This window comes from Anser cygnoides, chromosome 14 (assembly GCF_040182565.1).
Source record: "Anser cygnoides isolate HZ-2024a breed goose chromosome 14, Taihu_goose_T2T_genome, whole genome shotgun sequence".
Lineage (NCBI taxonomy): Eukaryota > Metazoa > Chordata > Aves > Anseriformes > Anatidae > Anser > Anser cygnoides.
The window spans coordinates 20857363-21001541 of NC_089886.1; positions in this window are offsets into that span (position 1 = coordinate 20857363).

Consider the following 144179-nt stretch of genomic DNA (forward strand, 5'->3'; position numbering starts at 1 on the left):
CCAGTGCACTCTCTAGAGTCACTGCACTGCATCCCAGTGGTGCCAGTGCACTCTCTGGACTCACTGCACTGCATCCCCAGTGGTGCCAGTGCACTCTCTGGACTCACTGCACTGCATCACCATTGGTGCCAGGGCACTCTCCGGACTCACAGCACTGCATCCCCAGTGGTGCCACTGCACTCTCTGGAGTCACTGCAGTGCATCCCCATTGGTGCCAGTGCACTCTCTGGACTCACTGCAGTGCATCCCCAGTGGTGCCAGTGCACTCTCTGGACTCACTGCACTGCATCACCATTGGTGCCAGTGCACTCTCCGGACTCACTGCAGTGCATCCGCAGTGGTGCCAGTGCACTCTTTCGAGTCACTGCACTGCATCCCCATTAGTGTAAGTGCATTCTCTGGACTCACTGCAGTGCATCCCCAGTGGTGCTAGTGCACTCTCTGGACTCAATGCAGTGCATCCCCAGTGGTGGCAGTGCACTCTCTGGACTCACTGCACTGCATCCCCAGTGGTGCTAGTGCACTCTCTGGACTCAGTGCAGTGCACCCCAGTGGTGCCAGTGCACTCTCTGGACTCACTTCACTGCATCCCCAGTGGTGCCAGTGCACTCTCTAGAGTCACTGCAGTGCATCCCAAGTGGTGCCATTGCACTCTCTGGACTCACTGCACTGCATCCCCAGTGGTACCAGTGTACTCTCTGCACTCACTGCAGTGCATCCCCAGTGGTGCCAGCGCACTCTCTGGACTCACTGCACTGAATGAACAATGGTGCCAGTGCACTATCTGGAGTCACTGCAGTGCATCCCCAGTGGTGCCAGTGCACTCCCTGCACTCACTGCACTGCATCCCCAGTGGTGCCAGTGTACTCTCTGCACTCACTGCAGTGCGTCCCCAGTGGTGCCATTGCAAACTGTGGACTCAATGTACTGCATACCCAATGGTGTCAGTGCACTCTCTGGACTCACTGCAGTGCATCCCCAGTGGTGCCTGTGCACTCTCTGGACTCACTGCAGTACATCCACAGTGGTGCCAGTGCACTCTCTGGACTCACTGCACTGCATCCCCAGTGCTGCCAGTGTCCTCTCTGGAGTCACTGCAGTGTATCTCCAGTGGTGACAGTGCACTCCCTGCGCTCACTGTACTGCATCCCTGTTGGTGCCATTGTACTCTCTGCACTCACTACAGTGCATCCCCAGAGGTGCCAGTGCACTCTCTGGACTCACTGCACTGCATCCCCAGTGCTGCCAGTGTCCTCTCTGGAGTCACTGCAGTGTATCCCCAGTGGTGACAGTACACTCCCTGCACTCACTGTACTGCATCCCCAGTGGTGCCAGTGCACTCTCTGGACTCACTGCAGTGCATCCCCAGTGGTGCCAGTGCACTCTGTGGACTCACTGTACTGCATCCCCAGTGGTGCCAGTGCACTCTCTAGAGTCATTGCACTGCATCCCAGTGGTGCCAGTGCCCTCTCTGCACTCACTGCACTGCATCCCCAGTGGTGCCAGTGCACTCTCTGGAGTCACTGCAGTGCATCCCCAGTGGTGCCAGTGCACTCTCTGGACTCACTGCAGTGCATCCCCAGTGGTGCCAGTGCACTCTCTGGACTCACTGCACTGCATCACCATTGGTGCCAGGGCACTCTCTGGACTCACTGCAGTGCATCCCCAGTGGTGCCAGTGCACTCTCTGGTGTCACTGCAGTGCATCCCCATTGGTGCCAGTGCACTCTCTGGACTCACTGCAGTGCATCCCCACTGGTGCCAGTGCACTCTCTGGACTCACTGCAGTGCATCCCCAGTGGTGCCAGTGCACTCTCTGGACTCACTGCAGTGCATCCCCAGTGGTGCCAGTGCACTCTCCGGACTCACTGCAGTTCATCCGCAGTGGTGCCAGTGCACTCTTTCGAGTCACTGCACTGCATCCCCATTAGTGCCAGTGCATTCTCTGGACTCACTGCAGTGCATCCCCAGTGGTGCTAGTGCACTCTCTAGAGTCACTGCAGTGCATCCCCAGTGGTGCCAGTGCACTCTGTGGACTCACTGCAGTGCATCCCCAGTGCGGCCAGTGCACTCTCTGGACTCATTTCACTGCATCCCCAGTGGTGCCAGTGCACTCTCTAGAGTCACTGCACTGCATCCCCAGTGCTGCCATTGCACTCTCTGGACTCACTGCACTGCATCCCCAGTGGTACCAGTGCCCTCTCTGCACTCAATGCAGTGCATCCCCAGTGGTGCCAGTGCACTCTCTGGACTCACTGCACTGAATGAACAATGGTGCCAGTGCACTATCTGGAGTCACTGCAGTGCATCCCCATTGGTGCCAGTGCACTCCCTGCACTCACTGCACTGCATCCCCAGTGGTGCCAGTGTACTCTCTGCACTCACTGCACCGCATCCCCAGTGGTGCCATTGCACTCTGTGGACTCAATGTACTGCATACCCAGTGGTGTCACTGCACTCTCTGGACTCACTGCAGTGCATCCCCAGTGGTGCCAGTGCACTCTCTGGACTCACTGCACTGCATCCCCAGTGCTGCCAGTGTCCTCTCTGGAGTCACTGCAGTGTATCCCCAGTGGTGACAGTGCACTCCCTGTACTCACTGTACTGCATCCCCAGTGGTGTCATTGTACTCTCTGCACTCACTGCAGTGCATCCCCAGTGGTGCCAGTGCTCTCTGTGGACTCACTGTACTACATCCCCAGTGTTGCCTGTGCAGTCTCCGGACTCACTGCACTACATCCCCAATGCTAACAGTGCACTCTCTGGCCACAATGCACTGCATCTCCAATGTTTCCAGTGCACTCTCTAGATTCACTGCACTGCATCTCCAGTGGAGACAGGGCACTCTCTGGACTCACTGCAGTGCATCCCCTGTGGTGCCAGGGCACTCTCGGGACTTACTAGAGAGCATCCCCAGTGGTGACAGTGCACTCTCTGCATCACTGCACTGCATCTCCAGTGGTCCCAGTGCACTCTCTGCAGTCACTTTAGTGCATCCCCAGTGTTGCCGGGGCACTCTCTGGACTCACGGCACTGCATCCCCAGTGGTGCCAGTGCACTCTCTGGACTCACTGCACTTCATCCCCATTGCTGCCAGTGCGCTCTCTAGAGTCACTGCAGTGCATCCCCAGTGGTGCCAGTACCCTCTCTGGACTCACTGCACTGCATCCCCAGTTGTGCCAGTGGACTATCTGGACTCACTGCACTGCATCCCCAGTGGTGCATGTGCACTCTCTGGACTCACTGCACTGCATCCGCAGTGGTGCCAGTGCACTCTCTGGACTCACTGCACTGCATCCCCAGAGGTGCCAGTTGACTCTGTGGACTCACTGCAGTGCATCCCCAGTGGTGTCAGTGCACTCTGGACTCACTGCACTGCTCCAGCCGCGGCAGCCGCTCCAGCCGCACCAGCCGCTCCTGCCGCGGAGCCCCTCCAGCCGCGGCAGACGCTCTAGACGCTCCAGCCGCGGCAGCCGCTCCTGCCGCGGCAGCCGCTCCAGCCGCTCCAACCGCGGCAGCCGCTCCAGCCGCTCCAACCGCGGCAGCCGCTCCAGCCGCGGCAGCCGCTCCAGCCGCTCTAGCCGCGGCAGCCGCTCCAGCCGCTACCGAGTAGAGCGGCTGCCGCGGCTGGAGCGGCTGGATCCGCTGGAGCGGTGCCGCGGCTGGAGCGGCTGGCGCGGTTGGGACGTCTGTCGCGTCTGCCGCGGATGGAACGGATGCCGCGGCTGGAGCGGCTGCCGCGGCTGGAGGAGCTGCCGCGGCTGGAGCGGATGCCGCGGTTAAGCGGCTGGAGCGCCTGCCGCAGCTGGAGCAGTGCAGTGAGTCCAGAGAGTGCTAAGGCACCAGTGGGGATGCAGTGCAGTGAGTCCAGAGACTGAACTGGCACTACTGGGGATGCAGTGCAGTGAGTCCAGAGAGTGCACTGGCACCACTGGGGATTCACTGCAGTGAGTCCAGAGAGTGCACTGGCACCACTGGCGATGCACTGCAGTGAGTCCAGAGAGTGCACTGGCACCTCAGGTCCTGCACTGCAGTGAGTCCAGAGAGTGCACTGGCACCAATGGGGATGCATTGCAGTGAGTCCAGAGAGTGCAGTGGCACCACTGGGGAAGCACTGCAGTAACTCCAGAGAGTGCACTGGCAGCATTGGCGGTGCACTGCAGTGAGTCCAGAGAGTGCACTGGCACCTCAGGACCTGCACTGCAGTGAGTCCAGAGAGTGCACTGGCACCAAAGGGGATGCACTGCAGTGAGTCCAGAGAGTGCACTGGCACCACTGGGGATGCAGTGCAGTGAGTCCAGAGAATGCACTGGCTCCACTGGGGATGCAGTGCAGTGAGTCCAGAGAGTGCACTTGCACCATTGGGGATGCATTGCACTGAGTGCAGAGAGTGCACTGGCACCACTGGGTATGCACTGCAGTGACTCCACAGAGTGCACTGGCACCAGAGGGGATACACTGCAGTGAGTCCAGAGAGTGCACTGGCACCACTGGGGATGCAGCGCAGTGAGTCCAGAGAGTGCACAGGCACCACTGGGGATGCAGCTCAGTGACTACAGAGAGTGCACTGGCACTACTGGCGATGCTCTGCAGTGAGTCCAGAGAGTGCACTGGCATTACTGGGGATGCACTGCAGTGGGTCCAGAGAGTGCACTGGCACCACTGGAGATGCACTGCAGTGAGTGCAGAGACTGCACTTGCACAACTGGGGATGCACTGCAGTGAGTACAGAGACTGCACTGGCACCACTGGGGATGCAATGCAGTGAGTCCAGAGAGTGCACAGGCACCACTGGGGATGCACTGCAGTGACTCTGGAGAGTGCACTGGCACCCCTGGGGATGCAGTGCAGTGATTCGGGAGAGTGCACTGGCACCACTGGGGATGCACTGCAGTCAGTCCAGAGAGTGCACTGGCACCAACGGGGATTCACTGCAGTGAGTCCAGAGAGTGCACTGGCACCACTGGGAATGCACTGCAGTGAGTCCAGAGAGTGCGCAGGCACCACTGCTGATGCACTGCAGTGACTCTGGAGAGTGCACTGGCAGCCCTGGGGATGCAGTGCAGTGAGTCCAGAGAGTGCACAGGCACCACTGGGGATGCACTGCGGTGAGTCCACAGACAGCACTGGCACCACTGGTGATGCAGTTAAGTGACTCCAGAGAGTGCACTGGCACCACTGGGGATGCAGTGCAGTGAGTCCAGAGAGTGCACAGGCACCAATGGGGATGCACTGCGGTGAGTTCACAGACAGCACTGGCACCACAGGTGATGCAGTTAAGTGACTCCAGAGAGTGCACTGGCACCACTGGGGATGCAGTGCAGTGAGTCCAGAGAGTGCACTGGCACCACTGGGGATGCAGTGCAGTGAGTCCAGAGAGTACACTGGCACCACTGGGGATGCAGTGCAGTGAGTCCAGAGAGTGCACTGGCACCACTCGGGGTGCACTGCCGTGACTCCAGAGAGTCCACTGGCCCCACTGGGGATGCAATGCAGTGAGTCCAGAGAGTGCACTGGCACCACTGGGGATGCAGTGCTGTGAGTCCAGAGAGTGCACTGGCACCACTGGGGATGCAGTGCAGTGAGTCCAGAGAGTGCACTGGCACCACTGGGGATGCAGTTCAGTGAGTCTAGAGAGTGCACAGGCACCACTGGGGATGCACTGCAGTGAGTCCAGAGAGTGCACTTGCACCATTGGGGATGCATTGCACTGAGTCCAGAGAGTGCACTGGCACAACTGGGGATGCAATGCAGTGAGTCCAGAGAGAGCACAGGCACCACTGGGGATGCAGCGCAGTGACTACAGAGAGTGCACTGGCACAACTGGGGATGCACTTCAGTGAGTCCAGAGAGTGCACTGGCACCACTGGGGATGCAGTGCAGTGATTCCAGAGAGTGCACTGGCACCACTGGGGATGCACTGCAGTCAGTCCAGAGAGTGCACTGGCACCAACGGGGATTCACTGCAGTGAGTCCAGAGAGTGCACTGGCACCACTGGGAATGCACTGCAGTGAGTCCAGAGAGTGCACAGGCACCACTGGGGATGCAGTGCAGTGAGTCCAGAGAGTGCACTGGCACCACTGGGGATGCACTGCGGTGAGTTCACAGACAGCACTTGCACCACTGGTGATGCAGTTAAGTGACTCCAGAGAGAGCACTGGCACCACTGGGAATGCAGTGCAGTGAGTCCAGAGAGTGCACTGGCACCACTGGGGATGCACTGCAGTGAGTCCAGAGAGTGCACTGGCACCATTGGGGATGCAGCGCAGTGAGTCCAGAGAGAGCACAGGCACCACTGGGGATGCAGCGCAGTGACTACAGAGAGTGCACTGGCACAACTGGGGATGCACTTCAGTGAGTCCAGAGAGTGCACTGGCACCATTGGGGATGGAATGCAGTGAGTCCAGAGACTGCACAGGCAACTCTGGAGATGCAGTGCAGTAGTCCAGAGAGTACACTGGCACCACTGGGGATGCAGTGCAGTGATTCCAGAGAGTGCACTGGCACCACTGGGGATGGACTGCAGTCAGTCCAGAGAGTGCACTGGCACCAACGGGGATTCACTGCAGTGAGTCCAGAGAGTGCACTGGCACCACTGGGAATGCACTGCAGTGAGTCCAGAGAGTGCACAGGCACCACTGGGGATGCAGTGCAGTGAGTCCAGAGAGTGCACTGGCACCACTGGGGATGCACTGCGGTGAGTTCACAGACAGCACTTGCACCACTGGTGATGCAGTTAAGTGACTCCAGAGAGCGCACTGGCACCACTGGGAATGCAGTGCAGTGAGTCCAGAGAGTGCACTGGCAACATTGGGGATGCACTGCAGTGAGTCCAGAGTGCCACTGTCATCACTGGGGATGCAGTGCAGTGAGTCCAGAGAGTGCAGTGGCACCACTGGGGATGCACTGCAGGGAGTCCATAGAGTGCACTGGCACACTGGGGATGCAATGCAGTGAGTCCAGAGAGTGCACTGGCACCACTGGGGATGCAGTGCAGTGAGTCCAGAGAGTGCACTGGCACCACTGGGGATGCACTGCAGTGAGTCCAGAGAGTGCACTGGCACCACTGGGGATGCAGTGCAGAGAGTGCAGAGAGTGCACTGGCACCACTGGGGATGCAGTGCAGTGAGTCCGGAGTGCCACTGTCATCACTGGGGATGCAGTGCCGTGAGTCCAGAGAGTGCACTGGCACCACTTGGGATGCACTGCAGTGAGTGCAGAGAGTGCACTGGCACCACTGGGGATGCACTGCAGTGAGTCCAGAGAGTGCACTGGCACCACTGGGGATGCACTACACTGAGTCCAGATAGTCCACTGGCACCACTCGGGATGCATTGCAGTGAGTCCAGAGAGTGCACTGGCACCACTGCGGATGCATTGCAGTGAGTCCAGAGAGTGCACTGGCACCACTGCGGATGCACTGCAGTGAGTCCAGAGAGTGCACTGGCACCACTGGGGATGCACTGCACTGAGTGCAGAGAGTGCCCTGGCACCACTGGGAATTTAGTGCAGTGAGTCGAGAGAGTGCACTGGCACCACTGGGGATGCAGTTCAGTGAGTCTAGAGAGTGCACAGGCACCACTGGGGATACACTGCTTTGAGTCCAGAGAGTGCACTGGCACCACAGTTTATGTAGTGCAGTGAGTCCAGAGAGTGCAGTGGCACCACTGGGGATGCACTGCAGTGAGTCCAGAGACTGCACTGTCACCTCAGGTGCTGTACTGCAGTGAGTCCAGAGAGTGCACTGGCACCACTGGGGATGCACTGCAGTGAGTCCAGAGAGTGCACTGGCACCACTGGGGATGCAGTGCAGTGAGTGCAGAGAGTGCACTGGCACCAACGGGGATGCAGTGCAGTGAGTCCAGAGAGTTCACTGGCACCACTGGGGATGCAGTGCAGTGAGTGCAGAGAGTGTACTGGCAACACTGGGGATGCAGTGCAGAGAGTGCACTGGCACCACTGGGGATGCACTGCAGTGAGTGCAGAGAGTGCACTGGCACCGCTGGGGATGCACTCCAGTGAGTCCAGAGAGTGCAGTGGCAAAACTGGAGATGCACTGCAGTGAGTCCAGAGACTGCACTGGCAACTCAGGGGCTGCACTGCAGTGAGTTCAGAGAGTGCACTGGCACCACTGGGGATGCACTGCAGTGAGTCCAGAGAGTGCACTGGCACCACTGGGGATGCAGTGCAGTGAGTCCCGAGAGTGCACTGGCACCACTGGGGATGCACTGCAGTGAGTCCAGAGAGTGCACTGGCACCAATGGTGATGCAGTGCAGTGAGTCCAGAGAGTGCAGTGGCAAAACTGGAGATGCACTGCAGTGAGTCCAGAGACTGCACTGGCACCTCAGGGGCTGCACTGCAGTGAGTCCAGAGAGTGCACTGGCACCACTGGGGATGCACTGCAGTGAGTCCAGAGAGTGCACTGGCACCAGTGGGGATGCAGTTCAGTGAGTCCAGAGAGTGCACAGGCACCACTGGGGATACACTGCAGTGAGTCCAGAGAGTGCACTGGCACCACTGGGGATGTCGTTCAGTGAGTCCAGAGAGAATACAGCCACCACTGGGGATACACTGCAGTGAGTCCAGAGAGTGCACTGGCACCACTGGGGATGCAGTGCAGTGAGTCCAGAGACTGCACTGGCACCAACTGGAGCTGCACTGCAGTGAGTCCTGAGATTACACTAGCACCACTGGGGATGCAGTGTAGAGAGTCCAGAGACTACCCTGGCACCACTGGGGATGCACTGCAGTGTGTCCAGAGAGTGCACTGGGATCACTGGGGATGCAGTGCAGTGAGTCCAGAGAGTGCACTGGCACCACTGGGGATGCAGTGCAGTGAGTCCAGAGAGTGCACTGGCACCACTGGGGATGCAGTGCAGTACTCCAGAGAGTGCACTGGCACCACTGGGTATGCAGTGCAGTGACTCCAGAGAGTGCACTGGCACCACTGTTGATGCAGTGCAGTGAGTCCAGAGAGTGCAGTGGCAAAACTGGAGATGCACTGCAGTGAGTCCAGAGAGTGCACTGGCACCACTGTTGATGCAGTGCAGTGAGTCCAGAGAGTGCACTGGCTCCACTGGGGATGCACTGCAGTAAGTGCAGAGAGTGCCCAGGCACCACTGGGGCTTTAGTGAAGTGAGTCCAGAGAGTGCACTGGCACCACTGGGGATGCACTGCAGTGAGTCCAGAGAGTGCACTGGCACCACTGTTGATGCAGTGCAGTGAGTCCAGAGAGTGCACTGGCACCACTGGGGATGGAATGCAGTGAGTCCAGAGACTGCACAGGCAACTCTGGGGATGCAGTGCAGTAGTCCAGAGAGTACACTGGCACCACTGGGGATGCAGTGCAGTGATTCCAGAGAGTGCACTGGCACCACTGGGGATGCACTGCAGTCAGTCCAGAGAGTGCACTGGCACCAACGGGGATTCACTGCAGTGAGTCCAGAGAGTGCACTGGCACCACTGGGAATGCACTGCAGTGAGTCCAGAGAGTGCACAGGCACCACTGGGGATGCAGTGCAGTGAGTGCAGAGAGTGCAGTGGCAAAACTGGAGATGCACTGCAGTGAGTCCAGAGACTGCACTGGCACCTCAGGGGCTGCACTGCAGTGAGTCCAGAGAGTGCACTGGCACCACTGGGGATGCACTGCAGTGAGTCCAGAGAGTGCACTGGCACAACTGGGGATGCACTTCAGTGAGTCCAGAGAGTGCACTGGCACCACTGGGGATGGAATGCAGTGAGTCCAGAGACTGCACAGGCAACTCTGGGGATGCAGTGCAGTAGTCCAGAGAGTACACTGGCACCACTGGGGATGCAGTGCAGTGATTCCAGAGAGTGCACTGGCACCACTGGGGATGCACTGCAGTCAGTCCAGAGAGTGCACTGGCACCAACGGGGATTCACTGCAGTGAGTCCAGAGAGTGCACTGGCACCACTGGGAATGCACTGCAGTGAGTCCAGAGAGTGCACAGGCACCACTGGGGATGCAGTGCAGTGAGTCCAGAGAGTGCACTGGCACCACTGGGGATGCACTGCGGTGAGTTCACAGACAGCACTTGCACCACTGGTGATGCAGTTAAGTGACTCCAGAGAGCGCACTGGCACCACTGGGAATGCAGTGCAGTGAGTCCAGAGAGTGCACTGGCACCACTGGGGATGCACTGCAGTGAGTCCAGAGAGTGCACTGGCACTACTGGGGATGCACTGCAGTGAGTCCAGAGAGTGCACTGGCACACTGGGGATGCAATGCAGTGAGTCCAGAGAGTGCACTGGCACCACTGGGGATGCAGTGCAGTGAGTCCAGAGAGTGCACTGGCACCACTGGGGATGCACTGCAGTGAGTCCAGACAGTGCACTGGCACCACTGGGGATGCAGTGCAGAGAGTGCAGAGAGTGCACTGGCACCACTGGGGATGCAGTGCAGTGAGTCCGGAGTGCCACTGTCATCACTGGGGATGCAGTGCCGTGAGTCCAGAGAGTGCACTGGCACCACTTGGGATGCACTGCAGTGAGTGCAGAGAGTGCACTGGCACCACTGGGGATGCACTGCAGTGAGTCCAGAGAGTGCACTGGCACCACTGGGGATGCAGTGCAGTGAGTCCAGAGAGTGCACTGGCACCACTGGGGATGCACTGCACTGAGTCCAGATAGTCCACTGGCACCACTCGGGATGCATTGCAGTGAGTCCAGAGAGTGCACTGGCACCACTGCGGATGCATTGCAGTGAGTCCAGAGAGTGCACTGGCACCACTGCGGATGCACTGCAGTGAGTCCAGAGAGTGCACTGGCACCACTGGGGATGCACTGCAGTGAGTGCAGAGAGTGCCCTGGCACCACTGGGAATTTAGTGCAGTGAGTCGAGAGAGTGCACTGGCACCACTAGGGATGCAGTTCAGTGAGTCTAGAGAGTGCACAGGCACCACTGGGGATACACTGCTTTGAGTCCAGAGAGTGCACTGGCACCACTGTTTATGTAGTGCAGTGAGTCCAGAGAGTGCAGTGGCACCACTGGGGATGCACTGCAGTGAGTCCAGAGACTGCACTGTCACCTCAGGGGCTGTACTGCAGTGAGTCCAGAGAGTGCACTGGCACCACTGGGGATGCACTGCAGTGAGTCCAGAGAGTGCACTGGCACCACTGGGGATGCAGTGCAGTGAGTGCAGAGAGTGCACTGGCACCAACGGGGATGCAGTGCAGTGAGTCCAGAGAGTTCACTGGCACCACTGGGGATGCAGTGCAGTGAGTGCAGAGAGTGTACTGGCAACACTGGGGATGCAGTGCAGAGAGTGCACTGGCACCACTGGGGATGCACTGCAGTGAGTGCAGAGAGTGCACTGGCACCGCTGGGGATGCACTCCAGTGAGTCCAGAGAGTGCAGTGGCAAAACTGGAGATGCACTGCAGTGAGTCCAGAGACTGCACTGGCACCTCAGGGGCTGCACTGCAGTGAGTCCAGAGAGTGCACTGGCACCACTGGGGATGCACTGCAGTGAGTCCAGAGAGTGCACTGGCACCACTGGGGATGCAGTGCAGTGAGTCCAGAGACTGCACTGGCACCAACTGGAGCTGCACTGCAGTGAGTCCTGAGATTACACTAGCACCACTGGGGATGCAGTGTAGAGAGTCCAGAGACTACCCTGGCACCACTGGGGATGCACTGCAGTGTGTCCAGAGAGTGCACTGGGATCACTGGGGATGCAGTGCAGTGAGTCCAGAGAGTGCACTGGCACCACTGGGGATGCAGTGCAGTGAGTCCAGAGAGTGCACTGGCACCACTGGGGATGCAGTGCAGTACTCCAGAGAGTGCACTGGCACCACTGGGGATGCAGTGCAGTGAGTCCAGAGAGTGCACTGGCACCACTGTTGATGCAGTGCAGTGAGTCCAAAGAGTGCAGTGGCAAAACTGGAGATGCACTGCAGTGAGTCCAGAGAGTGCACTGGCACCACTGGGGATGCACCTCGGTGAGTCCAGAGAGTGCACTGGGAACACTGGGGATGCAGTGCAGTGAGTGCAGAGAGTGCACTGGCACCACTGGGGATGCACTGCAGTGAGTCCAGAGAGTGCAATGGCACCACTGGGGATGCACTGCAGTGAGTCCAGAGACTGCACAGGCACCACAGGTGAAGCACTGCAGTGACTCCAGAGAGTGCACTGGCACCACTGGGGATGCACTGCAGTGAGTCCAGAGAGTGCACTGCCACCACTGGGGATGCAGTGCAGTGAGTCCAGAGAGTGCAATGGCACCTTGGGGATGCAGTTCAGTGAGTCCAGAGACTGCACTGGCACCACTGGGGATGCACTGCAGTGAGTCCAGAGAGTGCACGGGCACCACTGGGGATGTCGTTCAGTGAGTCCAGAGAAAGCACAGGCACCACTGGGGATACACTGCAGTGAGTCCAGAGAGTGCACTGGCACCACTGGGGATGCAGTGCAGTGAGTCCAGAGACTGCACTGGCACCAACTGGAGCTGCACTGCAGTGAGTCCTGAGATTACACTAGCACCACTGGGGATGCAGTGTAGAGAGTCCAGAGACTACCCTGGCACCACTGGGGATGCACTGCAGTGTGTCCAGAGAGTGCACTGGGATCACTGGGGATGCAGTGCAGTGAGTCCAGAGAGTGCACTGGCACCACTGGGGATGCACTGCAGTGAGACCAGAGAGTTCTCTGGCACCACTGGGGATACAGTTTAGTGAGTCCAGAGAGTGAACCGGCTCCAATGGCGATACACTGCAGTGAGTCCAGACAGTGCACTGGCACCACTGGGGATGCAGTGCAGTGAGTCCAGAGAGTGCACTGGCACCACTGGGGATGCAGTGCAGTGAGTCCAGAGAGTGCTCTGGCACCACTGAGCTACACTGCAGTGAGTCCAGTAGTTGCACTGGCACCACTGGGGATGCACTGCTGTGAGTCCAGAGAGTGCACTGTCAGCACTGGGGATGCAGTGCAGTGAGTGCAGAGAGTGCACTGGCACCACTGTTGATGCAGTGCAGTGAGTCCAGAGAGTGCACTGGCACCACTGGGGATGCAGTGCAGTGAGTCCAGAGAGTGCACTGGCACCACTGGGGATGCACTGCAGTGAGCTCAGAGAGTGCACTGGCACCACTGGGGATGCAGTGCAGTGAGTCCAGAGAGTGCACTGGCACCACTGGGGATGCAGTGCAGTGAGTCCAGAGAGTGCAGTGGCACCATTGGGGATGCAGTGCACTGAGTCCAGAGAGTGCACTGGCACCACTGGGGATGCAGTGCACTGAGTCCAGAGAGTGCACTGGCACCACTGGGGATGCAGTGCAGTGAGTCCTGAGAGTGCAAAGGCACCACAAGGGATGCACTGCAGTGAGTCCAGAGAGTGCACTGGCACCAATGGTGATGCAGTGCAGTGAGTCCAGAGAGTGCAGTGGCACCACTGGGGATGCAGTGCAGTGAGTCCAGAGAGTGCACTGGCACCACTGGGGATGCAATGCAGTGAGTCCAGAGAGTGCACTGGCACCACTGGGGACGCAGTGCAGTGAGTCCAGAGAGTGCACTGGCACCACTGGGGATGCACTGCAGTGATTCCAGAGAGGTCACTGGCACCACTGGGGATGCAGTGCAGTGAGTCCAGAGAGTGCACTGGCACCACTGGGGATGCACTGCAGTGACTCGAAAGAGTGCACTGGCACCACTGCGGATGCAGTGCAGTGAGTCCGGAGAGTTACCTGGCACCAATGGTGATGCAGTGCAGTGAGTCCAGAGAGTGCAGTGACACCACTGGGGATGCAGTGCAGTGAGTCCAGAGAGTGCACTGGCACCACTGGGGATGCACCCCGGTGAGTCCAGAGAGTGCACTGGCACCACTGGGGATGAAGTGCAGTGAGTCCAGAGAGTGCACTGGCGCCACTGGGGATGCACTGCAGTGAGTCCAGAGAGTGCACTGGCACCACTGGGGATGCACTGCAGTGAGTCCAGAGAGTGCACTGGCAGCACTGGGGATGCAGTGCAGTTGAGTCCAGAGAGTGCACTGGCACCTTGGGGATGCAGTGCAGTGAGTCCAGAGAGTGCACTGGCACCACTGGGATGCAGTGCAGTGAGTCCACAGAGTGCACTGGCACCACAGGGGATGCACTGCAGTGAGTCCAGAGAGTGCACTGGCACCACTGGGGATGCAGTGCAGTGAGTCCAGAGAGTGCACTGGCACCACTGGGGATGCAGTGCAGTGAGTCCAGAGAGTGCACTGGCACCACTGGGGATGCAGTGCAGTGAGTCCAGAGAGTGCACTGGCACCACTGGGGATGCAGTGCAGTGAGTCCAGAGAGTGCACTGGCACCACTGGGGATGCACTGCAGTGACTCGAAAGAGTGCACTGGCACCACTGCGGATGCAGTGCAGTGAGTCCGGAGAGTTACCTGGCACCAATGGTGATGCAGTGCAGTGAGTCCAGAGAGTGCACTGGCACCACTGGGGATGCACTGCAATGAGCCCAGAGAATGCACTGGCACTAAAGTGGATGCAGTGCAGTGACTCGAACGAGTGCACTGGCACCACTGCGGATGCACTGCAGTGAGTCCAGAGAGTGCCCTGGCACCAATGGTGATGCAGTGCAGTGAGTCCAGAGAAGGCACTGGCACCACTGGGGATGCAGTGCAGTGAGTCCAGAGAGTGCACTGGCACCACTGGGGATGCAATGCAGTGAGTCCAGAGAGTGCACTGGCACCACTTGGGATGAAGTGCAGTGAGTCCAGAGAGTGCACTGGCACCACTGGGGATGCAGTGCAGTGAGTCCAGAGAGTGCACTGGCAGCACTGGTGTTGCAGTGCAGTGACTCCAGAGAGTGCAGAGGCACCACTGTTGATGAAGTGCTGCGACTCCAGAGAGTGCACTGGCACCACTGGGAATGCAGTGCAGTGAGTCCAGAGAGTGCTCTGGCACCACCGGGGATTAACTGCAAGGCGTCCAGAGAGTGCACTGGCACCACTGGGAATGCACTGCAGTGAGTACAGAGAGTGCACTGGCACCTAAGGGGCTGCACTGCAGTGAGTCCAGAGAGTGCACTGGCGCCACTTGGGCTGCACTGCGGTGAGTCCAGAGAGTGCACTGGCACCACTGGGGATGCATTGCACTGAGAGCACAGAGTGCACTGGCACCGCAGGGGTTATACTGCAGTGAGTCCAGAGAGTACCCTGGCACCAGTGGGGATGCAGCACAGTGAGTCCAGAGAGTGCACTGTCACCACTGGGGATGCAGCGCAGTGACTACAGAGAGTGCACTGTCACCACTGGGGATGCACTGCAGTGAGTCCAGAGAGTGCTCTGGCTCCAGTCGGGATGCAGTGCAGTGAGTCCAGAGAGTGCACTGGCACCTTGGGGATGCAGTGCATTGAGTCCAGAGAGTGCACTGGCACCACTGAGGATGCAGTGCAGTGAGTCCAGAGAGTGCACTGGCAACACTGGGGATGCACTGCAGTGAGTCCACAGATTGCACTGGCACCAGTGGGGATGCACCCCGTTGAGTCCAGAGAGTGCACTCGCACCACTAGGGATTCACTGCAGTGAGTCCAGAGAGTGCACTGGCCCCACAGGGGATGTAGTGCAGTGAGTCCACAGAGGGCACTGGCACCACTGGGGATGCAGCGCAGTGACTCCAGAGAGTGCACTGGCACCAATGGGGATGCACTGCAGTGAGTCCAGAGAGTGCACTGCCACCACTGGAGTTGCAGTGCAGTGAGTCGAGAGAGTGCCCTGGAACCACTGGGGATGCAGCGCAGTGACTACAGAAAGTGCACTGTCTATACTGGGGATGCAGTGCAGTGAGTCCAGAGAGTACAGTGCCACCACTGGTGATGCAGTGCAGTGAGTCCAGAGAGTGCACTGGCACCACTGGGGATGCAGTGCAGTGAGTCCAGAGAGTGCACTGGCACCAATGGGGATGCACTGCAGTGAGTCCAGAGAGTGCAGTGGCACCATAAGGGATGCAGTGCAGTGAGTCCAGAGAGTGCACTGGCACCACTGGGGATGCACTGCAATGAGTCCAGAGAATGCACTGGCACTAAAGGGGATGCAGTGCAGTGACTCGAAAGAGTGCACTGGCACCACTGCGGATGCACTGCAGTGAGTCCGGAGAGTGCCCTGGCACCAATGGTGATGCAGTGCAGTGAGTCCAGAGAGTGCACTGGCACCACTGGGGATGCAATGCAGTGAGTCCAGAGAGTGCACTGGCACCACTTGGGATGAAGTGCAGTGAGTCCAGAGAGTGCACTGGCACCACTGGGGATGCACTGCAGTGAGTCCAGAGAGTGCACTGGCACCACTGGGGATGCACTGCAGTGAGTCCAGAGAGTGCACTGGCACCACTGGGGATGCACTGCAGTGAGTCCAGAGAGTGCACTGGCAGCACTGGGGATGCAGTGCAGTGACTCCAGAGAGTGCAGAGGCACCACTGTTGATGCAGTGCTGCGACTCCAGAGAGTGCACTGGCACCACTGGGAATGCAGTGCAGTGAGTCCAGAGAGGACACTGTCAGCAATGGGGATGCAGTGCAGTGAGACCTGAGAGTGCACTGGCACCACTGGGGATGCAGTGCAGTGAGTCCTGAGAGTGCAATGGCACCACAGGGGATGCACTGCAGTGAGTCCAGAGAGTGTACTGGCACCACTGGGGATGCAGTGCAGTGAGTCCAGAGAGTGCACTGGCACCACTGGGGATGCAGTGCAGTGAGTCCAGAGAGTGCACTGGCACCAACTGGAGCTGCACTGCTGTGAGTCCTGAGATTGCACTGGCACCACTGGGGATGCACTGCAGTGAGTCCAGAGAGTTCTCTGGCACCACTGGGGATGCACTACACTGAGTCCAGAGACTTCACAGGCACCACTGGGGATGCAGTACAGTGAGTGCAGAGATTGCACTGGCACCACTGGGGATTCAGTTCAGAGAGTCCAGAGAGTGAACTGGCACCACTGGGGATTTAGTGCAGTGAGTCCAGAGAGTGCTCTGGCACCACCGGGGATTAACTGCAAGGCGTCCAGAGAGTGCACTGGCACAACTGGGAATGCACTGCAGTGAGTACAGAGAGTGCACTGGCACCTAAGGGGCTGCACTGCAGTGAGTCCAGAGAGTGCACTGGCGCCACTTGGGCTGCACTGCGGTGAGTCCAGAGAGTGCACTGGCACCACTGGGGATGCATTGCACTGAGAGCACAGAGTGCACTGGCACCGCAGGGGTTACACTGCAGTGAGTCCAGAGAGTGCACTGGCACCACTGGAGATGCAGCAAAGTCAGTCCAGAGAGTGCACTGTCACCACTGGGGATGCAGCGCAGTGACTACAGAGAGTGCACTGTCACCACTGGGGATGCACTGCAGTGAGTCCAGAGAGTGCTCTGGCTCCACTATGGATGCAGTGCAGTGAGTCCAGAGAGTGCACCGGCACCTTGGGGATGCAGTGCATTGAGTCCAGAGAGTGCACTGGCACCACTGGGGATGCAGTGCAGTGAGTCCAGAGAGTGCACTGGCACCACTGGGGATGAAGAGCAGTGAGTCCAGAGAGTGCAGTGGCACCACTGGGGATGCAGTGCAGTGAGTCCAGAGAGTGCACTGGCACCACTGGGGATGCACTGCAGTGAGTCCAGAGAGTGCAGTGGCACCACTGGGGATGCAGTGCAGTGAGTCCAGAGAGTGCACTGGCACCACTGGGGATGCACTGCAGTGAGTCCAGAGAGTGCACTGGCAGCACTGGGGATGCAGTGCGGTGACTCCAGAGAGTGCAGAGGCACCACTGTTGATGCAGTGCTGCGACTCCAGAGAGTGCACTGGCACCACTGGGAATGCAGTGCAGTGAGTCCAGAGAGTGCACTGGCACCGCAGGGGTTACACTGCAGTGAGTCCAGAGAGTACCCTGGCACCAGTGGGGATGCAGCACAGTGAGTCCAGAGAGTGCACTGTCACCACTGGGGATGCAGCGCAGTGACTACAGAGAGTGCACTGTCACCACTGGGGATGCACTGCAGTGAGTCCAGAGAGTGCTCTGGCTCCAGTCGGGATGCAGTGCAGTGAGTCCAGAGAGTGCACTGGCACCTTGGGGATGCAGTGCATTGAGTCCAGAGAGTGCACTGGCACCACTGAGGATGCAGTGCAGTGAGTCCAGAGAGTGCACTGGCAACACTGGGGATGCACTGCAGTGAGTCCACAGATTGCACTGGCACCAGTGGGGATGCACCCCGTTGAGTCCAGAGAGTGCACTCGCACCACTGGGGATTCACTGCAGTGAGTCCAGAGAGTGCACTGGCCCCACAGGGGATGTAGTGCAGTGAGTCCACAGAGGGCACTGGCACCACTGGGGATGCAGCGCAGTGACTCCAGAGAGTGCACTGGCACCAATGGGGATGCACTGCAGTGAGTCCAGAGAGTGCACTGCCACCACTGGAGTTGCAGTGCAGTGAGTCGAGAGAGTGCCCTGGAACCACTGGGGATGCAGCGCAGTGACTACAGAAAGTGCACTGTCTATACTGGGGATGCAGTGCAGTGAGTCCAGAGAGTACAGTGCCACCACTGGTGATGCAGTGCAGTGAGTCCAGAGAGTGCACTGGCACCACTGGGGATGCAGTGCAGTGAGTCCAGAGAGTGCACTGGCACCAATGGGGATGCACTGCAGTGAGTCCAGAGAGTGCAGTGGCACCATAAGGGATGCAGTGCAGTGAGTCCAGAGAGTGCACTGGCACCACTGGGGATGCACTGCAATGAGTCCAGAGAATGCACTGGCACTAAAGGGGATGCAGTGCAGTGACTCGAAAGAGTGCACTGGCACCACTGGGGATGCACTGCAGTGAGTCCGGAGAGTGCCCTGGCACCAATGGTGATGCAGTGCAGTGAGTCCAGAGAGTGCACTGGCACCACTGGGGATGCAATGCAGTGAGTCCAGAGAGTGCACTGGCACCACTTGGGATGAAGTGCAGTGAGTCCAGAGAGTGCACTGGCACCACTGGGGATGCACTGCAGTGAGTCCAGAGAGTGCACTGGCACCACTGGGGATGCACTGCAGTGAGTCCAGAGAGTGCACTGGCACCACTGGGGATGCACTGCAGTGAGTCCAGAGAGTGCACTGGCAGCACTGGGGATGCAGTGCAGTGACTCCAGAGAGTGCAGAGGCACCACTGTTGATGCAGTGCTGCGACTCCAGAGAGTGCACTGGCACCACTGGGAATGCAGTGCAGTGAGTCCAGAGAGGACACTGTCAGCAATGGGGATGCAGTGCAGTGAGACCTGAGAGTGCACTGGCACCACTGGGGATGCAGTGCAGTGAGTCCTGAGAGTGCAATGGCACCACAGGGGATGCACTGCAGTGAGTCCAGAGAGTGTACTGGCACCACTGGGGATGCAGTGCAGTGAGTCCAGAGAGTGCACTGGCACCACTGGGGATGCAGTGCAGTGAGTCCAGAGAGTGCACTGGCACCAACTGGAGCTGCACTGCTGTGAGTCCTGAGATTGCACTGGCACCACTGGGGATGCACTGCAGTGAGTCCAGAGAGTTCTCTGGCACCACTGGGGATGCACTACACTGAGTCCAGAGACTTCACAGGCACCACTGGGGATGCAGTACAGTGAGTGCAGAGATTGCACTGGCACCACTGGGGATTCAGTTCAGAGAGTCCAGAGAGTGAACTGGCACCACTGGGGATTTAGTGCAGTGAGTCCAGAGAGTGCTCTGGCACCACCGGGGATTAACTGCAAGGCGTCCAGAGAGTGCACTGGCACAACTGGGAATGCACTGCAGTGAGTACAGAGAGTGCACTGGCACCTAAGGGGCTGCACTGCAGTGAGTCCAGAGAGTGCACTGGCGCCACTTGGGCTGCACTGCGGTGAGTCCAGAGAGTGCACTGGCACCACTGGGGATGCATTGCACTGAGAGCACAGAGTGCACTGGCACCGCAGGGGTTACACTGCAGTGAGTCCAGAGAGTGCACTGGCACCACTGGGGATGCAGCAAAGTCAGTCCAGAGAGTGCACTGTCACCACTGGGGATGCAGCGCAGTGACTACAGAGAGTGCACTGTCACCACTGGGGATGCACTGCAGTGAGTCCAGAGAGTGCTCTGGCTCCACTATGGATGCGGTGCAGTGAGTCCAGAGAGTGCACCGGCACCTTGGGGATGCAGTGCATTGAGTCCAGAGAGTGCACTGGCACCACTGGGGATGCAGTGCAGTGAGTCCAGAGAGTGCACTGGCACCACTGGGGATGAAGAGCAGTGAGTCCAGAGAGTGCACTGGCACCACTGGGGATGCAGTGCAGTGAGTCCAGAGAGTGCAGTGGCACCACTGGGGATGCAGTGCAGTGAGTCCAGAGAGTGCACTGGCACCACTGGGGATGCACTGCAGTGAGTCCAGAGAGTGCACTGGCAGCACTGGGGATGCAGTGCGGTGACTCCAGAGAGTGCAGAGGCACCACTGTTGATGCAGTGCTGCGACTCCAGAGAGTGCACTGGCACCACTGGGAATGCAGTGCAGTGAGTCCAGAGAGGGCACTGTCAGCAATGGGGATGCAGTGCAGTGAGACCAGAGAGTGCACTGGCACCACAGGGGATGCACTGCAGTGAGTCCAGAGAGTGTACTGGCACCACTGGGGATGCAGTGCAGTGAGTCCAGAGAGTGCACTGGCACCACTGGGGATGCACTGCAGTGAGCTCAGAGAGTGCACTGGCACCACTGGGGATGCAGTGCAGTGAGTCCAGAGAGTGCTGTGGCACCACTGAGCTACACTACAGTGAGTCCAGTAGTTGCACTGGCACCACTGGGGATGCACTGCTGTGAGTCCAGAGACTACACTGGCACCACTGTTGATGCAGTGCAGTGAGTCCAGAGAGTGCACTGGCACCACTGGGGATGCACTGCAGTGAGTCCAGAGAGTGCACTGGCACTACTGGGGATGCACTGCAGTGAGTCCAGAGAGTGCACTGGCACCACTGGAGTTGCAGTGCAGTGAGTCGAGAGAGTGCCCTGGAACCACTGGGGATGCAGCGCAGTGACTACAGAGAGTGCACTGTCTCCACTGGGGATGCAGTGCAGTGAGTCCAGAGAGTACACTGCCACCACTGGTGATGCAGTGCAATGAGTCCAGAGAGTGCACTGTCAGCACTGGGGATGCAGTGCAGTGAGTCCAGGGAGTGCACTGGCACCACTGTGGATGCATTGCAGTGAGTCCAGAGAGTGCACTGGCACCACTGGGGATGCAGTGCAGTGACTCTAGAGAGTGCACTGGCACCACTGGGGATGCAGTGCAGTGAGTCCAGAGAGTGCACTGGCACAAAAGGGGATGCACTGCAGTGAGTCCAGAGAGTGCACTGGCACCACTGGGGATGCAGTGCAGTGAGTCCAGAGAGTGCACTGGCACCACTGGGGATGCACTGCAGTGACTCCAGAGACTGCACTGGCACCAATGGGGATGCACTGCAGTGAGTCCAGAGAGTGCACTGGCACCACTGGGGATGCAGAGCAGTGACTGGAAAGAGTGCACTGGCACCACTGGGGATGCACTGCAGTGAGTCCGGAGAGTGCACTGGCACCACTGGGGATGCAGTGCAGTGAGTCCAGAGAGTGCACTGGCACCACTGGGTATGCAGTGCAGTTAGTCCATAGAGTGCACTGGCTCCACTGGGGATGCAGTGCAGTGACTCCAGAGAGTGCACAGGCACCACTGGGGATGCAGTGCAGTGAGTCCAGAGAGTGCAATGGCACCACAGGGGATGCACTGCAGTGATTCCAGAGAGTGCACTGTCACCACTGGGGATGCAGTGCAGTGAGTCCAGAGAGTACACTGGCACCTCAGGGGCTGCACTTCAGTGAGTCCAGAGAGTGCACTGGCACCACTGGGGATGCAGTGCAGTGAGTCCAGAGAGTGCACTGGCACCACTGGGGATGCACCTCGGTGAGTCCAGAGAGTGCTCTGGGAACACCGGGGATGCAGTGCAGTGAGTGCAGAGAGTGCACTGGCACCACTGGGGATGCAGTGCAGTGAGTCCAGAGAGTGCACTGGCACCACTGGGGATGCACTGCAGTGAGTCCAGAGAGAGCACTGACACCATTAGGGATGCAGTGCAGTGACTCCAGAGAGTGCACTGGCACCACTGGGGATGCACTGCAGTGAGTCCAGAGAGTGCACTGGCACCACTGGGGATGCACTGCAGTGAGTCCAGAGAGTGCACTGGCACCACTGGGGATGCAGTGCAGTGAGTCCAGAGAGTGCACTGTCAGCACTGGGGATGCAGTGCAGTGAGTCCAGAGAGTGCACTGGCACCACTGGGGATGCAGTGCAGTGAGTCCAGAGAGTGCACTGGCACCACTGGGGATGCACTGCAATGAGTCCAGAGAATGCACTGGCACTAATGGGGATGCAGTGCAGTGACTCGAAAGAGTGCACTGGCACCACTGCGGATGCACTGCAGTGAGTCCGGAGAGTGCCCTGGCACTAATGGTGATGCAGTGCAGTGAGTCCAGAGAGTGCACTGGCACCACTGGGGATGCAGTGCAGTGAGTCCAGAGAGTGCACTGGCACCACTGGGGATGCACTGCAGTGAGTCCAGAGAGTGCACTAGCACCACTGGAGATGCACTGCAGTGAGTCCAGAGAGTGCTCTGGGAACACTGGGGATGCAGTGCAGTGAGTGCAGAGAGTGCACTGGCACCACTGGGGATGCAGTGCAGTGAGTCCAGAGAGTGCACTGGCACCACTGGGGATGCACTGCAGTGACTCGAAAGAGTGCACTGGCACCACTGCGGATGCAGTGCAGTGAGTCCGGAGAGTGCCCTGGCACCAGTGGTGATGCAGTGCAGTGAGTCCAGAGAGTGCAGTAGCACCACTGGGGATGCAGTGCAGTGAGTCCAGAGAGTGCACTGGCACCACTGGGGATGCAATGCAGTGAGTCCAGAGAGTGCACTGGCACCACTGGGGATGAAGTGCAGTGAGTCCAGAGAGTGCACTGGCACCACTGGGGATGCAGTGCAGTGAGTCCAGAGAGTGCACTGGCACCACTGGGGATGCACTGCAGTGAGTCCAGAGAGTGCACTGGCACCACTGGGGATGCACTGCAGAGAGTCCAGAGAGTGCACTGGCAGCACTGGGGATGCAGTGCAGTGACTCCAGAGAGTGCAGAGGCACCACTGTTGATGCAGTGCTGCGACTCCAGAGAGTGCACTGGCAACACTGGGGATGCACTGCAGTGAGTCCAGAGAGTGCACTGGCACCACTGGGGATGCACTGCAGTGAGTCCAGAGAGTGCACTGGCGCCACTGGTGATGCAGTGCAGAGAGTGCACTGGCACCACTGGGGATGCACTGCAGTGAGTCCAGAGAGTGCACTGGCACCACTGGGGATGCACTGCAGTGACTCAAAAGAGTGCACTGGCACCACTGCGGATGCACTGCGGTGAGTCCAGAGAGTGCACTGGCACCAATGGTGATGCAGTGCAGTGAGTCCAGAGAGTGCAGTGGCACCAGTGGGGATGCAGTGCAGTGAGTCCAGAGAGTGCACTGGCACCACTGGGGATGCACTGCAGTGAGTCCAGAGAGTGCACTGGCACCACTGGGGATGCACTGCAGTGATTCCAGAGAGTGCACTGGCACCACTGGGGATGCAGTGCAGTGAGTCCAGAGAGTGCACTGGCACCACTGTGGATGCACTGCTGTGACTCGAAAGAGTGCACTGGCACCACTGCGGATGCACTGCAGTGAGTCCGGAGAGTTACCTGGCACCAATGGTGATGCAGTTCAGTGAGTCCAGAGAGTGCAGTGACACCACTGGGGATGCAGTGCAGTGACTCCAGAGAGTGCACTGGCACCACTGGGGATGCAATGCAGTGAGTCCAGAGAGTGCACTGGCACCACTGGGGATGAAGTGCAGTGAGTCCAGAGAGTGCACTGGCGCCACTGGGGATGCACTGCAGTGAGTCCAGAGAGTGCACTGGCACCACTGGGGATGCACTGCAGTGAGTCCAGAGAGTGCACTGGCAGCACTGGGGATGCAGTGCAGTTGAGTCCAGAGAGTGCACTGGCACCTTGGGGATGCAGTGCAGTGAGTCCAGAGAGTGCACTGGCACCACTGGGATGCAGTGCAGTGAGTCCACAGAGTGCACTGGCACCACAGGGGATACACTGCAGTGAGTCCAGAGAGTGCACTGGCACCACTGGGGACGCAGTGCAGTGACTACAGAGAGTGCACTGGCACCATTGGGGATGCAGTGCACTGAGTCCAGAGAGTGCACTGGCACCAGTGGGGATGCACTGCAGTGGGTCCAGAGAGTGCACTGGCACCACTGGGGATGCAGTGCAGTGAGTCCAGAGAGTGCACTGGCACCACTGGGAATGCAGTGCAGTGAGTCCAGAGAGTGCACTGGCACCACTGGGGATGCAGTGCAGTGACTCCAGAGAGTGCACTGGCACCACTGGTGATGCACTGCAGTGAGTCCAGAGAGTGCACTGGCACCACTGGGGATGCAGTGCAGTGAGTCCAGAGAGTGCACTGGCACCAGTGGGGAAGCACTGCAGTGAGTCCAGAGAGTGCACTGGCACCACTGGGGATGCACTGCACTGAGTCCAGAGAGTGCACTGACACCACTGGGGATCCAATGCAGTGAGTCCAGAGAGTGCAATGGAACCACTGGGGATGCAGTGCAGTGAGTCCAGAGAGTGCACTGGCACTTCTGGGGATGCAGTGCAGTGAGTGCAGAGAGTGCACTGGCACAAAAGGAGATGCACTGCAGTGACTCCAGAAAGTGCACTGGCACCATTGGGGATGCACTGCAGTGAGTCCAGAGAGTGCACTGGCACCGCTGGTGATGCAGTGCAGTGAGTCCAGAGAGTGCACTGGCACCACTGGGGATGCAGTGCAGTGAGTCCAGAGAGTGCACTGGCACCACTGGGGATGCAGTGCGGTGAGTCCAGAGACTGCACTGGCACCACTGGGGTTTTAGTGCAGTGAGTCCAGAGAGTGCACTGGCACCAATGGGGATGCAGTGCTGTGAGTCCAGAGAGTGCCCTGGCACCACTGGTGATGCAGTGAGTCCAGAGAGGGCACTGTCAGCAATGGGGATGCACTGCAGTGAGACCAGAGAGTTCTCTGGCACCACTGGGGATACAGTTTAGTGAGTCCAGAGAGTGAACCGGCTCCAATGGCGATACACTGCAGTGAGTCCAGAGAGTGCACTGGCACCACTGGGGATGCAGTGCAGTGAGTCCAGAGAGTGCACTGGCACCACTGGGGATGCAGTGCAGTGAGTCCAGAGAGTGCTCTGGCACCACTGAGCTACACTGCAGTGAGTCCAGTAGTTGCACTGGCACCACTGGGGATGCACTGCTGTGAGTCCAGAGAGTGCACTGTCAGCACTGGGGATGCAGTGCAGTGAGTGCAGAGAGTGCACTGGCACCACTGTTAATGCAGTGCAGTGAGTCCAGAGAGTGCACTGGCACCACTGGGGATGCAGTGCAGTGAGTCCAGAGAGTGCACTGGCACCACTGGGGATGCACTGCAGTGAGCTCAGAGAGTGCACTGGCACCACTGGGGATGCAGTGCAGTGAGTCCAGAGAGTGCACTGGCACCACTGGGGATGCAGTGCAGTGAGTCCAGAGAGTGCAGTGGCACCATTGGGGATGCAGTGCACTGAGTCCAGAGAGTGCACTGGCACCACTGGGGATGCAGTGCAGTGAGTCCTGAGAGTGCAAAGGCACCACAAGGGATGCACTGCAGTGAGTCCAGAGAGTGCACTGGCACCAATGGTGATGCAGTGCAGTGAGTCCAGAGAGTGCAGTGGCACCACTGGGGATGCAGTGCAGTGAGTCCAGAGAGTGCACTGGCACCACTGGGGATGCAATGCAGTGAGTCCAGAGAGTGCACTGGCACCACTGGGGACGCAGTGCAGTGAGTCCAGAGAGTGCACTGGCGCAAAAGGGGATTCACTGCAGTGAGTCCAGAGAGTGCACTGGCACCACTGGGGATGCAGTGCAGTGAGTCCAGAGAGTGCACTGGCACCACTGGGGATGCACTGCAGTGACTCGAAAGAGTGCACTGGCACCACTGCGGATGCAGTGCAGTGAGTCCGGAGAGTTACCTGGCACCAATGGTGATGCAGTGCAGTGAGTCCAGAGAGTGCAGTGACACCACTGGGGATGCAGTGCAGTGAGTCCAGAGAGTGCACTGGCACCACTGGGGATGCACCCCGGTGAGTCCAGAGAGTGCACTGGCACCACTGGGGATGAAGTGCAGTGAGTCCAGAGAGTGCACTGGCGCCACTGGGGATGCACTGCAGTGAGTCCAGAGAGTGCACTGGCACCACTGGGGATGCACTGCAGTGAGTCCAGAGAGTGCACTGGCAGCACTGGGGATGCAGTGCAGTTGAGTCCAGAGAGTGCACTGGCACCTTGGGGATGCAGTGCAGTGAGTCCAGAGAGTGCACTGGCACCACTGGGATGCAGTGCAGTGAGTCCACAGAGTGCACTGGCACCACAGGGGATGCACTGCAGTGAGTCCAGAGAGTGCACTGGCACCAATGGTGATGCAGTGCAGTGAGTCCAGAGAGTGCACTGGCACCACTGGGGATGCAGTGCAGTGAGTCCAGAGAGTGCACTGGCACCACTGGGGATGCAATGCAGTGAGTCCAGAGAGTGCACTGGCACCACTGGGGATGCAGTGCAGTGAGTCCAGAGAGTGCACTGGCACCACTGGGGATGCACTGCAGTGAGTCCAGAGAGTGCACTGGCACCACTGGGGATGCAGTGCAGTGAGTCCAGAGAGTGCACTGGCACCACTGGGGATGCAGTGCAGTGAGTCCAGAGAGTGCACTGGCATCACTGGGGATGCACTGCAGTGACTCGAAAGAGTGCACTGGCACCACTGCGGATGCAGTGCAGTGAGTCCGGAGAGTTACCTGGCACCAATGGTGATGCAGTGCAGTGAGTCCAGAGAGTGCAGTGACACCACTGGGGATGCAGTGCAGTGAGTCCAGAGAGTGCACTGGCACCACTGGGGATGCAATGCAGTGAGTCCAGAGAGTGCACTGGCACCACTGGGGATGCAGTGCAGTGAGTCCAGAGAGTGCACTGGCGCCACTGGGGATGCACTGCAGTGAGTCCAGAGAGTGCACTGGCACCACTGGGGATGCAGTGCAGTGACTCCAGAGAGTGCACTGGCAACACTGGGGATGCACTGCAGTGAGTCTACAGAGTGCACTGGCACCACTGGGGATGCACTGCAGTGAGTCCAGAGAGTGCACTGGCACCACTGGGGATGCACCCCGGTGAGTCCAGAGAGTGCACTGGCACCACTGGGGATGCACCCCGGTGAGTCCAGAGAGTGCACTCGCACCACTGGGGATGCAGTGCAGTGAGTCCAGAGAGTGCACTGGCACCACTGGAGTTGCAGTGCAGTGAGTCGAGAGAGTGCCCTGGAACCACTGGAGATGCAGCGCAGTGACTACAGAGAGTGCACTGTCTCCACTGGGGATGCAGTGCAGTGAGTCCAGAGAGTACACTGCCACCACTGGTGATGCAGTGCAGTGAGTCCAGAGAGTGCACTGTCAGCACTGGGGATGCAGTGCAGTGAGTCCAGAGAGTGCACTGGCACCACTGGGGATGCACTGCAGTGAGTCCAGAGAGTGCACTGGCACCACTGGGGATGCAGTGCAGTGACTCCAGAGAGTGCACTGGCACCACTGGGGATGCAGTGCAGTGAGTCCAGAGAGTGCACTGGCGCAAAAGGGGATGCACTGCAGTGAGTCCAGAGAGTGCACTGGCACCACTGGGGATGCACTGCAGTGACTCCAGAGACTGCACTGGCACCAATGGGGATGCACTGCAGTGAGTCCAGGGAATGCACTGGCACCACTGGGGATGCACTGCAGTGACTCAAAAGAGTGCACTGGCACCACTGGTGATGCACTGCAGTGAGTCCGGAGAGTGCCCTGGCACCAATGGTGATGCAGTGCAGTGATCCAGAGAGTGCACTGGAACCACTGGGGATGCAGTGCAGTGAGTCCAGAGAGTGCACTGGCACCACTGGGGATGCAGTGCAGTGAGTCCAGAGAGTGCACTGGCACCACTGGGTATGCAGTGCTGTTAGTCCATAGCGTGCACTGGCTCCACTGGGGATGCAGTGCAGTGACTCAAGAGAGTGCACAGGCACCACTGGGGATGCACCTCGGTGAGTCCAGAGTGTGCTCTGGGAACACCGGGGATGTAGTGCAGTGAGTGCAGAGAGTGCACTGGCACCACTGGGGATGCAGTGCAGTGAGTGCAGAGAGTGCACTGGCACCACTGGGGATGCACTGCAGTGAGTCCAGAGAGTGCACTGGCACCACTGGGGATGCAGTGCAGTGAGTCCGGAGAGTGCACTGGCACCACTGGGGATGCAGTGCAGTGAGTCCAGAGAGTGCACTGGCACCACTGGGGATGCACTGCAGTGAGTCCAGAGAGTGCACTGGCACCACTGGGGATGCAGTGCAGTGAGTCCAGAGAGTGCACTGGCACCACTGGGGATGCAGTGCAGTGAGTCCAGAGAGTGCACTGGCACCACTGGGGATGCAGTGCAGTGAGTCCAGAGAGTGCACTGGCACCACTGGGGATGCACTGCAATGAGTCCAGAGAATGCACTGGCACTAATGGGGATGCAGTGCAGTGACTCGAAAGAGTGCAGTGGCACCACTGCGGATGCACTGCAGTGAGTCCGGAGAGTGCCCTGGCACCAATGGTGCTGCAGTGCAGTGAGTCCAGAGAGTGCAGTGGCACCACTGGGGATGCAGTGCAGTGAGTCCAGAGAGTGCAGTGGCACCACTGGGGATGCAGTGCAGTGAGTCCAGAGAGTGCACTGGCACCACTGGGGATGCACTGCAGTGAGTCCAGAGAGTGCTCTGGGAACACTGGGGATGCAGTGCAGTGAGTGCAGAGAGTGCACTGGCACCACTGGGGATGCAGTGCAGTGAGTCCAGAGAGTGCACTGGCACCACTGCGGATGCACTGCAGTGAGTCCGGAGAGTGCCCTGGCACCAATGGTGATGCAGTGCAGTGAGTCAAGGGAGTGCAGTGGCACCACTGGGGATGCAGTGCAGTGAGTCCAGAGGGTGCACTGGCACCACTGGGGATGCAATGCAGTGAGTCCAGAGAGTGCACTGGCACCACTGGGGATGAAGTGCAGTGAGTCCAGAGAGTGCACTGGCACCACTGGGGATGCAGTGCAGTGACTCAGAGAGTGCACTGGCACCACTGGGGATGCAGTGCAGTGAGTCCAGAGAGTGCACTGGCACCACTGGGGATGCACTGCAGTGAGTGCAGAGAGTGCACTGTCACCACAGGGGATGCAGTGCAGTGAGTCCAGGGAGTGCACTGGCAGCACTGGGGATGCAGTGCAGTGACTCCAGAGAGTGCAGAGGCTCCACTGTTGATGCAGTGCTGCGACTCCAGAGAGTGCACTGGCACCACTGGGGATGCAGTGCAGTGAGTCCAGAGAGTGCACTGGCACCACTGGGGATGCACTGCAGTGAGTCCAGAGAGTGCACTGGCACCAATGGGGATGCAGTGCAGTGAGTGCAGAGAGTGCACTGGCACCACTGGGGATGCAGTGCAGTGAGTCCAGAGAGTGCACTGGCACCACTGGGGATGCACTGCAGTGACTCAAAAGAGTGCACTGGCACCACTGCGGATGCACTGCAGTGAGTCCGGAGAGTGCACTGGCACCAATGGTGATGCAGTGCAGTGAGTCCAGAGAGTGCAGTGGCACCACTGGGGATGCAGTGCAGTGAGTCCAGAGAGTGCACTGGCACCACTGGGGATGCAATGCAGTGAGTCCAGAGAGTGCACTGGCACCACTGGGGATGCAGTGCAGTGAGTCCAGAGAGTGCACTGGCACCACTGGGGATGCACTGCAGTGATTCCAGAGAGTGCACTGGCACCACTGGGGATGCAGTGCAGTGAGTCCAGAGAGTGCACTGGCACCACTGGGGATGCACTGCAGTGACTCGAAAGAGTGCACTGGCACCACTGCGGATGCACTGCAGTGAGTCTGGAGAGTGCCCTGGCACCTATGGTGATGCAGTGCAGTGAGTCCAGAGAGTGCAGTGACACCACTGGGGATGCAGTGCAGTGAGTCCAGAGAGTGCACTGGCACCACTGGGGATGCAATGCAGTGAGTCCAGAGAGTGCACTGGCACCACTGGGGATGAAGTGCAGTGAGTCCAGAGAGTGCACTGGCACCACTGGGGATGCACTGCAGTGAGTCCAGAGAGTGCACTGGCACCACTGGCGATGCACTGCAGTGAGTCCAGAGAGTGCACTGGCAGCACTGGTGATGCAGTGCAGTTGAGTCCAGAGAGTGCACTGGCACCTTGGGCATGCAGTGCAGAGAGTCCAGAGAGTGCACTGGCACCACTGGGGATGCAGTGCAGTGAGTCCAGAGAGTGCACTGGCACCAGAGGGGGTGCACTGCAGTGAGTCCAGAGAGTGCACTGGCACCACTGGGGTTGCAGTGCAGTGAGTCCAGAGAGTGCACTGGCAACACTGGGGATGCACTGCAGTGAGTCCACAGAGTGCACTGGCACCACTGGGGATGCAGTGCAGTGAGTCCAGAGAGTGCACTGGCACCACTGGAGATGCAGTGCAGTGAGTCCAGAGAGTGCACTGGCACCACTGGGGATGCAGCCCGGTGAGCCCAGAGATTGCACTGGCACAACTGGGGATGCACTGCAGTGAGTGCAGAGAGTGCACTGGCACCACTGGGGATGCACTGCAGTGAGGGCAGAGAGTGCACTGGCACCACTGGGGATGCACTGCAGTGAGTCCAGAGAGTGCCCTGGCACCACTGGGGATGCAGTGCAGTGAGTCCAGAGAGTGCACTGGCACCACTGGGGATGCAATGCAGTGTGTCCAGAGAGTGCACTGGCACCACTGTGGATGCAGTGCAGTGAGTCCAGAGAGTGCACTGGCACCACTGGGGATGCAATGCAGTGATTCCGGAGAGTGCATGGCACCACTGGGGATGCAGTGCAGTGAGTCCAGAGAGTGCACTGGCAGCACTTGGGATGCACTGCAGTGAGTCCAGAGAGTGCACTGGCACCACTGGGGATGCACTGCAGTGAGTCCAGAGAGTGCACTGGCACCACTGGGGATGCAGTGCAGTGAGTCCAGAGAGTGCACTGGCACCACTGGGGATGCACTGCAGTGATTCCGGAGAGTGCACTGGCACCACTGGGGATGCAGTGCAGTGAGTCCAGAGAGTGCACTGGCAGCACTTGGGATGCACTGCAGTGAGTCCAGAGAGTGCACTGGCACCACTGGGGATGCACTGCAGTGAGTCCAGAGAGTGCACTGGCACCACTGGGGATGCAATGCAGTGTGTCCAGAGAGTGCACTGGCACCACTGTGGATGCAGTGCAGTGAGTCCAGAGAGTGCACTGGCACCACTGGGGATGCACTGCAGTGATTCCGGAGAGTGCACTGGCACCACTGGGGATGCAGTGCAGTGAGTCCAGAGAGTGCACTGGCAGCACTTGGGATGCACTGCAGTGAGTCCAGAGAGTGCACTGGCACCACTGGGGATGCACTGCAGTGAGTCCAGAGAGTGCACTGGCACCACTGGGGATGCAGTGCAGTGAGTCCAGAGAGTGCACTGGCACCACTGGGGATGCAGTGCAGTGACTCCAGAGAGTGCAGAGGAACCACTGTTGATGCAGTGCTGTGACTCCAGAGAGTGCACTGGCACCACTGGGGATGCAGTGCTGTGAGTCCAGAGAGTGCACTGGCACCACTGGGGATGCACTGCAGTGAGTCCAGAGAGTGCACTGGCAGCACTGGGGATGCACTGCAGTGAGTCTAGAGAGTGCACTGGCAGCACTTGGGATGCACTGCAGTGAGTCCAGAGAGTGCACTGGCACCACTGGGGATGCACTGCAGTGACTCGAAAGAGTGCACTGGCACCACTGCGGATGCACTGCAGTGAGTCCACAGAGTGCCCTGGCACCAATGGTGATGCAGTGCTGTGAGTCCAGAGAGTGCAGTGGCACCACTGGGGATGCAATGCAGTGAGTCCAGAGAGTGCACTGGCACCACTGGGGATGCAGTGCAGTGACTCCAGAGAGTGCACTGGCACCACTGGGGATGCAGTGCAGTGAGTCCAGAGAGTGCACTGGCACTACTGGGGATGCACTGCAGTGAGTCCAGAGAGTGCACTGGCACCACTGGTGATGCACTGCAGTGAGTCCAGAGAGTGCACTGGCACCACTGGAGATGCAGTGCAGTGACTCCAGAGAGTGCACTGGCACAACTGGGGATGCAGTTCAGTGAGTCCAGAGAGTGCACTGGCACCACTGGGGATGCAGTGCACTGAGTCCAGAGAGTGCACTGGCACCACTGGTGGTGCAGTGCAGTGAGTCCAGAGAGTGCACTGGCACCACTGGGGATGCAGTGCAGTGAGTCCAGAGAGTGCACTGGCAGCACTGGGAATGCACTGCAGTGAGTCCAGAGAGTGCTCTGGCACCACTGGGGATGCAGTTCAGTGAGTCCAGAGAGTGCACTGGCACCACTGGGGATACACTGCAGTGACTCCAGAGAGTGCACTGGCACCACTGGGGATGCACTGCAGTGAGTCCAGAGAGTGCACTAGCACCACTGGGGATGCAGTGCAGTGAGTCCAGAGACTGCACTGGCACCAACTGGAGCTGCACTGCAGTGAGTCCAGGGAATGCACTGGCACCACTGGGGATGCAGTGCAGTGACTCAAAAGAGTGCACTGGCACCACTGGGGATGCACTGCAGTGAGTCCGGAGAGTGCCCTGGCTCCAATGGTGATGCAGTGCAGTGATCCAGAGAGTGCACTGGAACCACTGGGGATGCAGTGCAGTGAGTCCAGAGAGTGCACTGGCACCACTGGGGATGCAGTGCAGTGAGTCCAGAGAGTGCACTGGCACCACTGGGTATGCAGTGCAGTTAGTCCATAGCGTGCACTGGCTCCACTGGGGATGCAGTGCAGTGACTCAAGAGAGTGCACAGGCACCACTGGGGATGGAGTGCAGTGAGTCCAGAGAGTGCAATGGCACCACAGGGGATGCACTGCAGTGATTCCAGAGAGTGCACTGTCACCACTGGGGATGCAGTGCAGTGAGTCCAGAGAGTACACTGGCACCTCAGGGGCTGCACTGCAGTGAGTCCAGAGAGTGCACTGGCACCACTGGGGATGCAGTGCGGTGAGTCCAGAGAGTGCACTGGCACCACTGGGGATGCACCTCGGTGAGTCCAGGGTGTGCTCTGGGAACACCGGGGATGCAGTGCAGTGAGTGCAGAGAGTGCACTGGCACCACTGGGGATGCAGTGCAGTGAGTGCAGAGAGTGCACTGGCACCACTGGGGATGCACTGCAGTGAGTCCAGAGAGTGCACTGGCACCACTGGGGATGCAGTGCAGTGAGTCCGGAGAGTGCACTGGCACCACTGGGGATGCAGTGCAGTGAGTCCAGAGAGTGCACTGGCACCACTGGGGATGCACTGCAGTGGGTCCAGAGAGTGCACTGGCACCACTGGGGATGCAGTGCAGTGAGTCCAGAGAGTGCACTGTCAGCACTGGGGATGCAGTGCAGTGAGTCCAGAGAGTGCACTGGCACCACTGGGGATGCAGTGCAGTGAGTCCAGAGAGTGCACTGGCACCACTGGGGATGCACTGCAATGAGTCCAGAGAATGCACTGGCACTAATGGGGATGCAGTGCAGTGACTCGAAAGAGTGCACTGGCACCACTGCGGATGCACTGCAGTGAGTCCGGAGAGTGCCCTGGCACCAATGGTGATGCAGTGCAGTGAGTCCAGAGAGTGCAGTGGCACCACTGGGGATGCAGTGCAGTGAGTCCAGAGAGTGCACGGGCACCACTGGGGATGCACTGCAGTGAGTCCAGAGAGTGCACTGGCACCACTGGGGATGCACTGCAGTGAGTCCAGAGAGTGCTCTGGGAACACTGGGGATGCAGTGCAGTGAGTGCAGAGAGTGCACTGGCACCACTGGGGATGCAGTGCAGTGAGTCCAGAGAGTGCACTGGCACCACTGGGGATGCACTGCAGTGACTCGAAGGAGTGCACTGGCACCACTGCGGATGCACTGCAGTGAGTCCGGAGAGTGCCCTGGCACCAATGGTGATGCAGTGCAGTGAGTCCAGAGAGTGCAGTGGCACCACTGGGGATGCAGTGCAGTGAGTCCAGAGAGTGCACTGGCACCACTGGGGATGCAATGCAGTGAGTCCAGAGAGTGCACTGGCACCACTGGGGATGCACTGCAGTGAGTGCAGAGAGTACACTGGCACCACTGGGGATGCAGTGCAGTGACTCAGAGAGTGCACTGGCACCACTGGGGATGCAGTGCAGTGAGTCCAGAGAGTGCACTGGCACCACTGGGGATGCACTGCAGTGAGTGCAGAGAGTGCACTGGCACCACTGGGGATGCAGTGCAGTGAGTCCAGAGAGTGCACTGGCAGCACTGGGGATGCAGTGCAGTGACTCCAGAGAGTGCAGAGGCACCACTGTTGATGCAGTGCTGCGACTCCAGAGAGTGCAGTGGCACCACTGGGGATGCAGTGCAGTGAGTCCAGAGAGTGCACTGGCACCAATGGTGATGCAGTGCAGTGAGTCCAGAGAGTGCAGTGGCACCACTGGGGATGCAGTGCAGTGAGTCCAGAGAGTGCACTGGCACCACTGGGGATGCAATGCAGTGAGTCCAGAGAGTGCACTGGCACCACTGGGGATGCAGTGCAGTGAGTCCAGAGAGTGCACTGGCACCACTGGGGATGCACTGCAGTGAGTCCAGAGAGTGCACTGGCACCACTGGGGATGCAGTGCAGTGAGTCCAGAGAGTGCACTTGCACCACTGGGGATGCACTGCAGTGACTCGAAAGAGTGCACTGGCACCACTGCGGATGCACTGCAGTGAGTCCGGAGAGTGCCCTGGCACCTATGGTGATGCAGTGCAGTGAGTCCAGAGAGTGCACTGGCAGCACTGGGAATGCACTGCAGTGAGTCCAGAGAGTGCTCTGGCACCACTGGGGATGCAGTTCAGTGAGTCCAGAGAGTGCACTGGCACCACTGGGGATACACTGCAGTGACTCCAGAGAGTGCACTGGCACCACTGGGGATGCACTGCAGTGAGTCCAGAGAGTGCACTAGCACCACTGGGGATGCAGTGCAGTGAGTCCAGAGACTGCACTGGCACCAACTGGAGCTGCACTGCAGTGAGTCCAGGGAATGCACTGGCACCACTGGGGATGCAGTGCAGTGACTCAAAAGAGTGCACTGGCACCACTGGGGATGCACTGCAGTGAGTCCGGAGAGTGCCCTGGCACCAATGGTGATGCAGTGCAGTGATCCAGAGAGTGCACTGGAACCACTGGGGATGCAGTGCAGTGAGTCCAGAGAGTGCACTGGCACCACTGGGGATGCAGTGCAGTGAGTCCAGAGAGTGCACTGGCACCACTGGGTATGCAGTGCAGTTAGTCCATAGCGTGCACTGGCTCCACTGGGGATGCAGTGCAGTGACTCAAGAGAGTGCACAGGCACCACTGGGGATGGAGTGCAGTGAGTCCAGAGAGTGCAATGGCACCACAGGGGATGCACTGCAGTGATTCCAGAGAGTGCACTGTCACCACTGGGGATGCAGTGCAGTGAGTCCAGAGAGTACACTGGCACCTCAGGGGCTGCACTGCAGTGAGTCCAGAGAGTGCACTGGCACCACTGGCGATGCAGTGCGGTGAGTCCAGAGAGTGCACTGGCACCACTGGGGATGCAGTGCAGTGAGTGCAGAGAGTGCACTGGCACCACTGGGGATGCACTGCAGTGATTCCAGAGAGTGCACTGGCACCACTGGGGATGCAGTGCAGTGAGTCCAGAGAGTGCACTGGCACCACTGGGGATGCACTGCTGTGACTCGAAAGAGTGCACTGGCACCACTGCGGATGCACTGCAGTGAGTCCAGAGAGTGCACTGGCACCACTGGGGACGCAGTGCAGTGACTACAGAGAGTGCACTGGCACCATTGGGGATGCAGTGCACTGAGTCCAGAGAGTGCACTGGCACCAGTGGGGATGCACTGCAGTGGGTCCAGAGAGTGCACTGGCACCACTGGGGATGCAGTGCAGTGAGTCCAGAGAGTGCACTGGCACCACTGGGAATGCAGTGTAGTGAGTCCAGAGAGTGCACTGGCACCACTGGGGATGCAGTGCAGTGACTCCAGAGAGTGCACTGGCACCACTGGTGATGCACTGCAGTGAGTCCAGAGAGTGCACTGGCACCACTGGGGATGCAGTGCAGTGAGTCCAGAGAGTGCACTGGCACCAGTGGGGAAGCACTGCAGTGAGTCCAGAGAGTGCACTGGCACCAGTGGGGATGCACTGCAGTGGGTCCAGAGAGTGCACTGGCACCACTGGGGATGCAGTGCAGTGAGTCCAGAGAGTGCACTGGCACTTCTGGGGATGCAGTGCAGTGAGTGCAGAGAGTGCACTGGCACAACAGAAGATGCACTGCAGTGACTCCAGAAAGTGCACTGGCACCACTGGGGATGCACTGCAGTGAGTCCAGAGAGTGCACTGGCACCGCTGGTGATGCAGTGCAGTGAGTCCAGAGAGTGCACTGGCACCACTGGGGATGAACTGCAGTGAGTCCAGAGAGTGTACTGGCACCAAAGGGGATGCAGTGCAGTGAGTCCAGAGAGTGCACTGGCACCACTGGGGATGCAGTGCAGTGAGTCCAGAGACTGCACTGGCACCACTGGGGTTTTAGTGCAGTGAGTCCAGAGAGTGCACTGGCACCAATGGGGATGCAGTGCTGTGAGTCCAGAGAGTGCCCTGGCACCAATGGTGATGCAGTGAGTCCAGAGAGGGCACTGTCAGCAATGGGGATGCACTGCAGTGAGACCAGAGAGTTCTCTGGCACCACTGGGGATACAGTTTAGTGAGTCCAGAGAGTGAACCGGCTCCAATGGCGATACACTGCAGTGAGTCCAGACAGTGCACTGGCACCACTGGGGATGCAGTGCAGTGAGTCCAGAGAGTGCACTGGCACCACTGGGGATGCAGTGCAGTGAGTCCAGAGAGTGCTCTGGCACCACTGAGCTACACTGCAGTGAGTCCAGTAGTTGCACTGGCACCACTGGGGATGCACTGCTGTGAGTCCAGAGAGTGCACTGTCAGCACTGGGGATGCAGTGCAGTGAGTGCAGAGAGTGCACTGGCACCACTGTTAATGCAGTGCAGTGAGTCCAGAGAGTGCACTGGCACCACTGGGGATGCAGTGCAGTGAGTCCAGAGAGTGCACTGGCACCACTGGGGATGCACTGCAGTGAGCTCAGAGAGTGCACTGGCACCACTGGGGATGCAGTGCAGTGAGTCCAGAGAGTGCACTGGCACCACTGGGGATGCAGTGCAGTGAGTCCAGAGAGTGCAGTGGCACCATTGGGGATGCAGTGCACTGAGTCCAGAGAGTGCACTGCCACCACTGGGGATGCAGTGCACTGAGTCCAGAGAGTGCACTGGCACCACTGGGGATGCAGTGCAGTGAGTCCTGAGAGTGCACTGGCACCACTGGGGATGCAGTGCAGTGAGTCCAGAGAGTGCACTGGCACCAATGGTGATGCAGTGCAGTGAGTCCAGAGAGTGCAGTGGCACCACTGGGGATGCAGTGCAGTGAGTCCAGAGAGTGCACTGGCACCACTGGGGATGCAATGCAGTGAGTCCAGAGAGTGCACTGGCACCACTGGGGACGCAGTGCAGTGAGTCCAGAGAGTGCACTGGCACCAATGGGGATGCACTGCAGTGATTCCAGAGAGGTCACTGGCACCACTGGGGATGCAGTGCAGTGAGTCCAGAGAGTGCACTGGCACCACTGGGGATGCACTGCAGTGACTCGAAAGAGTGCACTGGCACCACTGCGGATGCAGTGCAGTGAGTCCGGAGAGTTACCTGGCACCAATGGTGATGCAGTGCAGTGAGTCCAGAGAGTGCAGTGACACCACTGGGGATGCAGTTCAGTGAGTCCAGAGAGTGCACTGGCACCACTGGGGATGCACCCCGGTGAGTCCAGAGAGTGCACTGGCACCACTGGGGATGAAGTGCAGTGAGTCCAGAGAGTGCACTGGCGCCACTGGGGATGCACTGCAGTGAGTCCAGAGAGTGCACTGGCACCACTGGGGATGCACTGCAGTGAGTCCAGAGAGTGCACTGGCAGCACTGGGGATGCAGTGCAGTTGAGTCCAGAGAGTGCACTGGCACCTTGGGGATGCAGTGCAGTGAGTCCAGAGAGTGCACTGGCACCACTGGGATGCAGTGCAGTGAGTCCACAGAGTGCACTGGCACCACAGGGGATGCACTGCAGTGAGTCCAGAGAGTGCACTGGCACCAATGGTGATGCAGTGCAGTGAGTCCAGAGAGTGCACTGGCACCACTGGGGATGCAATGCAGTGAGTCCAGAGAGTGCACTGGCACCACTGGGGATGCAGTGCAGTGAGTCCAGAGAGTGCACTGGCACCACTGGGGATGCACTGCAGTGAGTCCAGAGAGTGCACTGGCACCACTGGGGACGCAGTGCAGTGAGTCCAGAGAGTGCACTGGCACCACTGGGGATGCAGTGCAGTGAGTCCAGAGAGTGCACTGGCACCACTGGGGATGCACTGCAGTGACTCGAAAGAGTGCACTGGCACCACTGCGGATGCAGTGCAGTGAGTCCGGAGAGTGCACTGGCACCAATGGTGATGCAGTGCAGTAAGTCCAGAGAGTGCAGTGACACCACTGGGGATGCAGTGCAGTGAGTCCAGAGAGTGCACTGGCACCACTGGTGATGCAATGCAGTGAGTCCAGAGAGTGCACTGGCACCACTGGGGATGCAGTGCAGTGAGTCCAGAGAGTGCACTGGCGCCACTGGGGATGCAGTGCAGTGACTCCAGAGAGTGCACTGGCACCACTGGAGATGCACTGCAGTGAGTATACAGAGTGCACTGGCACCACTGGGGATGCACTGCAGTGAGTCCAGAGAGTGCACTGGCACCACTGGGGATGCACTGCACTGAGTCCAGAGAGTGCACTGGCACCACTGGGGATGCACCCCGGTGAGTCCAGAGAGTGCACTCGCACCACTGGGGATGCACTGCAGTGAGTCCAGAGAGTGCACTGGCCCCACAGGGGATGTAGTGCAGTGAGTCCACAGAGGGCACTGGCACCACTGGGGATGCAGCGCAGTGACTCCAGAGAGTGCACTGGCACCACTGGGGATGCAGTGCAGTGAGTCCAGAGAGTGCACTGGCACCACTGGAGTTGCAGTGCAGTGAGTCGAGAGAGTGCCCTGGAACCACTGGGGATGCAGCGCAGTGACTACAGAGAGTGCACTGTCTCCAGTGGGGATGCAGTGCAGTGAGTCCAGAGAGTGCACTGGCACCACTGGGGATGCAATGCAGTGAGTCCAGAGAGTGCACTGGCACCACTGGGGATGCAGTGCAGTGAGTCCAGAGAGTGCACTGGCACCACTGGGGATGCACTGCAGTGAGTCCAGAGAGTGCACTGGCACCACTGGGGACGCAGTGCAGTGAGTCCAGAGAGTGCACTGGCACCACTGGGGATGCAGTGCAGTGAGTCCAGAGAGTGCACTGGCACCACTGGGGATGCACTGCAGTGACTCGAAAGAGTGCACTGGCACCACTGCGGATGAAGTGCAGTGAGTCCGGAGAGTTACCTGGCACCAATGGTGATGCAGTGCAGTAAGTCCAGAGAGTGCAGTGACACCACTGGGGATGCAGTGCAGTGAGTCCAGAGAGTGCACTGGCACCACTGGGGATGCAATGCAGTGAGTCCAGAGAGTGCACTGGCACCACTGGGGATGCAGTGCAGTGAGTCCAGAGAGTGCACTGGCGCCACTGGGGATGCAGTGCAGTGACTCCAGAGAGTGCACTGGCACCACTGGAGATGCACTGCAGTGAGTATACAGAGTGCACTGGCACCACTGGGGATGCACTGCAGTGAGTCCAGAGAGTGCACTGGCACCACTGGGGATGCAGTGCACTGAGTCCAGAGAGTGCACTGGCACCACTGGGGATGCACCCCGGTGAGTCCAGAGAGTGCACTCGCACCACTGGGGATGCACTGCAGTGAGTCCAGAGAGTGCACTGGCCCCACAGGGGATGTAGTGCAGTGAGTCCACAGAGGGCACTGGCACCACTGGGGATGCAGCGCAGTGACTCCAGAGAGTGCACTGGCACCACTGGGGATGCAGTGCAGTGAGTCCAGAGAGTGCACTGGCACCACTGGAGTTGCAGTGCAGTGAGTCGAGAGAGTGCCCTGGAACCACTGGGGATGCAGCGCAGTGACTACAGAGAGTGCACTGTCTCCAGTGGGGATGCAGTGCAGTGAGTCCAGAGAGTACACTGCCACCACTGGTGATGCAGTGCAGTGAGTCCAGAGAGTGCACTGTCAGCACTGGGGATGCAGTGCAGTGAGTCCAGAGAGTGCACTGGCACCACTGGGGATGCACTGCAGTGAGTCCAGAGAGTGCACTGGCAACACTGGGGATGCAGTGCAGTGACTCCAGAGAGTGCACTGGCACCACTGGGGATGCACTGCAGTGAGTCCAGAGAGTGCACTGGCGCAAAAGGGGATGCACTGCAGTGAGTCCAGAGAGTGCACTGGCACCACTGGGGATGCAGTGCAGTGAGTCCAGAGAGTGCACTGTCAGCACTGGGGATGCAGTGCAGTGAGTCCAGAGAGTGCACTGGCACCACTGGGGATGCACTGCAGTGACTCCAGAGACTGCACTGGCACCAATGGGGATGCACTGCAGTGAGTCCAGGGAATGCACTGGCACCACTGGGGATGCAGTGCAGTGACTCAAAAGAGTGCACTGGCACCACTGGGGATGCACTGCAGTGAGTCCGGAGAGTGCCCTGGCACCAATGGTGATGCAGTGCAGTGATCCAGAGAGTGCACTGGAACCACTGGGGATGCAGTGCAGTGAGTCCAGAGAGTGCACTGGCACCACTGGGGATGCAGTGCAGTGAGTCCAGAGAGTGCACTGGCACCACTGGGTATGCAGTGCTGTTAGTCCATAGCGTGCACTGGCTCCACTGGGGATGCAGTGCAGTGACTCAAGAGAGTGCACAGGCTCCACTGGGGATGGAGTGCAGTGAGTCCAGAGAGTGCAATGGCACCACAGGGGATGCACTGCAGTGATTCCAGAGAGTGCACTGTCACCACTGGGGATGCAGTGCAGTGAGTCCAGAGAGTACACTGCCACCACTGGTGATGCAGTGCAGTGAGTCCAGAGAGTGCACTGTCAGCACTGGGGATGCAGTGCAGTGAGTCCAGAGAGTGCACTGGCACCACTGGGGATGCACTGCAGTGAGTCCAGAGAGTGCACTGGCAACACTGGGGATGCAGTGCAGTGACTCCAGAGAGTGCACTGGCACCACTGGGGATGCACTGCAGTGAGTCCAGAGAGTGCACTGGCGCAAAAGGGGATGCACTGCAGTGAGTCCAGAGAGTGCACTGGCACCACTGGGGATGCAGTGCAGTGAGTCCAGAGAGTGCACTGTCAGCACTGGGGATGCAGTGCAGTGAGTCCAGAGAGTGCACTGGCACCACTGGGGATGCACTGCAGTGACTCCAGAGACTGCCCTGGCACCAATGGGGATGCACTGCAGTGAGTCCAGGGAATGCACTGGCACCACTGGGGATGCAGTGCAGTGACTCAAAAGAGTGCACTGGCACCACTGGGGATGCACTGCAGTGAGTCCGGAGAGTGCCCTGGCACCAATGGTGATGCAGTGCAGTGATCCAGAGAGTGCACTGGAACCACTGGGGATGCAGTGCAGTGAGTCCAGAGAGTGCACTGGCACCACTGGGGATGCAGTGCAGTGAGTCCAGAGAGTGCACTGGCACCACTGGGTATGCAGTGCTGTTAGTCCATAGCGTGCACTGGCTCCACTGGGGATGCAGTGCAGTGACTCAAGAGAGTGCACAGGCTCCACTGGGGATGGAGTGCAGTGAGTCCAGAGAGTGCAATGGCACCACAGGGGATGCACTGCAGTGATTCCAGAGAGTGCACTGTCACCACTGGGGATGCAGTGCAGTGAGTCCAGAGAGTACACTGGCACCTCAGGGGCTGCACTGCAGTGAGTCCAGAGAGTGCACTGGCACCACTGGGGATGCAGTGCGGTGAGTCCAGAGAGTGCACTGGCACCACTGGGGATGCACCTCGGTGAGTCCAGAGTGTGCTCTGGGAACACCGGGGATGTAGTGCAGTGAGTGCAGAGAGTGCACTGGCACCACTGGGGATGCAGTGCAGTGAGTGCAGAGAGTGCACTGGCACCACTGGGGATGCACTGCAGTGAGTCCAGAGAGTGCACTGGCACCACTGGGGATGCAGTGCAGTGAGTCCGGAGAGTGCACTGGCACCACTGGGGATGCAGTGCAGTGAGTCCAGAGAGTGCACTGGCACCACTGGGGATGCACTGCAGTGAGTCCAGAGAGTGCACTGGCACCACTGGGGATGCAGTGCAGTGAGTCCAGAGAGTGCACTGTCAGCACTGGGGATGCAGTGCAGTGAGTCCAGAGAGTGCACTGGCACCACTGGGGATGCAGTGCAGTGAGTCCAGAGAGTGCACTGGCACCACTGGGGATGCACTGCAATGAGTCCAGAGAATGCACTGGCACTAATGGTGATGCAGTGCAGTGACTCGAAAGAGTGCAGTGGCACCACTGCGGATGCACTGCAGTGAGTCCGGAGAGTGCCCTGGCACCAATGGTGATGCAGTGCAGTGAGTCCAGAGAGTGCAGTGGCACCACTGGGGATGCAGTGCAGTGAGTCCAGAGAGTGCACGGGCACCACTGGGGATGCACTGCAGTGAGTCCAGAGAGTGCACTGGCACCACTGGGGATGCACTGCAGTGAGTCCAGAGAGTGCTCTGGGAACACTGGGGATGCAGTGCAGTGAGTGCAGAGAGTGCACTGGCACCACTGGGGATGCAGTGCAGTGAGTCCAGAGAGTGCACTGGCACCACTGGGGATGCACTGCAGTGACTCGAAAGAGTGCACTGGCACCACTGCGGATGCACTGCAGTGAGTCCGGAGAGTGCCCTGGCACCAATGGTGATGCAGTGCAGTGAGTCCAGAGAGTGCAGTGGCACCACTGGGGATACAGTGCAGTGAGTCCAGAGAGTGCACTGGCACCACTGGGGATGCAATGCAGTGAGTCCAGAGAGTGCACTGGCACCACTGGGGATGAAGTGCAGTGAGTCCAGAGAGTGCACTGGCACCACTGGGGATGCAGTGCAGTGACTCAGAGAGTGCACTGGCACCACTGGGGATGCAGTGCAGTGAGTCCAGAGAGTGCACTGGCACCACTGGGGATGCACTGCAGTGAGTGCAGAGAGTGCACTGTCACCACAGGGGATGCAGTGCAGTGAGTCCAGGGAGTGCACTGGCAGCACTGGGGATGCAGTGCAGTGACTCCAGAGAGTGCAGAGGCACCACTGTTGATGCCTTGCTGCGACTCCAGAGAGTGCACTGGCACCACTGGGGATGCAGTGCAGTGAGTCCAGAGAGTGCACTGGCACCACTGGGGATGCACTGCAGTGAGTCCAGAGAGTGCACTGGCACCAATGGGGATGCAGTGCAGTGAGTGCAGAGAGTGCACTGGCACCACTGGGGATGCACTGCAGTGAGTCCAGAGAGTGCACTGGCACCACTGGGGATGCACTGCAGTGACTCAAAAGAGTGCACTGGCACCACTGCGGATGCACTGCAGTGAGTCCGGAGAGTGCCCTGGCACCAATGGTGATGCAGTGCAGTGAGTCCAGAGAGTGCACTGGCACCACTGGGGATGCAGTGCAGTGAGTCCAGAGAGTGCAGAGGCACCACTGGGGATGCAATGCAGTGAGTCCAGAGAGTGCACTGGCACCACTGGGGATGCAGTGCAGTGAGTCCAGAGAGTGCACTGGCACCACTGGGGATGCACTGCAGTGATTCCAGAGAGTGCACTGGCACCACTGGGGATGCAGTGCAGTGAGTCCAGAGAGTGCACTGGCACCACTGGGGATGCACTGCAGTGACTCGAAAGAGTGCACTGGCACCACTGCAGATGCACTGCAGTGAGTCTGGAGAGTGCCCTGGCACCTATGGTGAAGCAGTGCAGTGAGTCCAGAGAGTGCAGTGACACCACTGGGGATGCAGTGCAGTGAGTCCAGAGAGTGCACTGGCACCACTGGGGATGCAATGCAGTGAGTCCAGAGAGTGCACTGGCACCACTGGGGATGAAGTGCAGTGAGTCCAGAGAGTGCACTGGCACCACTGGGGATGCAGTGCAGTGAGTCCAGAGAGTGCACTGGCACCACTGGGGATGCACTGCAGTGAGTCCAGAGAGTGCACTGGCAGCACTGGGGATGCAGTGCAGTTGAGTCCAGAGAGTGCACTGGCACCTTGGGGATGCAGTGCAGAGAGTCCAGAGAGTGCACTGGCACCACTGGGGATGCAGTGCAGTGAGTCCAGAGAGTGCACTGGCACCAGAGGGGGTGCACTGCAGTGAGTCCAGAGAGTGCACTGGCACCACTGGGGTTGCAGTGCAGTGAGTCCAGAGAGTGCACTGGCACCACTGGGGATGCAGTGCAGTGAGTGCAGAGAGTGCACTGGCACCACTGGGGATGCAGTGCAGTGAGTCCAGAGAGTGCACTGGCACCACTGGAGATGCAGTGCAGTGAGTCCAGAGAGTGCACTGGCACCACTGGGGATGCAGCCCGGTGAGCCCAGAGATTGCACTGGCACCACTGGGGATGCACTGCAGTGAGTGCAGAGAGTGCACTGGCACCACTGGGGATGCAGTGCAGTGAGTCCAGAGAGTGCACTGGCACCACTGGGGATGCACTGCAGTGAGTCCAGAGAGTGCCCTGGCACCACTGGGGATGCAGTGCAGTGAGTCCAGAGAGTGCACTGGCACCACTGGGGATGCAATGCAGTGTGTCCAGAGAGTGCACTGGCACCACTGCGGATGCACTGCAGTGAGTCCACAGAGTGCCCTGGCACCAAAGGTGATGCAGTGCTGTGAGTCCAGAGAGTGCAGTGGCACCACTGCGGATGCAATGCACTGAGTCCAGAGAGTGCACTGGCACCACTGGGGATGCAGTGCAGTGACTCCAGAGAGTGCACTGGCACCACTGGGGATGCAGTGCAGTGAGTCCAGAGAGTGCACTGGCACTACTGGGGATGCACTGCAGTGAGTCCAGAGAGTGCACTGGCACCACTGGTGATGCACTGCAGTGAGTCCAGAGAGTGCACTGGCACCACTGGGGATGCAGTGCAGTGACTCCAGAGAGTGCACTGGCACCACTGGGGATGCAGTTCAGTGAGTCCAGAGAGTGCACTGGCACCACTGGGGATGCAGTGCAGTGAGTCCAGAGAGTGCACTGGCAGCACTGGGAATGCACTGCAGTGAGTCCAGAGAGTGCTCTGGCACCACTGGGGATGCAGTGCAGTGAGTCCAGAGAGTGCACTAGCACCACTGGGGATGCAGTGCAGTGAGTCCAGAGACTGCACTGGCACCAACTGGAGCTGCACTGCAGTGAGTCCAGGGAATGCACTGGCACCACTGGGGATGCAGTGCAGTGACTCAAAAGAGTGCACTGGCACCACTGGGGATGCACTGCAGTGAGTCCGGAGAGTGCCCTGGCACCAATGGTGATGCAGTGCAGTGATCCAGAGAGTGCACTGGAACCACTGAGGATGCAGTGCAGTGAGTCCAGAGAGTGCACTGGCACCACTGGGGATGCAGTGCAGTGAGTCCAGAGAGTGCACTGGCACCACTGGGTATGCAGTGCAGTTAGTCCATAGCGTGCACTGGCTCCACTGGGGATGCAGTGCAGTGACTCAAGAGAGTGCACAGGCACCACTGGGGATGGAGTGCAGTGAGTCCAGAGAGTGCAATGGCACCACAGGGGATGCACTGCAGTGATTCCAGAGAGTGCACTGTCACCACTGGGGATGCAGTGCAGTGAGTCCAGAGAGTACACTGGCACCTCAGGGGCTGCACTGCAGTGAGTCCAGAGAGTGCACTGGCACCACTGGGGATGCAGTGCGGTGAGTCCAGAGAGTGCACTGGCACCACTGGGGATGCACCTCGGTGAGTCCAGAGTGTGCTCTGGGAACACCGGGGATGCAGTGCAGGGAGTGCAGAGAGTGCACTGGCACCACTGGGGATGCAGTGCAGTGAGTGCAGAGAGTGCACTGGCACGACTGGGGATGCACTGCAGTGAGTCCAGAGAGTGCACTGGCACCACTGGGGATGCAGTGCAGTGAGTCCGGAGAGTGCACTGGCACCACTGGGGATGCAGTGCAGTGAGTCCAGAGAGTGCACTGGCACCACTGGGGATGCACTGCAGTGAGTCCAGAGAGTGCACTGGCACCACTGGGGATGCAGTGCAGTGAGTCCAGAGAGTGCACTGTCAGCACTGGGGATGCAGTGCAGTGAGTCCAGAGAGTGGACTGGCACCACTGGGGACGCAGTGCAGTGAGTCCAGAGAGTGCACTGGCACCACTGGGGATGCACTGCAATGAGTCCAGAGAATGCACTGGCACTAATGGGGATGCAGTGCAGTGACTCGAAAGAGTGCACTGGCACCACTGCGGATGCACTGCAGTGAGTCCGGAGAGTGCCCTGGCACCAATGGTGATGCAGTGCAGTGAGTCCAGAGAGTGCAGTGGCACCACTGGGGATGCAGTGCAGTGAGTCCAGAGAGTGCACGGGCACCACTGGGGATGCACTGCAGTGAGTCCAGAGAGTGCACTGGCACCACTGGGGATGCACTGCAGTGAGTCCAGAGAGTGCTCTGGGAACACTGGGGATGCAGTGCAGTGAGTGCAGAGAGTGCACTGGCACCACTGGGGATGCACTGCAGTGAGTCCAGAGAGTGCACTGGCACCACTGGGGATGCACTGCAGTGACTCGAAGGAGTGCACTGGCACCACTGCGGATGCACTGCAGTGAGTCCGGAGAGTGCCCTGGCACCAATGGTGATGCAGTGCAGTGAGTCCAGAGAGTGCAGTGGCACCACTGGGGATGCAGTGCAGTGAGTCCAGAGAGTGCACTGGCACCACTGGGGATGCAATGCAGTGAGTCCAGAGAGTGCACTGGCACCACTGGGGATGCACTGCAGTGAGTGCAGAGAGTACACTGGCACCACTGGGGATGCAGTGCAGTGACTCAGAGAGTGCACTGGCACCAATGGGGATGCAGTGCAGTGAGTCCAGAGAGTGCACTGGCACCACTGGGGATGCACTGCAGTGAGTGCAGAGAGTGCACTGGCACCACTGGGGATGCAGTGCAGTGAGTCCAGAGAGTGCACTGGCACCACTGGGGATGCAGTGCAGTGACTCCAGAGAGTGCAGAGGCACCACTGTTGATGCAGTGCTGCGACTCCAGAGAGTGCAGTGGCACCACTGGGGATGCAGTGCAGTGAGTCCAGAGAGTGCACTGGCACCAATGGTGATGCAGTGCAGTGAGTCCAGAGAGTGCAGTGGCACCACTGGGGATGCAGTGCAGTGAGTCCAGAGAGTGCACTGGCACCACTGGGGATGCAATGCAGTGAGTCCAGAGAGTGCACTGGCACCACTGGGGATGCAGTGCAGTGAGTCCAGAGAGTGCACTGGCACCACTGGGGATGCACTGCAGTGAGTCCAGAGAGTGCACTGGCACCACTGGGGTTGCAGTGCAGTGAGTCCAGAGAGTGCACTGGCACCACTGGGGATGCACTGCAGTGACTCGAAAGAGTGCACTGGCACCACTGCGGATGCACTGCAGTGAGTCCGGAGAGTGCCCTGGCACCTATGGTGATGCAGTGCAGTGAGTCCAGAGAGTGCAGTGACACCACTGGGGATGCAGTGCAGTGAGTCCAGAGAGTGCACTGGCACCACTGGGGATGCAATGCAGTGAGTCCAGAGAGTGCACTGGCACCACTGGGGATGAAGTGCAGTGAGTCCAGAGAGTGCACTGGCACCACTGGGGATGCACTGCAGTGAGTCCAGAGAGTGCACTGGCACCACTGGGGATGCACTGCAGTGAGTCCAGAGAGTGCACTGGCAGCACTGGGGATGCAGTGCAGTTGAGTCCAGAGAGTGCACTGGCACCTTGGGGATGCAGTGCATTGAGTCCAGAGAGTGCACTGGCACCACTGGGGATGCAGTGCAGTGAGTCCAGAGAGTGCACTGGCACCAGTGGGGGTGCACTGCAGTGAGTCCAGAGAGTGCACTGGCACCACTGGGGTTGCAGTGCAGTGAGTCCAGAGAGTGCACAGGCACCACTGGGGATGCAGTGCAGTGAGTGCAGAGAGTGCCCTGGCACCACTGGGGATGCACTGCAGTGAGTACAGAGACTGCACTGGCACCACTGGGGATGCACTGCAGTGAGGGCAGAGAGTGCACTGGCACCACGGGGGATGCACTGCAGTGAGTCCAGAGAGTGCACTGGCACCACTGGGGATGCAGTGCAGTGAGTCCAGAGAGTGCACTGGCACCACTGGGGATGCAATGCAGTGTGTCCAGAGAGTGCACTGGCACCACTGTGGATGCAGTGCAGTGAGTCCAGAGAGTGCACTGGCACCACTGGGGATGCACTGCAGTGATTCCGGAGAGTGCACTGGCACCACTGGGGATGCAGTGCAGTGAGTCCAGAGAGTGCACTGGCAGCACTTGGGATGCACTGCAGTGAGTCCAGAGAGTGCACTGGCACCACTGGGGATGCACTGCAGTGAGTGCAGAGAGTGCACTGGCACCACTGGGGATGCAGTGCAGTGAGTCCAGAGAGTGCACTGGCACCACTGGGGATGCAGTGCAGTGACTCCAGAGAGTGCAGAGGCACCACTGTTGATGCAGTGCTGTGACTCCAGAGAGTGCACTGGCACCACTGGGGATGCAGTGCTGTGAGTCCAGAGAGTGCACTGGCACCACTGGGGATGCACTGCAGTGAGTCCAGAGAGTGCACTGGCAGCACTGGGGATGCACTGCAGTGAGTCCAGAGAGTGCACTGGCACCACTGGGGATGCACTGCAGTGAGTCCAGAGAGTGCACTGGCACCACTGGGGATGCACCACAGTGACGCGAAAGAGTGCACTGGCACCACTGCGGATGCACTGCAGTGAGTTCGGAGAGTGCCCTGGCACCAATGGTGATGCAGTGCTGTGAGTCCAGAGAGTGCAGTGGCACCACTGGGGATGCAGTGCAGTGAGTCCAGAGAGTGCACTGGCACCAGTGGGGATGCAATGCAGTGAGTCCAGAGAGTGCACTGGCACCACTGGGGATGCACTGCAGTGATTCCAGAGAGTGCACTGGCACCACTGGGGATGCAGTGCAGTGAGTCCAGAGAGTGCACTGGCACTACTGGGGATGCACTGCAGTGAGTCCAGAGAGTGCACTGGCACCACTGGGGATGCACTGCAGTGAGTCCAGAGAGTGCACTGGCACCACTGGGGATGCAGTGCAGTGACTCCAGAGAGTGCACTGGCACCACTGGGGATGCAGTTCAGTGAGTCCAGAGAGTGCACTGGCACCACTGGGGATGCAGTGCACTGAGTCCAGAGAGTGCACTGGCACCACTGGTGGTGCAGTGCAGTGAGTCCAGAGAGTGCACTGGCACCACTGTCGATGCAGTGCAGTGAGTCCAGAGAGTGCACTGGCAGCACTGGGAATGCACTGCAGTGAGTCCTGAGAGTGCTCTGGCACCACTGGGGATGCAGTTCAGTGAGTCCAGAGAGTGCACTGGCACCACTGGGGATACACTGCAGTGAGTCCAGAGTGTGCACTGGCACCACTGGGGATGCACTGCAGTGAGTCCAGAGAGTGCACTAGCACCACTGGGGATTCAGTGCAGTGAGTCCAGAGACTGCACTGGCACCAACTGGAGCTGCACTGCAGTGAGTCCTGAGATTGCACTGGCACCACTGGGGATGCACTACTGTGAGTCCAGAGACTACACTGGCACCACTGGGGATGCAGTGCAGTGAGTCCAGAGAGTGCACTGGCACCACTGTTCATGCAGTGCAGTGAGTCCAAAGAGTGCACTGGCACCACTGGGTATGCAGTGCATGAGTGCAGAGAGTCCACTGGCACCACTGGGGATGCAGTGCATTGAGTCCAGAGAGTGGACTGGCACCAGTGGGGATGGAGTGCAGTGAGTCCAGAGAGTGCAGTGGCACCACTGGGGATGCAGTGCAGTGAGTCCAGAGAGTGCACTGGCTCCACTGGGGATGAACTGTAGTGAGTCCAGAGACTGCACAGGCACCACTGGGGATGCAGTGCAGTGACTCCAGAGAGTGCACTGGCACCACTGGGGATGCAGTGCAGTGAGTGCAGAGAGTTCACTGGCACCACTGGGGATGCAATGCAGTGAGTCCAGAGAGTGCACTGGCACCACTGGGGATGCACTGCAGTGAGTCCAGAGAGTGCACGGGCACCACTGGGGATGCACTGCAGTGAGTCCAGAGAGTGCACTGACACCACTGGGGATGCCGTGCCGTGATTCCGGAGAGTGCACTGGCACCACTGGGGATGCAGTGCGGTGAGTCCAGAGAGTGCACTGGCACCACTGGGGATGCACTGCAGTGAGTCCAGAGAGTGCACTGGCACCACTGGGGATGCACTGCAGTGAGTCCAGAGAGTGCACTGGCACCACTGGGGATGCACTGCAGTGACTCGAAGGAGTGCACTGGCACCACTGGGGATGCACTGCAGTGAGTCCGGAGAGTGCCCTGGCACCACTGGTGATGCAGTGCAGTGAGTCCAGAGAGTGCAGTGGCACCACTGGGGATGCAGTGCAGTGAGTCCAGAGAGTGCACTGGCACCACTGGGGATGCAGTGCAGTGAGTCCAGAGAGTGCACTGGCAACACTGGGGATGCAGTGCAGTGACTCCAGAGAGTGCACTGGCACCATTGGGGATGCAGTGCAGTGAGTCCAGAGAGTGCACTGGCACCATTGGGGATGCTGTGCAGTGAGTCCAGAGAGTGCACTGGCACTACTGGGGATGCACAGCAGTGAGTCCAGAGAGTGCACTGGCACCACTGGGGATGCAGTGCAGTGACTCCAGAGAGTGCACTGGCACCACTGGGGATGCACTGCTGTGACTCCAGAGAGTGCACTGGCACCACTGGGGATGCAGTGCAGTGAGTCCAGAGAGTGCACTGGCACCACTGGGGATGCACTGCAATGAGTGCAGAGAGTGCACTGGCACCACTGGGGATGCAGTGCAGTGAGTCCAGAGAGTGCACTGGCACCACTGGGGATGCAGTGCAGTGAGTCCAGAGAGTGGACTGGCACCAGTGGGGATGGAGTGCAGTGAGTCCAGAGAGTGCACTGGCACCAGTGGGGATGGAGTGCAGTGAGTCCAGAGAGTGCACTGGCTCCACTGGGGATGAACTGTAGTGAGTCCAGAGACTGCACAGGCACCACTGGGGATGCAGTGCAGTGAGTCCAGAGAGTGCACTGGCACCACTGGGGATGCAGTGCAGTGAGTGCAGAGAGTGCACTGGCACCACGGGGGATGCAATGCAGTGAGTCCAGAGAGTGCACTGGCACCACTGGGGATGCACTGCAGTGAGTCCAGAGAGTGCACGGGCACCACTGGGGATGCAGTGCAGTTGAGTCCAGAGAGTGCACTGGCACCACTTGGGATGCAGTGCAGTGAGTCCAGAGAGTGCACTGGCACCACTGGGAATGTAGTGCAGTGACTCAGAGAGTGCACTGGCACCACTGGGGATGCACTGCAATGAGTCCAGATAGTGCACTGGCACCACTGGGGATGCAGTGCAGTGAGTGCAGAGAGTGCACTGGCACCACTGGGGATGCAGTGCAGTGAGTCCAGAGAGTGCACTGGCACCACTGGGGATGCAGCGCAGTTAGTCCACAGAGTGCACTGGCACTACTGGGGATGCAGTGCAGTGAGTCCAGAGAGTGCACTGGCACCACTGCGGATGCACTGCAGTGAGTCCAGAGAGTGCATTGGCAGCACTGGGGATGCAGTGCAGTGAGTCCAGAGAGTGCACTGGCACCACTGGGGATGCAGTGCAGTGAGTGCAGAGAGTGCACTGGCACCACTGGGGATGCACTGCAGTGAGTCCAGAGAGTGCACTGGCACCACTGGGGATGCAGTGCAGTGAGTCCAGAGAGTGCACTGGCACCACTGGGGATGCACCCCGGTGAGCCCAGAGATTGCACTGGCACCACTGGGGATGCACTGCAGTGAGTGCAGAGAGTGCACTGGCACCACTGGGGATGCACTGCAGTGAGGGCAGAGAGTGCACTGGCACCACTGGGGATGCAGTGCAGTGAGTCCAGAGAGTGCACTGGCACCACTGGGGATGCAATGCGATGAGTCCACAGAGTGCACTGGCACCACAGGGGATGCAGTGCAGTGAGTCCAGAGAGTGCACTGACACCACTGGGGATGCAGTGCGGTGAGTTCAGAGAGTGCACTGGCACCACTGGGGATGCACTGCAGTGAGTCCAGAGAGTGCACTGGCACCACAGGTGATGCAGCGCAGTGAGTACAGAGAGTGCACTGGCACCACAGGGGATGCACTGCAGTGATTCCAGAGAGTGCACTGGCACCACTGGGGATGCAGTGCAGTGAGTCCAGAGAGTGCACTGGCACCACTGGGGATGCACTGCAGTGAGTCCAGAGAGTGCACTGGCACCACTGGGGATGCACTGCAGTGAGTCCAGAGAGTGCACTGGCACCTTGGGGATGCACTGCAGTGAGTCCAGAGAGTGCACTGGCACCACTGGGGATGCAGTGCAGTGAGTGCAGAGAGTGCACTGGCACCACTGGGGATGCAGTGCAGTGAGTCCAGAGAGTGCACTGTCAGCACTGGGGATGCAGTGCAGTGAGTCCAGAGAGTGCACTGGCACCACTGGGGATGCAGTGCAGTGAGTCCAGAGAGTGCACTGGCACCACTGGGGATGCACTGCAATGAGTCCAGAGAATGCACTGGCACTAATGGGGATGCAGTGCAGTGACTCGAAAGAGTGCACTGGCACCACTGCGGATGCACTGCAGTGAGTCCGGAGAGTGCCCTGGCACCAATGGTGATGCAGTGCAGTGAGTCCAGAGAGTGCAGTGGCACCACTGGTGATGCAGTGCAGTGAGTCCAGAGAGTGCACGGGCACCACTGGGGATGCACTGCAGTGAGTCCAGAGAGTGCACTGGCACCACTGGGGATGCACTGCAGTGAGTCCAGAGAGTGCTCTGGGAACACTGGGGATGCAGTGCAGTGAGTGCAGAGAGTGCACTGGCACCACTGGGGATGCAGTGCAGTGAGTCCAGAGAGTGCACTGGCACCACTGGGGATGCACTGCAGTGACTCGAAGGAGTGCACTGGCACCACTGCGGATGCAGTGCAGTGAGTCCGGAGAGTGCCCTGGCACCAATGGTGATGCAGTGCAGTGAGTCCAGAGAGTGCAGTGGCACCACTGGGGATGCAGTGCAGTGAGTCCAGAGAGTGCACTGGCACCACTGGGGATGCAATGCAGTGAGTCCAGAGAGTGCACTGGCACCACTGGGGATGCACTGCAGTGAGTGCAGAGAGTACACTGGCACCACTGGGGATGCAGTGCAGTGACTCAGAGAGTGCACTGGCACCACTGGGGATGCAGTGCAGTGAGTCCAGAGAGTTCACTGGCACCACTGGTTATGCACTGCACTGAGTCCAGGGAGTGCACTGGCACCACTGGGGATGCAGTGCAGTGAGTCCAGAGAGTGCACTGGTAGCACTGGGGATGCAGTGCAGTGACTCCAGAGAGTGCAGAGGCACCACTGTTGATGCAGTGCTGCGACTCCAGAGAGTGCAGTGGCACCACTGGGGATGCAGTGCAGTGAGTCCAGAGAGTGCACTGGCACCAATGGTGATGCAGTGCAGTGAGTCCAGAGAGTGCAGTGGCACCACTGGGGATGCAGTGCAGTGAGTCCAGAGAGTGCACTGGCACCACTGGGGATGCAATGCAGTGAGTCCAGAGAGTGCACTGGCACGACTGGGGATGCACTGCAGTGAGTCCAGAGAGTGCACTGGCACCACTGGGGATGCACTGCAGTGAGTCCAGAGAGTGCACTGGCACCACTGGGGATGCAGTGCAGTGAGTCCAGAGAGTGCACTGGCACCACTGGGGATGCACTGCAGTGACTCGAAAGAGTGCACTGGCACCACTGCGGATGCACTGCAGTGAGTCCGGAGAGTGCCCTGGCACCTATGGTGATGCAGTGCAGTGAGTCCAGAGAGTGCAGTGACACCACTGGGGATGCAGTGCAGTGAGTCCAGAGAGTGCACTGGCACCACTGGGGATGCAATGCAGTGAGTCCAGAGAGTGCACTGGCACCACTGGGGATGAAGTGCAGTGAGTCCAGAGAGTGCACTGGCACCACTGGGGATGCAGTGCAGTGACTCCAGAGAGTGCACTGGCACCACTGGGGATGCACTGCAGTGAGTCCAGAGAGTGCACTGGCAGCACTGGGGATGCAGTGCAGTTGAGTCCAGAGAGTGCACTGGCACCTTGGGGATGCAGTGCAGTGTGTCCAGAGAGTGCACTGGCACCACTGGGGATGCAGTGCAGTGAGTCCAGAGAGTGCACTGGCACCAGTGGGGGTGCACTGCAGTGAGTCCAGAGAGTGCACTGGCACCACTGGGGTTGCAGTGCAGTGAGTCCAGAGAGTGCACAGGCACCACTGGGGATGCAGTGCAGTGAGTGCAGAGAGTGCCCTGGCACCACTGGGGATGCAGTGCAGTGAGTCCAGAGAGTGCACTGGCACCACTGGAGATGCAGTGCAGTGAGTCCAGAGAGTGCACTGGCACCACTGGGGATGCACCCCGGTGAGCCCAGAGATTGCACTGGCACCACTGGGGATGCACTGCAGTGAGTGCAGAGACTGCACTGGCACCACTGGGGATGCACTGCAGTGAGGGGAGAGAGTGCACTGGCACCACGGGGGATGCACTGCAGTGAGTCCAGAGAGTGCCCTGGCACCACTGGGGATGCAGTGCAGTGAGTCCAGAGAGTGCACTGGCACCACTGGGGATGCAATGCAGTGTGTCCAGAGAGTGCACTGGCACCACTGTGGATGCAGTGCAGTGAGTCCAGAGAGTGCACTGGCACCACTGGGGATGCACTGCAGTGATTCCGGAGAGTGCACTGGCACCACTGGGGATGCAGTGCAGTGAGTCCAGAGAGTGCACTGGCAGCACTTGGGATGCACTGCAGTGAGTCCAGAGAGTGCACTGGCACCACTGGGGATGCACTGCAGTGAGTGCAGAGAGTGCACTGGCACCACTGGGGATGCAGTGCAGTGAGTCCAGAGAGTGCACTGGCACCACTGGGGATGCAGTGCAGTGACTCCAGAGAGTGCAGAGGCACCACTGTTGATGCAGTGCTGTGACTCCAGAGAGTGCACTGGCACCACTGGCGATGCAGTGCTGTGAGTCCAGAGTGTGCACTGGCACCACTGGGGATGCACTGCAGTGAGTCCAGAGAGTGCAGTGGCACCACTGGGGATGCAGTGCAGTGAGTCCAGAGAGTGCACTGGCACCACTGGGGATGCAGTGCAGTGAGTCCAGAGAGTGCACTGGCACCACTGGGGATGCAGTGCAGTGACTCCAGAGAGTGCACTGGCACCATTGGGGATGCAGTGCAGTGAGTCCAGAGAGTGCACTGGCACCATTGGGGATGCTGTGCAGTGAGTCCAGAGAGTGCACTGGCACTACTGGGGATGCACTGCAGTGAGTCCAGAGAGTGCACTGGCACCACTGGGGATGCAGTGCAGTGACTCCAGAGAGTGCACTGGCACCACTGGGGATGCACTGCTGTGACTCCAGAGAGTGCACTGGCAGCACTGGGGATGCAGTGCAGTGAGTCCAGAGAGTGCACTGGCACCACTGGGGATGCACTGCAATGAGTGCAGAGAGTGCACTGGCACCACTGGGGATGCAGTGCAGTGAGTCCAGAGAGTGCACTGGCACCAGTGGGGATGCAGTGCAGTGAGTCCAGAGAGTGGACTGGCACCAGTCGGATGGAGTGCAGTGAGTCCAGAGAGTGCACTGGCACCAGTGGGGATGGAGTGCAGTGAGCCCAGAGAGTGCACTGGCTCCACTGGGGATGAACTGTAGTGAGTCCAGAGACTGCACAGGCACCACTGGGGATGCAGTGCAGTGAGTCCAGAGAGTGCACTGGCACCACTGGGGATGCAGTGCAGTGAGTGCAGAGAGTGCACTGGCACCACGGGGGATGCAATGCAGTGAGTCCAGAGAGTGCACTGGCACCACTGGGGATGCACTGCAGTGAGTCCAGAGAGTGCACGGGCACCACTGGGGATGCAGTGCAGTTGAGTCCAGAGAGTGCACTGGCACCACTTGGGATGCACTGCAGTGAGTCCAGAGAGTGCACTGGCACCACTGGGAATGTAGTGCAGTGACTCAGAGAGTGCACTGGCACCACTGGGGATGCACTGCAATGAGTCCAGATAGTGCACTGGCACCACTGGGGATGCAGTGCAGTGAGTGCAGAGAGTGCACTGGCACCACTGGGGATGCACTGCAGTGAGTCCAGAGAGTGCACTGGCACCACTGGGGATGCAGCGCAGTTAGTCCACAGAGTGCACTGGCACTACTGGGGATGCAGTGCAGTGAGTCCAGAGAGTGCACTGGCACCACTGCGGATGCACTGCAGTGAGTCCAGAGAGTGCATTGGCAGCACTGGGGATGCAGTGCAGTGAGTCCAGAGAGTGCACTGGCACCACTGGGGATGCACTGCAGTGAGTCCAGAGAGTGCACTGGCACCACTGGGGATGCACTGCAGTGAGTCCAGAGAGTGCACTGGCACCACTGGGGATGCAGTGCAGTGAGTCCAGAGAGTGCACTGGCACCACTGGGGATGCACCCCGGTGAGCCCAGAGATTGCACTGGCACCACTGGGAATGCACTGCAGTGAGTGCAGAGAGTGCACTGGCACCACTGGGGATGCACTGCAGTGAGGGCAGAGAGTGCAGTGGCACCACTGGGGATGCAGTGCAGTGAGTCCAGAGAGTGCACTGGCACCACTGGGGATGCAATGCGATGAGTCCACAGAGTGCACTGGCACCACAGGGGATGCAGTGCAGTGAGTCCAGAGAGTGCACTGACACCACTGGGGATGCAGTGCGGTGAGTTCAGAGAGTGCACTGGCACCACTGGGGATGCACTGCAGTGAGTCCAGAGAGTGCACTGGCACCACAGGTGATGCAGCGCAGTGAGTACAGAGAGTGCACTGGCACCTTGGGGATGCAGTGCAGTGATTCCAGAGAGTGCACTGGCACCACTGGGGATGCAGTGCAGTGAGTCCAGAGAGTGCACTGGCACCACTGGGGATGCACTGCAGTGAGTCCAGAGAGTGCACTGGCACCACTGGGGATGCAGTGCAGTGAGTCCAGAGAGTGCACTGGCACCTTGGGGATGCACTGCAGTGAGTCCAGAGAGTGCACTGGCACCACTGGGGATGCAGTGCAGTGAGTCCAGAGAGTGCACTGGCACCACTGGGGATGCAGTGCAGTGACTCCAGAGAGTGCACTGGCACTTCTGGGGATGCAGTGCAGTGACTCCAGAGAGTGCACTGGCACCACTGGGGATGCACTGCAGTGAGTCCAGAGAGTGCACTGGCACCACTGTGTATGCAGTGCAGTGAGTCCAGAGAGTGCACTGGCACCACTGGCGACGCAGTGCAGTGACTCCAGAGAGTGCACTGGCACTTCTGGGGATGCAGTGCAGTGACTCCAGAGAGTGCACTGGCACCACTGGGGATGCACTGCAGTGGGTCCAGAGAGTGCACTGGCACCACTGGGGATGCAGTGCAGTGAGTCCAGAGAGTGCACTGGCACCACTGGGGATGCAGTGCAGTGAGTCCAGAGAGTGCACTGGCACCACTGGCGATGCAGTGCAGTGAGTCCAGAGAGTGCACTGGCACCACTGGGGATGCAGTGCAGTGAGTCCAGAGAATGCACTGGCACCACTGGGGATGCAGTACAGTGAGTCCAGAGAGTGCACTGGCACCACAGGTGATGCAGTACAGTGAGTCCAGTGAGTGCACTGGCACCACTGGGGATGCACTGCAGTGAGTCCAGTGAGTGCACTGGCACCACTGGGGATGCAGTGCAGTGAGTCCAGAGAGTGCAATGGCACCACTGGGGATGCACTTCAGTGAGTCCAGAGAGTGCACTCTCTGGACTTGCCGGGGTGCATCGCCAGTGGTGCCAGTGCACTGGGGATGCAGGTCAGTGAGTCCAGAGAGTGCACTCTCTGGACTTGCCGGGTTGCATCCCCAGTGGTGCCAGTGCACTCTCTGGACTCACGGGGTTGCATCCCCAGTGGTGCCAGTGCACTCTCTGGACTCACTGCACTGCATCGCCTGTGGTGCCAGTGCACTCTCTGGACTCACCCGAGTGCATCCCCAGTGGTACCAGTGCACTCTCTGGACTCACCCGAGTGCATCCCCAGTGGTGCCAGTGCACTCTCTGGACTCACTGCACTGCATCCCCAGTGGTGCCGGTGCACTCTCTGGACTCACTGCGCTGCATCCTATTGGTGCCAGTGCACTCTCAGGACTCACTGCATTGCATCCCCAGTGGTGCCAGTGCACTCTCTGGACTCACTGCAGTGCATCCCCAATCGTACCAGTGCCCTCTCTGGACTCGCTGCACTCCATTCCCAGTGGTGCCACTGCAATCTGTGGTCTCACTGCACTGCATCCCCAGTGGTGCCAGTGCACTCTCTGGACTCATTGCACTGCATCCCCAGTGGTGCCAGTGCACTCTCTGGACTCACTGCAGTGCATCTCCAGTGGTGCCAGTGCACTCTCTGGACTCACCGGGGTGCATAACCAGTGGTACCAGTGCACTCTCTGGACTCACTGCAGTGCATTCCCACTGGTGCCAGTGCACTCTCTGGACTCACTGCACTGCATCCCCAGTGGTGACAGTGCACTCTCTGGACTTGCCGGGGTGCATCCCCAGTGGTGTCAGTGCACTCTCTGGACTCACCGGGGTGCATCCCCAGTGGTGCCAGTGACATCTCTTGACTCACTGCACTGCATCCCCAGTGGTGCCAGTGCACTCTGGACTCACCGCACTACATCCCCAGTGATGCCAGTGCACTCTCTGGACTCACTGCACTGCATCCCCAGTGGTGCCAGTGCACTCTCTGGACTCACTGCACTGCATCCCCAGTGCTGACAGTGCACTCTCTGGACTCACTGCACTGCATCCCCAGTGGTGCCAGTGCACTCTCTGGACTCACTGCACTGCATCCCCAGTGGTGCCAGTGCACTCTCTGGACTCACTGCAGTGCATCCCCAATGGTGCCAGTGCACTCTTTGGACTCACTGCACTGCATCCCCAGTGGTGCCACTGCACTCTCTGGACTCCCTGCACTGCATCCCCTGTGGTGCCGGGGCACTCTCTGGACTCACTGCACTGCATCCCCAGTGGTGCCAGTGCACTCTCTGGGCTCACTGCACTGCATCCCCAGTGGGGCCAGTGCACTCTCTGGACTCACTGCACTGCATCCCCAGTGGTGACAGTGCACTCTATGGACTTGCCGGGGTGCATCCCCTGTGGTGCCAGTGCACTCTCTGGACTCACCGGGGTGCATCCCCAGTGGTGCCAGTGCACTCTCTGGACTCACTGCAGTGCATCCCCAGTGGTGCCAGTGCACTCTCTGGACTCACCGGGGTGCATCCCCAGTGGTGCCAGTGCACTCTCTTTACTCACTGCACTGCATCCCCAGTGTTGCCAGTGCACTCTCTGGACTCACTGTACTGCATCCCCAGTGGTGCCAGTGCACTCTCTGGACTCACTGCACTGCATCCCCAGTGGTGCCAGTGCACACTCTGGACTCACTGCACTGCATCCCCAGTGGTGCCAGTGCACTCTCTGGACTCACTGCAGTGCATCCCCAGTGGTGCCAGTGCAGTCTCTGTGTTAGTGTTGGGGAGAATCGAATGGATGTTTTACTAATGTCTCTTAGGTAATGGGACCTACAGTATAATTAAGCATTGCCAAATGTACTTACATTATCAATTAATCTATGTATACTGGATACTTAGGGAGTACATTGAACAATCAAAAGAATCATTGAAGGGGAACCTTGGGAGGGAACAGGTACAACCTGACCTTGGATAAGGGCCTGGAAATGATGAAATGAGTTGAAGCAGAACCAAGAAACGGAGGGAGCATGCGTCGAGTAAGAAAGGTGAAAAGTTTAGCGGAGAGGAAGACTCCTTACTTCATCTGGACGACCACCTGGACGACCACCAGAGTGCGCCACGAATGTGCAAAGGGGAGGGGAGCTAATTAGAATGAAAAGCGAGGCTGCTGTTGCAACCTGTAATGAATATGTATACCTGACGCAATATTGTATATATAAATAACGGCTGGGAAGTAACGGGACTTGAAGCCAGATTTGGGCACCTGCCCCGGCTTCCAGTGCTGAATAAAGCACCTTCATATAATCACTTGGTGATTATGTGGTTGCTAGGCTAACATCTGGACTCACTGCAGTGCATCCCAAGTGGTGCCAGTGCACTCTCTGGAGTCACTGCAGTGCATCCCCAGTGGTGCCAGTGCACTCCCTGGACTCACTGCAGTGCATCCATAGTGGTGCCAGTGCACTCTCTGGACTCACTGCACTGCATCCCCAGTGGTGCCAGTGCACTATCTGGACGCAGTGCGCTGCATCCCAAGTGGTGCCAGTGCACTCTCTGGACTTGCCGGGGTGCATCCCCAGTGGTGCCAGTGCACTCTCTGGACTCACTGCATTGCATCCCCTGTGGTGCCAGTGCACTCTCTGGACTCACTGCATTGCATCCCCAGTGGTGCCAGTGTACTCTCTGGACTCAGTGCACTGCATCCCCAGTGGTGCCACTGCACTCTCTGGACTCACTGCAGTGCATCCCCAGTGGTGCCAGTGCACTCTCTGGACTCACTGCACTGCATCCCCAGTGGTGCCAGTGCACTCTCTGGACTCACTGCAGTGCATCCCCTTTTATGCCAGTGCACTCTCTGCACTCACTGCACTGCATCCCCAGTGGTGCCAGTACACTATCTGGACTCACTGCACTGCATCCCCAGTGGTGCCTGTGAAGTCTCTGGTCTCACTGCACTGCATACCCAGTGGTGCCAGTGCACTCTCTGGAATCACTGCACTGCATCCCCAGTGGAGCCACTGCACTCTCTGGACTCACTGAACTGAATCCCCAGTGGTGCCAGTGCACTCTCTGGACTCACTGTACTGGATCCCCAGTGGTGCCTGTGAAGTCTCTGGACTCACTAAACTGCATCCCCAGTGGTGCCAGTGCAATCTCAGGACTCACAGCAGTGCAGCTCCAGTTGGTGCCAGTGCACTCTCTGGACTCACTGCACTGCATCCCCAGTGCTGACAGTGCACTCTCTGGACTCACTGCACTGCATCCCCAGTGGTGCCAGTGTACTCTCTGGACTCAGTGCACTGCATCCCCAGTGGTGCCATTGCACTCTCTGGACTCACTGCAGTGCATCCCCAGTGGTGCCAGTGCACTCTCTGGACTCACTGCACTGCATCCCCAGTGGTGCCAGTGCACTCTCTGGACTCACTGCAGTGCATCCCCTTTTGTGCCAGTGCACTCTCTGGACTCACTGCACTGCATCCCCAGTGGTGCCAGTGCACTATCTGGACTCACTGCACTGCATCCCCAGTGGTGCCAGTGCGCTCTCTGGACTCACTGCACTGCATCCCCAGTGGTGCCAGTGCACTCTCTGGACTCACTGCACTGCATCCCCATTGCTGACAGTGCCCTCTCTGGACTCAGTGCACTGCATCCCCAGTGGTGCCAGTTCACTCTCTGGACTCACTGCACTGCATCCCCAGTGGTGCCAGAGGCTCTCTGGACTCATTGCACTGCATCACCAGTGGTGCCAGTGCACTCTCTGGACTCACTGCAGTGCATCCACAGTGGCGCCAGTGTACTCTCTTAACTCATAGCACTGCATCACCAGTGGTGCCAGTGCACTCTCTGGACTCACTGCACTGCATCCCCAATGGTGCCACTGCACTCTCTGGACTCACTGCACTGCATCCCCAGTGGTGCCAGTGCACTCTCTGGACTCACTGCACTGCATCACCTGTGGTGCCAGTGCACTCTGTGGACTCACTGCACTGCATCCCCAGTGGTGCCAGTGCACTCTCTGGACTCAATGAACTGCATCCCCAAGGTGCCAGTGCACTCTCTGGACTCAGTGCAGTGCATCCCCATTGGTGCCAGTGCACTCTCTGGACTTACTGCACTGCATCCCTAGTGGTGACAGTGCACTCTCTGGACTCACTGCACTGCATCCCCCGTGGTGCCAGTGCACTCTCTGGACTCACTACACTGCATCCCCAGTGGTGCCAGTGCACTCTCTGGACTCACTGCAGTGCATCCCCAAAGGTGACAGTGCACTCTCTGGACTCACTGCACTGCATCCCCAGTGGTGCCAGTGCACTCTCTCGACTCACTGCAGTCCATCCCCAGTGGTGCCAGTGCACTCTCTGGACTCACTGCACTGCATCCCCAGTGGTGCCAGGGCACTCTCTTTACTCACTGCACTGCATCCCCTGTGGTGCCAGTGCACTCTCTGGACTCACTGCACTGCATCCCCAGTGCTGACAGTGCACTCTCTGGACTCAGTGCACTGCATACCCAGTGGTGCCAGTGCACTCTCTGGACTCACTGCACTGCATACCCAGTGGTGCCAGTGCACTCTCTGCACTCACTGCAGTGCATCCCCAGTGGTGCCAGTGCACTCTCTGGACTCACTGCACTGCATCCCCAGTGGTGCCAGTGCACTCTCTGGACTTGCCGGGGTGCATCCCCAGTGGTGCCAGTGCACTCTCTGGACTCACTGCAGTGCATCCCCAGTGGTGCCAGTGCACTGTCTGGACTCACTGCATTCCCAGTGGTGCCAGGGCACTCTCTGGACTCACTGCACTGCATCCCCAGTGGTGCCTGTGAAGTCTCTGGACTCACTGCAGTGCATCCCCAATGGTGCGAGTGCACTCTTTGGACTCACTGCAGTGCATCCCCAATGGTGCCAGTGCACTCTTTGGACTCACTGCACTGCATCCCCAGTGGTGCCACTGTACTCTCTGGACTCACTGCACTGCATCCCCAGTGGTGCCAGTGCACTCTCTGGACTCACTGCACTGCATCCCCGGTGGTGCCAGTGCACACTCTGGACTCACTGCAGTGCATCCCCAGTGGTGCTAGTGCACTCTCTGGACTCACTGCACTGCATCCCCTGTGGTGCCAAGGCACTCTCTGGACTCACTGCTCTGCGTTGCCATTGGTGCCAGTGCACTCTCTGGACTCATTGCAGTGCATCCCCAGTGGTGCCAATGCACTCTCTGGACTCACGGCACTGCATCCCCAGTGGTGCCAGTGCACTCTCTGGACTCACTGCACTGCATCCCCAGTGGTGCCAGTGCACTCTCAGGAGTCACTGCGCTGCATCCCCAGTGGTGCCAGTGCACTCTCTGGACTCACGGCACTGCATCCCCAGTGGTGCCAGTGCACTCTCTGGACTCACTGCACTGCATCCCCAGTGGTGCCAGTGCACTCTCTGGAGTCACTGCACTGCATCCCCAGTGGTGCCAGTGCACTCTCTGGACTCACTGCACTGCATCCCAGGTGGTGCCAGTGCACTCTCTGGACTCACTGCAGTGCATCCCCAGTGGTGCCAGTGCGCTCTCTGGACTCACTGCAGTGCATCGCCAGTGGTGCCAGTGCCCTCTCTGGACTCACTGCACTGCATCCCCAGTGGTGCCAGTGCAGTCTCTGTGTTAGTGTTGGGGAGAATCGAATGGATGTTTTACTAATGTCTCTTAGGTAATGGGACCTACAGTATAATTAAGCATTGCCAAATGTACTTACATTATCAATTAATCTATGTATACTGGATACTTAGGGAGTACATTGAACAATCAAAAGAATCATTGAAGGGGAACCTTGGGAGGGAACAGGTACAACCTGACCTTGGATAAGGGCCTGGAAATGATGAAATGAGTTGAAGCAGAACCAAGAAACGGAGGGAGCATGCGTCGAGTAAGAAAGGTGAAAAGTTTAGCGGAGAGGAAGACTCCTTACTTCATCTGGACGACCACCTGGACGACCACCAGAGTGCGCCACGCATGTGCAAAGGGGAGGGGAGCTAATTAGAATGAAAAGCGAGGCTGCTGTTGCAACCTGTAATGAATATGTATACCTGACGCAATATTGTATGTATAAATAACAGCTGGGAAGTAACGGGACTTGAAGCCAGATTTGGGCACCTGCCCCGGCTTCCAGCGCTGAATAAAGCACCTTCATATAATCACTTGGTGATTATGTGGTTGCTAGGCTAACATCTGGACTCACTGCAGTGCATCCCCAGTGGTGCCAGTGCACTCTCTGGACTCACTGCACTGCATCCCCAGTGGTGCCGGGGCACTCTCTGGACTCACTGCACTGCATCCCCAGTGGTGCCAGTGCCCTCTGTGGACTCACTGCACTGCGTCCCCAGTGGTGCCAGTGCACTCTCTGGACTCACTGCACTGCAACCCCAATGGTGACAGTGCACTCTCTGGACTTGCCGGGGTGCATCCCCAGTGGTGCCAGTGCACTCTCTGGACTCACTAAACTGCATCCCCAGTGGTGCCAGTGCACTCTCTGGACTCACTGCAGTGCATCCCCAGTGGTGCCAGTGCACTCTCTGGACTCACTGCACTGCATCCCCAGTGGTGCCAGTGCCCTCTGTGGACTCACTGCACTGCATCCCCAGTGGTGCCAGTGCACTCTCTGGACACACCGCCCTGCATCCCCAGTGGTGCCAGTGCACTCTCTTTACTCACTGCACTGCATCCCCAGTGGTGCCAGGGCACTCTATGGACTCACTGCACTGCATCCCCAGTGTTGCCAGTGCACTCTCTTTACTCACTGCACTGCATCCCCAGTGGTGCCAGTGCACTCTCTGGACTCACTGTACTGCATCCCCAGTGGTGCCAGTGCACTCTCTGACTCACTGCACTGCATCCCCAGTGGTGCCAGTGCACTCTCTGGACTCACTGCAGTGCATCCCCAGTGGTGCCACTGCACTCTCTGGACTCACGGCAGTGCATCCCCAGTGGTGCCAGTGCACTCTCTGGACTCACTGCACTGCATCCCCAGTGGTGCCAGTGCACTCTCTGGACTTGCCGGGGTGCATCCCCAGTGGTGCCAGTGCAGTCTCTGTGTTAGTGTTGGGGAGAATCGAATGGATATTTTACTAATGTCTCTTAGGTAATGGGACCTACAGTATAATTAAGCATTGCCAAATGTACTTACATTATCAATTAATCTATGTATACTGGATACTTAGGGAGTACATTGAACAATCAAAAGAATCATTGAAGTGGAACCTTGGGAGGGAACAGGTACAACCTGACCTTGGATAAGGGCCTGGAAATGATGAAATGAGTTGAAGCAGAACCAAGAAGCGGAGGGAGCATGCATTGAGTAAGAAAGGTGAAAAGTTTAGCGGAGAGGAAGACTCCTTACTTCATCTGGACGACCACCTGGACGACCACCAGAGTGCGCCACGCATGTGCAAAGGGGAGGGGAGCTAATTAGAATGAAAAGCGAGGCTGCTGTTGCAACCTGTAAAGAATATGTATACCTGACGCAATATTGTATATATAAATAACAGCTGGGAAGTAACGGGACTTGAAGCCAGATTTGGGCACCTGCCCCGGCTTCCAGCGCTGAATAAAGCACCTTCATATAATCACTTGGTGATTATGTGGTTGCTAGGCTAACATCTGGACTCACTGCAGTGCATCCCCAGTGGTGCCAGTGCACTCTCTGGAGTCACTGCACTGCATCCCCAGTGGTGCCAATGCACTCTCTGGACTCACTGCAGTGCATCCGCAGTGGTGCCAGTGCACTCCCTGGACTCAGTGCAGTGCATCCCCAGTGGTGCCATTGAACTCTCTGGACTCACTGCACTGCATCCCCAGTGGTGCCAGTGCCCTCTGTGGACTCACTGCACTGCATCCCCAGTGGTGCCAGTGCACTCTCTGGACTCACTGCAGTGCATCCCCAGTGGTGCCAGTGCACTCTCTGGACTTGCCGGGGTGCATCGCCAGTGGTGCCAGTGCCCTCTCTGGACTCACTGCACTGCATCCACAGTGGTGCCAGTGCACTCTCTGGACTCACTGCAGTGCATCCCCAGAGGTGCCAGTGCACTCTCTGGACTCACAGCAGTGCATCTCCAATCATACCAGTGCCCTCTCTGGACTCACTGCACTGCATCCCCAGTGGTGCCACTGAAACCTCTGGTCTCACTGCAGTGCATCCCCAGTGGTGCCAGTGCACTCTCTGGACTCACTGAACTGCATCCCCAGTGGAACCAGTGCACTCTCTGGACTCACTGCACTGCATCCCCAGTGGTGCCAGTGCACTCTCTGGACTCACTGCACTGCATCCCCAGTGGTGCCAGTGCACTCTCTGGACTCACTGCACTACATCCCCAGTGGTGACAGTGCACTCTGTGGACTTGCCGGGGTGCATCCCCAGTGGTGCCAGTGCACTCTGGACTCACTGCACTACTTCCCCAATGGTGCCAGTTCACTCTCTGGACTGACTGAACTGAATCCCAGTAGTGCCAGTGTACTCTCTGGACTCACTGCACTGCATCCCCAGAGGTGCCACTGCAACCTCTGGTCTCACTGCAGTGCATCCCCAGTGGTGCCTGTGAAATCTCTGGACTCACTGCAGTGCATCCCCAGTGGTGCCAGTGCAATCTCAGGACTCACAGCAGTGCAGCTCCAGTTGGTGCCAGTGCACTCTCTGCACTCACTGCACTGCATCCCCAGTGGTGCCAGTGTACTCTCTTAACTCACTGCACTGCATCCCCAGTGCTGCCAGTGCACTCTCTGGACTCACTGCAGTGCATCCCCAGTGGTGCCAGTGCACTCTCTGGACTCACTGCAGTGCATCCCCAGTGGTGCCAGTGCACTCTCTGGACTCACTGCACTTTATGCCCAGTGGTGCCAGTGCCCTCTCTGGACTCACTGCACTGCATCCCCAGTGGTGCCAGTGCACTCTCTGGACTCACTTCACTTCATCCCCAGTGGTGCCAGTGCACTCTCTGGGCTCACTGCATTGCATCCTCAGTGGTGCCAGTGCACTCTCTGGACTCACTGCACTGCATCCCCAGTGGTGCCACTGCACTCTCTGAAAACACCGGGGTGCAACCGCAGCGGTGCCAGTGCACTCTCTGCACTCACGGCAGTGCATCCCCTGTGGTGCCAGTGCACTCTCTGGACTAAGTGCACTGCATCCCAGTGGTGCCAGTGCACTCTCTGGACTCACTGCAGTGCATCCCCATTGGTGCCAGTGCACTCTCTGGACTCACTGCACTGCATCCCCAGTGGTGCCAGTGCACTCTCTGGACTCACTGCACTGCATCCCCAGTGGTGCCCGTGCACTCTCTGGACTCACTGCAGTGCATCCCCAGTGGTGCCAGTGCACTCTCTGGACTCACTGCTCTGCATCCCCAGTGGTGCCAGTGCACTCCCTGGACTTGCCGGGGTGCATCCCCAGTGGTGCCAGTGCACTCTCTGGACTCACTGCAGTGCATCCCCAGTGGTGCCAGTGAACTGTCTGGACTCATTTCATTCCCAGTGGTGCCAGGGCACTCTCTGGACTCACTGCACTGCATCCCCAGTGGTGCCTGTGAAGTCTCTGGACTCACTGCAGTGCATCCCCAGTGGTGCCAGTGAAGTCTCTGTGTTAGTGTTGGGGAGAATCGAATGGATGTTTTACTAATGTCTCTTAGGTAATGGGACCTACAGTATAATTAAGCATTGCCAAATGTACTTACATTATTAATTAATCTATGTATACTGGAAACTTAGGGAGTACATTGAACAATCAAAAGAATCATTTAAAGGGAACCCTGGGAGGGAACAGGTACAACCTGACCTTGGATAAGGGCCTGGAAATGATGAAATGAGTTGAAGCAGAACCAAGAAGCGGAGGGAGCATGCGTCGAGTAAGAAAGGTGAAAAGTTTAGCGGAGAGGAAGACTCCTTACTTCATCTGGACGACCACCTGGACGACCACCAGAGTGCGCCACGCATGTGCAAAGGGGAGGGGAGCTAATTAGAATGAAAAGCGAGGCTGCTGTTGCAACCTGTAAAGAATATGTATACCTGACGCAATATTGTATGTATAAATAACGGCTGGGAAGTAACGGGACTTGAAGCCAGATTTGGGCACCTGCCCCGGCTTCCAGCGCTGAATAAAGCACCTTCATATAATCACTTGGTGATTATGTGGTTGCTAGGCTAACATCTGGACTCACTGCAGTGCATCCCCAGTGGTGCCAGTGCACTCTCTGGAGTCACCGCAGTGCATCCCCAGTGGTGCCAATGCACTCTCTGGACTCACTGCAGTGCATCCCCAGTGGAGCCAGTGAACTCTCTGGACTCACTGCATTGCATCCCCAGGGGTGCCAGTGCACTCTCTGGACTCACTGCAGTGCATCCCCAGTGGTGCCAGTGCACTCTCTGGACTCACTGCAGTGCATCCACAGTGGTGCCAGTGCACTCTCTGGACTTGCCGGGGTGCATCGCCAGTGGTGCCAGTGCCCTCTCTGGACTCACTGCACTGCATCCCCAGTGGTGCCAGTGCACTCTCTGGACTCACTGCACTGCATCCCCAGTGGTGACAGTGCACTCTCTGGACTCACTGCAGTGCATCCCCAATCGTACCAGGGCACTCTCTGGACTCACTGCACTGCATCCCCAGTGGTACCAGTGCACTCTCTGGACTCACTGCACTGCATCCCCAGTGGTGACAGTGCACTCTCTGTAGTCACTGCGCTGCATCCCCAGTGGTGCCAGTGCTCTCTCTGGACTCACTGCAGTGCATCCCCAGTGGTGCCAGTGCACTCTCTGGACTCACTGCACTGCATCCCCAAGGTGCCAGTGCACTCTCTGGACTCACTGCACTGCTTCCCCAGTGGTGCCAGATCACTCTCTGGACTCACTGCACTGCATCCCCAGTGGTGACAGTGCACTCTCTGGACTCACTGCACTGCATCCCCAGTGGTGCCAGTGCACTCTCTGGACTCACTGCAGTGCATCCCCATTGGTGCCAGTGCACTCTCTGGACTCACTGCAGTGCATCCCCAGTGGTGCCAGTGCCCTCTCTGGACTCACTGCACTGCGTCCCCAGTGGTGCCAGTGCACTCTCTGGACTCACTGCACTGCATCCCCAGTGGTGACAGTGCACTCTCTGGACTCACTGCAGTGCATCCCCAATCGTACCAGGGCACTCTCTGGACTCACTGCACTGCATCCCCAGAGGTGCCAGTGCACTCTCTGGACTCACTGCACTGCATCCCCAGTGGTGACAGTGCACTCTCTGTAGTCACTGCGCTGCATCCCCAGTGGTGCCAGTGCTCTCTCTGGACTCACTTCAGTGCATCCCCAGTGGTGCCAGTGCACTCTCTGGACTCCCTGCAGTGCATCCCCAGTGGTGCCAGTGCACTCTCTGGACTCACTGCAGTGCATCCCCAGTGGTGCCAGTGCACTCTCTGGACTCACTGCACTGCATCCCCAAGGTGCCAGTGCACTCTCTGGACTCACTGCACTGCTTCCCCAGTGGTGCCAGTGCACTCTCTGGACTCACTGCACTGCATCCCCAGTGGTGACAGTGCACTCTCTGGACTCACTGCACTGCATCCCCAGTGGTGCCAGTGCACTCTCTGGACTCACTGCACTGCATCCCCAGTGGTGCCACTGCACTCTCTGAAAACACCGGGGTGCAAACGCAGCGGTGCCAGTGCACTCTCTGCACTCACGGCAGTGCATCCCCAGTGGTGCCAGTGCACTCTCTGGACTCACTGCAGTGCATCCCCAGTGGTGCCAGTGCACTCTCTGGACTCACTGCACTGCATCACCAGTGGTGCCAGTGCACTCTCTGGACTCACTGCAGTGCATCCCCAGTGGTGCCAGGGCACTCTCTGCAGACAATGCAGTGCATCCCCAAAGGTGACAGTGCACTCTCTGGACTCACTGTATTGCTCGAGCCGCGGCAGCCGCTCCAGCCGCGGTAGCCCCTCCAGCCTCGGCAGCCGCAACTGCCGCGGCAGCCGCGGCAGCCGGTCCAGCCGCGGCAGCCGCTCCATCCGCTGCAGGCGCTCCAGCCGCGGCAGCCGCTCCAGTCGCTCCAGTGGCGGCAGCCGCTCGAACCGCGTCAGCCGCTCCAGCCGTGGCAGCCGCTCCACTCGGTAGCGGCTTTAGCGGCTGCCGCGGCTGGAGCGGCTGCGGCGGCTGGAGCGTCTAGAGCGTCTGCCGCGGCTGGAGGGGCTACCGCGGCTGGAGCGGCTGAGGCGGCTGGAGCGGATGCAGCGGCTGGAGCAGTGCAGTGAGCCCAGAGAGTCAACTGGCACCACTGGGGATGCACTGCAGTGAGTCCAGAGAGTGCACTGGAACAACTGGGGATGCACAGCAGTGAGTCCAGAGAGTGCACTGGCTCCACTAGGGATGCACTGCAGGGAGTAAAGAGACTGCACTGGCACCACTGGGGTTGCACTACATTGAGTCCAGAGAGTGCACTGGCACCACTGGGGATGCACTGCAGTGAGTCCAGAGTGTGCACTGTCACCAGTGGGGATGCAGCACAGTGACTACAGAGAGTGCACTGGCACCACTGGGGATGCACTGCTGTGAGTCCAGAGAGTGCACTGGCACTACTGGGGATCTCACTGCAGTGAGAATGTATCTGAATCCCCGGTAGTGCCAGTGCACTCTCTGGACTCACTGAACTGCATCCCCAGTGGTTCCAGTGCACTCTCTGGAGTAACTGCAGTGCATCCCCTGTGGTGCCAGTGCACTCTCTGGACTCACTGTACTGCATCCCCGGTGCTGCCAGTTGACTCTCTCGACTCACTGCACTGCTCCAGCCGCGGCATCCGCTCCAGCCGCCTCAGCCGCTCCAGCCTCGGCAGCCGCGACAGGCGCTCCAGCCGCGGCAGCCGCTCCAGCCTCGGCAGCCGCGACAGGCGCTCCAGCCGCGGCAGCCGCTAAAGCCGCTACCGAGTGGAGCGGCTGCCACGGCTGCAGCGGCTGCCGCGTCTGCCGCTGCTGGAGCGGCTGCCGCGGCTGGAGCGGCTGCCGCGGCTGGAGCGCCTGCCGCGGTTGGAGCGGCTGCCGCGGCTGGAGCGGCTGGAGCGTCTGCCGCGTATGCCGCGGATGGAGCGGCTGCCGCGGCTGGACCGGCTGCCGCGGCTGGAGCGGCTGGAGCGGCTGCCGAGGCTGGAGTGGCTACCGCGGATGGAGCGGTTGCCGCGGCTCGAGCAGTGCAGTGAGTCCAGAGAGTGCACTGGCACCACAGGTGATGCAGTGCAATGAGTCCAGAGAGCCACTGGCACTTCTAGGGATGCACTGCAGTGAGTCCAGAGAGTGCACTGGCACCACTGGGGATGCACTGCAGTGAGTCCTGAGAGTGCAATGGCACCAGAGTGGATGCACTGCAGTGAGTCCAGAGAGTGCACTGGCACCAAAGGAGATGTAGTGCAGTGAGTCCAGAGAGTGCACTGACACCACTGGGGATGCAGTGCAGTGAGTCCAGAGAGTGCACTGGCACCAACTTTAGCTGCACTGCTCTGAGTCCTTAGATTGCACTGGCACCACTGGGGTTACTGTGCCTTGAGTCCAGAGACTACACTGGCACCACTGGGGTTGCACTGCAGTGAGTCCAGAGACTTCACAGGCACCACTGGGGATGCAGTTCAGTGAGTCCAGAGAGTGAACTGGCACCACTGGGGATGCAGTGCAGTGAGTCCAGAGAGTGCACTGGCACCACGGGAGATTCACTGCAGTGAGTCCAGAGAGTGCACTGACACCACTGGGAATGCACTGCAGTGAGTACAGAGAGTGCACTGGCACCTCAGGGGCTGCACTGCAGTGAGTCCAGAGAGTGCACTGGCACCACTGGGGATGCACTGCAGTGAGTCCAGAGAGTGCACTGGCACCACTGGGATGCAGTGCAGTGAGTCCAGAGAGTGCACTGGCACCACAGGGGATACACTGCAGTGAGTCCAGAGAGTGCACTGGCACCACTGGGGATGCACTGCAGTGAGTCCAGAGAATGCACTGGCACCACTGGGGATTCAGTTCAGTGAGTCCAGAGAGTGAACTGGCACCACTGGGGATGCACCCTGGTGAGTCCAGAGAGTGCACTGGCACCACTGGGGATGCAGTGCAGTGAGTCCAGAGACTGCACTGGCACCACTGGGGTTTTAGTGCAGTGAGTCCAGAGAGTGCACTGGCACCAATGGGTATGCAGTGCTGTGAGTCCAGAGAGTGCCCTGGCACCAATGGTGATGCAGTGAGTCCAGAGAGTGCACTGGCACCACTGGGGATGCACTGCAGTGAGACCAGAGAGTTCTCTGGCACCACTGGGGATACAGTTTAGTGAGTCCAGAGAGTGAACCGGCTCCAATGGCGATACACTGCAGTGAGTCCAGACAGTGCACTGGCACCACTGGGGATGCAGTGCAGTGAGTCCAGAGAGTGCACTGGCACCACTGGGGATGCAGTGCAGTGAGTCCAGAGAGTGCTCTGGCACCACTGAGCTACACTGCAGTGAGTCCAGTAGTTGCACTGGCACCACTGGGGATGCACTGCTGTGAGTCCAGAGAGTGCACTGTCAGCACTGGGGATGCAGTGCAGTGAGTGCAGAGAGTGCACTGGCACAACTGTTGATGCAGTGCAGTGAGTCCAGAGAGTGCACTGGCACCACTGGGGATGCAGTGCAGTGAGTCCAGAGAGTGCACTGGCACCACTGGGGATGCACTGCAGTGAGCTCAGAGAGTGCACTGGCACCACGGGGGATGCACTGCAGTGAGTCCAGAGAGTGTACTGGCACCACTGGGGATGCAGTGCAGTGACTCCAGAGAGTGCAGTGGCACCATTGGGGATGCAGTGCACTGAGTCCAGAGAGTGCACTGGCACCACTGGGGATGCAGTGCAGTGAGTCCTGAGAGTGCAAAGGCACCACAAGGGATGCACTGCAGTGAGTCCAGAGAATGCACTGGCACCAATGGTGATGCAGTGCAGTGAGTCCAGAGAGTGCACTGGCACCACTGGGGACGCAATGCAGTGAGTCCAGAGAGTGCACTGGCACCACTGGGGACGCAGTGCAGTGAGTCCAGAGAGTGCACTGGCACCACTGGGGATGCACTGCAGTGATTCCAGAGAGGTCACTGGCACCACTGGGGATGCAGTGCAGTGAGTCCAGAGAGTGCACTGGCACCACTGGGGATGCACTGCAGTGACTCGAAAGAGTGCACTGGCACCACTGCGGATGCACTGCTGTGAGTCCGGAGAGTTACCTGTCACCAATGGTGATGCAGTGCAGTGAGTCCAGAGAGTGCAGTGACACCTCTGGGGATGCAGTGCAGTGAGTCCAGAGAGTGCACTGGCACCACTGGGGATGCACCCCGGTGAGTCCAGAGAGTGCACTTGCACCACTGGGGATGCACTGCAGTGAGTCCAGAGAGTGCACTGGCACCACTGGGGATGCACCCCGGTGAGTCCAGAGAGTGCACTGGCGCCACTGGGGATGCACTGCAGTGAGTCCAGAGAGTGCACTGGCACCATTGGGGATGCACTGCAGTGAGTCCAGAGAGTGCACTGGCAGCACTGGGGATGCAGTGCAGTTGAGTCCAGAGAGTGCACTGGCACCTTGGGGATGCAGTGCAGTGAGTCCAGAGAGTGCACTGGCACCACTGGGATGCAGTGCAGTGAGTCCACAGAGTGCACTGGCACCACAGGGGATGCACTGCAGTGAGTCCAGAGAGTGCACTGGCACCACTGGGGATGCACTGCAGTGAGTCCATAGAGTGCACTGGCACCACTGGGGATGGAGCGCAGTGACTACAGAGAGTGCACTGGCACCACAGGGGATGCAGTGCAGTGAGTCCAGAGAGTGCACTGGCACCACTGGGGATGCACTGCAGTGAGTCCAGAGAGTGCACTGGCAGCACTGGGATGCAGTGCAGTGAGTCCACAGAGTGCACTGGCACCACAGGGGATGCACTGCAGTGAGTCCAGAGAGTGCACTGGCACCACTGGGGATGCAGTGCAGTGAGTCCAGAGAGTGCACTGGCACCACTGGGGATGGAGCGCAGTGACTACAGAGAGTGCACTGGCACCACAGGGGATGCAGTGCAGTGAGTCCAGAGAGTGCACTGGCACCACTGGGGATGCACTGCAGTGAGTCCAGAGAGTGCACTGGCAGCACTGGGGATGCAGTGCGGTGACACCAGAGAGAGCAGAGGCACCACTGTTGATGCAGTGCTGCGACTCCAGAGAGGGCACTGTCAGCAATGGGGATGCAGTGCCAGTGAACTGTCTGGACTCATTTCATTCCCAGTGGTGCCAGGGCACTCTCTGGACTCACTGCACTGCATCCCCAGTGTTGCCTGTGAAGTCTCTGGACTCACTGCAGTGCATCCCCAGTGGTGCCAGTGCACTCTCTGGACTCACTGCAGTGCATCCCCAGAGGTGCCAGTGCACTCTCTGGACTCACTGCAGTGCATCTCCAATCATACCAGTGCCCTCTCTGGACTCACTGCACTGCATCCCCAGTGGTGCCACTGCAACCTCTGGTCTCACTGCAGTGCATCCCCAGTGGTGCCAGTGCACTCTCTGGACTCACTGAACTGCATCCCCAGTGGAACCAGTGCACTCTCTGGACTCACTGCACTGCATCCCCAGTGGTGCCAGTGCACTCTCTGGACTCACTGCACTGCATCCCCAGTGGTGCCAGTGCACTCTCTGGACTCACTGCACTACTTCCCCAATGGTGCCAGTTCACTCTCTGGACTCACTGAACTGAATCCCAGTAGTGCCAGTGTACTCTCTGGACTCACTGTACTGCATCCCCTAAGGTGCCACTGCAACCTCTGGTCTCACTGCAGTGCATCCCCAGTGGTGCCTGTGAAATCTCTGGACTCACTGCACTGCATCCCCAGTGGTGCCAGTGCACTCTCTGGAGTCACTGCACTGCATCCCCAGTGGTGCCAGTGCACTCTCTGGACTCACTGCACTGCATCCCAGGTGGTGCCAGTGCACTCTCTGGACTCACTGCAGTGCATCCCCAGTGGTGCCAGTGCGCTCTCTGGACTCACTGCAGTGCATCGCCAGTGGTGCCAGTGCCCTCTCTGGACTCACTGCACTGCATCCCCAGTGGTGCCAGTGCAGTCTCTGTGTTAGTGTTGGGGAGAATCGAATGGATGTTTTACTAATGTCTCTTAGGTAATGGGACCTACAGTATAATTAAGCATTGCCAAATGTACTTACATTATCAATTAATCTATGTATACTGGATACTTAGGGAGTACATTGAACAATCAAAAGAGTCATTGAAGGGGAACCTTGGGAGGGAACAGGTACAACCTGACCTTGGATAAGGGCCTGGAAATGATGAAATGAGTTGAAGCAGAACCAAGAAACGGAGGGAGCATGCGTCGAGTAAGAAAGGTGAAAAGTTTAGCGGAGAGGAAGACTCCTTACTTCATCTGGACGACCACCTGGACGACCACCAGAGTGCGCCACGCATGTGCAAAGGGGAGGGGAGCTAATTAGAATGAAAAGCGAGGCTGCTGTTGCAACCTGTAAAGAATATGTATACCTGACGCAATATTGTATGTATAAATAACGGCTGGGAAGTAACGGGACTTGAAGCCAGATTTGGGCACCTGCCCCGGCTTCCAGCGCTGAATAAAGCACCTTCATATAATCACTTGGTGATTATGTGGTTGCTAGGCTAACATCTGGACTCACTGCAGTGCATCCCCAGTGGTGCCAGTGCACTCTCTGGAGTCACCGCAGTGCATCCCCAGTGGTGCCAATGCACTCTCTGGACTCACTGCAGTGCATCCCCAGTGGAGCCAGTGAACTCTCTGGACTCACTGCATTGCATCCCCAGTGGTGCCAGTGCACTCTCTGGACTCACTGCAGTGCATCCCCAGTGGTTCCAGTGCACTCTCTGGACTCACTGCAGTGCATCCACAGTGGTGCCAGTGCACTCTCTGGACTTGCCGGGGTGCATCGCCAGTGGTGCCAGTGCCCTCTCTGGACTCACTGCACTGCATCCCCAGTGGTGCCAGTGCACTCTCTGGACTCACTGCACTGCATCCCCAGTGGTGACAGTGCACTCTCTGGACTCACTGCAGTGCATCCCCAATCGTACCAGGGCACTCTCTGGACTCACTGCACTGCATCCCCAGTGGTACCAGTGCACTCTCTGGACTCACTGCAGTGCATCCACAGTGGTGCCAGTGCTCTCTCTGGACTCACTTCAGTGCATCCCCAGTGGTGCCAGTGCACTCTCTGGACTCACTGCAGTGCATCCCCAGTGGTGCCAGTGCACTCTCTGGACTCACTGCAGTGCATCCCCAGTGGTGCCAGTGCACTCTCTGGACTCACTGCACTGCATCCCCAAGGTGCCAGTGCACTCTCTGGACTCACTGCACTGCTTCCCCAGTGGTGCCAGTGCACTCTCTGGACTCACTGCACTGCATCCCCAGTGGTGACAGTGCACTCTCTGGACTCACTGCACTGCATCCCCAGTGGTGCCAGTGCACTCTCTGGACTCACTGCACTGCATCCCCAGTGGTGCCACTGCACTCTCTGAAAACACCGGGGTGCAAACGCAGCGGTGCCAGTGCACTCTCTGCACTCACGGCAGTGCATCCCCAGTGGTGCCAGTGCACTCTCTGGACTCACTGCAGTGCATCCCCAGTGGTGCCAGTGCACTCTCTGGACTCACTGCACTGCATCCCCAGTGGTGCCAGTGCACTCTCTGGACTTGCCGGGGTGCATCCCCAGTGGTGCCAGGGCACTCTCTGCAGACAATGCAGTGCATCCCCAAAGGTGACAGTGCACTCTCTGGACTCACTGTATTGCTCGAGCCGCGGCAGCCGCTCCAGCCGCGGTAGCCCCTCCAGCCTCGGCAGCCGCAACTGCCGCGGCAGCCGCGGCAGCCGGTCCAGCCGCGGCAGCCGCTCCATCCGCTGCAGGCGCTCCAGCCGCGGCAGCCGCTCCAGTCGCTCCAGCCGCGGCAGCCGCTCCAACCGCGGCAGCCGCTCCAGCCGTGGCAGCCGCTCCACTCGGTAGCGGCTTTAGCGGCTGCCGCGGCTGGAGCGGCTGCGGCGGCTGGAGCGTCTAGAGCGTCTGCCGCGGCTGGAGGGGCTACCGCGGCTGGAGCGGCTGAGGCGGCTGGAGCGGATGCAGCGGCTGGAGCAGTGCAGTGAGCCCAGAGAGTCAACTGGCACCACTGGGGATGCACTGCAGTGAGTCCAGAGAGTGCACTGGAACAACTGGGGATGCACAGCAGTGAGTCCAGAGAGTGCACTGGCTCCACTAGGGATGCACTGCAGGGAGTAAAGAGACTGCACTGGCACCACTGGGGTTGCACTACAGTGAGTCCAGAGAGTGCAATGGCACCACTGGGGATGCACTGCAGTGAGTCCAGAGTGTGCACTGTCACCAGTGGGGATGCAGCACAGTGACTACAGAGAGTGCACTGGCACCACTGGGGATGCACTGCTGTGAGTCCAGAGAGTGCACTGGCACTACTGGGGATCTCACTGCAGTGAGAATGTATCTGAATCCCCGGTAGTGCCAGTGCACTCTCTGGACTCACTGAACTGCATCCCCAGTGGTTCCAGTGCACTCTCTGGAGTAACTGCAGTGCATCCCCTGTGGTGCCAGTGCACTCTCTGGAGTAACTGCAGTGCATCCCCTGTGGTGCCAGTGCACTCTCTGGACTCACTGTACTGCATCCCCGGTGCTGCCAGTTGACTCTCTCGACTCACTGCACTGCTCCAGCCGCGGCATCCGCTCCAGCCGCCTCAGCCGCTCCAGCCTCGGCAGCAGCGACAGGCGCTCCAGCCGCGGCAGCCGCTAAAGCCGCTACCGAGTGGAGCGGCTGCCACGGCTGCAGCGGCTGCCGCGTCTGCCGCTGCTGGAGCGGCTGCCGCGGCTGGAGCGGCTGCCGCGGCTGGAGCGCCTGCCGCGGTTGGAGCGGCTGCCGCGGCTGGAGCGGCTGGAGCGTCTGCCGCGTATGCCGCGGATGGAGCGGCTGCCGCGGCTGGACCGGCTGCCGCGGCTGCCGCGGCTGGAGCGGCTGGAGCGGCTGCCGAGGCTGGAGTGGCTACCGCGGATGGAGCGGTTGCCGCGGCTCGAGCAGTGCAGTGAGTCCAGAGAGTGCACTGGCACCACAGGTGATGCAGTGCAATGAGTCCAGAGAGCCACTGGCAATTCTAGGGATGCACTGCAGTGAGTCCAGAGAGTGCACTGGCACCACTGGGGATGCACTGCAGTGAGTCCAGAGAGTGCACTGGCACCACTGGGGATGCAGTGCAGTGAGTCCTGAGAGTGCAATGGCACCACAGTGGATGCACTGCAGTGAGTCCAGAGAGTGCACTGGCACCAAAGGAGATGTAGTGCAGTGAGTCCAGAGAGTGCACTGACACCACTGTGGATGCAGTGCAGTGAGTCCAGAGAGTGCACTGGCACCAACTTTAGCTGCACTGCTCTGAGTCCTTAGATTGCACTGGCACCACTGGGGTTACTGTGCCTTGAGTCCAGAGACTACACTGGCACCACTGGGGTTGCACTGCAGTGAGTCCAGAGACTTCACAGGCACCACTGGGGATGCAGTTCAGTGAGTCCAGAGAGTGAACTGGCACCACAGGGGATGCAGTGCAGTGAGTCCAGAGAGTGCACTGGCACCACGGGAGATTCACTGCAGTGAGTCCAGAGAGTGCACTGACACCACTGGGAATGCACTGCAGTGAGTACAGAGAGTGCACTGGCACCTCAGGGGCTGCACTGCAGTGAGTCCAGAGAGTGCACTGGCACCACTGGGGATGCACTGCAGTGAGTCCAGAGAGTGCACTGGCACCACTGGGATGCAGTGCAGTGAGTCCAGAGAGTGCACTGGCACCACAGGGGATACACTGCAGTGAGTCCAGAGAGTGCACTGGCACCACTGGGGATGCACTGCAGTGAGTCCAGAGAGTGCACTGGCACCACTGGGGATTCAGTTCAGTGAGTCCAGAGAGTGAACTGGCACCACTGGGGATGCACCCCGGTGAGTCCAGAGAGTGCACTGGCACCACTGGGGATGCAGTGCAGTGAGTCCAGAGACTGCACTGGCACCACTGGGGTTTTAGTGCAGTGAGTCCAGAGAGTGCACTGGCACCAATGGGGATGCAGTGCTGTGAGTCCAGAGAGTGCCCTGGCACCAATGGTGATGCAGTGAGTCCAGAGAGTGCACTGGCACCACTGGGGATGCACTGCAGTGAGACCAGAGAGTTCTCTGGCACCACTGGGGATACAGTTTAGTGAGTCCAGAGAGTGAACCGGCTCCAATGGCGATACACTGCAGTGAGTCCAGACAGTGCACTGGTACCACTGGGGATGCAGTGCAGTGAGTCCAGAGAGTGCACTGGCACCACTGGGGATGCAGTGCAGTGAGTCCAGAGAGTGCTCTGGCACCACTGAGCTACACTGCAGTGAGTCCAGTAGTTGCACTGGCACCACTGGGGATGCACTGCTGTGAGTCCAGAGAGTGCACTGTCAGCACTGGGGATGCAGTGCAGTGAGTGCAGAGAGTGCACTGGCACCACTGTTGATGCAGTGCAGTGAGTCCAGAGAGTGCACTGGCACCACTGGGGATGCAGTGCAGTGAGTCCAGAGAGTGCACTGGCACCACTGGGGATGCACTGCAGTGAGCTCAGAGAGTGCACTGGCACCACTGGGGATGCAGTGCAGTGAGTCCAGAGAGTGCACTGGCACCACTGGGGATGCAGTGCAGTGAGTCCAGAGAGTGCAGTGGCACCATTGGGGATGCAGTGCACTGAGTCCAGAGAGTGCACTGGCACCACTGGGGATGCAGTGCACTGAGTCCAGAGAGTGCACTGGCACCATTGGGGATGCAGTGCAGTGAGTCCTGAGAGTGCAAAGGCACCACAAGGGATGCACTGCAGTGAGTCCAGAGAGTGCACTGGCACCAATGGTGATGCAGTGCAGTGAGTCCAGAGAGTGCACTGGCACCACTGGGGATGCAATGCAGTGAGTCCAGAGAGTGCACTGGCACCAATTGGAGCTGCACTGCTGTGAGTCCTGAGATTGCACTGGCACCACTGGGGATGCACTGCAGTGAGTCCAGAGAGTGCACTGTCAGCACTGGGGATGCAGTGCAGTGAGTGCAGAGAGTGCACTGGCACCACTGTTGATGCAGTGCAGTGAGGCCAGAGAGTGCACTGGCACCACTGGGGATGCAGTGCAGTGAGTCCAGAGAGTGCACTGGCACCACTGGGGATGCACTGCAGTGAGCTCAGAGAGTGCACTGGCACCAGTGGGGATGCAGTGCAGTGAGTCCAGAGAGTGCACTGGCACCACTGGGGATGCAGTGCAGTGAGTCCAGAGAGTGCAGTGGCACCATTGGGGATGCAGTGCACTGAGTCCAGAGAGTGCACTGGCACCACTGGGGATGCAGTGCACTGAGTCCAGAGAGTGCACTGGCACCACTGGGGATGCAGTGCAGTGAGTCCTGAGAGTGCAAAGGCACCACAAGGGATGCACTGCAGTGAGTCCAGAGAGTGCACTGGCACCAATGGTGATGCAGTGCAGTGAGTCCAGAGAGTGCACTGGCACCACTGGGGATGCAATGCAGTGAGTCCAGAGAGTGCACTGGCACCAATTGGAGCTGCACTGCTGTGAGTCCTGAGATTGCACTGGCACCACTGGGGATGCACTGCAGTGAGTCCAGAGAGTTCTCTGGCACCACTGGGGATGCACTACACTGAGTCCAGAGACTTCACAGGCACCACTGGGGATGCAGTACAGTGAGTGCAGAGATTGCACTGGCACCACTGGGGATTCAGTTCAGTGAGTCCAGAGAGTGAACTGGCACCACTGGGGATGCACTGCAGTGAGTCCAGAGAGTGCTCTGGCACCACCGGGGATTAACTGCAAGGCGTCCAGAGAGTGCACTGGCACAACTGGGAATGCACTGCAGTGAGTACAGAGAGTGCACTGGCACCTAAGGTGCTGCACTGCAGTGAGTCCAGAGAATGCACTGGCGCCACTTGGGCTGCACTGCGGTGAGTCCAGAGAGTGCACTGGCACCAGTGGCGATGCATTGCACTGAGAGCACAGAGTGCACTGGCACCGCAGGGGTTACACTGCAGTGAGTCCAGAGAGTGCACTGGCACCACTGGGGATGCAGCACAGTGAGTCCAGAGAGTGCACTGTCACCACTGGGGATGGAGCGCAGTGACTACAGAGAGTGCACTGTCACCACTGGGGATGCACTGCAGTGAGTCCAGAGAGTGCTCTGGCTCCACTATGGATGCAGTGCAGTGAGTCCAGAGAGTGCACCGGCACCTTGGGGATGCAGAGCATTGAGTCCAGAGAGTGCACTGGCACCACTGGGGATGCAGTGCAGTGAGTCCAGAGAGTGCACTGGCACCACTGGGGATGAAGAGCAGTGAGTCCAGAGAGTGCACTGGCACCACTGGGGATGCAGTGCAGTGAGTCCAGAGAGTGCACTGGCACCACTGGGGATGCACTGCAGTGAGTCCAGAGAGTGCACTGGCAGCACTGTTGATGCAGTGCTGCGACTCCAGAGAGTGCACTGGCACCACTGGGAATGCAGTGCAGTGAGTCCAGAGAGGGCACTGTCAGCAATGGGGATGCAGTGCAGTGAGACCAGAGAGTGCACTGGCACCACAGGGAATGCACTGCAGTGAGTCCAGAGAGTGTACTGGCACCACTGGGGATGCAGTGCAGTGAGTCCAGAGAGTGCACTGGCACCACTGGGGATGCACTGCAGTGAGCTCAGAGAGTGCACTGGCACCACTGGGGATGCAGTGCAGTGAGTCCAGAGAGTGCTCTGGCACCACTGAGCTACACTACAGTGAGTCCAGTAGTTGCACTGGCACCACTGGGGATGCACTGCTGTGAGTCCAGAGACTACACTGGCACCACTGTTGATGCAGTGCAGTGAGTCCAGAGAGTGCACTGGCACCACTGGGGATGCACTGCAGTGAGTCCAGAGAGTGCACTGGCACTACTGGGGATGCACTGCAGTGAGTCCAGAGAGTGCACTGGCACCACTGGAGTTGCAGTGCAGTGAGTCGAGAGAGTGCCCTGGAACCACTGGGGATGCAGCGCAGTGACTACAGAGAGTGCACTGTCTCCACTGGGGATGCACTGCAGTGAGTCCACAGAGTGCACTGGCACCAGTGGGGATGCACGCCGGTGAGTCCAGAGAGTGCACTCGCACCACTGAGGATGCACTGCACTGAGTCCAGAGAGTGCACTGGCACCACTGGGGATGCAGTGCAGTGAGTCCAGAGAGTGCACTGGCACCAATTGGAGCTGCACTGCTGTGAGTCCTGAGATTGCACTGGCACCACTGGGGATGCACTGCAGTGAGTCCAGAGAGTTCTCTGGCACCACGGTGGATGCAATTCACTGAGTCCAGAGACTTCACAGGCACCACTGGGGATGCAGTACAGTGAGTGCAGAGATTGCACTGGCACCACTGGGGATTCAGTTCAGTGAGTCCAGAGAGTGAACTGGCACCAAAGGGGATGCAGTGCAGTGAGTCCAGAGAGTGCTCTGGCACCACCGGGGATTAACTGCAAGGCGTCCAGAGAGTGCACTGGCACAACTGGGAATGCACTGCAGTGAGTACAGAGAGTGCACTGGCACCTAAGGTGCTGCACTGCAGTGAGTCCAGAGAATGCAATGGCGCCACTTGGGCTGCACTGCGGTGAGTCCAGAGAGTGCACTGGCACCACTGGGGATGCATTGCACTGAGAGCACAGAGTGCACTGGCACTGCAGGGGTTACACTGCAGTGAGTCCAGAGAATGCACTGGCACCACTGGGGATGCAGCACAGTGAGTCCAGAGAGTGCACTGTCACCACTGGGGATGGAGCGCAGTGACTACAGAGAGTGCACTGTCACCACTGGGGATGCACTGCAGTGAGTCCAGAGAGTGCTCTGGCTCCACTGGGGATGCAGTGCAGTGAGTCCAGAGAGTGCACCGGTACCTTGGGGATGCAGTGCATTGAGTCCAGAGAGTGCACTGGCACCACTGGGGATGCAGTGCAGTGAGTCCAGAGAGTGCACTGGCACCACTGGGGATGAAGAGCAGTGAGTCCAGAGAGTGCACTGGCACCACTGGGGATGCAGTGCAGTGAGTCCAGAGAGTGCACTGGCACCACTGGGGATGCACTGCAGTGAGTCCAGAGAGTGCACTGGCAGCACTGGGGATGCAGTGCGGTGACTCCAGAGAGTGCAGAGGCACCACTGTTGATGCAGTGCTGCGACTCCAGAGAGTGCACTGGCACCACTGGGAATGCAGTGCAGTGAGTCCAGAGAGGGCACTGTCAGCAATGGGGATGCAGTGCAGTGAGACCAGAGAGTGCACTGGCACCACAGAGGATGCACTGCAGTGAGTCCAGAGAGTGTACTGGCACCACTGGGGATGCAGTGCAGTGAGTCCAGAGAGTGCACTGGCACCACTGGGGATGCACTGCAGTGAGCTCAGAGAGCGCACTGGCACCACTGGGGATGCAGTGCAGTGAGTCCAGAGAGTGCTCTGGCACCACTGAGCTACACTACAGTGAGTCCAGTAGTTGCACTGGCACCACTGGGGATGCACTGCTGTGAGTCCAGAGACTACACTGGCACCACTGTTGATGCAGTGCAGTGAGTCCAGAGAGTGCACTGGCACCACTGGGGATGCACTGCAGTGAGTCCAGAGAGTGCACTGGCACTACTGGGGATGCACTGCAGTGAGTCCAGAGAGTGCACTGGCACCACTGGAGTTGCAGTGCAGTGAGTCGAGAGAGTGCCCTGGAACCACTGGGGATGCAGCGCAGTGACTACAGAGAGTGCACTGTCTCCACTGGGGATGCACTGCAGTGAATCCACAGAGTGCACTGGCACCAGTGGGGATGCACGCCGGTGAGTCCAGAGAGTGCACTCGCACCACTGAGGATGCACTGCAGTGAGGCCAGAGAGTGCACTGGCCCCACAGGGGATGTAGTGCAGTGAGTCCACAGAGGGCACTGGCACCACTGGGGATGCAGCGCAGTGACTCCAGAGAGTGCACTGGCACCACTGGGGATGCACTGCAGTGAGTCCACAGAGTGCACTGGCACCAGTGGGGATGCACCCCGGTGAGTCCAGAGAGTGCACTCGCACCACTGGGGATGCACTGCAGTGAGGCCAGAGAGTGCACTGGCCCCACAGGGGATGTAGTGCAGTGAGTCCACAGAGGGCACTGGCACCACTGGGGATGCAGCGCAGTGACTCCAGAGAGTGCACTGGCACCACTGGGGATGCACTGCAGTGAGTCCAGAGAGTGCACTGGCACCACTGGAGTTGCAGTGCAGTGAGTCGAGAGAGTGCCCTGGAACCACTGGGGATGCAGCGCAGTGACTACAGAGAGTGCACTGTCTCCACTGGGGATGCAGTGCAGTGAGTCCAGAGAGTACACTGCCACCACTGGTGATGCAGTGCAATGAGTCCAGAGAGTGCACTGTCAGCACTGGGGATGCAGTGCAGTGAGTCCAGAGAGTGCACTGGCACCACTGTGGATGCATTGCAGTGAGTCCAGAGAGTGCACTGGCACCACTGGGGATGCAGTGCAGTGACTCTAGAGAGTGCACTGGCACCACTGGGGATGCAGTGCAGTGAGTCCAGAGAGTGCACTGGCACAAAAGGGGATGCACTGCAGTGAGTCCAGAGAGTGCACTGGCACCACTGGGGATGCAGTGCAGTGAGTCCAGAGAGTGCACTGGCACCACTGGGGATGCACTGCAGTGAGTCCAGAGAGTGCAATGGCACCACTGGGGATGCAGTGCACTGAGTCCAGAGAGTACACTGGCACCACTGGGGATGCAGTGCAGTGCGTTCAGAGAGTGCACTGTCAGCACTGGGGATGCAGTGCAGTGAGTCCAGAGAGTGCACTGGCACCACTGGGGATGCACTGCAGTGACTCCAGAGACTGCACTGGCACCAATGGGGATGCACTGCAGTGAGTCCAGAGAGTGCACTGGCACCACTGGGGATGCAGTGCAGTGACTCGAAAGAGTGCACTGGCACCACTGGGGATGCACTGCAGTGAGTCCGGAGAGTGCACTGGCACCACTGGGGATGCAGTGCAGTGAGTCCAGAGAGTGCACTGGCACCACTGGGTATGCAGTGCAGTTAGTCCATAGAGTGCACTGGCTCCACTGGGGATGCAGTGCAGTGACTCCAGAGAGTGCACAGGCACCACTGGGGATGCAGTGCAATGAGTCCAGAGAGTGCAATGGCACCACAGGGGATGCACTGCAGTGATTCCAGAGAGTGTACTGTCACCACTGGGGATGCAGTGCAGTGAGTCCAGAGAGTACACTGGCACCTCAGGGGCTGCACTTCAGTGAGTCCAGAGAGTGCACTGGCACCACTGGGGATGCAGTGCAGTGAGTCCAGAGAGTGCACTGGCACCACTGGGGATGCAGTGCAGTGAGTCCAGAGAGTGCTCTGGGAACACCGGGGATGCCGTGCAGTGAGTCCAGAGAGTGCACTGGCACCACTGGGGATGCAGTGCAGTGAGTCCAGAGAGTGCACTGGCACCACTGGGGATGCACTGCAGTGAGTCCAGAGAGTGCACTGACACCATTAGGGATGCAGTGCAGTGACTCCAGAGAGTGCACTGGCGCCACTGGGGATGCACTGCAGTGAGTCCAGAGAGTGCACTGGCACCACTGGGGATGCACTGCAGTGAGTCCAGAGAGTGCACTGTCAGCACTGGGGATGCAGTGCAGTGAGTCCAGAGAGTGCACTGTCAGCACTGGGGATGCAGTGCAGTGAGTCCAGAGAGTGCACTGGCACCACTGGGGATGCAGTGCAGTGAGTCCAGAGAGTGCACTGGCACCACTGGGGATGCACTGCAATGAGTCCAGAGAATGCACTGGCACTAAAGGGGATGCAGTGCAGTGACTCGAAAGAGTGCACTGGCACCACTGCGGATGCACTGCAGTGAGTCCGGAGAGTGCCCTGGCACTAATGGTGATGCAGTGCAGTGAGTCCAGAGAGTGCACTGGCACCACTGGGGATGCAGTGCAGTGAGTCCAGAGAGTGCACTGGCACCACTGGGGATGCACTGCAGTGAGTCCAGAGAGTGCACTGGCACCACTGGAGATGCACTGCAGTGAGTCCAGAGAGTGCTCTGGGAACACTGGGGATGCAGTGCAGTGAGTGCAGAGAGTGCACTGGCACCACTGGGGATGCAGTGCAGTGAGTCCAGAGAGTGCACTGGCACCACTGGGGATGCACTGCAGTGACTCGAAAGAGTGCACTGGCACCACTGCGGATGCAGTGCAGTGAGTCCGGAGAGTGCCCTGGCACCAATGGTGATGCAGTGCAGTGAGTCCAGAGAGTGCACTGGCACCACTGGGGATGCAGTGCAGTGAGTCCAGAGAGTGCACTGGCACCACTGGGGATGCAATGCAGTGAGTCCAGAGAGTGCACTGGCACCACTAGGGATGAAGTGCAGTGAGTCCAGAGAGTGCACTGGCACCACTGGGGATGCAGTGCAGTGAGTCCAGAGAGTGCACTGGCACCACTGGGGATGCACTGCAGTGAGTCCAGAGAGTGCACTGGCACCACTGGGGATGCACTGCAGAGAGTCCAGAGAGTGCACTGGCAGCACTGGGGATGCAGTGCAGTGACTCCAGAGAGTGCAGAGGCACCACTGGTGATGCAGTGCTGCGACTCCAGAGAGTGCACTTGCAACACTGGGGATGCACTGCAGTGAGTCCAGAGAGTTCACTGGCACCACTGGGGATGCAGTGCAGTGAGTCCAGAGAGTGCACTGGCACCACTGGTGATGCAGTGCAGAGAGTGCACTGGCACCACTGGGGATGCAGTGCAGTGAGTCCAGAGAGTGCACTGGCACCACTGGGGATGCACTGCAGTGACTCAAAAGAGTGCACTGGCACCACTGCGGATGCACTGCAGTGAGTCCAGAGAGTGCACTGGCACCAATGGTGATGCAGTGCAGTGAGTCCAGAGAGTGCAGTGGCACCACTGGGGATGCAGTGCAGTGAGTCCAGAGAGTGCACTGGCACCACTGGGGATGCAGTGCAGTGAGTCCAGAGAGTGCACTGGCACCACTGGGGATGCACTGCAGTGATTCCAGAGAGTGCACTGGCACCACTGGGGATGCAGTGCAGTGAGTCCAGAGAGTGCACTGGCACCACTGGTGATGCAGTGCAGAGAGTGCACTGGCACCACTGGGGATGCACTGCAGTGAGTCCAGAGAGTGCACTGGCACCACTGGGGATGCACTGCAGTGACTCAAAAGAGTGCACTGGCACCACTGGGGATGCACTGCAGTGAGTCCAGAGAGTGCACTGGCACCACTGCGGATGCACTGCAGTGAGTCCAGAGAGTGCACTGGCACCACTGGGGATACACTGCAGTGAGTCCAGAGAGTGCACTGGCACCACTGGGGACGCAGTGCAGTGACTACAGAGAGTGCACTGGCACCATTGGGGATGCAGTGCACTGAGTCCAGAGAGTGCACTGGCACCAGTGGGGATGCACTGCAGTGGGTCCAGAGAGTGCACTGGCACCACTGGGGATGCAGTGCAGTGAGTCCAGAGAGTGCACTGGCACCACTGGGAATGCAGTGCAGTGAGTCCAGAGAGTGTACTGGCACCACTGGGGATGCAGTGCAGTGAGTCCAGAGAGTGCACTGGCACCACTGGGAATGCAGTGCAGTGAGTCCAGAGAGTGCACTGGCACCGCTGGTGATGCAGTGCAGTGAGTCCAGAGAGTACACTGGCACCACTGGGGATGCACTGCAGTGAGTCCAGAGAGTGTACTGGCACCAAAGGGGATGCAGTGCAGTGAGTCCAGAGAGTGCACTGGCACCACTGGGGATGCACCCCGGTGAGTCCAGAGAGTGCACTGGCACCACTGGGGATGCAGAGCAGTGAGTCCAGAGACTGCACTGGCACCACTGGGGTTTTAGTGCAGTGAGTCCAGAGAGTGCACTGGCACCAATGGGGATGCAGTGCTGTGAGTCCAGAGAGTGCCCTGGCACCAATGGTGATGCAGTGAGTCCAGAGAGTGCACTGGCACCACTGGGGATGCACTGCAGTGAGACCAGAGAGTTCTCTGGCACCACTGGGGATACAGTTTAGTGAGTCCAGAGAGTGAACCGGCTCCAATGGCGATACACTGCAGTGAGTCCAGACAGTGCACTGGCACCACTGGGGATGCAGTGCAGTGAGTCCAGAGAGTGCACTGGCACCACTGGGGATGCAGTGCAGTGAGTCCAGAGAGTGCTCTGGCACCACTGAGCTACACTGCAGTGAGTCCAGTAGTTGCACTGGCACCACTGGGGATGCACTGCTGTGAGTCCAGAGAGTGCACTGTCAGCACTGGGGATGCAGTGCAGTGAGTCCAGAGAGTGCACTGGCACCACTGGGGATGCAGTGCAGTGAGTCCAGAGAGTGCACTGGCACCACTGGGGATGCAGTGCAGTGAGTCCAGAGAGTGCACTGGCACCACTGGGGATGCACTGCAGTGAGCTCAGAGAGTGCACTGGCACCACTGGGGATGCAGTGCAGTGAGTCCAGAGAGTGCACTGGCACCACTGGGGATGCAGTGCAGTGAGTCCAGAGAGTGCAGTGGCACCATTGGGGATGCAGTGCACTGAGTCCAGAGAGTGCACTGGCACCACTGGGGATGCAGTGCACTGAGTCCAGAGAGTGCACTGGCACCACTGGGGATGCAGTGCAGTGAGTCCTGAGAGTGCAAAGGCACCACAAGGGATGCACTGCAGTGAGTCCAGAGAGTGCACTGGCACCAATGGTGATGCAGTGCAGTGAGTCCAGATAGTGCAGTGGCACCACTGGGGATGCAGTGCAGTGAGTCCAGAGAGTGCACTGGCACCACTGGGGATGCAATGCAGTGAGTCCAGAGAGTGCACTGGCACCACTGGGGACGCAGTGCAGTGAGTCCAGAGAGTGCACTGGCACCACTGGGGATGCACTGCAGTGATTCCAGTGAGGTCACTGGCACCACTGGGGATGCAGTGCAGTGAGTCCAGAGAGTGCACTGGCACCACTGGGGATGCACTGCAGTGACTCGAAAGAGTGCACTGGCACCACTACGGATGCAGTGCAGTGAGTCCGGAGAGTTACCTGGCACCAATGGTGATGCAGTGCAGTGAGTCCAGAGAGTGCAGTGACACCACTGGGGATGCAGTGCAGTGAGTCCAGAGAGTGCACTGGCACCACTGGGGATGCACCCCGGTGAGTACAGAGAGTGCACTGGCACCACTGGGGATGAAGTGCAGTGAGTCCAGAGAGTGCACTGGCGCCACTGGGGATGCACTGCAGTGAGTCCAGAGAGTGCACTGGCACCACTGGGGATGCACTGCAGTGAGTCCAGAGAGTGCACTGGCAGCACTGGGGATGCAGTGCAGTTGAGTCCAGAGAGTGCACTGGCACCTTGGGGATGCAGTGCAGTGAGTCCAGAGAGTGCACTGGCACCACTGGGATGCAGTGCAGTGAGTCCACAGAGTGCACTGGCACCACAGGGGATGCACTGCAGTGAGTCCAGAGAGTGCACTGGCACCAATGGTGATGCAGTGCAGTGAGTCCAGAGAGTGCAGTGGCACCACTGGGGATGCAGTACAGTGAGTCCAGAGAGTGCACTGGCACCACTGGGGATGCAATGCAGTGAGTCCAGAGAGTGCACTGGCACCACTGGGGATGCAGTGAAGTGAGTCCAGAGAGTGCACTGTCACCACTGGGGATGCAGTGCAGTGAGTCCAGAGAGTGAACTGGCACCACTGGGGATGCAGTGTAGTGAGTCCAGAGAGTGCACTGGCACCACTGGGGATGCAGTGCAGTGAGTCCAGAGAGTGCACTGGCACCACTGGGGATGCACTGCAGTGACTCGAAAGAGTGCACTGGCACCACTGCGGATGCAGTGCAGTGAGTCCGGAGAGTTACCTGGCACCAATGGTGATGCAGTGCAGTGAGTCCAGAGAGTGCAGTGACACCACTGGGGATGCAGTGCAGTGAGTCCAGAGAGTGCACTGGCACCACTGGGGATGCAGTGCAGTGAGTCCAGAGAGTGCACTGGCACCACTGGGGATGCAGTGCAGTGAGTCCAGAGAGTGCACTGGCACCACTGGGGATGCACTGCAGTGACTCGAAAGAGTGCACTGGCACCACTGCGGATGCAGTGCAGTGAGTCCGGAGAGTTACCTGGCACCAATGGTGTTGCAGTGCAGTGAGTCCAGAGAGTGCACTGGCACCACTGGGGATGCACTGCAATGAGCCCAGAGAATGCACTGGCACTAAAGGGGATGCAGTGCAGTGACTCGTAAGAGTGCACTGGCACCACTGCGGATGCACTGCAGTGAGTCCGGAGAGTGCCCTGGCACCAATGGTGATGCAGTGCAGTGAGTCCAGAGAAGGCACTGGCACCACTGGGGATGCAGTGCAGTGAGTCCAGAGAGTGCACTGGCACCACTGGGGATGCAATGCAGTGAGTCCAGAGAGTGCACTGGCACCACTTGGGATTAAGTGCAGTGAGTCCAGAGAGTGCACTGGCAGCACTGGTGTTGCAGTGCAGTGACTCCAGAGAGTGCAGAGGCACCACTGTTGATGCAGTGCTGCGACTCCAGAGAGTGCACTGGCACCACTGGGAATGCAGTGCAGTGAGTCCAGAGAGTGCTCTGGCACCACCGGGGATTAACTGCAAGGCGTCCAGAGAGTGCACTGGCACCACTGGGAATGCACTGCAGTGAGTACAGAGAGTGCACTGGCACCTAAGGGGCTGCACTGCAGTGAGTCCAGAGAGTGCACTGGCGCCACTTGGGCTGCACTGCAATGAGTCCAGAGAATGCACTGGCACTAAAGGGGATGCAGTGCAGTGAATCGAAAGAGTGCACTGGCACCACTGCGGATGCACTGCAGTGAGTCCGGAGAGTGCCCTGGCACCAATGGTGATGCAGTGCAGTGAGTCCAGAGAGTGCACTGGCACCACTGGGGATGCAATGCAGTGAGTCCAGAGAGTGCACTGGCACCACTTGGGATGAAGTGCAGTGAGTCCAGAGAGTGCACTGGAGCAAAAGGGGATGCACTGCAGTGAGTCCAGAGAGTGCACTGGCACCACTGGGGATGCACTGCAGTGAGTCCAGAGAGTGCACTGGCAGCACTGGGGATGCAGTGCAGTGACTCTAGAGAGTGCAGAGGCACCACTGTTGATGCAGTGCTGCGACTCCAGAGAGTGCACTGGCACCACTGGGAATGCAGTGCAGTGAGTCCAGAGAGGACACTGTCAGCAATGGGGATGCAGTGCAGTGAGACCTGAGAGTGCACTGTCACCACTGGGGATGCAGTGCAGTGAGTCCTGAGAGTGCAATGGCACCACAGGGGATGCACTGCAGTGAGTCCAGAGAGTGTACTGGCACCACTGGGGATGCAGTGCAGTGAGTCCAGAGAGTGCACTGGCACCACTGGGGATGCAGTGCAGTGAGTCCAGAGAGTGCACTGGCACCAATTGGAGCTGCACTGCTGTGAGTCCTGAGATTGCACTGGCACCACTGGGGATGCAGTGCAGTGAGTCCAGAGAGTTCTCTGGCACCACTGGGGATGCACTACACTGAGTCCAGAGACTTCACAGGCACCACTGGGGATGCAGTACAGTGAGTGCAGAGATTGCACTGGCACCACTGGGGATTCAGTTCAGTGAGTCCAGAGAGTGAACTGGCACCACTGGGGATTTAGTGCAGTGAGTCCAGAGAGTGCTCTGGCACCACCGGGGATTAACTGCAAGGCGTCCAGAGAGTGCACTGGCACAACTGGGAATGCACTGCAGTGAGTACAGAGAGTGCACTGGCACCTAAGGTGCTGCACTGCAGTGAGTCCAGAGAATGCACTGGCGCCACTTGGGCTGCACTGCGGTGAGTCCAGAGAGTGCACTGGCACCACTGGGGATGCATTGCACTGAGAGCACAGAGTGCACTGGCACCGCAGGGGTTACACTGCAGTGAGTCCAGAGAGTGCACTGGCACCACTGGGGATGCAGCACAGTGAGTCCAGAGAGTGCACTGTCACCACTGGGGATGGAGCGCAGTGACTACAGAGAGTGCACTGTCACCACTGGGGATGCACTGCAGTGAGTCCAGAGAGTGCTCTGGCTCCACTATGGATGCAGTGCAGTGAGTCCAGAGAGTGCACCGGCACCTTGGGGATGCAGTGCATTGAGTCCAGAGAGTGCACTGGCACCACTGGGGATGCAGTGCAGTGAGTCCAGAGAGTGCACTGGCACCACTGGGGATGAAGAGCAGTGAGTCCAGAGAGTGCACTGGCACCACTGGGGATGCAGTGCAGTGAGTCCAGAGAGTGCACTGGCACCACTGGGGATGCACTGCAGTGAGTCCAGAGAGTGCACTGGCAGCACTGGGGATGCAGTGCGGTGACTCCAGAGAGTGCAGAGGCACCACTGTTGATGCAGTGCTGCGACTCCAGAGAGTGCACTGGCACCACTGGGAATGCAGTGCAGTGAGTCCAGAGAGGGCACTGTCAGCAATGGGGATGCAGTGCAGTGAGACCAGAGAGTGCACTGGCACCACAGGGGATGCACTGCAGTGAGTCCAGAGAGTGTACTGGCACCACTGGGGATGCAGTGCAGTGAGTCCAGAGAGTGCACTGGCACCACTGGGGATGCACTGCAGTGAGCTCAGAGAGTGCACTGGCACCACTGGGGATGCAGTGCAGTGAGTCCAGAGAGTGCTCTGGCACCACTGAGCTACTCTACAGTGAGTCCAGTAGTTGCACTGGAACCACTGGGGATGCACTGCTGTGAGTCCAGAGACTACACTGGCACCACTGTTGATGCAGTGCAGTGAGTCCAGAGAGTGCACTGGCACCACTGGGGATGCACTGCAGTGAGTCCAGAGAGTGCACTGGCACTACTGGGGATGCACTGCAGTGAGTCCAGAGAGTGCAGTGGCACCACTGGAGTTGCAGTGCAGTGAGTCGAGAGAGTGCCCTGGAACCACTGGGGATGCAGCGCAGTGACTACAGAGAGTGCACTGTCTCCACTGGGGATGCACTGCAGTGAGTCCACAGAGTGCACTGGCACCAGTGGGGATGCACCCCGGTGAGTCCAGAGAGTGCACTCGCACCACTGAGGATGCACTGCAGTGAGGCCAGAGAGTGCACTGGCCCCACAGGGGATGTAGTGCAGTGAGTCCACAGAGGGCACTGGCACCACTGGGGATGCAGCGCAGTGACTCCAGAGAGTGCACTGGCACCACTGGGGATGCACTGCAGTGAGTCCACAGAGTGCACTGGCACCAGTGGGGATGCACCCCGGTGAGTCCAGAGAGTGCACTCGCACCACTGGGGATGCACTGCAGTGAGGCCAGAGAGTGCACTGGCCCCACAGGGGATGTAGTGCAGTGAGTCCACAGAGGGCACTGGCACCACTGGGGATGCAGCGCAGTGACTCCAGAGAGTGCACTGGCACCACTGGGGATGCACTGCAGTGAGTCCAGAGAGTGCACTGGCACCACTGGAGTTGCAGTGCAGTGAGTCGAGAGAGTGCCCTGGAACCACTGGGGATGCAGCGCAGTGACTACAGAGAGTGCACTGTCTCCACTGGGGATGCAGTGCAGTGAGTCCAGAGAGTACACTGCCACCACTGGTGATGCAGTGCAATGAGTCCAGAGAGTGCACTGTCAGCACTGGGGATGCAGTGCAGTGAGTCCAGAGAGTGCACTGGCACCACTGTGGATGCATTGCAGTGAGTCCAGAGAGTGCACTGGCACCACTGGGGATGCAGTGCAGTGACTCTAGAGAGTGCACTGGCACCACTGGGGATGCAGTGCAGTGAGTCCAGAGAGTGCACTGGCACAAAAGGGGATGCACTGCAGTGAGTGCAGAGAGTGCACTGGCACCACTGGGGATGCAGTGCAGTGAGTCCAGAGAATGCACTGGCACCACTGGGGATGCACTGCAGTGAGTCCAGAGAGTGCAATGGCACCACTGGGGATGCAGTGCACTGAGTCCAGAGAGTACACTGGCACCACTGGGGATGCAGTGCAGTGCGTTCAGAGAGTGCACTGTCAGCACTGGGGATGCAGTGCAGTTAGTCCAGAGAGTGCACTGGCACCACTGGGGATGCACTGCAGTGACTCCAGAGACTGCACTGGCACCAATGGGGATGCACTGCAGTGAGTCCAGAGAGTGCACTGGCACCACTGGGGATGCAGTGCAGTGACTCGAAAGAGTGCACTGGCATCACTGGGGATGCAGTGCAGTGAGTCCAGAGAGTGCACTGGCACCACTGGGTATGCAGTGCAGTTAGTCCATAGAGTGCACTGGCTCCACTGGGGATGCAGTGCAGTGACTCCAGAGAGTGCACAGGCACCACTGGGGATGCAGTGCAGTGAGTCCAGAGAGTGCACTGGCACCACTGGTGATGCAGTGCAGAGAGTGCACTGGCACCACTGGGGATGCAGTGCAGTGAGTCCAGAGAGTGCACTGGCACCACTGGGGATGCAGTGCAGTTAGTCCATAGAGTGCACTGGCTCCACTGGGGATGCAGTGCAGTGACTCCAGAGAGTGCACAGGCACCACTGGGGATGCAGTGCAGTGAGTCCAGAGAGTGCAATGGCACCACAGGGGATGCACTGCAGTGATTCCAGAGAGTGCACTGTCACCACTGGGGATGCAGTGCAGTGAGTCCAGAGAGTACACTGGCACCTCAGGGGCTGCACTTCAGTGAGTCCAGAGAGTGCACTGGCACCACTGGGGATGCAGTGCAGTGAGTCCAGAGAGTGCACTGGCACCACTGGGGATGCACCTCGGTGAGTCCAGAGAGTGCTCTGGGAACACCGGGGATGCAGTGCAGTGAGTCCAGAGAGTGCACTGGCACCACTGGGGATGCAGTGCAGTGAGTCCAGAGAGTGCACTGGCACCACTGGGGATGCAGTGCAGTGAGTCCAGAGAGTGCACTGACACCATTAGGGATGCAGTGCAGTGACTCCAGAGAGTGCACTGGCGCCACTGGGGATGCACTGCAGTGAGTCCAGAGAGTGCACTGGCACCACTGGGGATGCACTGCAGTGAGTCCAGAGAGTGCACTGTCAGCACTGGGGATGCAGTGCAGTGAGTCCAGAGAGTGCACTGGCACCACTGGGGATGCAGTGCAGTGAGTCCAGAGAGTGCACTGGCACCACTGGGGATGCACTGCAATGAGTCCAGAGAATGCACTGGCACTAAAGGGGATGCAGTGCAGTGACTCGAAAGAGTGCACTGGCACCACTGCGGATGCACTGCAGTGAGTCCGGAGAGTGCCCTGGCACTAATGGTGATGCAGTGCAGTGAGTCCAGAGAGTGCACTGGCACCACTGGGGATGCAGTGCAGTGAGTCCAGAGAGTGCACTGGCACCACTGGGGATGCACTGCAGTGAGTCCAGAGAGTGCACTGGCACCACTGGAGATGCACTGCAGTGAGTCCAGAGAGTGCTCTGGGAACACTGGGGATGCAGTGCAGTGAGTGCAGAGAGTGCACTGGCACCACTGGGGATGCAGTGCAGTGAGTCCAGAGAGTGCACTGGCACCACTGGGGATGCACTGCAGTGACTCGAAAGAGTGCACTGGCACCACTGCGGATGCAGTGCAGTGAGTCCGGAGAGTGCCCTGGCACCAATGGTGATGCAGTGCAGTGAGTCCAGAGAGTGCAGTGGCACCACTGGGGATGCAGTGCAGTGAGTCCAGAGAGTGCACTGGCACCACTGGGGATGCAATGCAGTGAGTCCAGAGAGTGCACTGGCACCACTGGGGATGAAGTGCAGTGAGTCCAGAGAGTGCACTGGCACCACTGGGGATGCAGTGCAGTGAGTCCAGAGAGTGCACTGGCACCACTGGGGATGCACTGCAGTGAGTCCAGAGAGTGCACTGGCACCACTGGGGATGCACTGCAGAGAGTCCAGAGAGTGCACTGGCAGCACTGGGGATGCAGTGCAGTGACTCCAGAGAGTGCAGAGGCACCACTGGTGATGCAGTGCTGCGACTCCAGAGAGTGCACTTGCAACACTGGGGATGCACTGCAGTGAGTCCAGAGAGTGCACTGGCACCACTGGGGATGCAGTGCAGTGAGTCCAGAGAGTGCACTGGCACCACTGGTGATGCAGTGCAGAGAGTGCACTGGCACCACTGGGGATGCAGTGCAGTGAGTCCAGAGAGTGCACTGGCACCACTGGGGATGCACTGCAGTGACTCAAAAGAGTGCACTGGCACCACTGCGGATGCACTGCAGTGAGTCCAGAGAGTGCACTGGCACCAATGGTGATGCAGTGCAGTGAGTCCAGAGAGTGCAGTGGCACCACTGGGGATGCAGTGCAGTGAGTCCAGAGAGTGCACTGGCACCACTGGGGATGCAGTGCAGTGAGTCCAGAGAGTGCACTGGCACCACTGGGGATGCACTGCAGTGATTCCAGAGAGTGCACTGGCACCACTGGGGATGCAGTGCAGTGAGTCCAGAGAGTGCACTGGCACCACTGCGGATGCACTGCAGTCAGTCCAGAGAGTGCACTGGCACCACTGGGGATACACTGCAGTGAGTCCAGAGAGTGCACTGGCACCACTGGGGATGCACTGCAGTGACTCAAAAGAGTGCACTGGCACCACTGCGGATGCACTGCAGTGAGTCCAGAGAGTGCACTGGCACCACTGCGGATGCACTGCAGTCAGTCCAGAGAGTGCACTGGCACCACTGGGGATACACTGCAGTGAGTCCAGAGAGTGCACTGGCACCACTGGGGACGCAGTGCAGTGACTACAGAGAGTGCACTGGCACCATTGGGGATGCAGTGCACTGAGTCCAGAGAGTGCACTGGCACCAGTGGGGATGCACTGCAGTGGGTCCAGAGAGTGCACTGGCACCACTGGGGATGCAGTGCAGTGAGTCCAGAGAGGGCACTGGCAACACTGGGAATGCAGTGCAGTGAGTCCAGAGAGTGTACTGGCACCACTGGGGATGCAGTGCAGTGAGTCCAGAGAGTGCACTGGCACCACTGGGAATGCAGTGCAGTGAGTCCAGAGAGTGCACTGGCACCGCTGGTGATGCAGTGCAGTGAGTCCAGAGAGTACACTGGCACCACTGGGGATGCACTGCAGTGAGTCCAGAGAGTGTACTGGCACCAAAGGGGATGCAGTGCAGTGAGTCCAGAGAGTGCACTGGCACCACTGGGGATGCACCCCGGTGAGTCCAGAGAGTGCACTGGCACCACTTGGGATGAAGTGCAGTGAGTCCAGAGAGTGCACTGGCACCACTGGGGATGCACTGCAGTGAGTCCAGAGAGTGTACTGGCACCACTGGGGATGCACTGCAGTGAGTCCAGAGAGTGCACTGGCAGCACTGGGGATGCAGTGCAGTGACTCCAGAGAGTGCAGAGGCACCACTGTTGATGCAGTGCTGCGACTCCAGAGAGTGCACTGGCACCACTGGGAATGCAGTGCAGTGAGTCCAGAGAGGACACTGTCAGCAATGGGGATGCAGTGCAGTGAGACCTGAGAGTGCACTGTCACCACTGGGGATGCAGTGCAGTGAGTCCTGAGAGTGCAATGGCACCACAGGGGATGCACTGCAGTGAGTCCAGAGAGTGCACTGGCACCACTGGGGATGCAGTGCAGTGAGTCCAGAGAGTGCACTGGCACCACTGGGGATGCAGTGCAGTGAGTCCAGAGAGTGCACTGGCACCAATTGGAGCTGCACTGCTGTGAGTCCTGAGATTGCACTGGCACCACTGGGGATGCACTGCAGTGAGTCCAGAGAGTTCTCTGGCACCACTGGGGATGCACTACACTGAGTCCAGAGACTTCACAGGCACCACTGGGGATGCAGTACAGTGAGTGCAGAGATTGCACTGGCACCACTGGGGATTCAGTTCAGTGAGTCCAGAGAGTGAACTGGCACCACTGGGGATTTAGTGCAGTGAGTCCAGAGAGTGCTCTGGCACCACCGGGGATTAACTGCAAGGCGTCCAGAGAGTGCACTGGCGCAACTGGGAATGCACTGCAGTGAGTACAGAGAGTGCACTGGCACCTAAGGTGCTGCACTGCAGTGAGTCCAGAGAATGCACTGGCGCCACTTGGGCTGCACTGCGGTGAGTCCAGAGAGTGCACTGGCACCACTGGGGATGCATTGCACTGAGAGCACAGAGTGCACTGGCACCGCAGGGGTTACACTGCAGTGAGTCCAGAGAGTGCACTGGCACCACTGGGGATGCAGCACAGTGAGTCCAGAGAGTGCACTGTCACCACTGGGGATGGAGCGCAGTGACTACAGAGAGTGCACTGTCACCACTGGGGATGCACTGCTGTGAGTCCAGAGAGTGCTCTGGCTCCACTATGGATGCAGTGCAGTGAGTCCAGAGAGTGCACCGGCACCTTGGGGATGCAGTGCATTGAGTCCAGAGAGTGCACTGGCACCACTGGGGATGCAGTGCAGTGAGTCCAGAGAGTGCACTGTCAGCACTGGGGATGCAGTGCAGTGAGTCCAGAGAGTGCACTGGCACCACTGGGGATGCAGTGCAGTGAGTCCAGAGAGTGCACTGGCACCACTGGGGATGCACTGCAGTGAGTCCAGAGAGTGCACTGGCAGCACTGGGGATGCAGTGCGGTGACTCCAGAGAGTGCAGAGGCACCACTGTTGATGCAGTGCTGCGACTCCAGAGAGTGCACTGGCACCACTGGGAATGCAGTGCAGTGAGTCTAGAGAGGGCACTGTCAGCAATGGGGATGCAGTGCAGTGAGACCAGAGAGTGCACTGGCACCACAGGGGATGCACTGCAGTGAGTCCAGAGAGTGTACTGGCACCACTGGGGATGCAGTGCAGTGAGTCCAGAGAGTGCACTGGCACCACTGGGGATGCACTGCAGTGAGCTCAGAGAGTGCACTGGCACCACTGGGGATGCAGTGCAGTGAGTCCAGAGAGTGCTCTGGCACCACTGAGCTACTCTACAGTGAGTCCAGTAGTTGCACTGGCACCACTGGGGATGCACTGCTGTGAGTCCAGAGACTACACTGGCACCACTGTTGATGCAGTGCAGTGAGTCCAGAGAGTGCACTGGCACCACTGGGGATGCACTGCAGTGAGTCCAGAGAGTGCACTGGCACTACTGGGGATGCACTGCAGTGAGTCCAGAGAGTGCACTGGCACCACTGGAGTTGCAGTGCAGTGAGTCGAGAGAGTGCCCTGGAACCACTGGGGATGCAGCGCAGTGACTACAGAGAGTGCACTGTCTCCACTGGGGATGCACTGCAGTGAGTCCACAGAGTGCACTGGCACCAGTGGGGATGCACGCCGGTGAGTCCAGAGAGTGCACTCGCACCACTGAGGATGCACTGCAGTGAGGCCAGAGAGTGCACTGGCCCCACAGGGGATGTAGTGCAGTGAGTCCACAGAGGGCACTGGCACCACTGGGGATGCAGCGCAGTGACTCCAGAGAGTGCACTGGCACCACTGGGGATGCACTGAGTGAGTCCACAGAGTGCACTGGCACCAGTGGGGATGCACCCCGGTGAGTCCAGAGAGTGCACTCGCACCACTGGGGATGCACTGCAGTGAGGCCAGAGAGTGCACTGGCCCCACATGGGATGTAGTGCAGTGAGTCCACAGAGGGCACTGGCACCACTGGGGACGCAGTGCAGTGACTACAGAGAGTGCACTGGCACCATTGGGGATGCAGTGCACTGAGTCCAGAGAGTGCACTGGCACCAGTGGGGATGCACTGCAGTGGGTCCAGAGAGTGCACTGGCACCACTGGGGATGCAGTGCAGTGAGTCCAGAGAGTGCACTGGCAACACTGGGAATGCAGTGCAGTGAGTCCAGAGAGTGTACTGGCACCACTGGGGATGCAGTGCAGTGAGTCCAGAGAGTGCACTGGCACCACTGGGAATGCAGTGCAGTGAGTCCAGAGAGTGCACTGGCACCGCTGGTGATGCAGTGCAGTGAGTCCAGAGAGTACACTGGCACCACTGGGGATGCACTGCAGTGAGTCCAGAGAGTGTACTGGCACCAAAGGGGATGCAGTGCAGTGAGTCCAGAGAGTGCACTGGCACCACTGGGGATGCACCACGGTGAGTCCAGAGAGTGCACTGGCACCACTTGGGATGAAGTGCAGTGAGTCCAGAGAGTGCACTGGCACCACTGGGGATGCACTGCAGTGAGTCCAGAGAGTGTACTGGCACCACTGGGGATGCACTGCAGTGAGTCCAGAGAGTGCACTGGCAGCACTGGGGATGCAGTGCAGTGACTCCAGAGAGTGCAGAGGCACCACTGTTGATGCAGTGCTGCGACTCCAGAGAGTGCACTGGCACCACTGGGAATGCAGTGCAGTGAGTCCAGAGAGGACACTGTCAGCAATGGGGATGCAGTGCAGTGAGACCTGAGAGTGCACTGTCACCACTGGGGATGCAGTGCAGTGAGTCCTGAGAGTGCAATGGCACCACAGGGGATGCACTGCAGTGAGTCCAGAGAGTGTACTGGCACCACTGGGGATGCAGTGCAGTGAGTCCAGAGAGTGCACTGGCACCACTGGGGATGCAGTGCAGTGAGTCCAGAGAGTGCACTGGCACCAATTGGAGCTGCACTGCTGTGAGTCCTGAGATTGCACTGGCACCACTGGGGATGCACTGCAGTGAGTCCAGAGAGTTCTCTGGCACCACTGGGGATGCACTACACTGAGTCCAGAGACTTCACAGGCACCACTGGGGATGCAGTACAGTGAGTGCAGAGATTGCACTGGCACCACTGGGGATTCAGTTCAGTGAGTCCAGAGAGTGAACTGGCACCACTGGGGATTTAGTGCAGTGAGTCCAGAGAGTGCTCTGGCACCACCGGGGATTAACTGCAAGGCGTCCAGAGAGTGCACTGGCACAACTGGGAATGCACTGCAGTGAGTACAGAGAGTGCACTGGCACCTAAGGTGCTGCACTGCAGTGAGTCCAGAGAATGCACTGGCGCCACTTGGGCTGCACTGCGGTGAGTCCAGAGAGTGCACTGGCACCACTGGGGATGCATTGCACTGAGAGCACAGAGTGCACTGGCACCGCAGGGGTTACACTGCAGTGAGTCCAGAGAGTGCACTGGCACCACTGGGGATGCAGCACAGTGAGTCCAGAGAGTGCACTGTCACCACTGGGGATGGAGCGCAGTGACTACAGAGAGTGCACTGTCACCACTGGGGATGCACTGCAGTGAGTCCAGAGAGTGCTCTGGCTCCACTATGGATGCAGTGCAGTGAGTCCAGAGAGTGCACCGGCACCTTGGGGATGCAGTGCATTGAGTCCAGAGAGTGCACTGGCACCACTGGGGATGCAGTGCAGTGAGTCCAGAGAGTGCACTGTCAGCACTGGGGATGCAGTGCAGTGAGTCCAGAGAGTGCACTGGCACCACTGGGGATGCAGTGCAGTGAGTCCAGAGAGTGCACTGGCACCACTGGGGATGCACTGCAGTGAGTCCAGGGAGTGCACTGGCAGCACTGGGGATGCAGTGCGGTGACTCCAGAGAGTGCAGAGGCACCACTGTTGATGCAGTGCTGCGACTCCAGAGAGTGCACTGGCACCACTGGGAATGCAGTGCAGTGAGTCTAGAGAGGGCACTGTCAGCAATGGGGATGCAGTGCAGTGAGACCAGAGAGTGCACTGGCACCACAGGGGATGCACTGCAGTGAGTCCAGAGAGTGTACTGGCACCACTGGGGATGCAGTGCAGTGAGTCCAGAGAGTGCACTGGCACCACTGGGGATGCACTGCAGTGAGCTCAGAGAGTGCACTGGCACCACTGGGGATGCAGTGCAGTGAGTCCAGAGAGTGCTCTGGCACCACTGAGCTACTCTACAGTGAGTCCAGTAGTTGCACTGGCACCACTGGGGATGCACTGCTGTGAGTCCAGAGACTACACTGGCACCACTGTTGATGCAGTGCAGTGAGTCCAGAGAGTGCACTGGCACCACTGGTGATGCACTGCAGTGAGTCCAGAGAGTGCACTGGCACTACTGGGGATGCACTGCAGTGAGTCCAGAGAGTGCACTGGCACCACTGGAGTTGCAGTGCAGTGAGTCGAGAGAGTGCCCTGGAACCACTGGGGATGCAGCGCAGTGACTACAGAGAGTGCACTGTCTCCACTGGGGATGCACTGCAGTGAGTCCACAGAGTGCACTGGCACCAGTGGGGATGCACGCCGGTGAGTCCAGAGAGTGCACTCGCACCACTGAGGATGCACTGCAGTGAGGCCAGAGAGTGCACTGGCCCCACAGGGGATGTAGTGCAGTGAGTCCACAGAGGGCACTGGCACCACTGGGGATGCAGCGCAGTGACTCCAGAGAGTGCACTGGCACCACTGGGGATGCACTGCAGTGAGTCCACAGAGTGCACTGGCACCAGTGGGGATGCACCCCGGTGAGTCCAGAGAGTGCACTCGCACCACTGGGGATGCACTGCAGTGAGGCCAGAGAGTGCACTGGCCCCACAGGGGATGTAGTGCAGTGAGTCCACAGAGGGCACTGGCACCACTGGGGATGCAGCGCAGTGACTCCAGAGAGTGCACTGGCACCACTGGAGATGCACTGCAGTGAGTCCAGAGAGTGCACTGGCACCACTGGAGTTGCAGTGCAGTGAGTCGAGAGAGTGCCCTGGAACCACTGGGGATGCAGCGCAGTGACTACAGAGAGTGCACTGTCTCCACTGGGGATGCAGTGCAGTGAGTCCAGAGAGTACACTGCCACCACTGGTGATGCAGTGCAATGAGTCCAGAGAGTGCACTGTCAGCACTGGGGATGCAGTGCAGTGAGTCCAGAGAGTGCACTGGCACCACTGTGGATGCATTGCAGTGAGTCCAGAGAGTGCACTGGCACCACTGGGGATGCAGTGCAGTGACTCTAGAGAGTGCACTGGCACCACTGGGGATGCAGTGCAGTGAGTCCAGAGAGTGCAGTGGCACCATTGGGGATGCAGTGCACTGAGTCCAGAGAGTGCACTGGCACCACTGGGGATGCAGTGCAGTGAGTCCAGAGAGTGCACTGGCACCACTGGGGATGCACTGCAGTGAGTCCAGAGAGTGCAATGGCACCACTGGGGATGCAGTGCACTGAGTCCGGAGAGTACACTGGCACCACTGGGGATGCAGTGCAGTGCGTTCAGAGAGTGCACTGTCAGCACTGGGGATGCAGTGCAGTGAGTCCAGAGAGTGCACTGGCACCACTGGGGATGCACTGCAGTGACTCCAGAGACTGCACTGGCACCAATGGGGATGCACTGCAGTGAGTCCAGAGAGTGCACTGGCACCACTGGGGATGCAGTGCAGTGACGCGAAAGAGTGCACTGGCACCACTGGGGATGCACTGCAGTGAGTCCGGAGAGTGCACTGGCACCACTGGGGATGCAGTGCAGTGAGTCCAGAGAGTGCACTGGCACCACTGGGTATGCAGTGCAGTTAGTCCATAGAGTGCACTGGCTCCACTGGGGATGCAGTGCAGTGACTCCAGAGAGTGCACAGGCACCACTGGGGATGCAGTGCAGTGAGTCCAGAGAGTGCAATGGCACCACAGGGGATGCACTGCAGTGATTCCAGAGAGTGCACTGTCACCACTGGGGATGCAGTGCAGTGAGTCCAGAGAGTACACTGGCACCTCAGGGGCTGCACTTCAGTGAGTCCAGAGAGTGCACTGGCACCACTGGGGATGCAGTGCAGTGAGTCCAGAGAGTGCACTGGCACCACTGGGGATGCACCTCGGTGAGTCCAGAGAGTGCTCTGGGAACACCGGGGATGCAGTGCAGTGAGTCCAGAGAGTGCACTGGCACCACTGGGGATGCAGTGCAGTGAGTCCAGAGAGTGCACTGGCACCACTGGGGATGCACTGCAGTGAGTCCAGAGAGTGCACTGACACCATTAGGGATGCAGTGCAGTGACTCCAGAGAGTGCACTGGCGCCACTGGGGATGCACTGCAGTGAGTCCAGAGAGTGCACTGGCACCACTGGTGATGCACTGCAGTGAGTCCAGAGAGTGCACTGTCAGCACTGGGGATGCAGTGCAGTGAGTCCAGAGAGTGCACTGTCAGCACTGGGGATGCAGTGCAGTGAGTCCAGAGAGTGCACTGGCACCACTGGGGATGCAGTGCAGTGAGTCCAGAGAGTGCACTGGCACCACTGGGGATGCACTGCAATGAGTCCAGAGAATGCACTGGCACTAAAGGGGATGCAGTGCAGTGACTCGAAAGAGTGCACTGGCACCACTGCGGATGCAGTGCAGTGAGTCCGGAGAGTGCCCTGGCACCAATGGTGATGCAGTGCAGTGAGTCCAGAGAGTGCAGTGGCACCACTGGGGATGCAGTGCAGTGAGTCCAGAGAGTGCACTGGCACCACTGGGGATGCAATGCAGTGAGTCCAGAGAGTGCACTGGCACCACTGGGGATGAAGTGCAGTGAGTCCAGAGAGTGCACTGGCACCACTGGGGATGCAGTGCAGTGAGTCCAGAGAGTGCACTGGCACCACTGGGGATGCACTGCAGTGAGTCCAGAGAGTGCACTGGCACCACTGGGGATGCACTGCAGAGAGTCCAGAGAGTGCACTGGCAGCACTGGGGATGCAGTGCAGTGACTCCAGAGAGTGCAGAGGCACCACTGGTGATGCAGTGCTGCGACTCCAGAGAGTGCACTTGCAACACTGGGGATGCACTGCAGTGAGTCCAGAGAGTGCACTGGCACCACTGGGGATGCAGTGCAGTGAGTCCAGAGAGTGCACTGGCACCACTGGTGATGCAGTGCAGAGAGTGCACTGGCACCAGTGGGGATGCAGTGCAGTGAGTCCAGAGAGTGTACTGGCACCACTGGGGATGCACTGCAGTGACTCAAAAGAGTGCACTGGCACCACTGCGGATGCACTGCAGTGAGTCCAGAGAGTGCACTGGCACCAATGGTGATGCAGTGCAGTGAGTCCAGAGAGTGCAGTGGCACCACTGGGGATGCAGTGCAGTGAGTCCAGAGAGTGCACTGGCACCACTGGGGATGCAGTGCAGTGAGTCCAGAGAGTGCACTGGCACCACTGGGGATGCACTGCAGTGATTCCAGAGAGTGCACTGGCACCACTGGGGATGCAGTGCAGTGAGTCCAGAGAGTGCACTGGCACCACTGGTGATGCAGTGCAGAGAGTGCACTGGCACCACTGGGGATGCACTGCAGTGAGTCCAGAGAGTGCACTGGCACCACTGGGGATGCACTGCAGTGACTCAAAAGAGTGCACTGGCACCACTGCGGATGTACTGCAGTGAGTCCAGAGAGTGCACTGGCACCACTGCGGATGCACTGCAGTCAGTCCAGAGAGTGCACTGGCACCACTGGGGATACACTGCAGTGAGTACAGAGAGTGCACTGGCACCACTGGGGACGCAGTGCAGTGACTACAGAGAGTGCACTGGCACCATTGGGGATGCAGTGCACTGAGTCCAGAGAGTGCACTGGCACCAGTGGGGATGCACTGCAGTGGGTCCAGAGAGTGCACTGGCACCACTGGGGATGCAGTGCAGTGAGTCCAGAGAGTGCACTGGCACCACTGGGGATGCAGTGCAGTGAGTCCAGAGAGTGCACTGGCACCACTGGGAATGCAGTGCAGTGAGTCCAGAGAGTGCACTGGCACCGCTGGTGATGCAGTGCAGTGAGTCCAGAGAGTACACTGGCACCACTGGGGATGCACTGCAGTGAGTCCAGAGAGTGTACTGGCACCAAAGGCGATGCAGTGCAGTGAGTCCAGAGAGTGCACTGGCACCACTGGGGATGCACCCCGGTGAGTCCAGAGAGTGCACTGGCACCACTGGGGATGCAGTGCAGTGAGTCCAGAGACTGCACTGGCACCACTGGGGTTTTAGTGCAGTGAGTCCAGAGAGTGCACTGGCACCAATGGGGATGCAGTGCTGTGAGTCCAGAGAGTGCCCTGGCACCAATGGTGATGCAGTGAGTCCAGAGAGTGCACTGGCACCACTGGGGATGCACTGCAGTGAGACCAGAGAGTTCTCTGGCACCACTGGGGATACAGTTTAGTGAGTCCAGAGAGTGAACCGGCTCCAATGGCGATACACTGCAGTGAGTCCAGACAGTGCACTGGCACCACTGGGGATGCAGTGCAGTGAGTCCAGAGAGTGCTCTGGCACCACTGAGCTACACTGCAGTGAGTCCAGTAGTTGCACTGACACCACTGGGGATGCACTGCTGTGAGTCCAGAGAGTGCACTGTCAGCACTGGGGATGCAGTGCAGTGAGTGCAGAGAGTGCACTGGCACCACTGTTGATGCAGTGCAGTGAGTCCAGAGAGTGCACTGGCACCACTGGGGATGCAGTGCAGTGAGTCCAGAGAGTGCACTGGCACCACTGGGGATGCACTGCAGTGAGCTCAGAGAGTGCACTGGCACCACTGGGGATGCAGTGCAGTGAGTCCAGAGAGTGCACTGGCACCACTGGGGATGCAGTGCAGTGAGTCCAGAGAGTGCAGTGGCACCATTGGAGATGCAGTGCACTGAGTCCAGAGAGTGCACTGGCACCACTGGGGATGCAGTGCACTGAGTCCAGAGAGTGCACTGGCACCACTGGGGATGCAGTGCAGTGAGTCCTGAGAGTGCAAAGGCACCACAAGGGATGCACTGCAGTGAGTCCAGAGAGTGCACTGGCACCAATGGTGATGCAGTGCAGTGAGTCCAGAGAGTGCAGTGGCACCACTGGGGATGCAGTGCAGTGAGTCCAGAGAGTGCACTGGCACCACTGGGGATGCAATGCAGTGAGTCCAGAGAGTGCACTGGCACCACTGGGGACGCAGTGCAGTGAGTCCAGAGAGTGCACTGGCACCACTGGGGATGCACTGCAGTGATTCCAGAGAGCTCACTGGCACCACTGGGGATGCAGTGCAGTGAGTCCAGAGAGTGCACTGGCACCACTGGGGATGCACTGCAGTGACTCGAAAGAGTGCACTGGCACCACTACGGATGCAGTGCAGTGAGTCCGGAGAGTTACCTGGCACCAATGGTGATGCAGTGCAGTGAGTCCAGAGAGTGCAGTGACACCACTGGGGATGCAGTGCAGTGAGTCCAGAGAGTGCACTGGCACCACTGGGGATGCACCCCGGTGAGTACAGAGAGTGCACTGGCACCACTGAGGATGAAGTGCAGTGAGTCCAGAGAGTGCACTGGCGCCACTGGGGATGCACTGCAGTGAGTCCAGAGAGTGCACTGGCACCACTGGGGATGCACTGCAGTGAGTCCAGAGAGTGCACTGGCAGCACTGGGGATGCAGTGCAGTTGAGTCCAGAGAGTGCACTGGCTCCTTGGGGATGCAGTGCAGTGAGTCCAGAGAGTGCACTGGCACCACTGGGATGCAGTGCAGTGAGTCCACAGAGTGCACTGGCACCACAGGGGATGCACTGCAGTGAGTCCAGAGAGTGCACTGGCACCAATGGTGATGCAGTGCAGTGAGTCCAGAGAGTGCAGTGGCACCACTGGGGATGCAGTACAGTGAGTCCAGAGAGTGCACTGGCACCACTGGGGATGCAATGCAGTGAGTCCAGAGAGTGCACTGGCACCACTGGGGATGCAGTGCAGTGAGTCCAGAGAGTGCACTGTCACCACTGGGGATGCAGTGCAGTGAGTCCAGAGAGTGCACTGGCACCACTGGGGATGCAGTGCAGTGAGTCCAGAGAGTGCACTGGCACCACTGGGGATGCAGTGCAGTGAGTCCAGAGAGTGCACTGGCACCACTGGGGATGCACTGCAGTGACTCGAAAGAGTGCACTGGCACCACTGCGGATGCAGTGCAGTGAGTCCGGAGAGTTACCTGGCACCAATGGTGATGCAGTGCAGTGAGTCCAGAGAGTGCAGTGACACCACTGGGGATGCAGTGCAGTGAGTCCAGAGAGTGCACTGGCACCACTGGGGATGCAATACAGTGAGTCCAGAGAGTGCACTGGCACCACTGGGGATGCAGTGCAGTGAGTCCAGAGAGTGCACTGGCGCCACTGGGGATGCACTGCAGTGAGTCCAGAGAGTGCACAGGCACCACTGGGGATGCAGTGCAGTGACTCCAGAGAGTGCACTGGCAACACTGGGGATGCACTTCAGTGAGTCTACAGAGTGCACTGGCACCACTGGGGATGCACTGCAGTGAGTCCAGAGAGTGCACTGGCACCACTGGGGATGCACCCCGGTGAGTCCAGAGAGTGCACTGGCACCACAGGGGATGCAGTGCAGTGAGTCCAGAGAGTGCACTGGCCCCACAGGAGATGTAGTGCAGTGAGTCCACAGAGGGCACTGGCACCACTGGGGATGCAGCGCAGTGACTCCAGAGAGTGCACTGGCACCACTGGGGATGCAGTGCAGTGAGTCCAGAGAGTGCACTGGCACCACTGGAGTTGCAGTGCAGTGAGTCGAGAGAGTGCCCTGGAACCACTGGGGATGCAGCGCAGTGACTACAGAGAGTGCACTGTCTCCACTGGGGATGCAGTGCAGTGAGTCCAGAGAGTACACTGCCACCACTGGTGATGCAGTGCAGTGAGTCCAGAGAGTGCACTGGCACCACTGGGGATGCAGTGCAGTGAGTCCAGAGAGTGCACTGGCACCACTGGGGATGCACTGCAGTGAGTCCAGAGAGTGCACTGGCACCACTGGGGATGCAGTGCAGTGACTCCAGAGAGTGCACTGGCACCACTGGGGATGCAGTGCAGTGAGTCCAGAGAGTGCACTGGCGCAAAAGGGGATGCACTGCAGTGAGTCCAGAGAGTGCACTGGCACCACTGGGGATGCAGTGCAGTGAGTCCAGAGAGTGCACTGTCAGCACTGGGGATGCAGTGCAGTGAGTCCAGAGAGTGCACTGGCACCACTGGGGATGCAGTGCAGTGAGTGCAGAGAGTGCCCTGGCACCACTGGGGATGCACTGCAGTGAGTCCAGGGAATGCACTGGCACCACTGGGGATGCAGTGCAGTGTCTCAAAAGAGTGCACTGGCACCACTGGGGATGCACTGCAGTGAGTCCGGAGAGTGCCCTGGCACCACTGGTGATGCAGTGCAGTGAGTCCAGAGAGTGCACTGGAACCACTGGGGATGCAGTGCAGTGAGTCCAGAGAGTGCACTGGCACCACTGGGGATGCAGTGCAGTGAGTCCAGAGAGTGCACTGGCACCACTGGGGATGCAGTGCTGTTAGTCCATAGCGTGCAATGGCTCCACTGGGGATGCAGTGCAGTGACTCAAGAGAGTGCACAGGCACCACTGGGGATGGAGTGCAGTGAGTCCAGAGAGTGCAATGGCACCACAGGGGATGCACTGCAGTGATTCCAGAGAGTGCACTGTCACCACTGGGGATGCAGTGCAGTGAGTCCAGAGAGTACACTGGCACCTCAGGGGCTGCACTGCAGTGAGTCCAGAGAGTGCACTGGCACCACTGGGGATGCAGTGCGGTGAGTCCAGAGAGTGCACTGGCACCACTGGGGATGCACCTCGGTGAGTCCAGAGTGTGCTCTGGGAACACCGGGGATGCAGTGCAGTGAGTGCAGAGAGTGCACTGGCACCACTGGGGATGCAGAGCAGTGAGTGCAGAGACTGCACTGGCACCACTGGGGATGCACTGCAGTGAGTCCAGAGAGTGCACTGGCACCACTGGGATGCAGTGCAGTGAGTCCACAGAGTGCACTGGCACCACAGGGGATGCACTGCAGTGAGTCCAGAGAGTGCACTGGCACCAATGGTGATGCAGTGCAGTGAGTCCAGAGAGTGCAGTGGCACCACTGGGGATGCAGTACAGTGAGTCCAGAGAGTGCACTGGCACCACTGGGGATGCACTGCAGTGAGTCCAGAGAGTGCACTGGCACCACTGGGGATGCAGTGCAGTGAGTCCGGAGAGTGCACTGGCACCACTGGGGATGCAGTGCAGTGAGTCCAGAGAGTGCACTGGCACCACTGGGGATGCACTGCAGTGAGTCCAGAGAGTGCACTGGCACCACTGGGGATGCAGTGCAGTGAGTCCAGAGAGTGCACTGTCAGCACTGGGGATGCAGTGCAGTGAGTCCAGAGAGTGCACTGGCACCACTGGGGATGCACTGCAGTGATTCCAGAGAGTGCACTGGCACCACTGGGGATGCAGTGCAGTGAGTCCAGAGAGTGCACTGGCACCACTGTGGATGCACTGCTGTGACTCGAAAGAGTGCACTGGCCCCACTGCGGAAGCACTGCAGTGAGTCCGGAGAGTTACCTGGCACCAATGGTGATGCAGTGCAGTGAGTCCAGAGAGTGCAGTGACACCACTGGGGATGCACTGCAGTGACTCCAGAGAGTGCACTGGCACCACTGGGGATGCAATGCAGTGAGTCCAGAGAGTGCACTGGCACCACTGGGGATGAAGTGCAGTGAGTCCAGAGAGTGCACTGGCGCCACTGGGGATGCACTGCAGTGAGTCCAGAGAGTGCACTGGCAGCACTGGGGATGCAGTGCAGTTGAGTCCAGAGAGTGCACTGGCACCTTGGGGATGCAGTGCAGTGAGTCCAGAGAGTGCACTGGCACCACTGGGATGCAGTGCAGTGAGTCCACAGAGTGCACTGGACCACAGGGGATACACTGCAGTGAGTCCAGAGAGTGCACTGGCACCACTGGGGACGCAGTGCAGTGACTACAGAGAGTGCACTGGCACCATTGGGGATGCAGTGCACTGAGTCCAGAGAGTGCACTGGCACCAGTGGGGATGCACTGCAGTGGGTCCAGAGAGTGCACTGGCACCACTGGGGATGCAGTGCAGTGAGTCCAGAGAGTGCACTGGCACCAGTGGGAATGCAGTGCAGTGAGTCCAGAGAGTGCACTGGCACCACTGGGGATGCAGTGTAGTGACTCCAGAGAGTGCACTGGCACCACTGGTGATGCACTGCAGTGAGTCCAGAGAGTGCACTGGCACCACTGGGGATGCAGTGCAGTGAGTCCAGAGAGTGCACTGGCACCAGTGGGGAAGCACTGCAGTGAGTCCAGAGAGTGCACTGGCACCACTGGGGATGCACTGCACTGAGTCCAGAGAGTGCACTGACACCACTGGGGATCCAATGCAGTGAGTCCAGAGAGTGCAATGGAACCACTGGGGATGCAGTGCAGTGAGTCCAGAGAGTGCACTGGCACTTCTGGGGATGCAGTGCAGTGAGTGCAGAGAGTGCACTGGCACAACAGGAGATGCACTGCAGTGACTCCAGAAAGTGCACTGGCACCACTGGGGATGCAGTGCAGTGAGTCCAGAGAGTGCACTGGCACCAATGGAAATGCAGTGCAGTGAGTCCAGAGAGTGCACTGTCACCACTGGGGATGCAGTGCAGTGAGTCCAGAGAGTGTACTGGCACCAAAGGGGATGCAGTGCATTGAGTCCAGAGAGTGCACTGGCACCACTGGGGATGCACCCCGGTGAGTCCAGAGAGTGCACTGGCACCACTGGGGATGCAGTGCAGTGAGTCCAGAGAGTGCACTGGCACCAATGGGGATGCAGTGCTGTGAGTCCAGAGAGTGCCCTGGCACCAATGGTGATGCAGTGAGTCCAGAGAGTGCACTGGCACCACTGGGGATGCACTGCAGTGAGACCAGAGAGTTCTCTGGCACCACTGGGGATACAGTTTAGTGAGTCCAGAGAGTGAACCGGCTCCAATGGCGATACACTGCAGTGAGTCCAGACAGTGCACTGGCACCACTGGGGATGCAGTGCAGTGAGTCCAGAGAGTGCACTGGCACCACTGGGGATGCAGTGCAGTGAGTCCAGAGAGTGCTCTGGCACCACTGAGCTACACTGCAGTGAGTCCAGTAGTTGCACTGGCACCACTGGGGATGCACTGCTGTGAGTCCAGAGAGTGCACTGTCAGCACTGGGGATGCAGTGCAGTGAGTGCAGAGAGTGCACTGGCACCACTGTTGATGCAGTGCAGTGAGTCCAGAGAGTGCACTGGCACCACTGGGGATGCAGTGCAGTGAGTCCAGAGAGTGCACTGGCACCACTGGGGATGCACTGCAGTGAGCTCAGAGAGTGCACTGGCACCACTGGGGATGCAGTGCAGTGAGTCCAGAGAGTGCACTGGCACCACTGGGGATGCAGTGCAGTGAGTCCAGAGAGTGCAGTGGCACCATTGGGGATGCAGTGCACTGAGTCCAGAGAGTGCACTGGCACCACTGGGGATGCAGTGCACTGAGTCCAGAGAGTGCACTGGCACCACTGGGGATGCAGTGCAGTGAGTCCTGAGAGTGCAAAGGCACCACAAGGGATGCACTGCAGTGAGTCCAGAGAGTGCACTGGCACCAATGGTGATGCAGTGCAGTGAGTCCAGAGAGTGCAGTGGCACCACTGGGGATGCAGTGCAGTGAGTCCAGAGAGTGCACTGGCACCACTGGGGATGCAATGCAGTGAGTCCAGAGAGTGCACTGGCACCACTGGGAACGCAGTGCAGTGAGTCCAGAGAGTGCACTGGCACCACTGGGGATGCACTGCAGTGATTCCAGAGAGGTCACTGGCACCACTGGGGATGCAGTGCAGTGAGTCCAGAGAGTGCACTGGCACCACTGGGGATGCACTGCAGTGACTCGAAAGAGTGCACTGGCACCACTACGGATGCAGTGCAGTGAGTCCGGAGAGTTACCTGGCACCAATGGTGATGCAGTGCAGTGAGTCCAGAGAGTGCAGTGACACCACTGGGGATGCAGTGCAGTGAGTCCAGAGAGTGCACTGGCACCACTGGGGATGCACCCCGGTGAGTACAGAGAGTGCACTGGCACCACTGGGGATGAAGTGCAGTGAGTCCAGAGAGTGCACTGGCGCCACTGGGGATGCACTGCAGTGAGTCCAGAGAGTGCACTGGCACCACTGGGGATGCACTGCAGTGAGTCCAGAGAGTGCACTGGCAGCACTGGGGATGCAGTGCAGTTGAGTCCAGAGAGTGCACTGGCACCTTGGGGATGCAGTGCAGTGAGTCCAGAGAGTGCACTGGCACCACTGGGATGCAGTGCAGTGAGTCCACAGAGTGCACTGGCACCACAGGGGATGCACTGCAGTGAGTCCAGAGAGTGCACTGGCACCAATGGTGATGCAGTGCAGTGAGTCCAGAGAGTGCAGTGGCACCACTGGGGATGCAGTGCAGTGAGTCCAGAGAGTGCACTGGCACCACTGGGGATGCAATGCAGTGAGTCCAGAGAGTGCACTGGCACCACTGGGGATGCAGTGCAGTGAGTCCAGAGAGTGCACTGGCACCACTGGGGATGCACTGCAGTGAGTCCAGAGAGTGCACTGGCACCACTGGGGATGCAGTGCAGTGAGTCCAGAGAGTGCACTGGCACCACTGGGGATGCAGTGCAGTGAGTCCAGAGAGTGCACTGGCACCACTGGGGATGCACTGCAGTGACTCGAAAGAGTGCACTGGCACCACTGCGGATGCAGTGCAGTGAGTCCGGAGAGTTACCTGGCACCAATGGTGATGCAGTGCAGTGAGTCCAGAGAGTGCAGTGACACCACTGGGGATGCAGTGCAGTGAGTCCAGAGAGTGCACTGGCACCACTGGGGATGCAATGCAGTGAGTCCAGAGAGTGCACTGGCACCACTGGGGATGCAGTGCAGTGAGTCCAGAGAGTGCACTGGCGCCACTGGGGATGCACTGCAGTGAGTCCAGAGAGTGCACTGGCACCACTGGGGATGCAGTGCAGTGACTCCAGAGAGTGCACTGGCAACACTGGGGATGCACTTCAGTGAGTCTACAGAGTGCACTGGCACCACTGGGGATGCACTGCAGTGAGTCCAGAGAGTGCACTGGCACCACTGGGGATGCACCCCGGTGAGTCCAGAGAGTGCACTGGCACCACTGGGGATGCACCCCGGTGAGTCCAGAGAGTGCACTCGCACCACTGGGGATGCACTGCAGTGAGTCCAGAGAGTGCACTGGCCCCACAGGGGATGTAGTGCAGTGAGTCCACAGAGGGCACTGGCACCACTGGGGATGCAGCGCAGTGACTCCAGAGAGTGCACTGGCACCACTGGGGATGCAGTGCAGTGAGTCCAGAGAGTGCACTGGCACCACTGGAGTTGCAGTGCAGTGAGTCGAGAGAGTGCCCTGGAACCACTGGGGATGCAGCGCAGTGACTACAGAGAGTGCACTGTCTCCACTGGGGATGCAGTGCAGTGAGTCCAGAGAGTACACTGCCACCACTGGTGATGCAGTGCAGTGAGTCCAGAGAGTGCACTGTCAGCACTGGGGATGCAGTGCAGTGAGTCCAGAGAGTGCACTGGCACCACTGGGGATGCACTGCAGTGAGTCCAGAGAGTGCACTGGCACCACTGGGGATGCAGTGCAGTGAGTCCAGAGAGTGCACTGGCACCACTGGGGATGCAGTGCAGTGAGTCCAGAGAGTGCACTGGCACCACTGGGTATGCAGTGCTGTTAGTCCATAGCGTGCACTGGCTCCACTGGGGATGGAGTGCAGTGACTCAAGAGAGTGCACAGGCACCACTGGGGATGGAGTGCAGTGAGTCCAGAGAGTGCAATGGCACCACAGGGGATGCACTGCAGTGATTCCAGAGAGTGCACTGTCACCACTGGGGATGCAGTGCAGTGAGTCCAGAGAGTACACTGGCACCTCAGGGGCTGCACTGCAGTGAGTCCAGAGAGTGCACTGGCACCACTGGGGATGCAGTGCGGTGAGTCCAGAGAGTGCACTGGCACCACTGGGGATGCACCTCGGTGAGTCCAGAGTGTGCTCTGGGAACACCGGGGATGCAGTGCAGTGAGTGCAGAGAGTGCACTGGCACCACTGGGGATGCAGTGCAGTGAGTGCAGAGACTGCACTGGCACCACTGGGGATGCACTGCAGTGAGTCCAGAGAGTGCACTGGCACCACTGGGGATGCAGTGCAGTGAGTCCGGAGAGTGCACTGGCACCACTGGGGATGCAGTGCAGTGAGTCCAGAGAGTGCACTGGCACCACTGGGGATGCACTGCAGTGAGTCCAGAGAGTGCACTGGCACCACTGGCGATGCAGTGCAGTGAGTCCAGAGAGTGCACTGTCAGCACTGGGGATGCAGTGCAGTGAGTCCAGAGAGTGCACTGGCACCACTGGGGATGCAGTGCAGTGAGTCCAGAGAGTGCACTGGCACCACTGGGGATGCACTGCAATGAGTCCAGAGAATGCACTGGCACTAATGGGGATGCAGTGCAGTGACTCGAAAGAGTGCAGTGGCACCACTGCGGGTGCACTGCAGTGAGTCCGGAGAGTGCCCTGGCACCAATGGTGATGCAGTGCAGTGAGTCCAGAGAGTGCAGTGGCACCACTGGGGATGCAGTGCAGTGAGTCCAGAGAGTGCACGGGCACCACTGGGGATGCACTGCAGTGAGTCCAGAGAGTGCACTGGCACCACTGGGGATGCACTGCAGTGAGTCCAGAGAGTGCTCTGGGAACACTGGGGATGCAGTGCAGTGAGTGCAGAGAGTGCACTGGCACCACTGGGGATGCAGTGCAGTGAGTCCAGAGAGTGCACTGGCACCACTGGGGATGCACTGCAGTGACTCGAAAGAGTGCACTGGCAGCACTGGGGATGCAGTGCAGTGAGTCCAGAGAGTGCAGAGGCACCACTGTTGATGCAGTGCTGCGACTCCAGAGAGTGCACTGGCACCACTGGGGATGCAGTGCAGTGAGTCCAGAGAGTGCACTGGCACCACTGGGGATGCACTGCAGTGAGTCCAGAGAGTGCACTAGCACCAATGGGGATGCAGTGCAGTGAGTGCAGAGAGTGCACTGGCACCACAGGGGATGCACTGCAGTGACTCCAGAGACTGCACTGGCACCACTGGGGATGCAGTGCAGTGACTCAAAAGAGTGCACTGGCACCACTGCGGATGCACTGCAGTGAGTCCGGAGAGTGCACTGGCACCAATGGTGATGCAGTGCAGTGAGTCCAGAGAGTGCAGTGGCACCACTGGGGATGCAGTGCAGTGAGTCCAGAGAGTGCACTGGCACCACTGGGGATGCAATGCAGTGAGTCCAGAGAGTGCACTGGCACCACTGGGGATGCAGTGCAGTGAGTCCAGAGAGTGCACTGGCACCACTGGGGATGCACTGCAGTGATTCCAGAGAGTGCACTGGCACCACTGGGGATGCAGTGCAGTGAGTCCAGAGAGTGCACTGGCACCACTGGGGATGCACTGCAGTGACTCGAAAGAGTGCACTGGCACCACTGCGGATGCACTGCAGTGAGTCTGGAGAGTGCCCTGGCACCTATGGTGATGCAGTGCAGTGAGTCCAGAGAGTGCAGTGACACCACTGGGGATGCAGTGCAGTGAGTCCAGAGAGTGCACTGGCACCACTGGGGATGCAATGCAGTGAGTCCAGAGAGTGCACTGGCACCACTGGGGATGAAGTGCAGTGAGTCCAGAGAGTGCACTGGCACCACTGGGGATGCACTGCAGTGAGTCCAGAGAGTGCACTGGCACCACTGGGGATGCACTGCAGTGAGTCCAGAGAGTGCACTGGCACCACTGGGGATGCAGTGCAGTTGAGTCCAGAGAGTGCACTGGCACCTTGGGGATGCAGTGCAGAGAGTCCAGAGAGTGCACTGGCACCACTGGGGATGCAGTGCAGTGAGTCCAGAGAGTGCACTGGCACCAGAGGGGGTGCACTGCAGTGAGTCCAGAGAGTGCACTGGCACCACTGGGGTTGCAGTGCAGTGAGTCCAGAGAGTGCACTGGCAACACTGGGGATGCACTGCAGTGAGTCCACAGAGTGCACTGGCACCACTGGGGATGCAGTGCAGTGACTCCAGAGAGTGCACTGGCAACACTGGGGATGCACTTCAGTGAGTCTACAGAGTGCACTGGCACCACTGGGGATGCACTGCAGTGAGTCCAGAGAGTGCACTGGCACCACTGGGGATGCACCCCGGTGAGTCCAGAGAGTGCACTGGCACCACTGGGGATGCACCCCGGTGAGTCCAGAGAGTGCACTCGCACCACTGGGGATGCACTGCAGTGAGTCCAGAGAGTGCACTGGCCCCACAGGGGATGTAGTGCAGTGAGTCCACAGAGGGCACTGGCACCACTGGGGATGCAGCGCAGTGACTCCAGAGAGTGCACTGGCACCACTGGGGATGCAGTGCAGTGAGTCCAGAGAGTGCACTGGCACCACTGGAGTTGCAGTGCAGTGAGTCGAGAGAGTGCCCTGGAACCACTGGGGATGCAGCGCAGTGACTACAGAGAGTGCACTGTCTCCACTGGGGATGCAGTGCAGTGAGTCCAGAGAGTACACTGCCACCACTGGTGATGCAGTGCAGTGAGTCCAGAGAGTGCACTGTCAGCACTGGGGATGCAGTGCAGTGAGTCCAGAGAGTGCACTGGCACCACTGGGGATGCACTGCAGTGAGTCCAGAGAGTGCACAGGCACCACTGGGGATGCAGTGCAGTGAGTCCAGAGAGTGCACTGGCACCACTGGGGATGCAGTGCAGTGAGTCCAGAGAGTGCACTGGCGCAAAAGGGGATGCACTGCAGTGAGTCCAGAGAGTGCACTGACACCACTGGGGATGCAGTGCAGTGAGTCCAGAGAGTGCACTGTCAGCACTGGGGATGCAGTGCAGTGAGTCCAGAGAGTGCACTGGCACCACTGGGGATGCACTGCAGTGACTCCAGAGACTGCACTGGCACCAATGGGGATGCACTGCAGTGAGTCCAGGGAATGCACTGGCACCACTGGGGATGCAGTGCAGTGACTCAAAAGAGTGCACTGGCACCACTGGGGATGCACTGCAGTGAGTCCGGAGAGTGCCCTGGCACCAATGGTGATGCAGTGCAGTGATCCAGAGAGTGCACTGGAACCACTGGGGATGCAGTGCAGTGAGTCCAGAGAGTGCACTGGCACCACTGGGGATGCAGTGCAGTGAGTCCAGAGAGTGCACTGGCACCACTGGGGATGCACTGCAGTGAGTCCAGAGAGTGCACTGGCACCACTGGGGATGCAGTGCAGTGAGTCCAGAGAGTGCACTGTCAGCACTGGGGATGCAGTGCAGTGAGTCCAGAGAGTGCACTGGCACCACTGGGGATGCAGTGCAGTGAGTCCAGAGAGTGCACTGGCACCACTGGGGATGCACTGCAATGAGTCCAGAGAATGCACTGGCACTAATGGGGATGCAGTGCAGTGACTCGAAAGAGTGCAGTGGCACCACTGCGGGTGCACTGCAGTGAGTCCGGAGAGTGCCCTGGCACCAATGGTGATGCAGTGCAGTGAGTCCAGAGAGTGCAGTGGCACCACTGGGGATGCAGTGCAGTGAGTCCAGAGAGTGCACGGGCACCACTGGGGATGCACTGCAGTGAGTCCAGAGAGTGCACTGGCACCACTGGGGATGCAGTGCAGTGAGTCCAGAGAGTGCACTGGCACCACTGGGGATGCACTGCAGTGACTCGAAAGAGTGCACTGGCACCACTGCGGATGCAGTGCAGTGACTCCAGAGAGTGCAGAGGCACCACTGTTGATGCAGTGCTGCGACTCCAGAGAGTGCACTGGCACCACAGGGGATGCAGTGCAGTGAGTCCAGAGAGTGCACTGGCACCACTGGGGATGCACTGCAGTGAGTCCAGAGAGTGCACTGGCACCAATAGGGATGCACTGCAGTGAGTGCAGAGAGTGCACTGGCACCACTGGGGATGCACTGCAGTGACTCCAGAGACTGCACTGGCACCACTGGGGATGCACTGCAGTGACTCAAAAGAGTGCACTGGCACCACTGCGGATGCACTGCAGTGAGTCCGGAGAGTGCACTGGCACCAATGGTGATGCAGTGCAGTGAGTCCAGAGAGTGCAGTGGCACCACTGGGGATGCAGTGCAGTGAGTCCAGAGAGTGCACTGGCACCACTGGGGATGCAATGCAGTGAGTCCAGAGAGTGCACTGGCACCACTGGGGATGCAGTGCAGTGAGTCCAGAGAGTGCACTGGCACCACTGGGGATGCACTGCAGTTATTCCAGAGAGTGCACTGGCACCACTGGGGATGCAGTGCAGTGAGTCCAGAGAGTGCACTGGCACCACTGGGGATGCACTGCAGTGACTCGAAAGAGTGCACTGGCACCACTGCGGATGCACTGCAGTGAGTCTGGAGAGTGCCCTGGCACCTATGGTGATGCAGTGCAGTGAGTCCAGAGAGTGCAGTGACACCACTGGGGATGCAGTGCAGTGAGTCCAGAGAGTGCACTGGCACCACTGGGGATGCAATGCAGTGAGTCCAGAGAGTGCACTGGCACCACTGGGGATGAAGTGCAGTGAGTCCAGAGAGTGCACTGGCACCACTGGGGATGCACTGCAGTGAGTCCAGAGAGTGCACTGGCACCACTGGGGATGCACTGCAGTGAGTCCAGAGAGTGCACTGGCAGCACTGGGGATGCAGTGCAGTTGAGTCCAGAGAGTGCACTGGCACCTTGGGGATGCAGTGCAGAGAGTCCAGAGAGTGCACTGGCACCACTGGGGATGCAGTGCAGTGAGTCCAGAGAGTGCACTGGCACCAGAGGGGGTGCACTGCAGTGAGTCCAGAGAGTGCACTGGCACCACTGGGGTTGCAGTGCAGTGAGTCCAGAGAGTGCACTGGCAACACTGGGGATGCACTGCAGTGAGTCCACAGAGTGCACTGGCACCAGTGGGGATGCAGTGCAGTGAGTCCAGAGAGTGCACTGGCACCACTGGAGATGCAGTGCAGTGAGTCCAGAGAGTGCACTGGCACCACTGGGGATGCACCCCGGTGAGCCCAGAGATTGCACTGGCACCACTGGGGATGCACTGCAGTGAGTGCAGAGAGTGCACTGGCACCACTGGGGATGCACTGCAGTGAGGGCAGAGAGTGCACTGGCACCACTGGGGATGCACTGCAGTGAGTCCAGAGAGTGCCCTGGCACCACTGGGGATGCAGTGCAGTGAGTCCAGAGAGTGCACTGGCACCACTGGGGATGCAATGCAGTGTGTCCAGAGAGTGCACTGGCACCACTGTGGATGCAGTGCAGTGAGTCCAGAGAGTGCACTGGCACCACTGGGGATGCACTGCAGTGATTCCGGAGAGTGCACTGGCACCACTGGGGATGCACTGCAGTGAGTCCAGAGAGTGCACTGGCACCACTGGGGATGCAGTGCAGTGAGTCTACAGAGTGCACTGGCACCACTGGGGATGCACTGCAGTGAGTCCAGAGAGTGCACTGGCACCACTGGGGATGCACCCCGGTGAGTCCAGAGAGTGCACTGGCACCACTGGGGATGCACCCCGGTGAGTCCAGAGAGTGCACTCGCACCACTGGGGATGCACTGCAGTGAGTCCAGAGAGTGCACTGGCCCCACAGGGGATGTAGTGCAGTGAGTCCACAGAGGGCACTGGCACCACTGGGGATGCAGCGCAGTGACTCCAGAGAGTGCACTGGCACCACTGGGGATGCAGTGCAGTGAGTCCAGAGAGTGCACTGGCACCACTGGAGTTGCAGTGCAGTGAGTCGAGAGAGTGCCCTGGAACCACTGGGGATGCAGCGCAGTGACTACAGAGAGTGCACTGTCTCCACTGGGGATGCAGTGCAGTGAGTCCAGAGAGTACACTGCCACCACTGGTGATGCAGTGCAGTGAGTCCAGAGAGTGCACTGTCAGCACTGGGGATGCAGTGCAGTGAGTCCAGAGAGTGCACTGGCACCACTGGGGATGCACTGCAGTGAGTCCAGAGAGTGCACTGGCACCACTGGGGATGCAGTGCAGTGACTCCAGAGAGTGCACTGGCACCACTGGGGATGCAGTGCAGTGAGTCCAGACAGTGCACTGGCGCAAAAGGGGATGCACTGCAGTGAGTCCAGAGAGTGCACTGACACCACTGGGGATGCAGTGCAGTGAGTCCAGAGAGTGCACTGTCAGCACTGGGGATGCAGTGCAGTGAGTCCAGAGAGTGCACTGGCACCACTGGGGATGAACTGCAGTGACTCCAGAGACTGCACTGGCACCAATGGGGATGCACTGCAGTGAGTCCAGGGAATGCACTGGCACCACTGGGGATGGAGTGCAGTGACTCAAAAGAGTGCACTGGCACCACTGGGGATGCACTGCAGTGAGTCCAGAGAGTGCCCTGGCACCAATGGTGATGCAGTGCAGTGATCCAGAGAGTGCACTGGAACCACTGGGGATGCAGTGCAGTGAGTCCAGAGAGTGCACTGGCACCACTGGGGATGCAGTGCAGTGAGTCCAGAGAGTGCACTGGCACCACTGGGTATGCAGTGCTGTTAGTCCATAGCGTGCACTGGCTCCACTGGGGATGCAGTGCAGTGACTCAAGAGAGTGCACAGGCACCACTGGGGATGGAGTGCAGTGAGTCCAGAGAGTGCAATGGCACCACAGGGGATGCACTGCAGTGACTCCAGAGAGTGCACTGTCACCACTGGGGATGCAGTGCAGTGAGTCCAGAGAGTACACTGGCACCTCAGGGGCTGCACTGCAGTGAGTCCAGAGAGTGCACTGGCACCACTGGGGATGCAGTGCGGTGAGTCCAGAGAGTGCACTGGCACCACTGGGGATGCACCTCGGTGAGTCCAGAGTGTGCTCTGGGAACACCGGGGATGCAGTGCAGTGAGTGCAGAGAGTGCACTGGCACCACTGGGGATGCAGTTCAGTGAGTGCAGAGACTGCACTGGCACCACTGGGGATGCACTGCAGTGAGTCCAGAGAGTGCACTGGCACCACTGGGGATGCAGTGCAGTGAGTCCGGAGAGTGCACTGGCACCACTGGGGATGCAGTGCAGTGAGTCCAGAGAGTGCACTGGCACCACTGGGGATGCACTGCAGTGAGTCCAGAGAGTGCACTGGCACCACTGGGGATGCAGTGCAGTGAGTCCAGAGAGTGCACTGTCAGCACTGGGGATGCAGTGCAGTGAGTCCAGAGAGTGCACTGGCACCACTGGGGATGCAGTGCAGTGAGTCCAGAGAGTGCACTGGCACCACTGGGGATGCACTGCAATGAGTCCAGAGAATGCACTGGCACTAATGGGGATGCAGTGCAGTGACTCGAAAGAGTGCAGTGGCACCACTGCGGGTGCACTGCAGTGAGTCCGGAGAGTGCCCTGGCACCAATGGTGATGCAGTGCAGTGAGTCCAGAGAGTGCAGTGGCACCACTGGGGATGCAGTGCAGTGAGTCCAGAGAGTGCACGGGCACCACTGGGGATGCACTGCAGTGAGTCCAGAGAGTGCACTGGCACCACTGGGGATGCACTGCAGTGAGTCCAGAGAGTGCTCTGGGAACACTGGGGATGCAGTGCAGTGAGTCCAGAGAGTGCACTGGCACCACTGGGGATGCAGTGCAGTGAGTCCAGAGAGTGCACTGGCACCACTGGGGATGCACTGCAGTGACTCGAAAGAGTGCACTGGCAGCACTGGGGATGCAGTGCAGTGACTCCAGAGAGTGCAGAGGCACCACTGTTGATGCAGTGCTGCGACTCCAGAGAGTGCACTGGCACCACAGGGGATGCAGTGCAGTGAGTCCAGAGAGTGCACTGGCACCACTGGGGATGCACTGCAGTGAGTCCAGAGAGTGCACTGGCACCAATAGGGATGCAGTGCAGTGAGTGCAGAGAGTGCACTGGCACCACTGGGGATGCACTGCAGTGACTCCAGAGACTGCACTGGCACCACTGCGGATGCACTGCAGTGAGTCCGGAGAGTGCACTGGCACCAATGGTGATGCAGTGCAGTGAGTCCAGAGAGTGCAGTGGCACCACTGGGGATGCAGTGCAGTGAGTCCAGAGAGTGCACTGGCACCACTGGGGATGCAATGCAGTGAGTCCAGAGAGTGCACTGGCACCACTGGGGATGCAGTGCAGTGAGTCCAGAGAGTGCACTGGCACCACTGGGGATGCACTGCAGTGATTCCAGAGAGTGCACTGGCACCACTGGGGATGCAGTGCAGTGAGTCCAGAGAGTGCACTGGCACCACTGGGGATGCACTACCGTGACTCGAAAGAGTGCACTGGCACCACTGCGGATGCACTGCAGTGAGTCTGGAGAGTGCCCTGGCACCTATGGTGATGCAGTGCAGTGAGTCCAGAGAGTGCAGTGACACCACTGGGGATGCAGTGCAGTGAGTCCAGAGAGTGCACTGGCACCACTGGGGATGCAATGCAGTGAGTCCAGAGAGTGCACTGGCACCACTGGGGATGAAGTGCAGTGAGTCCAGAGAGTGCACTGGCACCACTGGGGATGCACTGCAGTGAGTCCAGAGAGTGCACTGGCACCACTGGGGATGCACTGCAGTGAGTCCAGAGAGTGCACTGGCAGCACTGGGGATGCAGTGCAGTTGAGTCCAGAGAGTGCACTGGCACCTTGGGGATGCAGTGCAGAGAGTCCAGAGAGTGCACTGGCACCACTGGGGATGCAGTGCAGTGAGTCCAGAGAGTGCACTGGCACCAGAGGGGGTGCACTGCAGTGAGTCCAGAGAGAGCACTGGCACCACTGGGGTTGCAGTGCAGTGAGTCCAGAGAGTGCACTGGCAACACTGGGGATGCACTGCAGTGAGTCCACAGAGTGCACTGGCACCACTGGGGATGCAGTGCAGTGAGTCCAGAGAGTGCACTGGCACCACTGGAGATGCAGTGCAGTGAGTCCAGAGAGTGCACTGGCACCACTGGGGATGCACCCCGGTGAGCCCAGAGATTGCACTGGCACCACTGGGGATGCACTGCAGTGAGTGCAGAGAGTGCACTGGCACCACTGGGGATGCACTGCAGTGAGGGCAGAGAGTGCACTGGCACCACTGGGGATGCACTGCAGTGAGTCCAGAGAGTGCCCTGGCACCACTGGGGATGCAGTGCAGTGAGTCCAGAGAGTGCACTGGCACCACTGGGGATGCAATGCAGTGTGTCCAGAGAGTGCACTGGCACCACTGTGGATGCAGTGCAGTGAGTCCAGAGAGTGCACTGGCACCACTGGGGATGCACTGCAGTGATTCCGGAGAGTGCACTGGCACCACTGGGGATGCACTGCAGTGAGTCCAGAGAGTGCACTGGCACCACTGGGGATGCAGTGCAGTGAGTGCAGAGACTGCACTGGCACCACTGGGGATGCACTGCAGTGAGTCCAGAGAGTGCACTGGCACCACTGGGGATGCAGTGCAGTGAGTCCGGAGAGTGCACTGGCACCACTGGGGATGCAGTGCAGTGAGTCCAGAGAGTGCACTGGCACCACTGGGGATGCACTGCAGTGAGTCCAGAGAGTGCACTGGCACCACTGGGGATGCAGTGCAGTGAGTCCAGAGAGTGCACTGTCAGCACTGGGGATGCAGTGCAGTGAGTCCAGAGAGTGCACTGGCACCACTGGGGATGCAGTGCAGTGAGTCCAGAGAGTGCACTGGCACCACTGGGGATGCACTGCAATGAGTCCAGAGAATGCACTGGCACTAATGGGGATGCAGTGCAGTGACTCGAAAGAGTGCAGTGGCACCACTGCGGGTGCACTGCAGTGAGTCCGGAGAGTGCCCTGGCACCAATGGTGATGCAGTGCAGTGAGTCCAGAGAGTGCAGTGGCACCACTGGGGATGCAGTGCAGTGAGTCCAGAGAGTGCACGGGTACCACTGGGGATGCACTGCAGTGAGTCCAGAGAGTGCACTGGCACCACTGGGGATGCACTGCAGTGAGTCCAGAGAGTGCTCTGGGAACACTGGGGATGCAGTGCAGTGAGTGCAGAGAGTGCACTGGCACCACTGGGGATGCAGTGCAGTGAGTCCAGAGAGTGCACTGGCACCACTGGGGATGCACTGCAGTGACTCGAAAGAGTGCACTGGCAGCACTGGGGATGCAGTGCAGTGACTCCAGAGAGTGCAGAGGCACCACTGTTGATGCAGTGCTGCGACTCCAGAGAGTGCACTGGCACCACTGGGGATGCAGTGCAGTGAGTCCAGAGAGTGCACTGGCACCACTGGGGATGCACTGCAGTGAGTCCAGAGAGTGCACTGGCACCACTGGGGATGCACTGCAGTGAGTCCAGAGAGTGCACTGGCAGCACTGGGGATGCAGTGCAGTTGAGTCCAGAGAGTGCACTGGCACCTTGGGGATGCAGTGCAGAGAGTCCAGAGAGTGCACTGGCACCACTGGGGATGCAGTGCAGTGAGTCCAGAGAGTGCACTGGCACCAGAGGGGGTGCACTGCAGTGAGTCCAGAGAGTGCACTGGCACCACTGGGGTTGCAGTGCAGTGAGTCCAGAGAGTGCACTGGCAACACTGGGGATGCACTGCAGTGAGTCCAGAGAGTGCACTGGCACCACTGGGGATGCAGTGCAGTGACTCCAGAGAGTGCACTGGCAACACTGGGGATGCACTTCAGTGAGTCTACAGAGTGCACTGGCACCACTGGGGATGCACTGCAGTGAGTCCAGAGAGTGCACTGGCACCACTGGGGATGCACCCCGGTGAGTCCAGAGAGTGCACTGGCACCACTGGGGATGCACCCCGGTGAGTCCAGAGAGTGCACTCGCACCACTGGGGATGCACTGCAGTGAGTCCAGAGAGTGCACTGGCCCCACAGGGGATGTAGTGCAGTGAGTCCACAGAGGGCACTGGCACCACTGGGGATGCAGCGCAGTGACTCCAGAGAGTGCACTGGCACCACTGGGGATGCAGTGCAGTGAGTCCAGAGAGTGCACTGGCACCACTGGAGTTGCAGTGCAGTGAGTCGAGAGAGTGCCCTGGAACCACTGGGGATGCAGCGCAGTGACTACAGAGAGTGCACTGTCTCCACTGGGGATGCAGTGCAGTGAGTCCAGAGAGTGCACTGTCAGCACTGGGGATGCAGTGCAGTGAGTCCAGAGAGTGCACTGGCACCACTGGGGATGCACTGCAGTGAGTCCAGAGAGTGCACTGGCACCACTGAGGATGCAGTGCAGTGACTCCAGAGAGTGCACTGGCACCACTGGGGATGCAGTGCAGTGAGTCCAGAGAGTGCACTGGCGCAAAAGGGGATGCACTGCAGTGAGTCCAGAGAGTGCACTGGCACCACTGGGGATGCAGTGCAGTGAGTCCAGAGAGTGCACTGTCAGCACTGGGGATGCAGTGCAGTGAGTCCAGAGAGTGCACTGGCACCACTGGGGATGCACTGCAGTGACTCCAGAGACTGCACTGGCACCAATGGGGATGCACTGCAGTGAGTCCAGGGAATGCACTGGCACCACTGGGGATGCAGTGCAGTGACTCAAAAGAGTGCACTGGCACCACTGGGGATGCACTGCAGTGAGTCCGGAGAGTGCCCTGGCACCAATGGTGATGCAGTGCAGTGATCCAGAGAGTGCACTGGAACCACTGGGGATGCAGTGCAGTGAGTCCAGAGAGTGCACTGGCACCACTGGGGATGCAGTGCAGTGAGTCCAGAGAGTGCACTGGCACCACTGGGTATGCAGTGCTGTTAGTCCATAGCGTGCACTGGCTCCACTGGGGATGCAGTGCAGTGACTCAAGAGAGTGCACAGGCACCACTGGGGATGGAGTGCAGTGAGTCCAGAGAGTGCAATGGCACCACAGGGGATGCACTGCAGTGATTCCAGAGAGTGCACTGTCACCACTGGGGATGCAGTGCAGTGAGTCCAGAGAGTACACTGGCACCTCAGGGGCTGCACTGCAGTGAGTCCAGAGAGTGCACTGGCACCACTGGGGATGCAGTGCGGTGAGTCCAGAGAGTGCACTGGCACCAGTGGGGATGCACCTCGGTGAGTCCACAGTGTGCTCTGGGAACACCGGGGATGCAGTGCAGTGAGTGCAGAGAGTGCACTGGCACCACTGGGGATGCAGTGCAGTGAGTGCAGAGACTGCACTGGCACCACTGGGGATGCACTGCAGTGAGTCCAGAGAGTGCACTGGCACCACTGGGGATGCAGTGCAGTGAGTCCAGAGAGTGCACTGGCACCACTGGGGATGCAGTGCAGTGAGTCCAGAGAGTGCACTGGCACCACTGGGGATGCAGTGCAGTGACTCCAGAGAGTGCACTGGCACCACTGGGGATGCAGTGCAGTGAGTCCAGAGAGTGCACTGTCAGCACTGGGGATGCAGTGCAGTGAGTCCAGAGAGTGCACTGGCACCACTGGGGATGCAGTGCAGTGAGTCCAGAGAGTGCACTGGCACCACTGGGGATGCACTGCAATGAGTCCAGAGAATGCACTGGCACTAATGGGGATGCAGTGCAGTGACTCGAAAGAGTGCAGTGGCACCACTGCGGGTGCACTGCAGTGAGTCCGGAGAGTGCCCTGGCACCAATGGTGATGCAGTGCAGTGAGTCCAGAGAGTGCAGTGGCACCACTGGGGATGCAGTGCAGTGAGTCCAGAGAGTGCACGGGCACCACTGGGGATGCACTGCAGTGAGTCCAGAGAGTGCACTGGCACCACTGGGGATGCACTGCAGTGAGTCCAGAGAGTGCTCTGGGAACACTGGGGATGCAGTGCAGTGAGTGCAGAGAGTGCACTGGCACCACTGGGGATGCAGTGCAGTGAGTCCAGAGAGTGCACTGGCACCACTGGGGATGCACTGCAGTGACTCGAAAGAGTGCACTGGCAGCACTGGGGATGCAGTGCAGTGACTCCAGAGAGTGCAGAGGCACCACTGTTGATGCAGTGCTGCGACTCCAGAGAGTGCACTGGCACCACTGGGGATGCAGTGCAGTGAGTCCAGAGAGTGCACTGGCACCACTGGGGATGCACTGCAGTGAGTCCAGAGAGTGCACTGGCACCAATGGGGATGCAGTGCAGTGAGTGCAGAGAGTGCACTGGCACCACTGGGGATGCACTGCAGTGACTCCAGAGACTGCACTGGCACCACTGGGGATGCACTGCAGTGACTCAAAAGAGTGCACTGGCACCACTGCGGATGCACTGCAGTGAGTCCGGAGAGTGCACTGGCACCAATGGTGATGCAGTGCAGTGAGTCCAGAGAGTGCAGTGGCACCACTGGGGATGCAGTGCAGTGAGTCCAGAGAGTGCACTGGCACCACTGGGGATGCAATGCAGTGAGTCCAGAGAGTGCACTGGCACCACTGGGGATGCAGTGCAGTGAGTCCAGAGAGTGCACTGGCACCACTGGGGATGCACTGCAGTGATTCCAGAGAGTGCACTGGCACCACTGGGGATGCAGTGCAGTGAGTCCAGAGAGTGCACTGGCACCACTGGGGATGCACTGCAGTGACTCGAAAGAGTGCACTGGCACCACTGCGGATGCACTGCAGTGAGTCTGGAGAGTGCCCTGGCACCTATGGTGATGCAGTGCAGTGAGTCCAGAGAGTGCAGTGACACCACTGGGGATGCAGTGCAGTGAGTCCAGAGAGTGCACTGGCACCACTGGGGATGCAATGCAGTGAGTCCAGAGAGTGCACTGGCACCACTGGGGATGAAGTGCAGTGAGTCCAGAGAGTGCACTGGCACCACTGGGGATGCACTGCAGTGAGTCCAGAGAGTGCACTGGCACCACTGGGGATGCACTGCAGTGAGTCCAGAGAGTGCACTGGCACCACTGGGGATGCAGTGCAGTTGAGTCCAGAGAGTGCACTGGCACCTTGGGGATGCAGTGCAGAGAGTCCAGAGAGTGCACTGGCACCACTGGGGATGCAGTACAGTGAGTCCATAGAGTGCACTGGCACCAGAGGGGATGCACTGCAGTGAGTCCAGAGAGTGCACTGGCACCACTGGGGTTGCAGTGCAGTGAGTCCAGAGAGTGCACTGGCAACACTGGGGATGCACTGCAGTGAGTCCACAGAGTGCACTGGCACCACTGGGGATGCAGTGCAGTGAGTCCAGAGAGTGCACTGGCACCACTGGAGATGCAGTGCAGTGAGTCCAGAGAGTGCACTGGCACCACTGGGGATGCACCCCGGTGAGCCCAGAGATTGCACTGGCACCACTGGGGATGCACTGCAGTGAGTGCAGAGAGTGCACTGGCACCACTGGGGATGCACTGCAGTGAGGGCAGAGAGTGCACTGGCACCACTGGGGATGCACTGCAGTGAGTCCAGAGAGTGCACTGGCACCACTGGGGATGCAGTGCAGTGAGTCCAGAGAGTGCACTGGCACCACTGGTGATGCAATGCAGTGTGTCCAGAGAGTGCACTGGCACCACTGGGGATGCAGTGCAGTGAGTCCAGAGAGTGCACTGGCACCACTGGGGATGCACTGCAGTGATTCCGGAGAGTGCACTGGCACCACTGGGGATGCAGTGCAGTGAGTCCAGAGAGTGCACTGGCAGCACTTGGGATGCACTGCAGTGAGTCCAGAGAGTGCACTGGCACCACTGGGGATGCACTGCAGTGAGTCCAGAGAGTGCACTGGCACCACTGGGGATGCAGTGCAGTGAGTCCAGAGAGTGCACTGGCACCACTGGGGATGCAGTGCAGTGATATCAGAGAGTGCACTGGCACCACTGGGGATGCAGTGCTGTGACTCCAGAGAGTGCACTGGCACCACTGGGGATGCAGTGCTGTGAGTCCAGAGAGTGCACTGGCACCACTGGGGATGCACTGCAGTGAGTCCAGAGAGTGCACTGGCAGCACTGGGGATGCACTGCAGTGAGTCCAGAGAGTGCACTGGCACCACTGGGGATGCAGTGCAGTGAGTCCAGAGAGTGCACTGGCACCACTGGGGATGCACTGCAGTGACTCGAAAGAGTGCACTGGCACCACTGCGGATGCACTGCAGTGAGTCCACAGAGTACCCTGGCACCAATGGTGATGCAGTGCTGTGAGTCCAGAGAGTGCAGTGGCACCACTGGGGATGCAATGCAGTGAGTCCAGAGAGTGCACTGGCACCACTGGGGATGCAGTGCAGTGACTCCAGAGAGTGCACTGGCACCACTGGGGATGCAGTGCAGTGAGTCCAGAGAGTGCACTGGCACTACTGGGGATGCACTGCAGTGAGTCCAGAGAGTGCACTGGCACCACTGGTGATGCACTGCAGTGAGTCCAGAGAGTGCACTGGCACCACTGGGGATGCAGTGCAGTGACTCCAGAGAGTGCACTGGCACCACTGGGGATGCAGTTCAGTGAGTCCAGAGAGTGCACTGGCACCACTGGGGATGCAGTGCACTGAGTCCAGAGAGTGCACTGGCACCACTGGTGGTGCAGTGCAGTGAGTCCAGAGAGTGCACTGGCACCACTGGGGATGCAGTGCAGTGAGTCCAGAGAGTGCACTGGCAGCACTGGGAATGCACTGCAGTGAGTCCAGAGAGTGCTCTGGCACCACTGGGGATGCAGTTCAGTGAGTCCAGAGAGTGCACTGGCACCACTGGGGATACACTGCAGTGACTCCAGAGAGTGCACTGGCACCACTGGGGATGCACTGCAGTGAGTCCAGAGAGTGCACTAGCACCACTGGGGATGCAGTGCAGTGAGTCCAGAGACTGCACTGGCACCAACTGGAGCTGCACTGCAGTGAGTCCAGGGAATGCACTGGCAGCACTGGGGATGCAGTGCAGTGACTCAAAAGAGTGCACTGGCACCACTGGGGATGCACTGCAGTGAGTCCAGAGAGTGCACTGGCACCACTGGGGATGCAGTGCAGTGAGTCCAGAGAGTGCACTGGCACCACTGGGTATGCAGTGCAGTTAGTCCATAGCGTGCACTGGCTCCACTGGGGATGCAGTGCAGTGACTCAAGAGAGTGCACAGGCACCACTGGGGATGGAGTGCAGTGAGTCCAGAGAGTGCAATGGCACCACAGGGGATGCACTGCAGTGATTCCAGAGAGTGCACTGTCACCACTGGGGATGCAGTGCAGTGAGTCCAGAGAGTACACTGGCACCTCAGGAGCTGCACTGCAGTGAGTCCAGAGAGTGCACTGGCACCACTGGGGATGCAGTGCGGTGAGTCCAGAGAGTGCACTGGCACCACTGGGGATGCACCTCGGTGAGTCCAGAGTGTGCTCTGGGAACACCGGGGATGCAGTGCAGTGAGTGCAGAGAGTGCACTGGCACCACTGGGGATGCAGTGCAGTGAGTGCAGAGAGTGCACTGGCACCACTGGGGATGCACTGCAGTGAGTCCAGAGAGTGCACTGGCACCACTGGGGATGCAGTGCAGTGAGTCCGGAGAGTGCACTGGCACCACTGGGGATGCAGTGCAGTGAGTCCAGAGAGTGCACTGGCACCACTGGGGATGCACTGCAGTGAGTCCAGAGAGTGCACTGGCACCACTGGGGATGCAGTGCAGTGAGTCCAGAGAGTGCACTGTCAGCACTGGGGATGCAGTGCAGTGAGTCCAGAGAGTGCACTGTCAGCACTGGGGATGCAGTGCAGTGAGTCCAGAGAGTGCACTGGCACCACTGGGGATGCACTGCAATGAGTCCAGAGAATGCACTGGCACTAATGGGGATGCAGTGCAGTGACTCGAAAGAGTGCACTGGCACCACTGCGGATGCACTGCAGTGAGTCCGGAGAGTGCCCTGGCACCAATGGTGATGCAGTGCAGTGAGTCCAGAGAGTGCAGTGGCACCACTGGGGATGCAGTGCAGTGAGTCCAGAGAGTGCACGGGCACCACTGGGGATGCACTGCAGTGAGTCCAGAGAGTGCACTGGCACCACTGGGGATGCACTGCAGTGAGTCCAGAGAGTGCTCTGGAACACTGGGGATGCAGTGCAGTGAGTGCAGAGAGTGCACTGGCACCACTGGGGATGCAGTGCAGTGAGTCCAGAGAGTGCACTGGCACCACTGGGGATGCACTGCAGTGACTCGAAGGAGTGCACTGGCACCACTGCGGATGCAGTGCAGTGAGTCCGGAGAGTGCCCTGGCACCAATGGTGATGCAGTGCAGTGAGTCCAGAGAGTGCAGTGGCACCACTGGGGATGCAGTGCAGTGAGTCCAGAGAGTGCACTGGCACCACTGGGGATGCAATGCAGTGAGTCCAGAGAGTGCACTGGCACCACTGGGGATGCACTGCAGTGAGTCCAGAGAGTGCACTGGCACCACTGGGGATGCAGTGCAGTGACTCAGAGAGTGCACTGGCACCACTGGGGATGCACTGCAGTGAGTCCAGAGAGTGCACTGGCACCACTGGGGATGCACTGCAGTGAGTGCAGAGAGTGCACTGGCACCACTGGGGATGCAGTGCAGTGAGTCCAGAGAGTGCACTGGCAGCACTGGGTATGCAGTGCAGTGACTCCAGAGAGTGCAGAGGCACCACTGTTGATGCAGTGCTGCGACTCCAGAGAGTGCACTGGCACCACTGGGGATGCAGTGCAGTGAGTCCAGAGAGTGCACTGGCACCAATGGTGATGCAGTGCAGTGAGTCCAGAGAGTGCAGTGGCACCACTGGGGATGCAGTGCAGTGAGTCCAGAGAGTGCACTGGCACCACTGGGGATGCAATGCAGTGAGTCCAGAGAGTGCACTGGCACCACTGGGGATGCAGTGCAGTGAGTCCAGAGAGTGCACTGGCACCACTGGGGATGCACTGCAGTGAGTCCAGAGAGTGCACTGGCACCACAGGGGATGCACTGCAGTGAGTCCAGAGAGTGCACTGGCACCACTGGGGATGCAATGCAGTGACTCGAAAGAGTGCACTGGCACCACTGCGGATGCACTGCAGTGAGTCCGGAGAGTGCCCTGGCACCTATGGTGATGCAGTGCAGTGAGTCCAGAGAGTGCAGTGACACCACTGGGGATGCAGTGCAGTGAGTCCAGAGAGTGCACTGGCACCACTGGGGATGCAATGCAGTGAGTCCAGAGAGTGCACTGGCACCACTGGGGATGAAGTGCAGTGAGTCCAGAGAGTGCACTGGCACCACTGGGGATGCAGTGCAGTGAGTCCAGAGAGTGCACTGGCACCACTGGGGATGCACTGCAGTGAGTCCAGAGAGTGCACTGGCACCACTGGGGATGCACTGCAGTGAGTCCAGAGAGTGCACTGGCACCACTGGGGATGCAGTGCAGTTGAGTCCAGAGAGTGCACTGGCACCTTGGGGATGCAGTGCAGTGAGTCCAGAGAGTGCACTGGCACCACTGGGGATGCACCCCGGTGAGCCCAGAGATTGCACTGGCACCACTGGGGATGCACTGCAGTGAGTGCAGAGACTGCACTGGCACCACTGGGGATGCACTGCAGTGAGGGCAGAGAGTGCACTGGCACCACGGGGGATGCACTGCAGTGAGTCCAGAGAGTGCCCTGGCACCACTGGGGATGGAGTGCAGTGAGTCCAGAGAGTGCAATGGCACCACAGGGGATGCACTGCAGTGATTCCAGAGAGTGCACTGTCACCACTGGGGATGCAGTGCAGTGAGTCCAGAGAGTACACTGGCACCTCAGGGGCTGCACTGCAGTGAGTCCAGAGAGTGCACTGGCACCACTGGGGATGCAGTGCGGTGAGTCCAGAGAGTGCACTGGCACCACTGGGGATGCACCTCGGTGAGTCCAGAGTGTGCTCTGGGAACACCGGGGATGCAGTGCAGTGAGTGCAGAGAGTGCACTGGCACCACTGGGGATGCAGTGCAGTGAGTGCAGAGAGTGCACTGGCACCACTGGGGATGCACTGCAGTGAGTCCAGAGAGTGCACTGGCACCACTGGGGATGCACTGCAGTGAGTCCGGAGAGTGCACTGGCACCACTGGGGATGCAGTGCAGTGAGTCCAGAGAGTGCACTGGCACCACTGGGGATGCACTGCAGTGAGTCCAGAGAGTGCACTGGCACCACTGGGGATGCACTGCAGTGGGTCCAGAGAGTGCACTGGCACCACTGGGGATGCACTGCAGTGGGTCCAGAGAGTGCACTGGCACCACTGGGGATGCAGTGCAGTGAGTCCAGAGAGTGCACTGGCACCACTGGGGATGCACTGCAATGAGTCCAGAGAATGCACTGGCACTAATGGGGATGCAGTGCAGTGACTCGAAAGAGTGCACTGGCACCACTGCGGATGCACTGCAGTGAGTCCGGAGAGTGCCCTGGCACCAATGGTGATGCAGTGCAGTGAGTCCAGAGAGTGCAGTGGCACCACTGGGGATGCAGTGCAGTGAGTCCAGAGAGTGCACGGGCACCACTGGGGATGCACTGCAGTGAGTCCAGAGAGTGCACTGGCACCACTGGGGATGCACTGCAGTGAGTCCAGAGAGTGCTCTGGGAACACTGGGGATGCAGTGCAGTGAGTGCAGAGAGTGCACTGGCACCACTGGGGATGCAGTGCAGTGAGTCCAGAGAGTGCACTGGCACCACTGGGGATGCACTGCAGTGACTCGAAAGAGTGCACTGGCAGCACTGGGGATGCAGTGCAGTGACTCCAGAGAGTGCAGAGGCACCACTGTTGATGCAGTGCTGCGACTCCAGAGAGTGCACTGGCACCACTGGGGATGCAGTGCAGTGAGTCCAGAGAGTGCACTGGCACCACTGGGGATGCACTGCAGTGAGTCCAGAGAGTGCACTGGCACCACTGGGGATGCACTGCAGTGAGTCCAGAGAGTGCACTGGCAGCACTGGGGATGCAGTGCAGTTGAGTCCAGAGAGTGCACTGGCACCTTGGGGATGCAGTGCAGAGAGTCCAGAGAGTGCACTGGCACCACTGGGGATGCAGTGCAGTGAGTCCAGAGAGTGCACTGGCACCAGAGGGGGTGCACTGCAGTGAGTCCAGAGAGTGCACTGGCACCACTGGGGTTGCAGTGCAGTGAGTCCAGAGAGTGCACTGGCAACACTGGGGATGCACTGCAGTGAGTCCACAGAGTGCACTGGCACCACTGGGGATGCAGTGCAGTGACTCCAGAGAGTGCACTGGCAACACTGGGGATGCACTTCAGTGAGTCTACAGAGTGCACTGGCACCACTGGGGATGCACTGCAGTGAGTCCAGAGAGTGCACTGGCACCACTGGGGATGCACCCCGGTGAGTCCAGAGAGTGCACTGGCACCACTGGGGATGCACCCCGGTGAGTCCAGAGAGTGCACTCGCACCACTGGGGATGCACTGCAGTGAGTCCAGAGAGTGCACTGGCCCCACAGGGGATGTAGTGCAGTGAGTCCACAGAGGGCACTGGCACCACTGGGGATGCAGCGCAGTGACTCCAGAGAGTGCACTGGCACCACTGGGGATGCAGTGCAGTGAGTCCAGAGAGTGCACTGGCACCACTGGAGTTGCAGTGCAGTGAGTCGAGAGAGTGCCCTGGAACCACTGGGGATGCAGCGCAGTGACTACAGAGAGTGCACTGTCTCCACTGGGGATGCAGTGCAGTGAGTCCAGAGAGTGCACTGTCAGCACTGGGGATGCACTGCAGTGAGTCCAGAGAGTGCACTGGCACCACTGGGGATGCAGTGCAGTGAGTCCAGAGAGTGCACTGGCACCACTGGGGATGCAGTGCAGTGACTCCAGAGAGTGCACTGGCACCACTGGGGATGCAGTGCAGTGAGTCCAGAGAGTGCACTGGCGCAAAAGGGGATGCACTGCAGTGAGTCCAGAGAGTGCACTGGCACCACTGGGGATGCAGTGCAGTGAGTCCAGAGAGTGCACTGTCAGCACTGGGGATGCAGTGCAGTGAGTCCAGAGAGTGCACTGGCACCACTGGGGATGCACTGCAGTGACTCCAGAGACTGCACTGGCACCAATGGGGATGCACTGCAGTGAGTCCAGGGAATGCACTGGCACCACTGGGGATGCAGTGCAGTGACTCAAAAGAGTGCACTGGCACCACTGGGGATGCACTGCAGTGAGTCCGGAGAGTGCCCTGGCACCAATGGTGATGCAGTGCAGTGATCCAGAGAGTGCACTGGAACCACTGGGGATGCAGTGCAGTGAGTCCAGAGAGTGCACTGGCACCACTGGGGATGCAGTGCAGTGAGTCCAGAGAGTGCACTGGCACCACTGGGTATGCAGTGCTGTTAGTCCATAGCGTGCACTGGCTCCACTGGGGATGCAGTGCAGTGACTCAAGAGAGTGCACAGGCACCACTGGGGATGGAGTGCAGTGAGTCCAGAGAGTGCAATGGCACCACAGGGGATGCACTGCAGTGATTCCAGAGAGTGCACTGTCACCACTGGGGATGCAGTGCAGTGAGTCCAGAGAGTACACTGGCACCTCAGGGGCTGCACTGCAGTGAGTCCAGAGAGTGCACTGGCACCACTGGGGATGCAGTGCGGTGAGTCCAGAGAGTGCACTGGCACCACTGGGGATGCACCTCGGTGAGTCCACAGTGTGCTCTGGGAACACCGGGGATGCAGTGCAGTGAGTGCAGAGAGTGCACTGGCACCACTGGGGATGCAGTGCAGTGAGTGCAGAGACTGCACTGGCACCACTGGGGATGCACTGCAGTGAGTCCAGAGAGTGCACTGGCACCACTGGGGATGCAGTGCAGTGAGTCCGGAGAGTGCACTGGCACCACTGGGGATGCAGTGCAGTGAGTCCAGAGAGTGCACTGGCACCACTGGGGATGCAGTGCAGTGACTCCAGAGAGTGCACTGGCACCACTGGGGATGCAGTGCAGTGAGTCCAGAGAGTGCACTGTCAGCACTGGGGATGCAGTGCAGTGAGTCCAGAGAGTGCACTGGCACCACTGGGGATGCAGTGCAGTGAGTCCAGAGAGTGCACTGGCACCACTGGGGATGCACTGCAATGAGTCCAGAGAATGCACTGGCACTAATGGGGATGCAGTGCAGTGACTCGAAAGAGTGCAGTGGCACCACTGCGGGTGCACTGCAGTGAGTCCGGAGAGTGCCCTGGCACCAATGGTGATGCAGTGCAGTGAGTCCAGAGAGTGCAGTGGCACCACTGGGGATGCAGTGCAGTGAGTCCAGAGAGTGCACGGGCACCACTGGGGATGCACTGCAGTGAGTCCAGAGAGTGCACTGGCACCACTGGGGATGCACTGCAGTGAGTCCAGAGAGTGCTCTGGGAACACTGGGGATGCAGTGCAGTGAGTGCAGAGAGTGCACTGGCACCACTGGGGATGCAGTGCAGTGAGTCCAGAGAGTGCACTGGCACCACTGGGGATGCACTGCAGTGACTCGAAAGAGTGCACTGGCAGCACTGGGGATGCAGTGCAGTGACTCCAGAGAGTGCAGAGGCACCACTGTTGATGCAGTGCTGCGACTCCAGAGAGTGCACTGGCACCACAGGGGATGCAGTGCAGTGAGTCCAGAGAGTGCACTGGCACCACTGGGGATGCACTGCAGTGAGTCCAGAGAGTGCACTGGCACCACTGGGGATGCAGTGCAGTGAGTCCAGAGAGTGCACTGGCACCACTGGGGATGCACTGCAGTGACTCCAGAGACTGCACTGGCACCACTGGGGATGCACTGCAGTGACTCAAAAGAGTGCACTGGCACCACTGCGGATGCACTGCAGTGAGTCCGGAGAGTGCACTGGCACCAATGGTGATGCAATGCAGTGAGTCCAGAGAGTGCAGTGGCACCACTGGGGATGCAGTGCAGTGAGTCCAGAGAGTGCACTGGCACCACTGGGGATGCAATGCAGTGAGTCCAGAGAGTGCACTGGCACCACTGGGGATGCAGTGCAGTGAGTCCAGAGAGTGCACTGGCACCACTGGGGATGCACTGCAGTGATTCCAGAGAGTGCACTGGCACCACTGGGGATGCAGTGCAGTGAGTCCAGAGAGTGCACTGGCACCACTGGGGATGCACTGCAGTGACTCGAAAGAGTGCACTGGCACCACTGCGGATGCACTGCAGTGAGTCTGGAGAGTGCCCTGGCACCTATGGTGATGCAGTGCAGTGAGTCCAGAGAGTGCAGTGACACCACTGGGGATGCAGTGCAGTGAGTCCAGAGAGTGCACTGGCACCACTGGGGATGCAATGCAGTGAGTCCAGAGAGTGCACTGGCACCACTGGGGATGAAGTGCAGTGAGTCCAGAGAGTGCACTGGCACCACTGGGGATGCACTGCAGTGAGTCCAGAGAGTGCACTGGCACCACTGGGGATGCACTGCAGTGAGTCCAGAGAGTGCACTGGCACCACTGGGGATGCAGTGCAGTTTAGTCCAGAGAGTGCACTGGCACCTTGGGGATGCAGTGCAGAGAGTCCAGAGAGTGCACTGGCACCACTGGGGATGCAGTACAGTGAGTCCATAGAGTGCACTGGCACCAGAGGGGGTGCACTGCAGTGAGTCCAGAGAGTGCACTGGCACCACTGGGGTTGCAGTGCAGTGAGTCCAGAGAGTGCACTGGCAACACTGGGGATGCACTGCAGTGAGTCCACAGAGTGCACTGGCACCACTGGGGATGCAGTGCAGTGAGTCCAGAGAGTGCACTGGCACCACTGGAGATGCAGTGCAGTGAGTCCAGAGAGTGCACTGGCACCACTGGGGATGCACCCCGGTGAGCCCAGAGATTGCACTGGCACCACTGGGGATGCACTGCAGTGAGTGCAGAGAGTGCACTGGCACCACTGGGGATGCACTGCAGTGAGGGCAGAGAGTGCACTGGCACCACTGGGGATGCGCTGCAGTGAGTCCAGAGAGTGCACTGGCACCACTGGGGATGCAGTGCAGTGAGTCCAGAGAGTGCACTGGCACCACTGGTGATGCAATGCAGTGTGTCCAGAGAGTGCACTGGCACCACTGTGGATGCAGTGCAGTGAGTCCAGAGAGTGCACTGGCACCACTGGGGATGCACTGCAGTGATTCCGGAGAGTGCACTGGCACCACTGGGGATGCAGTGCAGTGAGTCCAGAGAGTGCACTGGCAGCACTTGGGATGCACTGCAGTGAGTCCAGAGAGTGCACTGGCACCACTGGGGATGCACTGCAGTGAGTCCAGAGAGTGCACTGGCACCACTGGGGATGCAGTGCAGTGAGTCCAGAGAGTGCACTGGCACCACTGGGGATGCAGTGCAGTGATATCAGAGAGTGCACTGGCACCACTGGGGATGCAGTGCTGTGACTCCAGAGAGTGCACTGGCACCACTGGGGATGCAGTGCTGTGAGTCCAGAGAGTGCACTGGCACCACTGGGGATGCACTGCAGTGAGTCCAGAGAGTGCACTGGCACCACTGGGGATGCAGTGCAGTGACTCCAGAGAGTGCACTGGCACCACTGGGGATGCAGTGCAGTGAGTCCAGAGAGTGCACTGGCACTACTGGGGATGCACTGCAGTGAGTCCAGAGAGTGCACTGGCACCACTGGTGATGCACTGCAGTGAGTCCAGAGAGTGCACTGGCACCACTGGGGATGCAGTGCAGTGACTCCAGAGAGTGCACTGGCACCACTGGGGATGCAGTTCAGTGAGTCCAGAGAGTGCACTGGCACCACTGGGGATGCAGTGCACTGAGTCCAGAGAGTGCACTGGCACCACTGGTGGTGCAGTGCAGTGAGTCCAGAGAGTGCACTGGCACCACTGGGGATGCAGTGCAGTGAGTCCAGAGAGTGCACTGGCAGCACTGGGAATGCACTGCAGTGAGTCCAGAGAGTGCTCTGGCACCACTGGGGATGCAGTTCAGTGAGTCCAGAGAGTGCACTGGCACCACTGGGGATACACTGCAGTGACTCCAGAGAGTGCACTGGCACCACTGGGGATGCACTGCAGTGAGTCCAGAGAGTGCACTAGCACCACTGGGGATGCAGTGCAGTGAGTCCAGAGACTGCACTGGCACCAACTGGAGCTGCACTGCAGTGAGTCCAGGGAATGCACTGGCAGCACTGGGGATGCAGTGCAGTGACTCAAAAGAGTGCACTGGCACCACTGGGGATGCACTGCAGTGAGTCCAGAGAGTGCCCTGGCACCAATGGTGATGCAGTGCAGTGATCCAGAGAGTGCACTGGAACCACTGGGGATGCAGTGCAGTGAGTCCAGAGAGTGCACTGGCACCACTGGGGATGCAGTGCAGTGAGTCCAGAGAGTGCACTGGCACCACTGGGTATGCAGTGCAGTTAGTCCATAGCGTGCACTGGCTCCACTGGGGATGCAGTGCAGTGACTCAAGAGAGTGCACAGGCACCACTGGGGATGGAGTGCAGTGAGTCCAGAGAGTGCAATGGCACCACAGGGGATGCACTGCAGTGATTCCAGAGAGTGCACTGTCACCACTGGGGATGCAGTGCAGTGAGTCCAGAGAGTACACTGGCACCTCAGGAGCTGCACTGCAGTGAGTCCAGAGAGTGCACTGGCACCACTGGGGATGCAGTGCGGTGAGTCCAGAGAGTGCACTGGCACCACTGGGGATGCACCTCGGTGAGTCCAGAATGTGCTCTGGGAACACCGGGGATGCAGTGCAGTGAGTGCAGAGAGTGCACTGGCACCACTGGGGATGCAGTGCAGTGAGTGCAGAGAGTGCACTGGCACCACTGGGGATGCACTGCAGTGAGTCCAGAGAGTGCACTGGCACCACTGGGGATGCAGTGCAGTGAGTCCGGAGAGTGCACTGGCACCACTGGGGATGCAGTGCAGTGAGTCCAGAGAGTGCACGGGCACCACTGGGGATGCACTGCAGTGAGTCCAGAGAGTGCACTGGCACCACTGGGGATGCACTGCAGTGAGTCCAGAGAGTGCTCTGGGAACACTGGGGATGCAGTGCAGTGAGTGCAGAGAGTGCACTGGCACCACTGGGGATGCAGTGCAGTGAGTCCAGAGAGTGCACTGGCACCACTGGGGATGCACTGCAATGAGTCCAGAGAATGCACTGGCACTAATGGGGATGCAGTGCAGTGACTCGAAAGAGTGCACTGGCACCAAGGCGGATGCACTGCAGTGAGTCCGGAGAGTGCCCTGGCACCAATGGTGATGCAGTGCAGTGAGTCCAGAGAGTGCACGGGCACCACTGGGGATGCACTGCAGTGAGTCCAGAGAGTGCACTGGCACCACTGGGGATGCACTGCAGTGAGTCCAGAGAGTGCTCTGGGAACACTGGGGATGCAGTGCAGTGAGTGCAGAGAGTGCACTGGCACCACTGGGGATGCAGTGCAGTGAGTCCAGAGAGTGCACTGGCACCACTGGGGATGCACTGCAGTGACTCGAAGGAGTGCACTGGCACCACTGCGGATGCAGTGCAGTGAGTCCGGAGAGTGCCCTGGCACCAATGGTGATGCAGTGCAGTGAGTCCAGAGAGTGCAGTGGCACCACTGGGGATGCAGTGCAGTGAGTCCAGAGAGTGCACTGGCACCACTGGGGATGCAATGCAGTGAGTCCAGAGAGTGCACTGGCACCACTGGGGATGCACTGCAGTGAGTCCAGAGAGTGCACTGGCACCACTGGGGATGCAGTGCAGTGACTCAGAGAGTGCACTGGCACCACTGGGGATGCAGTGCAGTGAGTCCAGAGAGTGCACTGGCACCACTGGGGATGCACTGCAGTGAGTGCAGAGAGTGCACTGGCACCACTGGGGATGCAGTGCAGTGAGTCCAGAGAGTGCACTGGCAGCACTGGGGATGCAGTGCAGTGACTCCAGAGAGTGCAGAGGCACCACTGTTGATGCAGTGCTGCGACTCCAGAGAGTGCAGTGGCACCACTGGGGATGCAGTGCAGTGAGTCCAGAGAGTGCACTGGCACCAATGGTGATGCAGTGCAGTGAGTCCAGAGAGTGCAGTGGCACCACTGGGGATGCAGTGCAGTGAGTCCAGAGAGTGCACTGGCACCACTGGGGATGCAATGCAGTGAGTCCAGAGAGTGCACTGGCACCACTGGGGATGCAGTGCAGTGAGTCCAGAGAGTGCACTGGCACCACTGGGGATGCACTGCAGTGAGTCCAGAGAGTGCACTGGCACCACAGGGGATGCACTGCAGTGAGTCCAGAGAGTGCACTGGCACCACTGGGGATGCAATGCAGTGACTCGAAAGAGTGCACTGGCACCACTGCGGATGCACTGCAGTGAGTCCGGAGAGTGCCCTGGCACCTATGGTGATGCAGTGCAGTGAGTCCAGAGAGTGCAGTGACACCACTGGGGATGCAGTGCAGTGAGTCCAGAGAGTGCACTGGCACCACTGGGGATGCAATGCAGTGAGTCCAGAGAGTGCACTGGCACCACTGGGGATGAAGTGCAGTGAGTCCAGAGAGTGCACTGGCACCACTGGGGATGCAGTGCAGTGAGTCCAGAGAGTGCACTGGCACCACTGGGGATGCACTGCAGTGAGTCCAGAGAGTGCACTGGCACCACTGGGGATGCACTGCAGTGAGTCCAGAGAGTGCACTGGCAGCACTGGGGATGCAGTGCAGTTGAGTCCAGAGAGTGCACTGGCACCTTGGGGATGCAGTGCAGTGAGTCCAGAGAGTGCACTGGCACCACTGGGGATGCAGTGCAGTGAGTCCAGAGAGTGCACTGGCACCAGTGGGGGTGCACTGCAGTGAGTCCAGAGAGTGCACTGGCACCACTGGGGATGCAGTGCAGTGAGTCCAGAGAGTGCACAGGCACCACTGGGGATGCAGTGCAGTGAGTGCAGAGAGTGCCCTGGCACCACTGGGGATGCAGTGCAGTGAGTCCAGAGAGTGCACTGGCACCACTGGAGATGCAGTGCAGTGAGTCCAGAGAGTGCACTGGCACCACTGGGGATGCACCCCGGTGAGCCCAGAGATTGCACTGGCACCACTGGGGATGCACTGCAGTGAGTGCAGAGACTGCACTGGCACCACTGGGGATGCACTGCAGTGAGGGCAGAGAGTGCACTGGCACCACGGGGGATGCACTGCAGTGAGTCCAGAGAGTGCCCTGGCACCACTGGGGATGGAGTGCAGTGAGTCCAGAGAGTGCAATGGCACCACAGGGGATGCACTGCAGTGATTCCAGAGAGTGCACTGTCACCACTGGGGATGCAGTGCAGTGAGTCCAGAGAGTACACTGGCACCTCAGGGGCTGCACTGCAGTGAGTCCAGAGAGTGCACTGGCACCACTGGGGATGCAGTGCGGTGAGTCCAGAGAGTGCACTGGCACCACTGGGGATGCACCTCGGTGAGTCCAGAGTGTGCTCTGGGAACACCGGGGATGCAGTGCAGTGAGTGCAGAGAGTGCACTGGCACCACTGGGGATGCAGTGCAGTGAGTGCAGAGAGTGCACTGGCACCACTGGGGATGCACTGCAGTGAGTCCAGAGAGTGCACTGGCACCACTGGGGATGCACTGCAGTGAGTCCGGAGAGTGCACTGGCACCACTGGGGATGCAGTGCAGTGAGTCCAGAGAGTGCACTGGCACCACTGGGGATGCACTGCAGTGAGTCCAGAGAGTGCACTGGCACCACTGGGGATGCACTGCAGTGAGTCCAGAGAGTGCACTGTCAGCACTGGGGATGCAGTGCAGTGAGTCCAGAGAGTGCACTGGCACCACTGGGGATGCAGTGCAGTGAGTCCAGAGAGTGCACTGGCACCACTGGGGATGCACTGCAATAAGTCCAGAGAATGCACTGGCACTAATGGGGATGCAGTGCAGTGACTCGAAAGAGTGCACTGGCACCACTGCGGATGCACTGCAGTGAGTCCGGAGAGTGCCCTGGCACCAATGGTGATGCAGTGCAGTGAGTCCAGAGAGTGCAGTGGCACCACTGGGGATGCAGTGCAGTGAGTCCAGAGAGTGCACGGGCACCACTGGGGATGCACTGCAGTGAGTCCAGAGAGTGCACTGGCACCACTGGGGATGCACTGCAGTGAGTCCAGAGAGTGCAGTGGCACCACTGGGGATGCAGTGCAGTGAGTGCAGAGAGTGCACTGGCACCACTGGGGATGGACTGCAGTGAGTCCAGAGAGTGCACTGGCACCACTGGGGATGCACTGCAGTGACTCGAAGGAGTGCACTGGCACCACTGCGGATGCACTGCAGTGAGTCCGGAGAGTGCCCTGGCACCAATGGTGATGCAGTGCAGTGAGTCCAGAGAGTGCAGTGGCACCACTGGGGATGCAGTGCAGTGAGTCCAGAGAGTGCACTGGCACCACTGGGGATGCAATGCAGTGAGTCCAGAGAGTGCACTGGCACCACTGGGGATGCACTGCAGTGAGTCCAGAGAGTGCACTGGCACCACTGGGGATGCAGTGCAGTGACTCAGAGAGTGCAGTGGCACCACTGGGGATGCAGTGCAGTGAGTCCAGAGAGTGCACTGGCAC